Source organism: Anabrus simplex, chromosome X (assembly GCF_040414725.1).
Source record: "Anabrus simplex isolate iqAnaSimp1 chromosome X, ASM4041472v1, whole genome shotgun sequence".
Lineage (NCBI taxonomy): Eukaryota > Metazoa > Arthropoda > Insecta > Orthoptera > Tettigoniidae > Anabrus > Anabrus simplex.
In genome coordinates this window covers 204,614,462-204,758,640 of record NC_090279.1, presented here as the reverse complement: position 1 = coordinate 204,758,640, position 144,179 = coordinate 204,614,462, and the positions used below count along the sequence as shown (strand labels likewise).

General features: G+C 39.2%; 3 protein-coding genes across 3 annotated transcripts; 2 read left to right on the top strand and 1 right to left on the bottom strand.

Moving 5' to 3' along the window:
• The first annotated feature begins 23,202 nt into the window (after positions 1-23,202).
• Positions 23,203-23,784, top strand: LOC136886143 (NADH dehydrogenase [ubiquinone] iron-sulfur protein 4, mitochondrial-like). The gene has a single exon (XM_067158885.2). The coding sequence runs from the start codon at positions 23,203-23,205 to the stop codon at positions 23,782-23,784; it is 582 nt and encodes a 193-aa protein (XP_067014986.2).
• Positions 23,785-36,914: 13,130 nt separating this feature from the next.
• Positions 36,915-37,973, top strand: LOC136885947 (NADH dehydrogenase [ubiquinone] iron-sulfur protein 4, mitochondrial). Its single transcript, XM_067158648.2, has 2 exons — positions 36,915-37,049; positions 37,213-37,973. Exon 2 carries the CDS (start codon positions 37,264-37,266, stop codon positions 37,837-37,839), a length of 576 nt encoding a protein of 191 aa, XP_067014749.1. The 5' UTR covers positions 36,915-37,049; positions 37,213-37,263; the 3' UTR covers positions 37,840-37,973.
• Positions 37,974-63,767: 25,794 nt separating this feature from the next.
• CCT6 (chaperonin containing TCP1 subunit 6) lies at positions 63,768-109,480 on the bottom strand. The gene is made up of 10 exons (XM_067159232.2): positions 109,273-109,480; positions 100,175-100,238; positions 99,960-100,094; positions 97,085-97,258; positions 85,196-85,410; positions 80,228-80,567; positions 72,872-73,019; positions 70,704-70,844; positions 67,516-67,684; positions 63,768-64,200 (listed from the first exon to the last, which is right to left on the bottom strand). Exons 1-10 carry the CDS (start codon positions 109,407-109,409, stop codon positions 64,128-64,130), a joined length of 1,596 nt encoding a protein of 531 aa, XP_067015333.1. The 5' UTR covers positions 109,410-109,480; the 3' UTR covers positions 63,768-64,127.
• Positions 109,481-144,179: the final 34,699 nt, after the last annotated feature.

Below are 144,179 nucleotides of genomic sequence, written 5' to 3'. Positions count from 1 at the left end.
GCAGACATTGAATACAAGAATATGCCTTGCTGACAAGGTAATTTTTTTTGCTAGTTGCTTTACGTCGCACCGATACAGATAGGTCTTACGGCGACGATGGGACAGGAAAGGGCTAGGAGTGGGAAGGACGCGGCCGTGGCCTTAATTAAGGTACAGCCCCAGCATTTGCCTTGTGTGAAAATGGGAAACCACGGAAAACCATTTTCAGGGCTGCCGACAGTGGGGTTCGAACCTACTATCTCCCGAATACTGGATACTGGCCGCATTTAAGCGACTGCAGCTATCGTGCTCGGTAGGTAATTTTTAATCTCGTGTCAGAAACATATACTGTATATATAAGGCACAGTTCAATTAATCTTAGATTATTTATGACCCAAACTTGGCTACTTCTAGTGCATTTACTGTGTAGTAATGAAGGTCTTCTTGAGTACAAGAGGCTGGACACATTTGGCTTTGCAGCAAATGTTGTACAGTCTGGACTTCTCCATATTCACACTGAATATCATTTTCATCAGATATCAGTCTATTCAGGGACGTTCATGTCAGCCATTTCTCGTAATGGCCAAAAGGCAAAGTTTTCGAAATTCTTCTCCACCAGTGGGGAGGATGCGCGTAGCTTTTTCAGTGGTAGGTCTAAGTTCCTTCTGTGTTCTAAGGAAGCTCTTCCTTGATTACGGACAAGGTAAGTAGAGTAAATTATATGTCATTCATGGATCAATGTCTATATACAAGTCTGGACACGTTCTCAGAATTCTTTCGGGCAGTGGCCATTTTGAGACTAAAGCTCTCTACTCTCTGTCGTCTGCGTGTTATCCAATGTAACGAGATTAAAGTTATAATAGCGTATTGTGTCTCTCCAAATTATTGTAAAAGTAAGTCATCTAAAAGGATTAAATTATTTCCCGAAAGAAAAGAATAGGAAGGCAAAATGGATGCAGAATTTTCGACATAATAAGTGGCAGCCAAAGGAATATTCACCGCTGAATGAGAACAGTATAAACTTTGCTAGAGAAAGTGAAGTAATAATCACCAAGTTTATTATATTTGCTTTTGTAAAAAGTATGTCTAGCAAATTAGTTTTACTGACCATATCTTGATTATAATATTTTCCTGAAACTTAATTTTGAGGAATGTCAATTCGAAGTAAAGAGAGCAGATAGAAGGGGGCTGCTGAAATGGAATGAGATCCCAATACTCATCGACATTCCTAATCCCCCGGAATCTTTCTTGTGTGTCATGAAGACCTCGCAGGAAAGAGGGCTGTCTTCAATGCTTGTATAAAAAATTATGTTTGCAAATTTACTGAAATAGCAATAATTTATTGTGATAATTTTCTAAATTCATATAAATCTGTGATATCTCAGATTCTATAACTTTTAGACTCCGGTTTTTTATAATAGTAATGAAAAATGTATTCAATAATTGTTATTATTATTATATAAAATTCATATCACTCTATTATAATATACTCGCGTTCTCATCCCGAGGCAATGCAGCTTTTTTTCAGGCACACGCCCAATAAAGGTGAACTAATAATAATAATAATAATAATAATAATAATAATAATAATAATAATAATAATAATAATAATAATAATAATAATAATAATAATAATAATAATAATAATCGTACGCCTCAGCTAACGTGTGCAGACATTTCAATATGACGCCATCTGGCTGTCTGATCGTCAATTTCGACATTCCGTTTTACTCTAGGCCCACTACATGGCAGACCCAGTAAACCGAAACTCTCTTAGTCGTCTATCTTTTTCTTCTTATGACGCCGTTTCCCTCCGAAGGTTGGCGATCCAATTGATTATGATTACACGCTAAACGGCAGCACGGAATATTTCTATCGACGTATGTCCATAGCACCGCCGCAAGTCTTTCAGCCAAGAAATTCTCCGTCTTCCCACAGATCTTTTGCCATCAATCTTCCCTTGAATGATCAGTCGGAGAAGTTCGTATCGTTCACCTCTCATGATGTGCCCGAGGTAGCTGAGCGATCGCTTCTTGATGGTTATGAGAAGCTCTTTCTTCTTGTTCAAGATGTTGAGAACTTCTTCATTTGTCTTCGGTTCTATCCAAGATAGTCGGAGCATTATTATGTATAAGTACATTTCAAAAGATTCAGTCCGCTTCTCCAATAAAGGGCTAATCGTCCACCCTTCGAAACCATACAGAAGGACAGGAAAGACAAAACAACCTAGCATTCGAACTCTGAGCTGGAGGTTAAGTACTCGGCTGGTGAATAAGGTCCTCGTGGTATTGAACATATTTATTGTTTGTCCAATCCTGGATAAGATTTCACATTTTGAATCACAATGCTGATTCACTAGAGTTCCAAGATATTTGATGGAAGATACTTGTTGGACGATGTTTTTGTTGATGTAAAGGGAGGCCTGGTTTGGTCGTGTGACACCAGAGATCTTTTACATGCCGACATCGTACGACATGGAGTGTCGAATTTACTTTTTTTTTCGCCCTTCAAAAATCCGACTACCTCCACCGGGTTTGAACCCGCTATCTTGGGATCCGAAGGCCTACACTCTACCACTGATCCACAGAGGCAGCTAGAGGTGAGCTGCATGTAGCACTCCAACCATGTACCAGCTTTCCTGCCATTCTTAGATTTCTCGCAGTACTGGGTATCGAACCCGATCCCCGAGTACAGCAGCTGATAACACTAACCAGGCGGTATGCAAAACGGTCTTAATTTTTTTTTGCTAGGGGCTTTACGTCGCACCGACACAGATAGGTCTTATGGCGACGATGGGATAGGAAAGGCCTAGGAGTTGGAAGGAAGCGGCCGTGGGCTTAATTAAGGTACAGCCCCAGTATTTGCCTGGTGTGAAAATGGGAAACCACGGAAAACCATTTTCAGGGCTGTCGATAGTGGGATTCGAACCTACTATCTCCCGGATGCAAGCTCACAGCCGCGCGCCTCTACACGCACGGCCAACTCGCCCGGTTAATTTTTATGAATATTGAATAAAGCAGAATATGGAATTTGAACACAAATATTAAGAAAACAAAATTAATGATATGGATGAAAGTAAATAATTTAAATAAAAACGAAAGAGGCTGCTGGAGGTTATAGATTGCAGAACTAGACGTTGTAGAGTAAATAAAACAGAATATCTAGGAAATATGACATCGAATGAGATGTTGAATGACCAAAGAATACATGCTGAAATGAAAGGGTTGGTCACTTTACACAGCACAGGATGTTTAAAGAGGAAGATCTCTAGTACGGAATACGAGTTGCATAAAACTATTTTAAATGCTCTGGTGGTATCAAGAGCTTTGTATGGGGGGAAATATAGGGCATTGAATTAGAGAGAAAAGAATTAGACGTAATAAGTAATAAAATCTGCAAAATAATTATGAGTCTTCCAGATTGCACAGACAACAGCGGAGTTTGAATATTATGTGAAGATGTAAACATTCAAGCAGATATAGCCAGAAAAGTAAATAAATATATATATGTATATAGTTTAAGATTAAGAGAGGGAGAAAGGAGGAATATACTGAATTTAGCATACTGACAACAGATGAAACACTTAAAGGGTGATTACTGACTAACGAAAGTGGAAAGGATGCTCGACAGAATAGGAATGGGAAGTTACTGAGGTAAAGAGATTCAGAATTAAGATAAGGAATTCATAATGAAAGTGATGATTAGAGTGAAGGGTACTGAGAAACAGACGATTATGGCAGAATGTGGAACTAAAAGACATTGCTGGAATTTTGTAAAAGTATAGAAAATATGGCAATAAGGAGAGAAAGGCTCCTTAACAGGGAAGTAAGAGGCACGGTGTGGTGACTAATATATAAAAATAAGGGACACATGAAAAAATAACGAAAATCATTATTTATTCAGTGGAGAAAAATGTAGGAGGCACAACTATTAAGAGTATGTAGGAAAACTGAAACACTGAGAGTTAATTATTTGGGTCATGAACATACAACAAAAATAGAAAGAGAGAATTCTCTGCAGTTGTTAAACTATTAAATAAAGAGTGGATTACAACGAGAAGAATAGCAATATTTTTTATCTTAAGAAGTATGTGGCAAAAGGAAATAAGAAAGAACAAAACAAGCATTAACAAGAATAATGAAGGATAAGAATAAGAAGGAAAATAACAATGAATACACTAGCGGAAATGGAAAGTGTTACACCATCAAGTACCACTCCGATGTTTATCAAACTTTGCGGAGATGTTCATCACATAACACGTATTGAATGATTAAACTTTCAGCCCATTCGGAACTGTCCATCATCATCGTTAGTATGAGGTATGACACTCACGGGCACGAATACACTCTTTTATGCGGTGTGGCATGGAAACAAACAGCCCCCAAATGACATCTTGAGGGATTTCTTGCCATGCCTGAAACACAGGTGCCACTTCATGAAGATCGCTGGCTGGAAGCTGGTATGACCGTATACGTCTTCCCATCACATCCCAGGCATTCTCGATTGGTGACAAATCAGGGTGCCTGGCAGGTCAGTCAAGGATCCGTATATTCCTCAAGGCGTTTCTGGTGTAATCTGCAGTGTGGACTCTTGCATTATCCTGCAGGAATATGGCGTTTGGTACCCGATTTACGATTCTTGCCACATACTGTCGAGCATGTAGCCCCCCTTAACAAGTATTAAATCCGTCCTGTTGTCACATCTAATTGCTCCCCATATCATAATTCCAGGATTTGGAGGGGTATGTGCCTCAATAATCACTTCTTCCTGTGAATTTTTACCAGGTTGTCTACGGACATGTTCACGTCAATATGACCTCCACAAACAGAAGCTATACGCATCGTTGAACGCCACAGAATGCCATTCGATATCCCAGTTGACTCTGGCTCTCTACCATACAAGTCTCGGTTATCTGTGGTTTAGTGTCAGCTGTAAACAACGCGCGGCAACTCGAGATCTCAACCCAGCTTCCAGAAATCCATTCCCAACTGTTTATTGTGACACTCTGCCTGTAACCTCTGCCCAGATTTCAGCTGTTGTCATCCATATGTTCGTCAGCGTCAGCCGACGAATGCTAAGATCTTCTCGTCGCATAGTCCTTCTGGAAGGGCCCGTGCCTGCTCTTCGTGCCACACTGCTGCCCTTAGTCCACCTCGTCACTACTAGTTCTGCAGTCATTGCACTACAGCCAACTGTCTGCGCAATCTGTCGGTATGATGCTCCCATATCCCTCAGGCTCATGATTCGACCTTTCACAAAGTCCGAAAGATGGCAATAAGCTGCCCGTGCATGTCCTCTAGGCATGCTGTGTTGCTGTATCTACTTGAAAACAGACAGTAACGTTAGAAACACCCAAGAGCCATCAGGTAGACACACTATTCGCCATCTTTAGAAATTGCCTTTTCCTGTACTAACAATTACATCGTATGAAGATGAAATTTTAATCAACATATCTCAAAGGCATGGAAATACTGGGGTATCACTTTGGTGGCATACGGTCAAGGTATTCATAGTGTAACACTTTCCATTTCCGCTAGTGTATAACTACTAGTAGGTTAAATATAACGTTAAATGTAGTAATACATACATTGCTTTATTGCCGTGCCATTCTATTAATCTTCAGTTTAACTATTAAAGTGCAGTTCAATTGAATGGGAACATCCCTTCATTCATTAATTCATTCATGTATTCAGTCATTCAGCCATTCATTCTAAAACTCTCTCGCCAGTTTGTGACTATCCGTGACCGGGTGAGAAGAGTGTTATTGATTCATTCATTCATTCATTCATTCATTAATACACGACCACAATTCAACCATGAAAGCATCCATTTACCAATTCATACAGTCATCCACTCATTTAATTCAGTCATAAGGTATACCGCCAGAAAAAACATGCACCATTCACAAGGGCAAAGTCATTTTAAACACAAGCGATGTGACAGGTAGTTCACCGTTACAAGAGTACCGTATGTGATTACAAATTCAGACCAAATGAAACACACATGTCACAATAAAGGGTGCCCAAACAGTCGCATCAATACACAGTGTACACCCACCCACCCCCCTATGTTGGGAATGCAAGCGTATATTCGCGCATACAAGCGATCATAAAGTTGCCGAATGGAATCCTGCAATAGATTGTCCCAAGCATCTTGCACCTTTTGATGCAATTCGGTAATGTTTCTTGCAGGCTCTGGAGAACGCGTAAGTTCCCCTTGACGCAAGTGTAATAGACTAGCATAACTTTGAAACAATATTCTCTAACCCATGAGTAAATAACGGAAATATCTATTATTATTATTATTATTATTATTATTATTATTATTATTATCGATATTCCCATTATTTACCCATAGCTTAGAAAATTGTTTCCAAGTTATACTAGTCCATTACATTTGCATCAACCTATATGGTAGGTAAGGTAAAGGTTATTCTACCCGAAGGCAGGTCCGAACCTCCGCAGAGGTGTTCCTGAGCCGGAATTGACGTGCGGTAGGGTGGCCAGTTCCTTTCCGCTCCTCCATTCCCTTACCCCCACCAACAGCGCGTGGCAACCCATCCAACTCCTGACCACGCCAAATGTTGCTTAACTTCCGATATCTCACGTGATCCGGTGTTTCAACACGGCTACGGCCGTTGGCTACCTATATGGAATTGTTTAATTTTAACCGTCCACACTTCTTTAATCATTATATTACTTTGTTTATGTTTAGGTACCCTAAATTAGGCCTACTGACTGAAAGAAATATGATGATAAATTTTTCATTTAGTCTGGTCTTAATTCCATTGCAACAGATCACAATATATTAAACCCGAGTTCTTTTAGGCGATAAAATAGATATCACTGTATCACAATTCTCAGGTTATAGGAAAACTATGCATGGTTGTGAAAGTAGTGTGCAAATACGAGATGGAAGATCTCAGTGGAACAAAACAAGAAGAGGTGTCCAACAAGGGAATTATCTTTCCCCATTGTTATTCATTTCACTCATTGGTACTATTACAAAGGAACTCAAAGAACTAGATAAGGAAGATATTAATGCGTTTGTTCTTGTTGATGATGTTGCAATTTGGGAAGGAATTGAGAGAGATGTCCAGAGCAGACAGGATCTTTGGAACATCAAGTTTAAAGAATATAAGTTAACTGTGAGCAACAGCAAAACAGTGGTGATGGAAGTTAGCAAGAAAAATACACCTTGTAACCTCGCCCTCGAGGGATAGAAGATTGAATGTGTGAATACCTTTAAATATCTGGGGAGTACAATATCAAATGAAGGAAGTGTCAAAAGCGAAGTGTTGAACAGGGTGCAAAAAGTATTCAACCCCTTCCATCAAGTATGGAACATAGTATGGGACAAGGGATTTCCTCAGAGGGCTCAACAGACTCTATTTAAGAGTTATCTCCTGCCCATCATGAACTATAGTCTAGAAAGTTCTGTCGTACATAAAAGACAAGTAAGTCAACTAGCAAGCTGTTGAAGTGATGTTCCTTAGATTAGCTGTACAGAAAACAAGGAAAAAAATGAGGAATGATCAGATAAAAAGAGACCCCGAGGTAAACCTGACCATGGAAGAAAGGCTGAGTGTTGCAAGGTTGAAGTGGCTAGGACACGTTAAGCGGATGAAAGTGACTTGAACATGAAGGAAGTATTTTGAAAAGATTGTTCCGGGACGAAGACATATTGGATACCCTAGAAAAACGTGGTTAGATCAGATAAGAGAAAAATTTCGAGAAGAGAAAAGAAACATGGGGCGCCCTAGAGAGAAAAGAAGCACGCCAGGATCGTAATAAACGGAGGCACGTCGTTCTTAAACATCCTACCGGGCTCGCTGAAAGGAATTCATGATGATGAGGAGGAGGAGAAAGAGAAAAACTATTAATTACATGAAATGCGAAGCAAATAAAACTAATTTTAACAGCTTTTGTGTTCTTAAATCCATTTTTAAAATCCAAAACTGGCTTATATGCAACATGAAAATGCTGTAGAGAACGCCCACACTGAATCCCGTCCTCTATCGTCCCTGAAAGTTTGTAACAATCACGAATACACCAAGAGTTTTATGACACTTGTTTCGGTTATTTGGTCATATCTGTGTTCAGTGCTGTTGTGAAGTCAGTGATCATTATCCTGTTATACTCACGAGTCTGGATCTTGACTGGTTTTGTTTACTGTACCGTTTCGACCTGTGAGAATACTGGCAAGAACATCTCGCAAGTTATATTTCATGTTTCCTAAACACAAGGGAATAAAAAGGGAGTCGTAAAAGACGTAACTCAAAGACAACATAAATGTCGATAGTGCTCGCGTATGTTTCCTTCATTTTTTCCTGAGGATTAGGAAGGAGATTTAAAGAATGAAATTTTAGTGTTGCTAATTACTATTGAAAAATAAATTGAAACCGAGTGACATTCCTCCTCAACAGATGCCTAACTAGCATTAAAAACCATGTACATAATAATAATAATAATAATAATAATAATAATAATAATAATAATAATAATAATAATAATAATAATATGAAAATGCTCCAGGTTTTCTAATAACAGTAATTGGTCGAATAAGGAAGGTGAAGAAATTCATATATTTGGGAGAAACAATTCAAGAAAATGGTTTGGAAAAGTCCGATGTAGACGAAAGTATACACAAGATGGAAAGAGCATAAGGTATAAATAGAGTTATGTACAATAAAATGTGTTTATGTAAAAACCTCAAAAATACAACCCTAGAACACAGTAGTCAAACTGGAATGCCTATACGTGACTGAATGTTTAGTACTGAATTAAAAGCTGAAGAATCGGTCCGCAACGACTACAAATGTCTGGAAATCAAGTAATATTGAAATACAGCGGAACATAGAAAACAGAACAGAAACAATGCGGAAGAGGCGATTGAAATTTTTGGACATTTATACAAAATAGATGACAACAGGTTAACCAAACAGATCTTCAAATATCTTCGGAACAAGAAGTCAACATCAACAACCTGCATTCATGAAGTCAAAAAAGATTTGGAAATAAATAATATAAGAGAAGACGCAGCAACTGTTTGAGAAACTTTTAGAAATAAAGTGTTTAAAATGGAAGGATTCCAAGGTCGGGAAGGAAAGAAAACAGACTCAGAATGGTCCTAGGACAGGAAAAGGATACATAGTGAGCAGATGAAGGAGTATTGGAAGAATGAGAAGAAGGAACAACAAAGGATGAAGCACTGAAATTGTCACGTGGTCCCTAGAAGACCCTAACGGAGAAATTATAATAATTTTACCGGGGGTACACCTTCTCCGTCCCATTGAACTGCGCGCCTTGTAGAAGGCCATCTGTGCTATGAATCTTAAACTGTGTACCACAAGATACTTGGACATTTAACCTTTAGATGTCTCAACTATCGGGCTATGTCCCCCTCTGGTGGGGTTACGGGCAATTACCCTTTAAGGGAATTTTTAGTTTTCAATGTTTGTAAACCTTAAGTTTGGTAGATTTTTTTAAATGTTATAGTCGTCAGCACCCCTACGGCTTCCTTCTTGATTAAGTTATTAACCAATTAGGAATTTTGTGTATATTTCTCTAGCCAATTACAATTGGGGATGTGTACAGGCAATCTGCCTAGCTCAAGAGAGTTCTGGAACCTCCCCTCTGAAATACTCTAAATGCTGGTGCTGTAGGGCCGTATTGTCATCTTCATCGCTCCGGTCAAGGATGTGTGCGGCGTATTTAGGAAGCAGGGACAGCCGTCGTCGGAAGGCCCAACTACTCAAGATAATGGCAGACATCCCCCTAACATGTGATTGATCCAGGCAGATAACTTGAGGGAAAGGTTTCAAACGACTTGTATTAATGTAAAATCCAAAAGTCTCCGTTCAAATGTAAATATTTGGCAAGTCTAAAAACTCTGTTTGAATCCCTGTTGGAAAATATGTAATTTAGGGAGTAAAGAATGTTCAACCTCGGTTAAAATTTTCTAAACCCCTAAATTCTTCAAACTTCTCTTGGTACTTAATATTTCGCAACTAGTCATCCCTCTGTATTATAGGCCTAGACTCTGCAACTTCAATCCATAAGCCCTTTTAGGATTTTAAGTGTTTTTCAAAAGGAGTGCAACAATTTGACCTCCTAGCATTTCGTTTATGGCCGATCATCTTCTTTTTATGGGAACTCATTGCCCCGGTTTAAATTGTCATTATTTATAGACGATTGGGTAACAGACCGTCCAGCAGAAATGACAGTAAATACAGTTTTTGAAGTTTATAAGGTGTAATTGTGTTAGAAGCTTGTGCCTCCTCTGAGAGGCTGGACAGTAGTAACTTCTGGAGCGCAGTCTTCTACAGGATGATCACAAAGTCCCATCACCCCTCGTCTATTACACAGATCGTGTTTTCTATGCATTACTCTGATGTTAATGAATTGTTGTTTCTTATTGTTGTAGGTGTTGATATACACTGACTGACAGAGCAAATGCAGCACCAAGAAGGATTGGTCAGAACTTTATGCCAATTGCAGGGTAGACTGACGTCACTGAGGTATGCTCATGATGTGAAATGCGCCGCTGTGCTGCGCACGTAGCGAACGATAAATGGGACACGGCGTTGGCGAATGGCCCACTTCGTACCGTGATTTCTCAGCCGACAGTCATTGTAGAACGTGTTGTCGTGTGCCACAGGACACGTGTATAGCTAAGAATGCCAGGCCGCCGTCAACGGAGGCATTTCCAGCAGACAGACGACTTTACGAGGGGTATGGTGATCGGGCTTAGAAGGGCAGGTTGGTCGCTTCGTCAAATCGCAGCCGATACCCATAGGGATGTGTCCACGGTGCAGCGCCTGTGGCGAAGATGGTTGGCGCAGGGACATGTGGCACGTGCGAGGGGTCCAGGCGCAGCCCGAGTGACGTCAGCACGCGAGGATCGGCGCATCCGCCGCCAAGCGGTGGCAGCCCCGCACGCCACGTCAACCGCCATTCTTCAGCATGTGCAAGACACCCTGGCTGTTCCAATATCGACCAGAACAATTTCCCGTCGATTGGTTGAAGGAGGCCTGCACTCCCGGCGTCCGCTCAGAAGACTACCATTGACTCCACAGCATAGACGTGCACGCCTGGCATGGTGCCGGGCTAGAGCGACTTGGATGAGGGAATGGTGGAACGTCGTGTTCTCCGATGAGTCACGCTTCTGTTCTGTCAGTGATAGTCACCGCAGACGAGTGTGGCGTCGGCGTGGAGAAAGGTCAAATCCGGAAGTAACTGTGGAGCGCCCTACCGCTAGACATCGCGGCATCATGGTTTGGGGCGCTATTGCGTATGATTCCACGTCACCTCTAGTGCGTATTCAAGGCACGTTAAATGCCCACCGCTACGTGCAGCATGTGCTGCGGCCGGTGGCACTCCCGTACCTTCAGGGGCTGCCCAATGCTCTGTTTCAGCAGGATAATGCCCGCCCACACACTGCTCGCATCTCCCAACAGGCTCTACGAGGTGTACAGATGCTTCCGTAGCCAGCGTACTCTCCGGATCTCTCACCAATCGAACACGTGTGGGATCTCATTGGACGCCGTTTGCAAACTCTGCCCCAGCCTCGTACGGACGACCAACTGTGGCAAATGGTTGACAGAGAATGGAGAACCATCCCTCAGGACACCATCCGCACTCTTATTGACTCTGTACCTCGACGTGTTTCTGCGTGCATCGCCGCTCGCGGTGGTCCTACATCCTACTGAGTCGATGCCGTGCGCATTGTGTAACCTGCATATCGGTTTGAAATAAACATCAATTATTCGTCGGTGCCGTCTCTGTTTCTTCCCCAACTTTCATCCCTTTCGAACCACTCCTTCTTGGTGTTGCATTTGCTCTGTCAGTCAGTGTACATCTAAATCATGGCGGATGATTCCACCTAAACTATGGAGGAACGGATCGTAATGAGCACGTGAGCTCACGAACGACCGCATACAGGAAAGTCAGTGAGAGATATTCAGCATAATTTCACGGTAAGGTTTCAGAAACCTTCTCCACCAATGAGGTATTGCCTGATAAATGGATTCGACGTGGTTCTGTCCATTTGCCTGCGCCTTTGAAGTGGCCACCCCGAAGTCCTGATCTCTCATCCTGCAATAATGCATTATGGGGGTTCATTAAACAGGAGGTTGCTGCCACACGTTACGAGACAGATGGCGAAATTACGGATATTGTTCGACGTGCATTTACTACCATCACGCCAGGAATGTTGCGGAGAATTTCACATCGTACATGGAGGAGAATAATACTCTGTAATGAAAACAATGGTGTACACACAGACACCCTGGAATAAATAATAACGAATAGTCACACTACCTCAAAGTTGTACTCTGCCATGATCCCACAACAATAATACACAAACATTCATTACCATGTATGTAATACATAGGGAGTAACGGGACTTTGTGATCACCCTGTAGAATGAAAATGAGTGGAGCAAACCTGCTTTTGTTAAAAGTGTAGGCCTACCTGTTTTGAACTAGACTGCTCAATCCTTGCAAGTTATTGTGTCAATAATATTCTCTATTGTGCCTGAATTCTGGACTCATAGTCCACTGTTATTACCCGAGCTAATTAGCTCATTGTTAACAGTTATGTGTTGCGTATTCAGAGTATCTATCACATTTTAACGTCAAAAAGAGGAAAAAATAACATTTCAAAATTTAGTGCTTTAACATACACTGTGCTAATTTCACTGTCCATCCAATCACCACAGAACATTCTTACACCTCTGTAAACCACGGAGATCCCGTAACAACAACAACAATAATAATAATAATAATAATAATAATAATAATAATAATAATAATAATAATAATAATAATAATAATAATAATAATAATAATAATAAAACGCCTGTGTGGAGTAGTGGTTAGCATCAGATAACTTGTCTTGTTATGCCAGTCGTAGACATATTGTTTTGCCTGCCATTTTAATGGTTTTATGAACATTTAACAAGAAGTGCGTTGTGGTATGCCGCAGTTCGTAGACAGAATTCCTCCATTCTGACGTCTTCATGCTGTCTGTTTGGTAAAAATCTATCCCTGTATTCGCTTTTTTATCCTGAAGTTCTTGATGTAAAGCTTGGTATTGTGTCGCACAAGGCAATGGCATTTTTAATCGCAGTTCTTCTATATAGAACGGTTGTCCTGTAAGCTCATAGGTTGGTCACGAAGGAGCGTTTTTTGCCAGGCAGAGATGCATAGCCTTCACTCTTTCTAGTGTAGCTAGCTTATCCTTTGACAGGTGTTCCCAGATAATGTTTAAGTCATATGTCATGATGGAGTCTGTATATATGTAGACATTTTTTTCCTTTTAACAGCATGTAAGTTGTTAGGAACGCTCTGCTATCTCTTGAATATATCTGGAAAATGAGAAAGTTAGAGGATCAAAGAGTATCTAGCAGGGATTAGAGAAAGTGTATACTCTCTGGCTTGACAGGTGGATGCAATGATATTACTGAAGATGAAAGTCACATATATCAGAATATTAATGAAAATATTAGTCGCTCAGCAACCTGCTAAGTACAGAATATATTGCTGGTTGGGACAAGCCTTCGCCTGCAATAATTGGAGTGATCATTTAATGATTTGATTTTAGGATTACTCGAAATTGGTTGAAGTTATAGAACAATCAATATCTCACGATTCACCGGCAGGTAATTCCGGAGAATATAAAACAGAAATGAACCAAATTGGTCCAGTAGAACGGACGGACGGATTTGCCAAATCCGTTTTATTAAACACTTTTAAAATACAGATCATCGTCACATATCACAATTTTTCCGTCTTCCAAGTTAATGTTTCTTTGGTCCAAAGAGTAAAGAATATAGCGCAACGTCATCTTGCCAAAGATATCTATACACTATACCTTCAGTGTTCTTCTTTGGGAAATCATATTTCATTAATGGTTATACAACTTAAGGTTGATAGAAGAAAACGGTGCAGTTACTTATATACTAGTTAGTCCCATGTTCTGAAACGTTCTTAGCAGATGCAACAATTGCAGGTACGGTACGTGCTGCTTCTCACTTTACCTAAATTCTAAGTTCTAGTTTTAATGAAGGTAGCGAAGACAGAGAAACACCACTCCCTGTTTGTGAGATATTTTGGTTCAGTTCACGAAGAGATGAATGTACATTTTATATTGCCATACGAGTCGCATAAAGTTGATAAATTAAAAAAACGAATTGTCATAGTGTTCAGTAGAACGAGTGGAATAAACATAAACTGTAGCTCTTTCACGCAGTAAGATAGGGCCACCAAGTGCATAACTACAAAACACGTCGAAGCCAGAAGTTAACTTTCATCAATGTTTTCATGGTCAAGTATGGTACCGGTATAACGAAATTCATCAATGAAAAGAAATTGTATAAAGACCCGAGGGCACATGGTTATTTGCAGGATATGACTGCACAGAAAAGATTGAATGAATTAGCTCTTTTGTATACACAAAGAACGTGTGTTCGAAGAAAATATAAGTATCCCTTTAAAAAGGGGACTTTCTATAAACAAATATTTGCCCCAATTTGTCCTCTTGAATTCCAACTTTTTCTTCATATTGTGATATTTCCTTCTTTTAAAGACACCACTCAAAATTATTCTTCTACTAATGTCATTCCACGCCATCTCTCCACTGACACCTCGGAACATACCACATAGTCGAGAAGCTCGTCTCCTTTCTCCCACGTCTTCCCATCCCAAACTTCGCAACATTTTTGAAAGGCTACTCTTTTGTCAGAAGTCACCCAGAACAAATCGAGCTGCTTTTCTTTGGATTTTTTCCAGTTCTTGAATCAAGTAATCCTGGTGAGTGCCCCATACACTGGAACCATACTCTAGATGGTGTCTTACCAGAGACTTCTATGCCCTCTCCTTTACATCCTTACTACAACCCCTAAACACCCTCATAACCATGTACACAGATCTGTTCCCTTTATTTACAATCCCATTTATGTCGTTACCCCGATGAAGAACTTTCCTTATATTAACATCTAGGTGCTTACAATGATAGGGACCGAGCTCGATAGCTGCAGTCGCTTAAGTGCGGCCAGTATCCAGTATTCGGGAGATAGTAGGTTTGAACCCCACTGTCGGCAGTCCTGAAAATGGTCTTCCGTGGTTTCGCATTTTCACACCAGGCAAATGCTGGGGCTGTACCTTAATTAAGGCCACGGCCGCTTCCTTCCCACTCCTAGCCCTTTCCTGTCCCATCGTCGCCGTAAGGCCTATCTGTGTCGGTGCGACGTAAAACAACTAGCAAAAAGCAATGATAGGAGCCTCCGTGGCTCAGACGGCAGCGCGCCGGCCTCTTACCGCTGGGTTCCGTGGTTCTCATCCCGGTCATTCAGTGCGAGATTGTCCGACTCGTTGGCTGAATGGTCAGCGAACTGGCCTTTGGTTCAGAGGGTCCTGGGTTCGATTCCCGGCCGGGTCGGGGATTTTAACCTTCGTTGGTTAATTCCAATGGCTCGGGGGCTGGGTGTTTGTGCTGTCCCACATAACACTATCCTTCACCGCAATAACACGCAGTTGCCTACACATGGCAGACGCCGCCAACCCTCATCGTAGGGTCTGCCTTACAAGGGCTGCACTCGGCTAAAAATAGCCACACGAAATTATTATATTATAGTGCGAGATTTTTGCTGGACAAAGCGGAGGTGGGACAGTTTTTTCTCCGGGTACTCCGGTTTTCACTGTCATCTTTCATTCCAAAAAAACTCTCCAATATCATTTCATCTGTCAGTCATTAATCATTGCTCCATAGGAGTCTGACAGGCTTAGGCAGCCGGCACAATTCCTATCCTCACCGCTAGATGGGGCTTCATTCAGTAGCGGCGACTGGGAATTAAAAGCGCGGGCGCAAAAAAATATACAGACAACAAACAGCACCCGGGTTTGTGTGATATAGCGGTCGAGGGGGGAGGAGTTAACCTTAAAACTGAATAAAAGGCCACAAAATGGTTTTTTATGTTCTCTCATCGAATTCCGACAGAGAGATAAGGATTGATAGTTTACCACCTTAAATGTGGTATTAATAGTTTTTTTTTTGAGACTGATTAAATATTATAGAATAAAACTTTCACCAAAGGAACAATATTAGTCTACTCATTTACGAACATTACCTTGATTATTGATTATACAATTAAAAATCGTTAAGTATTTGATTACACACTACGAAACTAACAGACACTAAAGAAACTTCCAGACGGACGAACGCGCGCGGCAAGGTGGTACCTCAGTGTCTATGACCTGAGGAAACAAGTATAGCCCAGGTACCCTTCCTCATAGCGCAGGCAAGTAGTGATGGGACATTCGATTCATTTTACTGAATCGATTCATTTGATTCCGTTCACGTTACTGAATCGATACAGTGATTCGATTCACGGCTCATTGGTCACCGCTCCTACTGCATCTGTGTAGTATGTGCTGGTAAGACAGCAGCAACAGCATTCAGTGCTCGCAGCTGCCATCTGGTCTTCATACTATGAACTCCTTTCTTAGAAAAAATGCTAGTTACTCTAATACATCGAAGGTTTCCGGCGACGCAGGGTGGGAAAGGTTAGGATTAGGAAGGTAGCAGCCATGGCCTGAATTAAGGTACAGTCCCAGCATTTCCTGGTGTGAAAATGGGGAAACAACGGAAAACCATCTTAACGGCTGCCGACGGTGGGATTCGAACCCACCATCCCCCGAATGCAAGCGCACAGCCACGCGATATTAACCGCACGACAACTCTCTCAGTCATTTTTGAAAATATGTATTTTTCTATCAGCTGAGGATTTTTTTAATCGTCATATTTTGTATAGGCTACCCGAGATGTACAGTAGCCCGCTGGTTTTCTGATTCAACATACTGTTATTGCGTCTGTCCACATATGATTGAAGTCTTGTGCAACGATGTGACACATGAACTGAGAGAATACTGAGCCGTTCTTCCCAATATAAAACAGGTACTTTTGAAAGGTCATGAGCATGACTCTTAGTCATAGGGCAGGCTAGAGTCGAGTTTAATTGTCAAATGTCAACTAAGTTATAATACTAAGATTCATTAAACTAATAAATAGTATAACCTAATAGCCTACCTACTTACTAGCTACTTCAGAATTATGTTGTGACTACCTTTTTAACACTGCAAATAAATCCATCTATTATTTAAAACTCCCTGTAAGAAGAGGACAGTGAATGCAAATGGGTATTATTTTCAAATGAGCTGAGTTCGAGAGTCCATTATAGCATACGATTCTTTCAGTGTAGCATGGCTCACTGTATGTCTTGCTGCAGTGAGCCGATAAGGAGCCGTGCGTATCTTGTGTCTCACTGAGCCGTGCTCGTTCACGATTCTTTCGGTGTGCCATGGCTCACTGTATGTCTCGCCGCAGCGGAAGCTCGGCTCTCCGCGTGTCCAGTGAACCGATAAGGAGCCGTGTGTATCATATGTCTCACTGAGACGCGCTCGTTCACGATTCTTTCGATGTGCCATGATTCACTGTCTCGCTGCAGCGGAAGCTCGGCTCTCCGCGTGTCCAGTGAGCCGATAAGGAGCCGTGTGTACCTTGTGTCTCACTGAGCCGCGCTCGTTCACGATTCTTTCGATGTGCCATGATTCACTGTCTCGCTGCAGTGGAAGCTCGGCTCCCAGTCAACGTCCAGTGAGTGCAAAACTCAGCACTGTCCGCTGGGAGTAAGCTGAATCGTGTGCCGTGAGCTCGCCGTTCCTGTGAATCGATTCACTCGGACACTTCAATGAATCGATACACTGCTTCGAATCATGCATTCAGTAGCCAACACTACAGGCAAGGTCTCCACTATTTGCTGTGGAGCCATATGAATCGATTGCTAGGGGCTTTACGTCGCACCGACACGGATAGGTCTTATGGCGACGATGGGATAGGAAAGGCCTAGGAGTTGGAAAGAAGCGGCCGTGGCCTTAATTAAGGTACAGCCCCAGCATTTGCCTGGTGTGAAAATGGGAAACCACGGAAAACCATTTTCAAGGCTGCCGATAGTGGGATTCGAACCTACTATCTCCCGGATGCAAGCTCACAGCTGCACGCCTCTACGCGCACGGCCAACTCGCCCGGTATATATGAATCGATTAGCCAGGACGAAGGAAATTTTGTGCGTATTTCCGCTAATAATTTTAGTAACGATTAAAGAAGAAGAAAATAATTATCTGATAAGACAACAGGGTTTGTACAAATGGCATTTTTAATAATTATATTTACTAATTTCAGCCGGCTAAAATGTAATTAAATGTTAACATTATCTCCAAAAAATGGGGGGGGGCGACTTGCCCCCCTCCCCAATCGCCGCTACTGTCTCCATTCATTCCATTTCTGAACCGGTAGAATGACTGGAAACAGGCTATGGATTTTCACTTTCATTTTACTTACAACGATCTCCGAAAGGAACTTTCACGCCACCAAAGCAGTAATTAAAACTGAGAGGACTTTTCCTATTTATGTAACTCACAATCTGACTTTTAACCCCGTTCATTATCATACCATTGCCTATTGCCCACCTCATAATATTATCGAGGTCATTTTGCAGTTTCTCTCAATCTTGTAACTTATTTATTACTCTATACAGAATAACATCATCCGCAAAGAAAAACTTATCTCTGATTCCACTTCTGTACTCACATCATTTATGAATATAAGGAAACATAAGTTCCAATAATATTGCCTTGAGAAATTCCCCTCTTAATTATTACAGGGTCAGATAAAGCTTCGCTTACTCTAATTCTCTGAGATCAATTTTATAGAAATACAGTCATCCATTCAGTCACTCTTTTGTCAAGTCCATTTGCACTAATTTTGGCAGTAGTCTCATGATCTACCCTATCAAATGCCTTAGATAGGTCAATCACAATACAATCCACTTGATCTCCTGAATCTAGGATATATGCTATATCTTGCTGGAATCCTACAAGTTGAGCTTCAGTGGAATAACCTTTCCTAAACACTAAATGCCTTCTATCGAACCAATTATTAATTTCACAAACTTGTCTACTATAATCGCTTGTCTAGTATAATAATATTCCCGGCCAGGTCAGGGATTTTCACCTGGATCTGAGGAATGATTCGAGATGCACTCAGCCTACGTGATAACAATTGAGGAGCTATCAGACGGTGAAATGGCAGCCCCCATCTAGAAAGACAAGAAAACACGACACCTCGTAATACTGCATGCCTTCAGGGTGAGCAGCGGTCGCTTGGTACGCCATGGCCCTTCGGAGCTGTTGCGCCATGGACTTCTACATGCCTCATTCGTGCCAAATTGAAGTAAGTTCGTAGTAATTAGTTGTGAGAGAAGACTCCCTTGGTAAATAAGCCTAGCTGGTTTTGTAAATGCAGAACTGATGACAAACAAATCCTAGAACATTTAAATGAGAAGGTTTTAGTGCATCAGAAAGTGAACAAAGCCAGAAAGTCACGCAAACAGTGTGGCAAGCGTAAAGTGCTACGGAAAACAGGCTTCGTTGTGTGATAGTAGACAACAAAATCCAGTCACAAGGAATTTGCACCACCTAGTACTAAAATATCACGTATCATTACCGGTATGTGTAATTTCTCGTGTATTACTTTTCTATACACATCGACTAATATGTAATGTTATACGAAAAGAAAATCCACAGCCTGTTTCCAGGCATTCGACCGGATCAGGAATGGAATGAATGAAGCCCCCATGTAGCGGCGAGGATAGGAATTGTGCCGGCTGCCGAAGCCTGACGCAGTCCTCTAGGGCAATGATTTATGAATGACAGATGAAATGAAATGATATTGGAGAGTGTTGCTGGAATGAAATATGATAGAGAAACCGGAGCATCCGGAGAAAATCCTGTCCCACCTGCGCTTTGTCCAGCACAAATCTCACATGGAGTGACCGAGATTTGAATCATGGAACCCAGCGATGTGAGCCCGGCGCGCTGCCGTCTGAGCCACGGAGGTTCTGTTATTCGAATAGTACAAAATTAATTTTTAAATGTGAGAAAAAATGCTGTTTTCAGATTTCCGCAAATTATTCCTTTAAGTAACTAAAAGGTCCACCTCTGTGGTGTATTGCTTAGTGTTTTAGCTGCCACCTCTGTAGGCCCGGGTTCGATTCCCAGCTCTGCCACGAAATTTGATAACTGGTAGGAAGGCTGGAACGGGGTCCACTCAGCCTCGGGAGGACAACTGAGTAGAGTGACGTTCGTTCGATTAACCGCCCCCTCAGCCATCCTTGGTTTTCCGTGGTTTCCCACTTCTCGTCCAGGCAAATGCCGGGATGGTAGGCGATGGTGATTTTTGTTTACAACGAGGTAACCATCCTCTCTGAATAAATTAGGTGGAAACAATTAAAATAAAACAACATTATTTATTCAAGGAAGACATTCCGAAATGAATTACAAAATAAAACAAACAACTAAGCCGAGAATTTCACGAACGAATAAAAAATGAACCATAAGTTCCCTGAGTAACAGAACACTTGCAATTTACATACCCTTGATTAATCCACTGTCACATGGCTGGCACAAGTAAGTGGAAGCAATGGCAGGACTCAGCCCAAGGGTCCCGTGGTCGCCAACCCACGCTCCCACGTTGAGAGACCCTGGAGTTCCTTTTAGTCTCTCTTACGATAGGCAGGGGATACCGTGGATGTTACACTATCGCCACCAGGGGCGTACACGAACGGAATATTGGGGGATGTGTCCCCCTCCCCGAAATGTTGAAGTTTAGAACTTGTGATTCATTTTGGCAACCATGTAAATGGAGATTTTAGGTAGCTCATGTTTTGTTTTTAATTTGAACTACGTATTTACCAACAATGTGTTGATGTTTCCATTAATAAATATAAAGAATTAAGTTTTTCTTGTAAAACCAATCATCCTGAAACAATGGACTTTATTTCTGCACTTAACATTTTGCGACAGTGATATTGTCCCAGCAATACATCGAGTACTGAAACTCTTTGCTGCCTCACTAATAACCACTGACACTCCAGAATACTCTCTTTCGTCCCTGAAATAAAAAAAGGTTATTTGCAGAATATGACTGCACAGGAAATATTGAATGTGTTAGCTCTTTTGTATACACAAAGAAGAACATGTGATCGTAAAAAATATAATCCATGAGCTGGCCAGAAAAACAGGAGAGGTCTGTTATTGTAGCCTAATCAACATGAATATAAATGTGTCTTAAATGAATTGTGATATTTTAGTGTTTCTAACGTCACTATATAGCCTCCCACCACGAAAATAATTTCTGCGTACGCTTCTGATCGCCCTCCTCCCCCTACAGGAGGAACATGTGTGACTTTAGTGCAATTATTTAACGTAGAGTAGTCATGGGTTAAAATGTCATTATTAATCAGCAGGGCTCGCAAGTTGAAGATCTATAAATTGCCTACAAAAACCTATAAAAAGGTCTAAAAATCAACAAAAAGAATTATAATTTCACTATCGAAAAGGTCTAACAGCTTAAATGTTTTTAACATTTGCAGTCGATGAAATTAAATTATGGTTTCCTTCTGGGAATTTAAGGTGACACTCCGGAGATAAAAAGATATGTTTACTTAATGCATGTATTTTCACGAAACTTTGTGGGAATGTCACCTACATAAAAGTAGAGATATCACGAACATTTATTTCATATACTGTACAATTAATAGTTTTCCCAAAATAAATTTTTTGTTGATATTTTTAATTCATTTCTTCATGAAATTTAATTAACATGATACTGTATAGCCTTTTGGGCTTATGTCTTGTCAAGGAAATAAGGCATGACACGACATAAGCCCAAAAGCCTATACAGTATCATGTCTATAAGTACAGGCCGTGAAAGCATCAATGGCAACTTTAATTAACATATTAATGTAAATTCATAATTAGGTAGATAATACTTCTTTTAAAAGCACTACGTATCGATTTTCTTGTACATAATTTATATAAGGAGATATATCGTTTTTGTAATTTTTGCGTTCTAAAATTTTGGACATAAAAATCCCTACTACTTGAAAAATTCTGCAATCAAAAATTTCACACGCAGGTTTCTTAATATAGCTGTGATACATACACCATACAAATTTTGTTACACTTGGCAGAATATTATGGGAGAAAAATGAAATTAAAATGTAAAATTACAATTGGCAAACAAAGAATTATTACAGTGATAAATTGTTTGAATACAGCGGAATAACTTCGTAACGAGAAAAAATAAACTCAATTCTTTCAATTTCAGCCATTTAAAAAATTCACCAAAATGACCAAAATATCCATTTTTATATCCGGAGAGTCTCCTTACTTTTGATAAATAAACAGAATGCTTTAAAATGTAAAATTCTGGTGGTATGCAACATATAGTGCAAAATTATATGAGTGAAATACTACTTCTTTCAGACATTATATATTTGAAATGAACATAATTTAAAAAGTAATTCCGTGTTTGTTAAAAGTAGAATTTAGAATGATATATTTTTTCCACCTGGAATGAATTCAGCGAACCCGCCATCGACATCCTGGAGAAAGAAATTGAAATTAGTAGAACTGGAATCGTATTTGGCTTAACCACACTAGGGTTATAGAAATTGGCATTCAGAAACCTTAGATCAGTTGGCTTTGCAGTATATCGCAATAGTCCTCTCCACGTTCTAAGGTGTAAAGGATCGTCGGTTTTCAGACAGCACGTTGCGAAACACCGGGAAACTTCTGTCCACATCAACGGATGTTGAGGGTTCTTCCTTGAATCAAGTGAGATCTTCCTCTTAAAAAGCAAGTACATCAAAATTTCCTCCTGTCAATATTTCGCAGATCTTGCACATAATTTGATACCCCTGGTTTTTTCTAGCACTAGTTTATTGTTCATTTAATTCCATTTTCTTCCTTTTCAGACATGGTTCATTTATGTGTCTAGGGAAAAGATGTTTGAAAGGTGACGAATGAACTAATGATGATTTAAATTGAGAATGGACAATAAAAATATAGTGGAAAAAGGGTTAAGTTGCAGAAAAGCCAGTAATACCAAAAAGTGACGAAAAAGGCAAAAAAAAAGGACCAATAAAACCCACCATTTTCTGTTCTACAATGACCCAGGGTGAACATTCATTATTTTGGGCCTCGTCTTCGAACACTCGAGAAGAAAAGTATTTTTCCTCAACTTCCGGGCCATATTAATCACACAATTCCCTTTCTCTGTTTCAGGTTGTGTTTCAGTCTCTTCTCGGCATTACAAGACAAAAATGACATCTCTTATTCTGAGAAGTGGAATGTGTAGCTTAAGACAACCTTTTCTGAAGATGCGATGGGCAAATATATCAACTAGTGCAGCGCGCTACAGTGATGACATAGATGAGGCTTTGGAGATCGTTGAAGCTCCAAGGCTGGACAATAAATATTTTTTGATGAAACGCGAAGAAATCTGCTATCATGAGAGACTGAAAGAGTACATTACTGTTGACCAACCAATGAAGATCGCTCCATTCAATGGTGTTCCAGAGGAACACGTTAAGAGCCGCCTAGTGCGTATTTACATGCCACCGAAGCATGCAATGCAACAAGGAACTAATCACACCCATGTCTGGGAAATGGAGTTTGAAACTAGGGCGCGCTGGGAGAATCCTCTTATGGGCTGGTCATCGTCTGGAGATCCATTGTCCAACATGAAAGTTAAGTTCGACTCTAAAGAAGAAGCTATTGACTTCTGCGAGAAGAATGGTTGGCCATGGTACGTTGCAGAACCGCCAAAGAAGAAACCTAGGAAGCCCAAAAATTACGGAGTAAATTTTGCATTTGGTAAACGGACCAGGGTTTCTACCAAATAAACACGGTATTAAATAATTATATTATTTCAATTTAAAACAATTTGCTTTCATATTTCATACTAAGTTCTTAATAGTTATATAATTTAGCTTAACAATTTTCTAGCACCGGTAATGAATGTTGAGTGATCCCTGAAAAGAAATGTCGAGAAATGTGCTTAATACCTTATTAACAAAATTAATCCACTGACACTTGTTTTTCAATTAAATAAGCAAACGAGAGCGCAATTAAATTTTGATTATGATTGTTGCTGACAACCATGGAATATTTTTTCTAAGTTGTTTTACGTCGCACCGACACAGATACGTCTTATGGCGACGATGGGATGGGAAAGGCCTAGGAATGGGAAGGAAGCGGCCTTGGCCTTAATAAAGGCACAGCCTCAGTATTTGCCTGGTATGAAAGTGGGAAACCACGGAAAACCCTCTTCAGGGCTGCCGACAGTGGGGTTCGAACCCACTATCTCCCGATTACTGGATACTGGCCGCACTTCAGTGACTGCAGCTATCGACCTCGGCGGGAAAGAATCGGCCGTGGCTTTAATCAAGGTACAGCCCCAGCATTCGCCTGGTGTGAAATGGGAAACTACGGAAAAACATCTTCAGGGCTGCCGACAGTGGGGTTCAAACCCACTATCTCCCGAATACTGGATATTGGCTGCACTTAAGCGATTGCAGCTATCGAGCTTGGTAGGGTCAATTTTTAGATTTAATAATAATAATAATAATAATAATAATAATAATAATAATAATAATAATAATGTTATTAGCTTTTGATTAGTTGCCACCCGCGGAGGTCCGGATTCGATTCCCGGCTCTGCCACGAAATTTGAAAAGTGGTACCAAGGCTGGAACCGGGTCCACTCAGCCTCGGGAGGTCAAATGAGTAGAGGTGGGTTTGATTCCCACCTCAGCCATCCTCGAAGTGGTCTTCCGTGGTTTCCCAGTTCTCCTCCAGGCAAATGCAGGGATGCTACCCAACTTAAATCCATGGCCACTTCCTTCCCTCTTCCTTGTTTATCCCTTCCAATCTTCCCATCCCGAACAAGGCCCTTGTTCAGCATAGCAGGTGAGGCCGCCTGGGCGAGGTGCTGGTCCTCCTCCCCAGTTGTATCCCCAACCCAAAGTCGCACGCTTCAGGACACTGCCCTTGAGGTGGGAGAGGTAGGATCCCTCGCTGAGTCCGAGGAAAAATCCAACCCTGGAAACAATAGTACTATGTAACCGAATGAGTTGAACGGGCCATATAGATGTAGCTTGCATTCTGAAGATCGTCGCGACTGGGACAGCGTAGAATGCAGACGTGTCAGAGGCACCGCCGTCTCGATCTTCCCATATTGCCTGCTCTATGCGAGGCCTTTTGTGAATAGGATGCGACAAAAAATTCTCCGTTAGATGGTAGGCATAGGCGCACAAAATTCTTAACGCATTATTATGACGACAGCCTACAAATTACTACGCAGTACAGTCATATGTTCACTGAAGGTCGTAAATTACAGTAATTTTAATCAGTAATGTTAAATATAGGTAATTTTACCTGTATGAAGTCGTAGTTAGCCTCTTCATGTGGGAGTTAAAAGATTTTCCTGCATGAAGGTTAACATTTTTGTGTTCTCGCCAACGCAATATCAGTTAATACAGATCTTACGAGCTTACTTAGGATAATATCAGTAACTGTTTCCTGATCCCCTTTGTCCTCACACTGTAACAGAACACATTCCGAAAGGGAAGAAGTAGCAAGTCCTCGTATTACGCTCGTATATTTGAAGGACTTCCAACAGTAGGGCATAACAGCTTCAACAAACTCCTGCAAATGCTTCATCAGAGCAACAAAACAAAGTTTTGGATATCAAAGTCCTCCTCTATCCTGATACATAATCAGTTCCATTTAGTGGTGTCGAAGCTCTAGGCAGTGAGATGTTGCTGACGCAAATGTCACACTCCATCCTCTTTTCAACAACTAGAACCAAGTACCTTCTGTAATAAGGTGTAAAGTTGTAAAGGCTGAAAATGGAGAGTTATCTGAGAATATCCAATCACTTCCTTTATTAGGACCTTACCTAGATATAGCCGACAACCGCTTTTCTCTTAATTCCCATCTAGACGGTATTTCATGGAGTTGTGTCTCTTCTGGATGCGAATCACCTTACATTGCTAAAAAGAGAAAGATATTCCACCTATTCAATACAATAATATTGTTGCACGAATTAATGTAGCAACATATTTAATATGTTATGGGACCGGTTTCGACATATGTCCATGTCATCATCAGCCGACACAAAAATCGCAAGAAGTCAACACAAAAATTATTTTTTAACCTCAAGATCTACAGCAAGAGTGCCTCTGCATGAACTTCTATTTTTAATTCAAGAAAAGTGTCATAAGTGTTACAATTGTGTTGACTTCTTGCCATTTTTGTGTCGGCCGATGATGACATGGAAACCGGTCCCATAACATATTAAATATGTTGCTACATTAATTCGTGCAACAATATTATTTTATTGAATAGGTAGAATATCTTTCTCTTTTTTACATTGCAATTATTAGTTCAATACGGATCAGTGATGAAGTTTTTAACTTTAAATGCCAATCACCTTGCCTACATTTTCAAAATGGAACTGCAGTTTATTTTTTTCGGGGCGAAAATCTGAAGTTTCAGTTCTACAAAAATATGACTTGCACAAACGGGAGAAAACAAGTACACTTCAAAATATATATAAGCATAACATGATTAATTCATTTCACTGTTCTATACAAAATAAGACTTGTGAACAGGCACGTTTATTCATTGTACGAAATAACTAAAGTTGTCACACTCGTACCTGCACCAATAACACAATGCTACACCCACACTGACGGAGAACATTGTGCGTCTATGGCTGCACTCTTCCGACGACTTGAAGAAATATTGGTATTCGCGCCTTCCTGTGTTAAACTGGTAGCAGGACGAATACAAATGCATATAGTGTGGGAGTCTTTCATTTTCACGCCCTTCGTGGCCCTTGTCTTCCTTTGGCCGATATCTTCATTTTTCGAACTGTCGGACCCCTTCCATTTTTCCCTCTGATTAGTGTTATATAGAGGACGGTTGCCTAGTTGTACTTCCTCTTAAAACAATAATCACCACCACCTGACGACTTCTGCTGGTTGATATGTTCCTACACTACGCGGCGCTGGTGTAGATAGATGGTGATCAGCTGTCTCACGGCCAAGATGGCCGTGGCTGTCTCCGAACATGCGATTCTATTTGAGATCTGATGTGACTTAATTCGGAATTTATCGTTTAAATAAATGATTTAAAACCATTTGTTCATTATTGTGATGTTTCAGAACTGAGCATTCTGTTTACTGACCGATGACTGTGTTTATGTGCGATCTGTGTTTCGTTGAAAGTAATTCGTGAAAAATACGTAGGAAGTATTTTACATTTAGTAATGATTTAATGACATGCTTTCTGAAATTGGTTCGTAAGTATCTTAACGAATATCTCAAACGTGTATGTGTTTATAGAGCTAAGTGATATTTCAGAAATTCACCACGAAATTAAACTCAGTTGCAAGTAATAATTATAACCTTAAAAATACATATTCAACTGTTAGTGTATACGCTACGTAAAGGCCGGTCTCCACTGATTAACATTTAACACCAACATGTTAAATTTAACATGTTACAATTGACATGTATATTGTGATTTTGTCTTCCAATTGACTCTGCATGTTAACTCAGAATGTTGAGGTTAACACTTTTAACATGTTGGCGTGTTTTCCGCTTCAAGTGGAAAACATGTCAAGTCAATTCGTTGTTCGTGAGATGTTGGCACAGCTTCGGCAACTTTCTTGCCGTTTCCATGTCAACAGATAGGCAAACGACGCAAACGACGTGCTTCTCGTGAAGTAGGTAGGATTATAGTTACAAGACACCGCAACACTCATTCTCTTTGTTATAACTTATAAGCTACAAATACAGTACCGGTACCGGTACGCACATGTGTGTCGTTCTCTCTGCACTGTACTAAAATTTATAGTCAGAAATGGAGTGGAGCAAGATTACTTTGGACTTAATTAATGATATAATAGAAAGGCCTTGTTTGTGGGATGTCTCATCAAAGGAATACAGAGATAAAGCGAAGAAAGCCGACAGTTTCCAGGAACTCTAAATTATCTATAATTGTTTCCGCAAGTGCATTGAAAAAACCTAGCGTCCCTCCGCTCCCATTACAGTCGAATATTGCAAAAAAATCAGAAGTCCGGTGCGGGAGCGGACGAAGTTTATACTTCAAAGTGGTTTGCTTTTGAAGCAATGAGCAGGATGAGGGAAAGAAATGTCCCTAATAAAACTGCATTTCTAAGTCATAACAAGAAGCAACAGTGGCAATAACAAAGGGCCAAATCCTCTTCACCTGAGTCCATTGTCCTTATTTGAAAATACTAGACACCACCTAAATGTATTACCACAAATTAATATGATGAACTACTTAGGGCCTATATATAAACAAAGAAAGTCAAGTTTGACATGTTTATTAAGTGTGGACACAATGTTAAATGAAACAGTATTCAACATTTAACATTGAACATGTTCATGGTGTCACCAGTTAACATTTAACATTTTTAACACTTAACATGTTGTTGTTAAATGTTAATCAGTGGAGACCGGCCTTAATATAAACATATTAAAGCTCTGCAGGCACCCACATGATTGTTACGTACGGTATGTCATACACATTTTTTCTTACATAACTACTTAATTCGTATGTTAACATGCTCAGTTTAATTAATCTTACCAGCACTTCACCCCGTCAGTCAGTTGACTGGACACCCTGGAAATTTTCCGAGTACCGGTATGTTTTGCGGTCGTACGAGCTTGCATTTCTTTCTTACGTCTTTTATTCGGAAATAAAATCGGCATCGTATATAATAGAAAATTAATGTTGGTACCGGTACCAAGTCCTGAGCGTGTTCAGTACAACACTCCAGTCCATGAGAAACATTCATTGGAAGTAAACTATCCAGGCAGACTGAAATATTTGTCCCTATAATGCTTCTTGTACACTAAGATTTCTCGTAAAAACTTCCTCTACATGAGAAAAAATAAATAATAATCATTCGATGGGCAAATGGGATAGTTGGATGAGGTACTCTATTCCTGTAGACTTGTTAGGGCTGAAAACGGACTGCCTTTCGCCTCCCCTGTATTATTTTGCAGGGAACCAATGCATGCTGTACAGTCTGTCCCTTTGCTTGCATGTTTAACAATATACCCACAGAAGTGATGAATAACGTTAATTTTTGAACTGGTGAGGGCTATTTTTTCATCTTTCCAACTTGATATTGGTGGCTGATCAAAGGTAAGCTTGCTGTAAATTTTTTCCTGATCTGTACTTATGATTTTGGCATTCCCTTTGACAACAGCTTACCATGGCTCTAATCTGACAGAAAAATGATGTTAAGGGTACTATCACTGAAAGACAGAACTTGACGTGGGATAGCCTTCGACAATTTTGAGAACGGAGTGGGATATTCTGGGGGTGAAAAAATGCCGTTTTTCATTCGAATGTTTATCGTAACCCGGCTTGCAACTCGGGACATAGAATGTTGTAGGCATATTCACATAAGGTAGTAAATTGAAGCATATGCCAAAGTATACGTCCCACTTCTCAAATGGTTAATTTTTTTTACTTTTCAGTTCACGAAAAGTTAACACCAGATATTTTGCACGTTTAAACCTGGAGAACGCATAAAAATACCGAAAATGACCACGAACTGTTTACACACTTCCGCATTAAGCTAACAAAAAACGTACATATTTGGAAATTTTATCGATAGCAGCGCTGCAGGTGGCGGAGAACATGTACACCGAGTCTGTTAACATGTGATTCAGAGGGAGTCGTCGCACTATTAATTTCTATTCTTCCTGCTGGTGGCATAGAGCATGCAGTATAAGAGGATCGAGAAGCCGTGGTCAGAGGAAACGAGGATCGGGTGATTGGAATAACGGCACAGCAGTACAGGATAAGAATAGGATGTTAGGAAGGAGCAAGGTGGTGCTGGAGGAAGTGTGGAGTGGAAGGAGGGAGAGACAAAAGCAACACAAAGAAGCGGCTAGAAATCATATTGCGTGCGGTGGTGATAGCATTCTGTAGATCATAGGTTCGAAACGCATAATCGACAGCCCTGAAGATTGTTTTCTGTAGTTTCCCTATTTTTACAGCAGGCAAATACTAGTGCTGTTATTATGGCTACCGCTCTTCTTCCCCAGTCCTTGCCTTTTCCTATCTCATAATTGCCGAAAACTTATCTGAATTAGCGCGACGATTTAAAAACACACACACACACAGCGTACTTTTTAGTTGGCACTATTATGTATGCTTACTTGGATGTAAATACAAGTGAATCCATCCCGGATGATGTATGTGACAGTTCTTTTACGATCGGAACAAGTAATTATGATATGTATGCAGTCGAAGTGACCTATAATTCCATGGAAAATATCCCGTGTATAATAAGATATATCGGTGGGCAAGAATTGTAGTCAAGTTGACGATTGAGGGACAGTCCCTTTGTCAGTCTCAAGAAACAAGTCTCTTGAAAAGCAAACTCGTATTTTATGTTGTATTTCTCCGTACATTTCAAATGAATTGCTGTGACTTTGCAACACATGACCCACAGACAGGCCGTCGGATTAAACTTTCTTCTCTGAATCGTCTCAACATGATAATACAAATTAGGGTAGGGGGCCAATACCCGGACAGCTCCTATTTTCGGACACTTGTAACGTCTATGTGGTTTACATTTGAAATAAGCGGCAGATGTGTTTTCGAAACGGTTAACTAGATGGCAGCATCCTCTTTGCAGTAGAGTGAAACAGTAGTGAATGGTAGGACTCGCACGGTTCTTGATCCAGACAATATTAAAAGTAACACGGTGGGACGCGCCTCCTCCTTTTCCTTGACTGTATTTTTATTCTGAACTTCCGTTCCACTTATTTATTCACGTATTCATTCTGGTGAAAGAAGAATTCGTAAGCTACGAAAAAATTAAAGATGAGAAACATGAAATTCTACGTGTAAGGCTCATATCTAAAGATAATAGGCAACTTTATGTCTTTAGAGTGTACAGACCGGGAAAGGGTAGTGCTGACACGGATTCAGAATTATTTGATAAGAAAAACAGCTATGTGGGAAACGACATGGAAAGGAATGTGATTGTAGCGGAAGATCTGAATTTACCAAATGTCAATTGGGAGGAAAATGCGAACGACAGAAAGCATGATCAACAAATGGAAAATAAGCTAATATGGGAAGGACAGCTAATTCAGAAAGTGGCGGAACCAACTAGAGGGAAAAATATCTTGGGCATGGTGCTGATAAAACTAGATGAGCTCTATAGAGAAACCAAAGTAATAGATGGTACCAGTGATCACGAAGCAGTTTTTGTCGTAGTTAAAAATAAATGTGATAGAAAGGAAGGTTATAAAAGTAGGACTATTAGGCAGTACCATATGGCTGATAAAGCAGACATGAGGCAGTTTTTAAAAAGTAATTATGATCGGTGGGAAACGGTAAACAAGATTGTAAACAGACTCTGGGATGGGTTAAAGAAATTGTTGAGGAATGTGAAAACAGGTTTGTACCTTTAAAGGTGGCAAGGAATGGTAAAGACCCACCTTATTATAATAGAGAAATAAAGAGACTAAGAAGGAGGTGCAGATTGGAAATAAATAGAGTTGGAAATGGCTGTGGAAGTAAGCAGAAATTGAAGGAACTTACTAGGAAATTGAATCTAGCAAAGAAGGCAGCTAAGGATAATATGATGGCAAGCAATCAAGCATAATTGGCAGTCATACAAATTTTAGTGAAAAATGGAAGGGTATGTATAGGTACTTTAAGGCAGAAACAGGTTCCAAGAAGGACATTCCAGGAATAAAGAATGAACAAGGAGAGTGTGTATGTGAGGATCTTCAAAAGGCAGAAGTATTCAGCCAGCAGTATGTAAAGATTGTTGGTTACAAGGAAAATGTCCAGATAGAGGAGGCACAATGCTAAAGAAATATTAAAATTTACACGTGATAACAATGATATTTACAATAAGAAACAAAAGTTGAAAACTAGAAAAGCGGCTGGAATTGATAAGATTTCTGAGGATATACTAAAGACAATGGGTTGGGATATAGTGTAATATCTGAAGTACTTATTTGATTATTGTTTGGTTGAAGGAGCTATACCAAATGAATGGAGAGTTGCTATAGTAGCCCCTGTGTATAAAGGAAAGTGTGATATTACAGGCCAGTAAGTTTGACATGCGTTGTATGTAAGCTTTGAGAAGGCATGCTTTCTGATTACATTAGACATGTTCGCGAAATTAATAACTGGTTCGATAGAAGGCAATTCGGTTTTAGGAAAGGTTATTCCACTGAAGCTCAACTTGTAGGATTCCAGCAAGATATAGCAAATATTTTGGATTCTGGAGGTCAAATGGACTATATCGCGATTGACCTGTCTAATGCATTTGATAGGGTGGATCATGGGAGACTGCTGGCAGAAATGAGTGAAAGTGGATTAGACAAAAGAGTGACTGAATGGGTTGTTATATTACTAGGAAATAGATCTCAGAAAATTATAGTAGGCGAAGCTTTATCTAACCCTGTAATAATTAAGAGGGGAATTCCTCAAGGCAGTATTATTGGACCTCTACGTTTTCTTATATATATATAAATGATATGAGTAAAGGAGTATAATCAGAGGTAATGCTTTTTGCGGATGATGTTATTCTGTACATCCAACGGCCGTAGCCGTGTTGAAACACCGGATCCCGTGAGATCTCCGAAGTTAAGCAACATTGGGCGTGGTCAGGAGTTGGATGGGTTGCCACGCGCTGTTGGTGGGGATAAGGGAATGGAGGAGCGGAAAGGAACTGGCCACCCTACCGCACGTAAACTCCGGCTCAGGAACACCTCCGCGGAGGTTCGGACCTGCCTTCGGGCAGAATAACCCTTACCTACCTTATTCTGTACAGAGTAATAAATAAGTTACAAGATTGTGAGCAACTGCATAATGACTTCGATAATGTTCTGGGATTGGCAGTAGGCAAGGTATGATTATAAACGGGGTTAAAAGTCAGGTTGTGAGTTTCACAAATAAGAAAAGTCCTCTCAGTTTTAATTACTGCGTTGATGGGGTGAAAGTTCCTTTTTGGGGATGATTTTAAGTATCCGGGTGTTAATATAAGGAAAGATCTTCATAGGGGTAATCACATAAATGGGATTGTAAATAAAGGATACAGATCTCTGCACTTGTTCTGTGTGATTTCCGACAAAAGAGTAGCGTTACAAAAATGTTGCAAAGTTTGGGCTGGGAAGAACTGGGAGAAAGGAGACGAGCTGCTCGACTGAGTGCTTCATTAAGGCATACAGTGTAGAATATTGTGTTTAGTTCGGAACGAGTTCGGAACCGACACCAACAACTGTGAATGCGCAAGCGCGTACTGAGCACCGTTCAGAATCGGTTCGTTATTGCGGCTAGGGAGCCAAGCCCCATCAGAGAGACGACTGAGTTCAAACCACACCACCGGCTGTCCTGAGAATGATTTTAGGTGGTTTCCCATTTTCACATCCAGGCAAATGCTGGAACAGTTCCTATTCGCAGAATTCACCTTCATTTTATCTTCATTACCTCCTCGACTGAGGTGGTGGTAATTATTGTTTTAAGAGGAAGTACCGGTGCTACTAGGCAACCATCCTCTATTAACACTAATCAGAGGGGGAAAAAGAAGATAAGGGCCATGAAAAGCGTGAACAGGAAAAATTCCCTAAGCGCCGCAAATATAATACAGGCGGGGTCGGAAAAGAACAAAAGTTGTCCAAGGGAGGTCAGATAGAAGCCTGGCTTCGAATGAGGGTGGCAGGAAGAAAGGCATCTGGCCATGTAATTTCATCTCACCTCATCCCCGATCCCGTACTAGGAAACGGGAGTTTAGGGGTAGGAATGCAATACTGTACTTTAAACGCTTAAATACCGAATTGACGAATTTTCTGATCAAGAATGCACAATGAAAATCCCCCATCGGCCTTGATTTTTACTGAAAGTTATCGAAAAAGGAATACACTAGAAAAAAAAATACGATCAGTGACTGGTTCAGAACAGAATATAACAAGACATTCTACTTCAAAATAAGTTTACGTTCGAAAGAACTGTACATAATGAGAATAGGTTCTGCTTTAACAGTAGCCATGGCAACTTTATTCAGCTGAATTTTGTGTCGAAACAGTCTGAGCTAATGGACAAAATATACACTTTATAAAAGACTGGAGAACAAACTCGTTTTTTATCATGTAAGGTAGCCATATAACAGAGGGTCACTTCCTCATCTCTACACCTTGGTGTAACATTTATCTGCCTACCGGCTAGCTAGCTTTATTCTTTATTTTACATCAATATTTGTCGTTGTTAAAGTGGAAAACACTTTTAAAGGAGCTTGTTTACTTTATATTCAAAATACATGCAAGGCATTTCACACAGAACTGAATTAAAACAAAATACTTACTTTCAGCAGGTGTTCGCTTCTTTTGAATTTTCCAGCTTGAAAATCTCTCCGTGTTTCCTTTGCCCTGAAGAAGAATCGTTACGTCAAACATGAACTTTTTTCTTTGGTGGTCCAAAAAAGTACTTAACGCCGGATGGATATCTTTTTGTAATCCGATCCTCAACCGAAACGAAACAGAACGGCATAATTATTATTTAACGTACACCTATAACACTGTTCCTGCTTGGTTTCGCGGACAAGGAACGTTATTGCCACTGTATTTGTCTTCGTACACGGATAGAAACACGGTTGAAAATACATTTTTCATTCCTATTATCTCGTGTACCAACTTACTGCAGGATGATACAAACGCGGCTTGGCACTCGCCAGTTTCGCTCATAGCGCCAATTGACGGCTGACTTACTAACCACCACCTATAACGGAGATAAGGACACTCTTTCCTTCTACTCGTTATGATCAATAGTGTATAATAGTCATAAGGATCATAAGTCCTGTAACAATTCCTAAGCCAGAAACAGACCACAGTATTCATTAAAATAAATGCGGTTAACTCCTGGTCATACTGCTACCTTTGAATGTTATAATAAACTAACACAATGTGGCGACCATGCTCAATATTTGTGGTTTAGTCACCGCCGTCTCGATCCTCCTATACTGCCTGCTCTATGCGAGCCTTTTTGCGACTACGCTGCGACAAAATTTCTCCGCTAGACGGCAGACATAGACGCACAATGTTCTAAACTTATTCTAATGACGACAGCCTACAAAACAGTATGCAGTATGGTCATATGTTCACTGAAGCTCGTAAATTACATCAGTAATATTAAATATCGGCAAAATTACCTGTATGAAGTTGCAGTTGGCCTCTTCATGCACAATTTAAATATTTCCCTGGACGAAGGCTTGGAATGGTACCGTACTTTTTGTGTTCTTGCCTACGCAATATAAACAAATAGAGGTCTTACGAACTTGATTAGGATAATATCACTAACAGTTTGCTGATATTATTTGACCTCACAATGTAAAAAAGCACATTCTGAAAGGTTTTCTTTGCTGGTTGTTTTACGTCGCACCGACACAGATAGGTCTTATGGCGGCGATGGGATAGGAAAGGCCTAGGAATGGGAAGGAAGCGGCCTTGTCATAATTAAGGTACAGCCCCAGAATTTGCCTGGTGTGAAAATGGGAAACCACGGAAAACCATCTTCAGGGCTGCCAACAGTGGGATTCGAACCCACTATTTTCCGGACGAAGGCTCACAGCTGCGTGCTCTTAACCGCACGGCCAACTCGCCCGGTATTCTGAAAGGGAAGACGTCGCAAGTTCTCGTATTAAGCTCGAACGTTTGAAGGACGTCGACAATAGGGCACAGCAGCTTCTGCGAACTCCTGCATATGCTTCACCAGAGCAACAAAACAAGGTTTTGAATATCGAACTTCTACTCTGTCCTGATGCATAATCAGTTTCATTTAGCGGTTTCGAAGCTCTAGGCAATGAGATGTTGCTGACACAAATGCACACTCTTCATCAACATGAACCTAGTACCCGCAAATTAGGATTTGATTTCCTGTTTTTAGTTTGATTGGAATATTATCGACTGGATATCTGAGGTTGTCCAAAATGTCTAAACATGAAGACGTTTGCTTTGTGATTGTCCGTCACAATTCTTATCACAAGGAATCCACTATCCTCCACGGCTTGAATCACCTTCTGAAAAAAAAATCTGCAGCCTGTTTCCAGTCATTCGACCGGGTCAGGAATGGAATGAATAAAGCCCCCATCTAGCAGCGAGGATAGGAATTGTGCCGGCTGCCCAAGCCTGTCGCACTCCTCCGGGGTAATGATTAATGAATGACAGATGAAATGATATTCGAGAGTGGTGCTGGAATGAAATATGACAGGGAAAACCTAGGTATCCGGAGAAAAACCTGTCCCGCCTCCGCTTTTTCCAGCACAAATCTCACATGGATTGACCGGGGTTTGAACCACTGAACCCAGCGGTGAAATGCCGGCGCGCTGCCGCCTGAACCGCGGAGGCTCCATCACCTTCTGAAATAAGGTGTAAAGGCACAGATGCGAGAGTAATCTGAGGATAACCAATTACTTCCTTTATTAGGTCCTTGCCTAGATAAAGCCGACAGCCGCTTTTATCTTAATTCCCTTCTAGACGGTATTTCATGGAGTCGTATCTTTTCTGGCTGTGAACCACCTTGCCGAGATTGGCAAAATGCTACACAACAGTTGAATATTTCGGGGAAAGAATCTGAAGTTTCAGTTCTACGAAAAATAGGACTTACACAAACGAAAATAAACGAGTACCAACACCTTACAATCACCTTTGAAATATCTATTAGCATAACATGATTAATTCATTTCACAGTTCTATACAAAATATCTCTTGTACGAACGAAAGTGACCAGACACGTTTACTTATTGTACGAAATAACCCACATTCATGCACCAATAACACAGTGCTACACCCACACTAAAACAGCGAAGATTGTGCGTCTACTGCTGCACTCTTACGGCGACTTGGAGAAATGTCGGTAGTCGCGCCTTCCTGTGTTAAAATAGTGGCATAGAGCAGGCAGTATAAGAGAATCGAGACGGCTGTGGGTTTAGTACTTCTTTGAACCAGCAGGAATCCAATATGGATACTGTATTCGAAGAAAGTTAGGTTGTGTGTAACAGAAGGCTCATAATTTGCAAACAAGACACCAAAGATTTTAGGTATATCTGCTGGAAATTGATTATATAGGTTTTAAAATTTCGTATTAAGCTGTTTGGGTTTTATATGTGAATGTCGAAATGCAATTTTTGTGCAGGCCTATGGAAAATTAATAACTGTTTTATTTGCTTACTCTGTATATTATTGTGTGTTTTCTTATTTCAGCCCGTGCTACAACTACCTATCGCTTAATAGTCAGCGTTGCGGATCAGAGGAATGGCATCGTTGTTAAGAAGTGGAGTTTGTAATTTGAGACCGTCTATTTTAAATGTATGTAGAAGTGGTATATCTACTTGTCCAGTACGCTTCGGAGATAATATTGATGAGGCTTTGAAAATCAAGGAAGCCCCACAAGTAGATAGTAAGTATGCTATAATGAAGCCTGATGAAATCTCCCATCAAAAGTTGCTGCAGGGATATATTACTGTTGATAAGCCGATGGATATTAGCACCATTAGTGGTGTTCCAGAAGAACACATTAAAAATCGTCGAGTAAGGATTTATATGCCACCAAAGAATGCAATGCAGTCGGGAACTAATAACACTCATGCTTGGGAAATGGAGTTTGAAACAAGGGAGCGCTGGGAGAATCCACTCATTGGCTGGACCTCTTCTGGAGATCCTCTGTCTAATATGAAGGTCCAGTTCGTCAGTAAAGAAGATGCCATCGATTTTTGCGAGAAGAATGGCTGGCAGTGGTTTCTCGAGGCACCCAACGAGAAACCAACCCGAGTTAAGTCGTATGGTTTTAACTTCTCATGGAACAAGCGTACTAGAGTTTCAACAAAGTAAACATTAAGATGACCCAAGTAACTATGTAAATATTCAGATTAGTGATATGCTGTTGAGTACTCTATAACAAGTGACATTTGATTTAAAGTGATCATGTTTACTGTCTTTACAAATTAAATGTGTTGAATATTTAACAGGTTCTCTTAATTGGTGTACTGAAATAACTTATGAAGGTGTTAGGATTTGTTCCTAAATGCTGCTAGAAACTGTAATTTGCAGGCTACATGTTTGAATACCTAAGAAAACTTGAGAAAGCTATATTATTATAGAAATGTTATTAAATAGCCAAATTTATGGTAGAACTTGCTCATGTGCACTGCAGGCAAGTTGCTCCATAGCAGCGTGCTGCAGCATGATTGCCTTTTGTTGCTGCCGGCTTGGTTACTTCCTACCAACTGTTGCTCTAATGATCCATCCTGGCACCAGGTTTTGAGCAGGTGTATATTCATTTTTCATCATTTCCTTTTCATGTTTGCAAGTGGTGAAATTCATTTTTCAGGTTCCGTATTGATTCTACAATGATTACAAAAAGAAGAATATAATGTCCACCCTTACAATACAATTAATACGCTCGGCATAAGGGGGTTGGACTTTATTTATATAGCCCATATGTGTATTAAGTGTGTATTAATTTATTATCACTGTTTCCTTTTCATGATCAGCGTGAGTGATTGGTCTTCTTTTACGTATGTGTATTTATCATCATTGTTTTATGATAACACGCTCGACAGAAGGGGTTAGACTTTGTTTAGGTATGTTTAAGTTGCCATAGTTGATAACTATATATATATATATATATATATGCTTCTTCTTAAACATTTTCAAAGAACTTCGAAATTTATTATTTCCCTAAATAATTTATTCCAATCCCTTACTCATCCTATAAATGAATTTTAACCCCAATTTGTCCTCTTGAATCCCAACTTTATCTTCATACTACGATCTTTCCTACTATTAAAAGCTCCACTCAAGCTTTCTTGTCTACTTATGTCATTCCGCGCCACCTCACCACTGACAGCTCAAAATGTACCACATAGTCGAGCATCTCTACTCCTTACTCCCAAGTCTTCCCAGTGCAGGATTTGCAGCATTTTCGCAACACTACTCCTTTGTCAGAAATCACCCAGAACAAACCGTGCTGTTTTCCTTTGAACTTTTTCCAGTTCTGATATCAAGTAGACCTGGCAAGGGTCCTGTACACTAGAGCCATACTATAACTGCGGTCTTACCAGAGACTTATATGCCCTCTCCTTTACATCCATACTCTTCTTCCTTCTCCTAGCACCGAGCTCGATAGCTGCAGTCGCTTAAGTGCGGCTAGTATCCAGTATTCGGGAGATAGTTGGTTCGAACCCCACTGTCGGCAGCCCTGAAGATGATTTTCCATGGTTTCCCATTTTCACAACAGGCAAATGCTGGGGTTGTACCTTAATTAAGGCCACGGCCGCTTCCTTCCCAGTCCTAGCCCTTTCCTGTCCCATCGTCGCCGTAAGACCTATCTGTGTCAGTGCGACGTAAAGCCAATAGCAAAAAATAAAAACCTTTCCGCTGGTGCAGGGTCTGATGTTGTAATCTTGGCTCACCATTTTGCACAGTCTTGGGCATCGTGTGGTTTTAAATCCAGAGTATTCGTATCAGCATTCACTGTGTCATGCCAGCGTTGCTTTGGATGTCCGAGTGGCCGTTGCTCAGTAATTTCAATAACCTTGGCATTGGACACTTTACTCTTCTACAAGTAATATCAGATAAGATTTGTACCATTTACCTTTCACTACGTCATTTATGTAGCAAAATGCATAAGCAAGTTTTACCAAATTTATTGAGCTATTGATGATCATGGATCCTGGAGATCCGGTCTGCCAACCTCACAATCTGCCACTAAGTTACTGAAATTTTGTATTGCTTGGGTCCAGTTGGGCCCCAAGTTGCAGTCCATCTTCCCTCTGCTTTCTAGGTCTACCAAGTGGACAGGTTACTGCAAGTCTCTCTAGTAGGACTGCTTTGGTCCGGACAAGGTTGGACATGTGTCCTGCCCATCGCTGTCTTATAGCTTTCATTCTTTGTACATTGTTGGGTTGATCCATCAGATCAAAATTTCTTGTTTCTTCCAGAGTCTCTTGCCACTCCCATTCTAAACAGGTCCAAAGTTCTTTCTCTTCACGTGAAGGTGAACAGTTCCTTCTTGTTGTAAATGGGTTCTCTACTTCGTATAGTAATACAGGGACTACAATGGGATTGCGTTAGGCGTTTGGTCTTAAACGATACTGTGCATGATACCAAGATCTGCTTCAAGGTATAGTATGTTTTGGACACATTTTTAACCTGTTGACAGATCTGCATTTTCAGAAGGTAGGCCTACGGTATAAATTTAAAATAATATTAATGTTATGCAAACAAACGGCTGGAACTGCCTGAGACAAAATGTTTGCTGTGATTTTTGAACAAATTGTAACACACATACAATGAGTGAGTCAATCGTCAAGATGTTTTCTGAGGAAAAAGACCTTGACGAATATATACCAGTGGTGTGGCAGTGATTGCTTTCAAACTAAAAACAATCACTAAAACGGTGGATTTATCCCTTAAATTGTAAAAGAATTGTGCATAATAACATAGTGTCCTTTTAACATGAATTGTGCCGTTACAAAGAGAAGTTTCTTAATTGCACAAGAATGAGTTCTGCAAGTTTTATTTTGATCGAGAATGAGGTTAGGAAAGTAGATACCATTTTTTGAAAAAGCATCATCCCAAAAGAAACGGTACATAGCTATCTGCTTGTAAGTAGCAAGTAGCATAATTTAGATATATACTGTATTAAAAAAAGAAATATATTTATTTTCCCTGTAATGTACACTTTTATTTTTATGGTTTTACAATTTGCTTTTACATCACACCGGTAGGATAGGTCTTACAGCAACAATGGGATGGGAAAGAAGCGACTGTGGCCTTAATTCTTTAAGCCCCAGCATTTGCCTGGTGTGAAAATGGGGAAACAATGGAAAACCATCTTCAGGTCCACCAACAGTGAGGTTCAAACCCACTATCTTCCAAATGCATACCAAAGTACAACTTGAAAAACCGTTTGAGACCCAGAGAATAAAAAAAGAAGACTGGGATATCAACAAATGGAATACTGAAAAGGAAGATATAGTGTGGTGGACTGATGGCTCAAAGACTGGGGATGGCACAGGAGGAGGGATCAAAGGGGAAAGACCTGAGAGATGAATCCAGATGAGCCTAGGCAAACACACTGTAGTCTTTCAAGCGGAAGTGATAGCTATCACAACATGTCTTGAAGAAAATCTGTAAATGAACTACCGGGCGAGTTGGCCGTGCGCGTAGAGGCGCGCGGCTGTGAGCTTGCATCCGGGAGATAGTAGGTTCGAATCCCACTATCGGCAGCCCTGAAGATGGTTTTCCGTGGTTTCCCATTTTCACACCAGGCAAATGCTGGGGCTGTACCTTAATTAAGGCCACGGCCGCTTCCTTCCAACTCCTAGGCCTTTCCTATCCCATCGTCGCCATAAGACCTATCTGTGTCGGTGCGACGTAAAGCCCCTAGCAAAAAAAAAAAAAAATGTAAATGAACTATAGGAATAAGAACATTTTTACGGACAGCCAAGCGGCCATTAAGGCACTAGAAGCAATCTGGATAATATCCAGAATTATCTGGTATTGCCATTCACTTCTCCTGAAGCTCTCAAAGTATGTCAAGATAATATGGGTTCCAGGGCATGCAGATATAGAAGGAAATGAAAAGGTAGATAAACTGGACAGGAAAAAGGCAGAAACACATTATAGGCCCAGAACCTGTAGGCGGCATTTCCTATGGACAAGCCCGACACTACATAGAAAAATGAGAACAAAAGAAACAATTGGAGAACTGGAAAAATACTCCAGGATGCAGGCTTGCAAAGGAACTGATAAAAGGACCAAACAAGAAGCATGCTAAAGAACTGTTGAAATTCGGCAGAGAAAACATAAGATGGGTAGTAGGACTGTTGACAGGACACTGCCATCTGAAAAAGCACCTACATAGTATTGGAGTAATAAGAGACAACATACTGCATGTAGGAAATGCAATGAAGCAGAGGAATCAGCTGAACACATACATTTTGAATGTGAGGTGCTGGGTAGAATCAGACTCTCCGCTCTAGGACTACCAGGTGAAGAAAGAGAGAAAATCCAAGGGGAGCAGGTATATCTAGGTGGGAATGAAGGAAAAAAAATGGTAGCAAAAGATCTTAAGAGGTTGACGCTAATTAGGAACTAGTAATTTAGAGGACCAATGAAGAAAAGATCTCCTGAATGCAAGCCGACAGCTCCACGACCCAAACCACTCAGCCACTCGCTCGGCGACATGCTAGTTAGTAACATAATTGTGCTTAAGGAAACCCAAACAATTCAACTTTGCTGAAGTCTAGAGTAATTAGGTACAGAGACTATAGTTTTAACACCGGGCGAGTTCGCTGTGCAGTTAGGGGCACACAGCGGTTAGCTTGCATCCGGGAGATAGTGGGTTCGAACCCCACTGTCGGCAGCCCTGAAGATGGTTTTCTGTGGTTTCCCATTTTCACACCAGGCAAATACCGGGGCTGTACCTTAATTAAGGCCGCGGCCGCTTCCTTCCCACTCCCAGCCCTTTCCTATCCCGTCGCCATAAGACCTATCTGTGTCGGTGCGACGTAAAGCAACTAGCAAAAAAAAATTATGGTTTTAACATATAGTTAATTTACCATCATAGTCTAATTACTGCATGTGTTTTTAACACTTTTAGATTTTCAGTCATAATGATACAGAGGATTTTTACTGCGTTTGAGAAGGTAACATTAACACCAATTAGCTCTAATTTGGCGGTATTGCTGCTTTTGAGTTTAGTTATCAGTATAGTTAATTCAAGATGGTTTGGCGTGGTATGGAGGGACTGAGGATGACCGTTTCTTTGGTGGGGGTCATGTTTCCAGAGTATTCGGTGGACCTCTATAGCATGTCTGAGAAGATTAATTTCTTATAGTAGGCCTAATGTTTCCAATTACAGTAGGCCTAATGTTTTCAAAACTCCTCTCAGGTTATTCTTTCTCTGTTAAATTTCCGTTAAAGAACTCCTGCAGGACTAAATTCCGGCACCTCGACGTCTCCGGAAACCGTAAAAAAAGTAGTTAGCGGGACATAAAGCAAATAACATTTATTATTATTATTATTAAAATATGATCATGATATATTGCAAACAAAAAATGTAAACCTAAGTACAGTAATAATCTTACATTACAAATGCAACTCATTTTAACTACAGTAAGTAAATCGATGTAGTCCAACTTACAATCTTAAGAGGAAATATAACCACGTATTCTGTCTACTGTCATTTCTTGATGGTTACAGTACTTTTGCATCCATCTTTTGGCACAGGCCAGAGCAAAGTGTAGCTTCCACTGAAGTCCCAGTCTCATCCATGGCTGTGACAATATGGAAGCTGCTGGGGAATGGGTGGTGCTCATTAATGACATTCAGAGCACAACCAGTATGTCTGAGTGTCATGAAAGGTGTTGCTCATAGGGTTAGTTGTGCTACAATAGCACTGTCTCGCCCAGTGAGGAAAGCAATGTCAAACTACCTCACTCCTCATCTTGCCTAGTACGCCTCATTTTGGTACTGCCATTGGTTTTGTGGTTTCGCTATAACTGTATGGCCTTTGGTGATGCTATTTGAGGATCCAATCAGCCTCTGGGCTGATGACCTGACAGACACTCACAAAATACGTCATTCACTCAGGCGGTTTTATAATTTACGAAATCATTTCAGCAATTAGATCTGAAGTTCTTCAAATTCATAGATTTTCCAATATTCACTGGAATAGAGTTCCAGAATCTGACAACCGACACTTAGAACAACCAGTAGAAAATAGTAGTTTTGTTGTTGCGAATTTCAGTGGTATAGGTCTGGAATATGTATTACAGTCACGAAAGGAGGAAGGTAGTGGGGCTGTGATTCATTCAACATTCTATAAACTAGAGGAGCTGTGTGCAACTTACATAGTTCTGTGAATTTTAACCAGCCTAGTCTTTCAAGATAGGGTGTTAAGTGAGTGGAGTAATTTAGTGAAAATATGAATCTTAAACATGAATTCACTGCTTTTTATAGCATTTCTGTCTGTTCACTAGTCGCATTGATATGTACATCTACACAGTAACTAATTAACAGGTGTATGAGTGTCTTAACCAATGTATTTTTTAAATTTAGTGGGGGATAGAATTATAGTTAATATTTGAGAGGATGAAGAAAAATGAAATGTTGTATGGCTTTTAGTGCCGGGATATCCCAAGAAGGGTTCGGCTCGCCAGGTGCAGGTCTTTCTATTTGACACCCGTAGGTGACCTGCGCGTCGTGATGACGATGAAATGATGATGAAGACAACACATACACCCAGCCCCCGTGCCATTGGAATTAACCAATTAAGGTTAAAATCCCCGACCCGGCCGGGAATCGAACCCGGGACCCTCTGAACCGAAGGCCAGTACGCTGACCGTTCAGCCAACGAGTCGGACAGAGGATGAAGAGAAGTATGTACTCTCCTGCATACCATTGTTATGTGTACGTTCAATTTAGATTTTCAGACATAATGATACAGAGGATTTTTACTGCATTTGAGAAGGTAATATTAACACCACTTAGCTCTAATTTGGGGATATTGCTGCTTTTGAGTTTAGTTATCAGTATAGTTAATTCAAGAATTACCCCACTGTCGGCAACTCTGAAGATGGTTTTGCATGGTTTCCCATTTTTCACACCAGGCAAATGCTGGGGCTGTACCGTAATTAAGGCCATGGCCGCTTCCTTTCCACTCCTAGTCCTTTCCTATACCATTATTGCCATAAGACCTATCTGTGTCGGTGCGACATAAAACAACTTGTAAAAAAATTAAAGGATTATTGCTTGCATTTTATTCGGATTAATAATGAAAAATGTTCACCAGGCACATTGTTGAGATCATTATTAGTGTGCTTTATTGCAAAATGGATTTTTTTTCAACTGGGGAATGATCTAGAAGAGCTAGAAAACATGATCCAAGAATTAAAAACTGCCTCTGCTAAGATTGGTTTGGAAATGAACATTGGTAAAATGAAAATACTAAGCCCAGACAGTCAACCACTTAAAATGGGAAACCAATATATAGAAGCTGTCGATGAGTACATCTATCTTGGACACAAGATAAAACTTGGAAAAGACAACCAACATGCAGAAATTCCTCGAAGAATAGGTATGAGTTGGATAGCATTCTGAAAACTAAGATTCATCCTGACCATTAAGGATGTTCCAATTAACCTGATGACCAACGTTTATAATACATGCGTGCTGCCAGTTACTACTTACAGTCTAGAAACAATGACTGACCAAGGCAAGTGCTCCCAAGCTTCAGCGAATTCACAATTAAGTATTTATTTATTTATTTTCCACCTAGTCGATACAATGATTGCTTAAGGCAATTGAATGGTTAAAAGTGGTACATGTTTCGTATATTATCAACATCTTCAGCCACATAACACTGTTTAGATGAAAAATATGTAAATTGTATCGACTAGGTGGAAAATAAATAAATACTTAATTGTGAATCTATTGAAGTGCAATACGGACCATGAAGCTGATTTTATGTAAAGCTTCAGCGAACACGAGCCATGGAATGACAGATACTAGGGATCAGTCTTAGGGATAAGATCCGTTCAGAGGACATTCGGAGAAGAACGAATGTAACAGATTCTGGAGAGAGTAGCAAGACTAAAATGGCAATGGGTAGGACACAGCTCAACAAGACTACAACAGGTGGACCTAATAGGATTGTTCACTGGAGACCATGGGAACACAAGAGAGGCATTGGAAGACCCCAGAAGAGATGTCTCGATGACATAAAGCTGATGGCTGGAACACGCTGGTTCCAAGTGGCTCAAGACAGAAGATGATGGAAGCATGTGGAAGACGCCTACATCCAGCAGTTGATTGAAACAGGCTAGAAACGAAGGGGGAATTATAGTATTCTTGGAGGTAGTTAGCAAACTGATAATGTTTGCAAAATTAAAGTCGTTTTAGATGTCTTTTAAATATAAACTAAAAAGAATTGGGGCTAGGACACAGTGGTTGCCAAATCATGCTCCAAAGTTAAGAGCCCTTGATGCCCCTTTAAATGGTCTGGAAATATGAGAGCTCTCTCTGGGAGTACTTATGATGCAGTAAATCAGAAATAAATTTGTGTTGCTATTGCTAGCCTGGTCCAGCATTTGCTGTGTATGAGGAACTACTTGATGGTGTGGTCGAGGATAGAGTTGTGTGTGGTGTACGAGTTGTAGGGATTGTTTCAGACAGCACAAACAACCAGTCCCTGACCCAAAGTTAAGTAAAGGGAGTTAATTATTTAAGATTAAAATCCCTGTTCCAGCCAGGAATCAAACTTGGAGCCCTCTGAACCGAAGGCTAGTTCGCTGACCAATCAATACTCGCTCCCTTACTACGCAAACTTCACCACATACACGTGCACGTAGAATGACTGTCCTTTGTTTACTTCTCGCGGAGGATGTAGTCGGGCAGTCCACAAGGCTGCCAACCGTCTTACTTAGGAACTAACAGGTAATGGTGGAAAGGTGAATGATAACTTTTTCCTTGCCGTGCAGACAGATGCGGCAGCCAAAGATAAAACCTCTCAAAGGGAGTCTGGCCGCAAAGGGGGCACTGTTCTCATGGCAGAGATTGGTTTAAGGTGATAGCAATGCATTCTATATGGGTTAGTAGTGGAATTTATTTGTGCTTTTATTCTGCCAGGGTTGGCAAAGGAATCCAATTATCATTGATGTGAATGATGACACATCTCATTTTACATTGGCCAATAGAAATGCAAGTAGCTACTTCAGCGATGGAAAATGGCGTTTACTGCACTTCATTAGGTTGTAAATGTACTTCCGGGGGTGGAATGGTGGGTTCCTGGACAGCGCAACAAGCACATATCTCCTCTGATAGGAATTTGAAGTAAGATTTCTTTAATTTCTACTTCCTTATAATGTTAAAGTTTTCCCGCTGACCATTCAGCTAAGGTGTCGGACAAACAAATGATGATGATAATCTACTTTAACCACTCTGATAAAATGATCAAGTCAGGTATATATACCAAAAGTTGTATAAATTGTAGATTGTTCTTTTCTCCATACTTCCTCTAATGAATCAATTATTAATAGAATATTGCACAATATGCATACATAAAAAGGTTAGGAATGCAGTTCAACCAAAGATAATGTTCTTTTGGTGCATATTTCCAATTAATAGCATTCACACTCCTTCCCATACAGCTCAATTTATGTGAATCAATTATGCGCACAAATTATGCAAAGGTTAGTCGTTTAACTATGGTTTTGTGCAGTAGTCTATGATTGATTCCAAACGCTTTTCACTTCACTACATGATACCGGCCACAGTATTTATCACATAAATCACATACACAATCTTGTCTTGGGTCGTGAAAGAATTTCGATTTGCATAGTTTATGGTGGTAGCCATGTATCGCCATAGAGTTCACGAAGTGGCTGAGTTCTTGATTTGTACCTCTCCAAGATTTGTTCAGCATTGCCTCAGTTGTATAGAATTCATCCCAGATTTTTTTTCTTTCTTTTACTCTCCCTGTCTTCCATCAACTTCCTCCATCCATGTGTAGAGGACAGGTCGAATTTCATTTGCAGGTCTTCCATTAAAACATTTCTCCCATGAGCTTGTAAACTAGTCTCGGCTTTGTATATTTAGATACCCCGAGGGCAGTCATAAACATACTTTTTTGGTAAGCTTCATCCAGCAACTAATAATAAATTAATTTTTTAGTAAAGGTTTTCCATAGCATTTAAGATTAATGTACATGGGCTTGAAGTTGATAATAGTAGAATTTTTAAAAGTTTATTTCCATAAAGTTGCACTTGCAAAGGATTTCCAAGAGTAGGATACTTATGTTTCTGAAATAACTAGGAGCATTTTCAAATAATATATTAGGCCTACCTGCATATGATGATCAGGAACAAGTTTGGATTACACATTATAAAGGGTGTTAGAAATGTCTGGTAACTAATTACCTCAAATTAGAGTAAGATATTAGCTTTTGTTAAGCCAACTATTTTAACATATGTATGAAAAGAACTTACTCTTCTTTTAAATCCTGACACTGGAGAGAAATGCACAACGACATTAAAGATATAGACTGCTAATCTGATGGCCATCTTTGAATCTACTTGAACCACTGGCAGCCATGACACTTGTAGGCAAAACATATGCTTATTTCCTCTGAATCTGCCATAGAAAGGCTCTGCAGAAGTTGTTGTGTGATGGAGTACGGTCTTTGAGAAGGTGTGCAAGGTTAAAATAAATAAATAAATAAATAAATAAATGTAGGCTATGAATTCAGTCGAATGAAGTCAGGCGAGGTTTGACCAAGAGAGGTCCGGTAGAAATATTAAAGTGGTAAAGCTGGTAGGATACCGCATGTGGAAGGAATGCTACACTCAACCAGGGGTCCGGTGGTCTCAACTTTAGAATCTTTGGTTACCCCATTTAGTGGCCCCTTACGACAGGCAAAGGATGCCGTAGAGATATTGTAACCGGGCGAGTTGGCCGTGCGCGTAGAGGCGCGCGGCTGTGAGCTTGCATCCGGGAGATAGTAGGTTCGAATCCCACTATCGGCAGCCCTGAAAATGGTTTTCCGTGGTTTCCCATTTTCGCACCAGGCAAATGCTGGGGCTGTACCTTAATTAAGGCCACGGCCGCTTCCTTCCAACTCCTAGGCCTTTCCTATCCCATCGTCGCCATAAGACCTATCTGTGTCGGTGCGACGTAAAGCCCCTAGCAAAAAAAAAAAAGAGATATTGTACACCGCAACCAACGAACGTCTGTGCTACATGTCGCACAGCAGTTCTTAGAAAGTAGCCATAAGTAGCAAAAAGCATAAAACGTAACAAACCAGAAAAAGATGCACAATTCAAAAATGATAGCAGAATGACACTGAAGGTATGTCATGAAAAGGCAGGGTACCTTTCTCTATGCGTGTGAATTCCTCAATGAACTGCTGTACGTATAACATGTCTTTCTGTAGTGAATTACTTTATTGTTAGTGCATGACGCCGAATTATCCATTCTTCTACATACGTACTTCTCGTTTTAACCAAGCAAATGCTCACCATATTCACTGCGCTTATTTCATTATAACGTCAATGCAACATTAAGCATGTTTGAAAATGTCGTGTTTATTCTTAAATATATTTTTAATTTGCAATAACGTATAATCTCATCAATTCATTGAACTGATAAGGGCTAACTGTCAAGACCAAGAAGTGGCAGCCGCCATGACAGTTGTAGGCAAAAGTTAGTTCGCTGTGCTTCAACCAGGGGCGCTGTAACGAGTATGCTTAGCAGTCTATATATCTTTAATGTCGTTGGAAATGCAGCACCACTCCTTTAGAGTTTATACTGCATGTATATGAGAACACTAAGAGCAATAATTAACCAAGACAAAGAATTTCATAATCTTAATCTGGAAGTAAATATAAAAAATATACTAAACAAATAAAACCAGGAGGCCATGATTTTAAAATAACAGCACTTAGGCTAATATGTCTAATGCCCTCTCTGGGTGTTTTAATATTCTATGATTTCAATCCACCAACGATTAAGTAGGAAGACATTAGAGAAAATAACAGGTTGATAAAGGACAGCCTTAGCCATCTTACAATACAGGGACTGTTTGTTTAACAAGTGTATCCCTTAAATATTCATGTCAAAATAATGCATTTTACTGGAAATACTGCTTTCAGGAAAAAAGGAAATGCTCAACATTCCTGTTGAATGCTAATCAAGATTTAAAAAGGCAAAAGTTATTTTTGAGGGTTATCTACTTTTAGACAGGTGTTGGAACAGCTGTTATACCCTAAATATAGTTACCTTAAATGGAGATGGTACATTGTCCTTTTTATTTTTGAAGACTGTTCTTGAAATAGAGTAAACTCAAAAAATTCAGAGGAGAGTTTAGACCTGTCAAAGAATGAGAATACAGTGATAAGCTCTCTGACTTCGACACTAGCGGTTCAATAAAAATGTGTCCAACTTTGAGAGGTGCCCGAGATAAGGGTACTATTACTATAATAATTGTAGGCTCAAATAGATCATACGATTCAATTGACCACAACACCCTGTCTAATGTACTACAGGAATATGGTTATAGTCAATAAAACAACTGCATTAACCCAACAGACTCTGACGGACACAACACCTAAAGCGAAATTGATGGGAGAAAGAGAAGGTATTTGTTGGTAAAGCGAAATTGATGGGAGAAAGAGAAGGTATTTGTTATCTTGTCTCCCCTCCTGTTCAAGTTGGTAATAGATAAGATCCTTAAAACGTGGGAGAAAGAAATACCAGGTCAATCTAAAATGACTTATTTAGCAATAATTACCCAGATACTACATCGAAAAGCTTCAGGAGATCGCCATACTCCAGATTTCTTATGAGATAAAACAGTGTATGGATTCCAAGAACCCAAATCTGGATCATTTGCAACGAAACACAGCAACATCATACCAGTTAATCACTTCAAGTGCTTGGGCAAAATTCTTGGGACCGAGCAAGTGGCCATGTTGCTTGGGTCATGTAGCTATCAGCTTGCCTGGGAAATAGTGGGTTTGAACCCCACTGTCGGCAGCCCTGAAGATGGTTTTCCGTGGTTTCCCACTTTCACACCAGGTAAATGTTAGGGCTGTACTGTACCTTAATTAAGGCCACGGCTGCTTCCTTCCCACTCCTAGGCCTTTCCTATCCTATCGTCGCCGTAAGATCTATCTGTGTCAGTGCGACGTTAGCAAATTGTATAAAATATGTACAGTCAAACCTGCCCTAATGGATACCTTTATTTAGCTGACTCCTCTCTATACGGACATTTTTTCACGGAACAGATTTTATTTTACATAAGACATGCTAAATAAGCCTCATTTAAGTGGACACCTCGAATTTTGTATAGCAGACATTGCTATTAGTCTCGTCTCGTCAACTTGTCTTGAACTTCTTTTTTTACACAGGTTTATGTTATTCTTTCTCTAAAAATCCTTGTGCAAACATACAGGGATTCCTTTTGAATGTTCGTACTATTTTGTATCCAAGGAAAACAGAAAGAAACGTACATAGCAATGTTGAATTAGCCGTGAAGTTAATTCTTCTGTATAGGGCTCTCTTCATCTTGTATTCTAATTAATGTACTTTCTGAGAATTCTGGTTGCCCAGGAATGCTGCCAGTGACTGTTTACTCACAAGTTACCAAAGGATTTTTGTGCACATCTTGCATCATTCTATTATAACTCAGATTATCACTGGCAAGGTCCAGGTCAGGTAGTTCAGTTAAACTTGACAAGGAAGAGACTTCCATGTGCTGATTGTTGAGGCAGAAATACCGTAGCATTTCAGTGACCCAGTAAACATGAGTAAAAGGGACGAGCATTTAGATCTTGGGACAAGAAAAAATGTAGTGTGTAAGGACTTTCAGTGAGAAAACCTCCCTAAAAATTTAACTGAGGGAAAACAAGATTGTGAAGAATAAACAATATATTTTAAGTGAGTGGGAGGAAAATAGGAATCGAGGAATGAAAAGAAAGTGCGAGTCAGTTTTTGCAGAAGTAAACATTGTGATATGAATGGTTCAAATGTGTTTGAGCAAAGGAACTGTAAGTAGGCCAATATTACTAGAAAAAGCGTAATTACTCGGCTCGCTGTCGCTTTGAGATACAATATTGCGTGGTGCAGAAGCACGGCACGGTGCAGTTTGAATGAAGGTGAGGTAATTACGTTTGAATATATAAGATGATAAACACAGCACTACACCAGACTGAAGTGAGAGTGGACACACAACACAAGGAATGAGAGCACGCACTAAGTAATGGACGACAAAACACACCAAAGTACACGGCCTCTCTCTCATGAAATAATCATTCCATTAACCTGGGATTCGTGCTAAATGAATCTTTGAACTACCGTTTCTAGTTCTTCCACTCAAAATTTCCGAGGCAACGATTACCCTAGTTTTCATTGCAATTTGAAACCACCCATGGAAATACAAGAATGTCACTTTAATTTCGTATAAAATATGGAGGGTCTCTTCTCCATTAGTACACTATAAGGTATAAAAATAAATACATATTAAGTCAATGAATGTAAAATACATTCTTTCATGTCTCTACTGATAACACTTTAAAATAATCTGAGCTAAACTGTTGTGAGAGCAAATTTTTAACAAGATCACTGCATTTTCTTAGTGCTCACATGAATCCCCTTCATCTGCCGAGAACTGTGTACCAATACCTGCTCAACAAATGACAAATTTCAAGCAGAATTAAAAGCTTTGAAAGCAAGCTTTAAACAAAATGTCATGAGCAAAGAAAACTACAGATTACAGATAAAATTGATCTACGAGTACTTACTACAGAAATCCAGGATTACAAGCCAAGAGCTATATTCCATTTTATATAAGGGAAAAAGAAGCAAGGGAACAAAGTAAAACGTTAGCTGAAATGGAAGTAATTTGCTTGGACTATCAAAAAAATCCCTTCCCTAACATAAGCACTAAGGATGTCTTCTACAATTTCAACAATCAATTGTCCGTGTACAGTGTTTTATACTTATAAGATACTGAAGATGTATGGAATAAAGTTATTAATATTTGTGCAATTATGGGAGTGAGGTCCCTGATCCAAATATTTACTCTGCCACCTGGGCAACTGCCCTAAATGCAGATCAGTATTGATTTTAAAAAATGCTCGGGACGGAGTAAGAACTATACACCTTTACTATGTTGTTTAAAATATTAAGAGATGAAATGAAATGGCGTATGGCTTTTAGTGCCGGAAGTGTCCGAGGACATGTTCGGCTCGCCAGGTGCAGGTCTTTTGATTTGACTCCTGTAGGCGACCTGCGTGTCGTGAAGAGGATGAAATGATGATGAAGACGACACATACAACCAGTCCCCGTGCCGGCGAAATTAACCAACGATGGTTAAAATTCCCGACCCAGGCGGTAATCGAACCCGGGATCCATGTGACCAACGGCCAACACGTTAACGATTTATCCATGGAGCGGGACATTAAGAGATTACATCGTGTCTAAATAGTATTTCCAATTAGAGGACACACTTACATAGAATTAAAAAAAAAATCATTGGCTTGATAAAAACAAAAGTTGTTGTAGAGTTAACTTGGTTAATGCTTTCAAAACTGGAAGAGTCAATCCAGGGACTTAAACTTTCTGAAAGGCCATTACAAACCAAAGTGCCCTTTCACTGAAGATGGTTCAAACGAGCCGAAACATGTCTGAACTTGTTTACTCCGTCTAATGACGGAATATATGATGTATTGAATAGGAGGATACTTTCATTTTTCGCCATTGTAAATTTGAAGACCTCGCAGAAAAAATAGGCCAAGTCACATTTTGTACATTTTCAGGAAATAAAATTTAACCTTTCAGTGTTAAAATACCTAAAACACTCCAATCAAGTGTAAGCAATATCATTATGGTGCTAAATTTCTTATAAAGGAAATACATTTAAAAAAATAACCGAAGTTAAATTATGAAATGAAAAAAAAAAAAAAGGCAAATTCAAAGATGCAAGAAATTTCTATTCAATTTGACCTCGTACAGAACCAAAAACCATGCAAAGAACTGTATGAGTCCATCGTGTCAGATGTTTTGTTTTTTGACACAATAGGCCTTGAGGGAGAAGTACAGTACTAAAAAGAATAAGGTATCATGAAAAATCTTTATTACAAATCCTAATAATGTACTAAGATAACCTTGGAACCTAAATTTAATATTTTAACATTTTTTTGTTCATGGTTTTTCACTGGCTCAAACGAGCCGAAACATGTCTGAACTTGTTTACTCCGTCTAATGACGGAATATATGATGTATTGAATAGGAGGATACTTTCATTTTTCGCCATTGTAAAGTGAAAACCGTCAATACGGAATGATTCTAATATCTTGTAAAGGTCTTCAAATATCATCAATACGAATGCCAGGAGTGGTGGGGATGGTAGAACACACCCACATTTTCCCCTGCTTATTGCAACAGGCACCAAAAGACCATGGACTCTCAACCTGGACAGAGATGCCAACTTCCAAGAAAGGCAATTCGTAATACGGCCATTAGGGCACGGGGAGGAAGGAAATGCGTGGCAGACGTCGATTTTTTTTCCGAGATCTTACTAGTTTACATATCATTGAAAAGTCAATGAACAACATACATTCCAACCAGACATAACATATTCAAAGCCTGGCATATAAAGAGTGTATGACTCTTACCTGAGAAAGTGACAGGTGATATGCAGTACATATCTGAGTGGAGGTTGAAGGATCATTTCTTTTGTTCAGTATTTTAGTTGCTCCCTTAGCAGCTTGTACTTCCTGTTTGCTAAACGTATATTGGTGACATGCTTTTTCTTTCGATATGTGCATCCTTTGCACTAACAGAGCACTTAACAGTTCGGTATTCATATTAGTACGGAATTTAGTCTTGTTCTTCCTCATGCACATCTGAAATATCGTGGCTACACACACTACAAAACATGTGTGAATGAGATTTTGAGAACGCAGCAAAAAGGGCCATTCTTTCGAGTATTCCTCCCTAAATTTTTGAACTATTTTTGGTTCATTACTTGCATCACTAGTCACGGTAACGTAATCATACGTTATTTTCCTGCACAAGAAATTGCTTCATTATTTCCACCTTTCACATTTCGTAACACACGAATAGTATATATCCTAGAAGAGCAATATATGTAAATTTGGCAACCAAAATCGCAATAAATACTTCAACAGTCACGCATGCAATATCCACAATCAGAGTTTGTCACCACTTTGCCGCCAAAACAAAGACAAAAGAACTTGGATACTTGCATGGAAGTCTGATCATGTGACGAACAAAGACAACAACCCCGCAAGATATACCACTTCACAGGTGCCTATTTTTTCAGTACTGGAAGCGTACATTGCGTTCGGCGCGTGAAAATTCGAAATATTATTAAACAAGGGACAGGAAAAGGGTATAAATGATTACTGAGAAATCCAAAAATAATATTCTGAGAATTCAAGCTGTAATGGCATTCCTTGTGTAACCTTTTAAACACTTCATACACTTAGGTTTAAAAATATTTAAAAAAATCGTTATTTGTGGTGTGTTATTCGTAAAGGCGTAATTATGATGGGTAATTCGTAATCATTACGATTGAATCGTATTAGTTGGCATCTCTGCCTGGAGTGTGCATTGGTGACCATGGTTCCCCTAGCTGAGTCTGGAACTGCTTCCACTTACTTGAGCCAGTCTCCTTGCCTTCATCTTTCCTGTCTGACCTCACTCGGTCAACTCATATTCTTTTCTGACCACAGCAGTATTAGGTTTGCGAGGCCTGGGGAGTCTTTCATTTTCATGCCCTGTGGTCCTTGTTTTTCTTTCCTCAGCACCTTCATTTTTCAAAGTGTTGGACCTCTTCATTTTCCCTTCTGATTACTTGTAATAGAGGATGGTTACCAGGTTGTACTTCCTCTTAGAGCGCACACTTACTGGACAAGGGACACAACAAAACGGACATGTTCCAAGTGGATGCAGCACGTGCAATCAAGAGGAATCTCGCACACTTATCGGTCAAGGGCATGGACTGTCCCATGTATCAGCAGGCACGTCCCGTCGAGGTATCGCCTGTTGCATTTCGTAGGACGTGTCCCATCACTTTGCGCGTAAGTTTGGTGTAAAGATTTAAATATGTGCAGCTCAACAGAGGCAACTACTATAAATTTTATAGTCGAAGTAGAGAAGCATGAAGTCCTGTATAATTACAGATTATTCAAATAAGTCGATTATTCAAGTAAGTCCATATGTGAAAATATCTGGCAAGAAAAAGAGAAGCATTCAGCATGAGGGTTATCAATAATCTTTCAGTTGGTAGAATAGGTTTCCTGAATTTGGTATATTTTTTCTTAATGAGGGGTTTGACCATATGCAGTAACTCTTGAAATGTCTCCCAGTTCATTCTATAAAACGTATGAAATTGTAAAGGATCTTCATTACGTTCAAGTTTCTTAGCCAACACGAAAGCACCATTCTCTTGGCAGTCCACATATGAATTGACCCAAAATCTTCTTTTTATTCTAGTCACCCATTTTCTTCGTAATTCCCGAACTAACAACCAGTCTTCCAAATCAATGAAGACCCCCAGATATGCTTGTACGTGGCCCATTGGACACGGGATAGGACAAGTTACTTCAGTCCTGTCTCCTGTCCAAGAAGTGTGCACTCTGACTTAAAAGAATACCGTATTTCACAGCATAATCGTCGCCACCGCGTAATCGTCGCATCCTTTATTTTCAATACAGAAATCGGACTTTAAAACTTTAATTACATAATCGTCGCACGTCCAAATTTTGTTCACTAATCTGGTTAAAAGGTAAATGGAACTGCAACGTAAGTTGCACATGAATGCGCAATTTAAATACGTGTATGGTTTATGGGCAATTTGGCAACACAGTCACGTTTGCGACATGTTGCACAACGTATAAATAAATAATACCGGTATATGTACGACGCATGGTTTACCGGTAGACTATCGGCAGTTTGACAACGTGGTCGCGAGACAGTGTACTATTTATTTACCACCTACATATTATGCTTACCGGTAGGCTATCGGCAGTTTGACAACGTGGTCGCGAGACAGTGTACTATTTATTCACCACCTACATATTATGAGTTCCCATTTGAAATACGTAAGGCTGTAAGTTATCGCTTATCGGCAACGTCGCCAGGAAATACCGGCTAGGTAGGTCGAATGGACCTCGAACCAGCCCTCAGATACAGGTAAAATTCCCTGACCCGGCCGTGAATTGAACCCGAGACCTCCGTGTAAGAGGCAAGCACGCTACCCCTACACCATGGGGCCGGCTCCTGTGTTATTGGGCACGAAGTGAAATCCAAGACGATAACGTAGATTTCCACGGAATTATTCAGCCGAATTATTTACGATGTCTCAGTTGTCATCGCTAGACTCTTATCTTACTACTACGTCATAAGTGTCCGGGCATGGGATGAAAACTTTTATCCAAGCAGTCAAGATAATTATTATCCAATGCTATTAAAGTTTTATTTTATAAACTCGTCAGTAATGTAATGTAAAATCATCAATAACTGGGAAGAAATATTAACCTAATTACCGTATGTTTAAAAGAAATTGAAAAAAATGAATGTTTGTTACTGACATCTCGGAATACAGTCAACTATACAGTAGATCTACACCGCGCTAGCTAGAGCTCCGGTTTGCGAGCTTTGCGCATGCGCAGTAGTGTGTCGCAACCAACGAGCTAAACTGATAAATTGTTGCATGCTTCCTTGCTGCCTAACAGTATTGGCCATTGGCTGCTCTGGAATGGACAGATCACAGATGCATTTATTTGTTTCAGATTTACGTGATTACTGTAGACATGTGTGCGTGAGAATTTAAGTTTTTAATTTGTGTTTTGGGTTTTGCAGAAATAATTTCTTTTAAAAGTGAACAATTACGGAAAGTCATTTATATCACAAAACATTAACGTGTGAAGCATTTATAAGCGATTATGGGTAAATATAGAAACTATTCTGCGGGCTTCAAGCTAAGCGTAATTGCCTTCGCTGAACAGCACGGGAACAGAGCTGCAGAAAGAAAATTTTCTGTGAGTGAAAAGTTGGTGCGTGACTGGCGGAAAGTAAAAAAACAAGCTAAAAAGCACAAACCCTTCTAGACGCGCGTTTAGAGGTCCTAAAACAGGAAAGTTTCCTATAATTGACGAAGAAGTGTTTAGGTACGTCAGTGAAATACGTAACAGTGGCTGCAGTGTATCATATGAAATGTTACAAATTAAGGGACAGGAGGTAGCGCGCAAACACAACATACCGGTAACTCAGTTTAAGGCGACTCGTGGGTGGATTAAGGGGTTCATGCGACGACACAATCTGTCAGTGCGAAGGAGAACAACACTAAGCCAAAAGTTGCCTGCTGATTACACGGACAAGATTTTAAATTTTCACCGATTTGTCATACGTTTATGCAGGGAAACTTCGTACTTGCTTTCTCAAATCGGTAATGCCGATCAGACTCCAATCTTTTTTGATATGCCTCGCAACAGCACTATTCCGCTAAAAGGATCACGGAGTGTATTAATGAAAACTAGCGGTAGTGAGAAGATGCGATGCACGGCAATGCTAGCCATTACAGCTGACGGGAGAAAGTTGCCGCCTTACATCATTTTCAAGGGGAAAACGATGCCTAAGAATATGCACTAGACGGTTCCGAAGATGACGCAGTGTGGCAGGGAGACGAAGAATCTGATACTGGTATTAACAGAGGTGAGGACGGCGCATCAGATAGCGAAATCTGCGATAGCGACACTGAAGATTTGGAATAAATTGCGTACCGGTAAGTCCGCATTTCACAACAAAGCGATAATTTTTTTGCAAGTGTAATATTTTAACTTTAATACTCAAATTTTGGCGTAGGGATGTGGCGACCCCATCGCCCAGTGGGAAACCACTGCAATCAGCTACCCGAGTATTGGCGGGAAAACCATAACATATGCGGAGTATGGAGGAAATGCCTACTCCCAGTCCTGAACAACTAGGATGAACTTGTAGCACTTCATTCATCACCAATTCATACTTCATTAATCACCTTTCCAGATCACATCTGGAATTGTAAAGCCTGACCTTGGTCAGAAATGTTTCGATCGAAAGATCAGACAATCAATGATGATGGGTCTTCTAATGAATAAATCCACCGGTGTGGACAAACAACAACAAGGATCTGCACAAAGACACCACTCGGAATCGGTGGGGTGTCAAGTAGAAGACCTAGGCGAATCGGAGCGCCTGGAAGCCCAACAGACAATCGACAGACAGCTGACAGACAGTGGACTAACCCAACAATGTAAGAAGAGACTTAAGTTCAACAAATCAGGAAAATTTTCATACTTTGCAACATTAAACATTAATTCACTAAGTAAGGTGGGCAAGTTGAAACATTTAACTGATGTGATGGACCAACATAGGATTTTAATAATGGCTTTACAAGAACTTAGGAACACAGACCAGGACCCAATTGAATCAGGAGGTTATCGTCTCTACAAAGGACCTCCAGGAGAAAGAGTAATGAAGAATGTCCCTCAATTTGGTGTAGGTTTTCTTGTTCATAGTAGCATAATAGACTCAATTGAAGAATTTTCTTCAAAATCTTCGAGGATGGCACTTCTAACAATTAAAGTAGGGAATAAAACTTATACTTTAATAAATGTCCATGCACCAACAAATGACAAAAACAATAAAGATAGAGAAGGAGTTGAAAACTTTTGGGAGGAACTTGATTACATATTAGCGAAGATCCCTGATGAGCATATAAAAATCTTACTTGGAGATTTCAATGCTAAAATAGGCAGAGAAAAGAAGTATCGCACAGTTGTAGGAAAATGGCCAGCTCATAAATTAACGAACAAAAATGGCCAAAGATTAATTGAACTTTGTGCAGATCATAGACTCGTTTTGGAAACCACCAGATTCATGAGGCGACCACATAAACTTATGACATGGAAATGCCCTAACGTAAAATTGGGAGAGTTTCAGATTGATCATGTTGCCATGGATAAAGATTATCATAAAGAAATTTACAATGTCAGAGTCCTCCGTGGGGTAGACATTGACTCGGATCATTATATCTCAAAAATAAAAATCAAGTTAACACCAAAAAGGAAACACAAACATAATCATCTCAAAGCAAGGAGAAATTATGATCCCAGTTACTTAATAAATAATAAAATATATTTAGAGAGATCCAAAACACCTTTAAATGACAAATTAGAGACAATGATCAACAAACTTAAAACCATAGCTGAAGAAATTGCCCCAATCAAAAGGAGAAAGAAACATGCGTGGTGGAACGAGGAATGTGACAAAGCAATTCAAGCAAGACACAAGGCATGGATAAATGATCAACAGAGGAAAACGGAAAAATCTCGAGAAGAACTAATTAATGCCAGAAGACAAACAGCTAAAGAAATTAGGACAATTAAAAGGAATTATCAAAAGGAAATGCTTAGCACTATAGAAGAAACATTCAATCAGCATAAAACAAGAGACTATTACAAAACATTCAAGCAATATCAATCTAAATTTACCCCTCCCACACTTATGTTAAGAAATAAAAATGGTAAAATGGCACACAATAATCAGGATAATGCTAACATTCTTGCAGAATACTTTAAAGAGTTACTTAATTGTGAGGATCCTGTGGAACATTTAGAATTTGATCCTAACCCAAAAAATAAAACTCCATTACGAAAGATTATACCACCAGTTTACAATGAAGTGAAAACGGCAATTAATGCACTTAAAAACTACAAAGCAGCAGGAGAGAATCAAATAGTAGCAGAAATATGGAAGAATGCTAATGATCAGACTATTCAAAACCTACATAAATACATCATTGATATTTGGAACACGGAGAAGCTTCCTGAGGAATGGAATACAGCGATAATCCACCCGCTGCACAAGAAAGGTGATCGCTCCGATCCAAATAATTATCGGGGGATATCCTTACTTGATATTACATACAAGATTTTATCCAAGATTATATACACAAGAATCCAAGAACAACTCGACCAAGAACTTGGAGAATATCAGGGAGGATTTCGACCAGGTAGAAGCTGTCCAGATCAAATCATTAGTTTAAAATGGATAATGAAGCACCAAAGAGTTCGAAGTAAGGGTCTGGTCATCACGTTTGTAGATTTTAAAAAAGCATACGACAGTATTCATCGTGACTCATTATTAAAAAGCCTTAAAGAATTTGGCTTACATCAAAAACTTGTTAATCTCATTAATATGACTTTTAAAAATACGAAGGCAAAAGTTAAATTTAGAGGTGAATTATCAGAATCATTCACTATAAGAACTGGACTTCGACAAGGAGACGGACTTTCACCATTGTTATTTAATTGTGCATTGGAGAAGGTTATGCGTGAATGGAACAAGAAATGCCAACCAACTATCAAGATCGGTAGAAATATTAAACTCAACTGCCTTGCTTTTGCGGACGATTTAGCATTACTTGCAAATACAATAGAAGAGGCTAAATTTCAAATTGAACAACTAGAAATTATAGCTAAAAAAATGGGATTACAAATTTCATTTGAAAAAACAGAAATGATGCCAACTTTTAAAGTTGATTTACCAGTTATTCAGCTGAACAGTAATAAAGAGATTAAAATTGTTCAGAAATTCAAATATCTTGGGGAAATAATAACATGGAACACAAATGAAAAAGAAGCAATAGAACACAGAACAACTAAATTTAAACAAGCACAAAGACTTACCTGGCCAACCTATTAAAAAAAATCTCTTTCGATAAACGCTAAGCTGAAACACTATAATTCCATAGTTAAACCAGAGGCAACCTATGCTAGTGAAACTTTATTCAAATTAAATGTAAAATCTACAACAGACAAATTACAGAAAACTGAGAGAAGAATTCTTAGAACAATTATTAATAAAAAACACCAAGTTGATGGACAGTGGAGATTGTTGCCTAACAACATTGTCTATCGTGAATGTGAATCAATAATATCTACAATGCGTAAAAGAAGAATTTCCTTTTTCTGTCACATATCAAGATTAGCAGACACCAGGATATTGAAACAACTATTCGATTACTTTTTGAAGAATAAAATCAATAATAATTGGTTCAAAGAAGTTCAGGACGATTTGGAAGAATTGGGTATAACTCGGCAACAAATCAAAGACAGAAAAGAGAAGAGGATTTTGAAGAACAAAAGCATAAGTCTCAAACTAAAAGCAGTTGAACGGAAACAATATACTATATCGGACACACAAAGGGCTTCCAGGTCGGAGAGGATGAAAAAGTTCTGGGAGAAGAAGAAGAAGAAATTATCTCAAATGTATTGATTTCAGTGCTCCAATGTGGGTGTAAAATATGTAAATAATAAATAAATAAAAAACTCAAATTAATGACAAATTAACTTAATACGTTCATTTTTATTTTCAGGTTGGAAAAACGTTCGCCGAATTGTTGCGAAAAATTATGAATTTTGTTTTAGACTATTTTAATTATTTTGATGTATAAACGCGAGTATTACGTGCATCTTAAATTTGTATCAAATACAATTTAGTTATAAATACATTTTTTGAGTAATACAAATACTGGTATTAAATATTCATCGTATAATGGTCGCACCCTACAATTTTTTTTCGAAAATTTTGGTATAAAAAGTGCGACGATTATGCCGTGAAATACGGTAATCACCATCACCACCACTAAACACCATGTTGTTGCAGACATGGTGATTGTTTTAAGAGGAAGTACAAGTAGTCAACCATTCTCTATGTAATAATCAGAGAGGAAACAACTGAAGGGATCCGACACTTCAAAAATGAAGTTATCGGCCAAAGATAGGCGTGAAAATGGAAGACTCCCTAGCCCTTGAATGCTCTAAAAGCGTTGGGGTTGAAAAAGATCAAGAGTTGACCAAGCGAGTTTAGTTGGGATAGATCAAAGTGAGGAGCCTGGCACAAGTGGAAGCAACGCCAGGACTCGGCTAAGGGCCCTGTGGTCGCCAACCCACGCTCACAAGTTGAGAGCCCCTTTTAGTCGCCTCTTACAACAGGGGATAAACATGGGTGTTATTCTACCGCCCCCACCCACTGTTGCTGTAAAATGAAAATGTTACTTCACAGTTCATTTATTTCCAGAGGTGACATTTCTAAAATTAAATGAGTCATACATGTCAACACTGTACAAATGAATAGTTATGCTAGTGTGGCTTGTTACTGGGATCCTTAGAACTAAAATTACCACAGAGAGATAGAGAGAGAGAGGGCGTGCGTTTCACTATCCACTAAATGTATTGAACTATTATTTATAGTTAATAGCAAGTTCACTCACGTTCAAGTTTTCCACTTGACGCAGTTTTTGCTCACAATCATAACGCAAACTGACACGCTCATTCGGGCGATCACACTGCACACCAAAATCTTGGCTCCGTACACAGCTTCTCAAAGTGCAGTATTACTCCAGAATAGCTCACAATAGCAAGCCTCAAACTCCATGTAGCCACCTGATGGACTCGCTCCTGATGAATGACTCATCAGTGGACCGCTTATTTTCCCTCGTGATTGATGCACTCGTGACCGACCCCAGACTGACTGGTGTGCACTAGTAGAACTCTTTATAAAAAGGCCCATGAAAGAATCTTGTAGTTTCCACTTCGAGATCATTCTGGGCACCTGATCCCTTGCTAAACAGTTTCCAGCTTCTCCTAGGAGCTCAACAATTCGCTGACACTATTGTTTTGTTCGCTGCTGGCCCTGTCAACATTGACACTGGTCCGCTGGTATTATAGTCTCCTGTTGGATAATAAAGTTATTATTTTTACGTGCCACTAACTACATTTTTTGGTTTTTGGAGATGCCAAGATGCTGCAATTTAGTCCTGCTGGAGTTTTATGTGCCAGTAAAGTACCGTTACAAGGCTGACGTATCTGAACACCTTCAAATACCATCGGACTGAGCCAGGATTGAACCTGCCATGTTGGGGTCAAAAGGCCAGCGAACTGCCCGAGCCACTCAGCCCGACAATCTCTCGGCATTACTGCCTGCCACCCTGTTATACACAAACTGCACATTTTCCTGCATATTTATGAAAAATCTAACAAAGTTAGGCCAGGCCCCAACATAGACCTGAATTGCATATAAGCAATGGTGGACTGAATGGGGATTGCAAAGGGTTAACAAGTTCTTTTCTTGAGAACTTGACAACTAGGCTGCAAAAATCAGGGTCTTAAAATTCAAACTATTCATAATTATGAAAGGAAATTTTATTAATGGTTTCTCTTTACAGAGTTTACAATTTTAAGTGCAGATTTTTCTCTCCTATTCAAGAGAAAAATACAATTTTTACATCATTATGAGGTATACCAAACTGTGCTAGATTTTAAACTTAAAACAGAGTGACAAATGCAACATGGCAGAAGAGGTACGCTATATTAGTAATGAGTAATAAGCTATTTTTCTCTTACAAAAATTATTTAAAGAAATAGCTTATAAAGGCAGCATCGACTTTTCATTGATGTGGTATCGTTCAAGTTATATGCCTAGTTCGTTAGAAATAAGCAATCGTTAAGTCTTATTGAGGAGATCATATAAATTCTTCAGAGGTTTCATCCTTTGAGCGAGGACATTCCAGCACGCATTATTTCGTCCACCAGAAGGAGGTTACTTGCAATCACGGAACTGCAACAAGAAAAAGGTTTTTGTCAGCATATGACTTATGCTATAACATTACAACACAAGTGGATATGAGACTCCAAATGTATCTTACCCACCATACAAAATACAGTGGATTATTATTATAAGCATATAACAGTTTTGTAAACTGACACTACAGGTAACATCACTGACGGAATCACTGTAGTCTCCGGCATTACCAACAAATACAAGAACCTACACTAAATATACAAACTATCCCGATATCTAGATTGTTTAATCTACTATGCGAGCTGTCGCTGTCGCAAAGTCACTAAAGCCTCCAGGGTATACTCCACTTTTGCCTCAGTCATTTTATGTTCAGCTATTTGCTTCTCAGCAGCTCTGTTACATTTTTATGAGGGTATTTCCCCCACTTATGCAGGGCATCTGCACACCTTCCATGGCTACTCCAGATTCAGTTGAGTGTCTCTTCCATATCGCTCAGAGCTGATCAAAACCAGGTGGTTTCTGCAGGACAAGCTTTGGCTTTGTGAAAGATAATTTTGCTGCCAGTTTTCATTCCATGAGCTAAGGATGTTGAATTTGTCTTCTAGGAAAGCAGTGGAAATGGCTGCACGTCTATATCTGAGTCTGCTTTGCTCCACAAGCGGTATGTCGATTTGCAGTTTTTAAAAATTCCTTCCAGTTATTTCTGGGGTTGCTGGAGCAATCCAGACTGTTTGGTTTTGGCTAGGGTTTATGAGGCCAGATGCCCTTCCTGTTTGTCCCTAAGCTGATGATTTTGCTTGATCTCTTCCTATATCATCAGAGAAGAGAACTCTTCCATCTTGGATCAGGGAGGGGTATAGGGCTCAGAATAGGAACAGTAGAATATGGTTAACCAGAACGAAAAAACTTCCTGAAAAAAATATGTTAAAAACAAAAATTGAAAGCAATGTAGTGACTCTGAGATTAGAGTTAAATGAAAAAATAATTATGGTCAATAATTTCTTCTTTGTTAGTGTTTTAATACCACATTAACTAAAGCAGTTTGTTGCCAAGACTGAAGGAAGCAGCTGTGGCCTTACGGTACAGCCATGTGTGAACTGAAATCCATGCTAAACCATCTTCAGGACTCCCAACAGTGGGGTCTGAAACCACTATCTCTCGAATGCAAGCTTACAACAATAAATACAGCCAAAAATGGTTAGGACGTTTTTGTGGGGACCGAAAAAAAAAGGTCATAAAGAGGGAAAGTGCTAAAAAATTTAAAACAATTACACTATTAAATTTAAGGTTAGGTTTGAACATTCGCGTTGTTTACAATTACGTTTAAAGTTGTCATAGGAACGTCAAACATCTAGTCATGTGTGGATTACCATATGCTTTCTCAATAAACTTCAATTTTTCATCATTTGTAAACTGTCTAGCTTTTTTCTTCTCCATAACTGAAAGTCCTTCAAACCACTATGCGAAAGTACAGTAGGCCTAATTTATGTACATCGTTACACAATTCGCTTAAGAACATAAAATTAAGCACCAACACGTGAGCTGTATACGTAAGTACAGTAGGCCTAATTTACATACATTGTTACACAATTCACTTACGAACGTAAAACATGAGCACCAACACATCTCACAAACTACTGTTGCATGATCCAAACAAATATATGCCCACACCAAAGACTGGCTTGAGACTGACGCGCCCTGCAACTGTAGGCCGACACGCTAATTTTGCTGCTGAAATTAAGTTCTCTACCAAATCCTTACCCAGGCCAGTCATTGCTATTGCATCGTGCATGCAATGTGGCCAGGAACACTATTTTTTTATGGTAGGAGTTACAAACGTACTAAAGAGTGACGTACGTGTGCTATCCAGGTTTCTTTAGTATGTATTTAACTCTCTCCGTTCACGTGTTGACAATAATACCAGTATAAATGGTCTGTTATTGGACATTATAAATTTTCCAGCTAACTCATTCTTTCGCCCCTGTGTGCCAAGTTGGGCTCATCAGCCGGCACACAGCACACCCACCAAGAGGCATGGCTAGTGCATACCGTGGAGGCCACTGTAGGCTACTTGCAGCCACCGGCACTGCCAATGCACTACGAGAGATTGTGTTTCATTACCAAAAAATTGATGCCTGCTTGGCCATCAGATGGGAACCTGAAATATTTGTCCTGAATGAGTACATTTATAATACCAATATACAATGGTCCGTTATTGGACATTATAAATTCTCCAGCTAACTCATTCCTGGTTGCCAGTTGGGCTCATCAGCTGGCATACTGCACAATTTTATTCACCCTGGATGAAATTGTAGTTTAGGGGACGGTGCCTAAAATTTAAGTTTTAAATACCTATGTTATTGGTCCTATCGAAAAGTACTACATAACAAAAGTTATAGAGAATACAATTTCCGATCATTTAAGTTTCATTCAGTTTTACCGTACCGACTATGATAAGAGTGGTATTTCAGAGTCTGAAGAAAACTAAATGTGAAGGCCTACAATTAAATTGAAATAAGGTATATAGTGGTTCAACCTTTTTAATACATGTAGAATAAGAAATGTAATGTTACATTCCTAGTTGATTACAAGCGGTACCGGTTTCGACCACTGTTCCGGGTCATCAGCCGATCACTTAAAATATTAAAAACAATGCAAATCTTTCACCAGTTGCAGTTCTGGAACACTTTACGAATTAGCACCGCATGTTGAAAGTTCCCAAAAACCTGAAGAAGTCTAGGATCAATCACATAAATGAAGCCAGAAGCAAGTTCTTGACATATGAGCTGACCGGCACTGTGCTTCCAAATGTTTATGAAACTCGATGAAAAATTAAATAGTTCAAGTATCAAGCCTGCAAATGCTGCTAGGTCGAAATCGTACAATAGAGTTTCATATACTTGATAGAAATATATTAAATGTTTATAGAATATCTCATATCAGATTCTTGAAGTTTGAACTTCAAGAATCAACTTCTACTAGGAATGTAACATTAATGTGTTCACTTTCACATGAAAATTCCAACCCAGGTTTGACTGAGAAGGGAACATCAGCCCTCCGGTAGGATAGCCAGCAGCTAAGCCACTACACTAATCGTATCCTCAAAAGATAAATATAAATATATAGAAATTTTGAAAATTGTTTCATGTGATTTCAACAGAATGTTCTGTTATAGAGATGAGATTCGAACCTTTATCCCAAATACGAACTTACAGCTGTATGTCTCTTATTATTAAGATTCAGTCTGAGGATCAGTGGTAAAGTGTTCATATCCCTATTTCAAAGGGTTAAAAAAAATGGAGAGGAAAAATGTAAGGCCTATAAAGGAGTAAGATAACATCTGATGCTTACCAAGAATTGATGATCTGTTTTTTGACAATATAATTGTCATATATGCCAGTATCTGAAGGTTTAAGAGCTTCGCCTGAATTGATGTCTAGACCTATGGGTTCACCTGCAGTCCGCAACTCCTCTTGCAGCTTCACAATCGTGTCCTGGACATCAAAGCCGCTGTTGATAGCTGGAAAAAATAAGCGACAGAGAAAACTGATCATCAAGGGTAAACTTAGTCACAGTACAAGTCCATTATTCAAGAATTCATAATGACAAAGAGCTTACTCTATATAGCACATTGTAGTTATATCCGATTTTTCATAAAAGTTGGGAGTTTGCTTAAAACTTATGGTTTTATGGATGATTTCCATGCTCTGACATTGCTAGGAATCCGCCATCTTTTTAGTATGCAACCTGGGTGATGCAAGCTTTCTGTTAAAACAGTATGGTGGGTGATAGACTGCGTGTAATATCACGGGACCTGTTTTATATTATTGAGAAATTCCACACTATTGCTCACAACACAAAAAAACAGAAGAATACATGAATATACCACACACCAAATCCCTTTGAAATCTTAAATTTTTCATTAACTTATCTAACCTCGGAAGTTTTTTAGTGTGTGTTATGGCCTTAATTATATGACACAAGCCTAACATTTGCCTAATTTTGAAATAAGGAAATAACAGAAAACCAATATGACATGAGCCTAACATTTGCCTGATTTGGAAATAAGGAACTAATGGGAAAGAAATCTAGAGTAAACGAATGATGAGATTCGAACCTTTATCCCAAATACGAACTTACAGCCGTGTGTGTCTTATTATTAAGATTCAGTCTGAGGATCAGTGGTAAAGTGTTCATATCCAGGTACCAAGATCGTAGGTTCAAATCCGGCAGTCGCAATCGGATCATGAGGGGCGGGAGAAAATTCATTCGGCATTCCATGTCGTGCGATATTACTACGAGAAAGATCTCTGGTGATACATTTCGTGTTCATTCATGCACAAGATCACTAATAACTTCTTCCTCACTAACACTGCTGAAATCAGAGCCTAAAACATCAAATATGCTTCGAATTTTGCTATTACTGAGCATTTTGCGCGAGCAAGCAACTTCCTTCTCAGCCATCTTGTCAACAACAGAATACAGATTTCTCGATCAATATTTTAATCAATTCTCTTTGCCAAAGAAGCATACTGGAGGACTCTGGTGACATTTTGAGACACCAAGAACAGATTTCAATTAGAAATGTTTCTGGTAAAAGCCAACAGATGTCAGAAATGTCTCCAATATGCGACCTTGCATTCCGGTGTACCAGTCCGTTTGTGCAGTCCTGGCCCAGCCGCTCGAGCGCATACCAGTCCGCTTACGGGTGCATAGGGGTTAATAGAGATGGCTAGTGCGTGTATGCTCTGAAACACTGAGCCAGCACAATCAAGCTGTCTGGATGCCTTGACACGGCAACGCTTCACTGTTTCGAAGCAGTGTCGCGTGAACAGAAACTCCAGTTGTTCCGCCCACGTCACCTACATCAATGCTTTGCAACAGTGACAGTGCTTTATCTTCTCACCTCAGCAGACATTGCCCTAAAAATGAGCCGACACTCCTTAATACTCTCTTCATATTCTGAGCCGCAATTCAGGTTAGTGATGATGATTGTTGTTTTAAGGGGCCTAACATCGAAGGTCATCGGCCCCAGCAATTCAGGTTAGTAAAAGAACAATATACTCCGCAATGTAAGTCTTAGTTTTACACAGAAAAAGGACATTACTTTCAAAGCAGGGTCATACTATAACAGAAAGACCTTCCCGTTTGTCAAGTGCAACACTTTCAACAATTATGTTTTTAAACTTCAATTTGAAGTAGATTTTTAAACTGGATTACGTCAAGCTGATACTTATAATACCAACCTTGGACTCCTCTTAGACTTAATTTCCTCATTTTATAATCGTTCAAATTAGTTCATGTAGTTTATTAACTATCTTACTATGCTTCCATAACTAGTTTAGGTTGTTTGTTAATGCACATAAAATTCCGATTTTGGAATCTTCTTAGATTTCATTACTCATTTTATAATTATTCAAGTTAGTTCATATACTTAAGACTGCTATTTTACTATGCTTTTGTAACTGGATTAGGTTAAGTTTTATATTTTACATAGAATACCTATTTTGAACTCTTCTTAAATTCCATTAATCATTTTATAATTATTAAAATTAGTTCCTACTTTTGAAGTGTAAAACTGATCCCTTTTGGTGTCATTCTAAGCGCTTAGTGAAGAAGCAAACGTGTAATATTACTATATACTAGTACTATTATACTTTACACCATCTATTTATCATACTGTATTTTGTACATTTGCTCATAAAATATTTCATGAACCTCATATTTTATCGTTACCAGAATGTCGAACAATTTATTCGGTGAACTGAACTTAGCCATGAAGCATGGTTCATGTTTCACCATGCCATCGCGGAACACTGCTTCTCTTGTAGTCCGAAACAGAAGTGCGCGATGTGTCGACACATCGCTTCATTGTGTCATCGCGAGACACTGCTCGTCTTGCAGTCCGAGACGGAAGTGTGTCGTACCGTATCGAACGTTTCGAAACAGTTGGCAGTCACTTCGGCCATCTCTATTTATTAATGAGAGAAATCTTTTCATCAGTGCACATTTAGATTTCTGAATTAGGAAGAAATTTGCAATGCTGATGTATGGATATGAATCAAAGATTAGGATTGGAAACAACTGGAAGCGTCTGACATGTGGGGTCTAGAGACTAATGCTACGGATGAAATGGATTGAAAAGACAACAAACAATGGTATTCTGAAAGAAATTCAAGGGAAGAGAGAACTAATGCTAACGATACACAGAAGAAGAGCTAAATTCCCTGGCCACTTCTTGCAACATAATACCCTTGTAACCAACCTGCTGGAAGGTGAAAATCACAGGTAAGAAAGGCAGATTACGACACGAGGAAAAGTTTCTTCAAGATTTAGCGTAGAATTTTCATTACGGTTCCTACTATGAAATAAAACAAGGAGCTGAGGACAGAGAACAATGGTTGCAGGGACAAAGCATTGTCTTTGGACATTGTTGATGATTCGTAACCTACTGTAAACCGGAAGTAACCAATGAACTCATTCGCTCAAAATATCGCTATTTTGTAATTTTCAAAACAAAATTCCTTATGAACACTTACCTAGAGTTTTTGGTATGATGAGGAGAGCTTCGGCGTAAGCTTGCACCCCTAGACGAGTCTTCCCTTTCACTTCATCCTTAAATCGTTGTAACTCCCCATAAGCTGCCAGTTCAAATGCTCCAGCACCAGGAATGAGACAACCTGAAATCATTGCATGTTATTATCTAACTTGTCTAATATCACAGTTTTCTATATAACATACTACAATAAGGAAGGGTTGTACAAATTGTTACCATGGCTATAGAAAGGATGTTCATGTCTAAAATCCAGATTTGACAAACATCTATTTAAAATTTAACCATGCTAATGGTGCAGTTAACAATAAAGTTGTCAAAAGACCATCCTTCAGTAAAGAGAAGAGGATCCTTATGCCATTTCATAGTTTTAATTTCGAGCAGAAGGACAAAGAGCTAAATATAAACTATTTAGAACGGGACGGAGTTTTCATGATGTTCTACAGTGAAGGGCAGCAAAAGCTTGAAAGAACCAATCTTGCAAGTTTGTATGATGAATGACTGAAGCATGTTTTCGAACAGATCAGTCCACCTCGTATAGACATATCTCATCATCATCATCATCATCATCATCAATGTCCCACTTCAGTCGCCCGGGTGTGGTTAACAAGCCTCATCCACTCCTTTCTGTCCTTCCGCTTTTCCTGCTCCATTACTTCCACCACATCCAATCCAGCTTCTCTAATGTCCTTCCAAATCTGATCCATCCACCTTCTTCTATTCTTCTATTTCATCAATTTTGTGCATACCGTATCTTTTTTGAAGTCATTAAAATTCAACCAAGGGAAGAGAAGAAGAATAAATTTTGTCTCAAAGAATCTGGCGTGTGCCCGATGGTGTTTGTATGGGCTAATCTCGGGGACCACAGAATGAATTCTGATGCAGTTATCATGGTATAGAAGATTTACCAAGGAAGGTTAGGTGTATGATACATCGATGACAAAATAGAGTCCAACTTCACTGGATGGTATAACTCTTTGGAAATACATTCTCCGTCAGATTCAATCGAATGAATGGATTGAATAAACATTCAAATGTATAACTTAATCCTTTACCATCTACACACTTCATTTTTTTACCAGTTGCTTTACTATGCACCAACACAGATATGTCTTATGGCAGCGATGGGACAAGAAAGGGCTAGGAGTAGGAAGAAAGCAACCTTTATTAAGGTACAGCCGCAATATTTGCCTCGTGTGAAAACAGGAAACCATGGAAAACCATATTCAAGGCTGCTGACAGTGCGGTTCAAACCCACTATCTCCCAAATGCAAGCTCACAGCTGCGCAACCCTAACTACATGGCCAACTCGCTCGGTGGTGGTATACAATTTTTAATCATTCGATTGCATGCCAACAGCCAGGATTCAATTCCAAACCTCTCCAGAGTCTTCATATGGAGTGAGGGCATGACGATACTGATGGCGATTTGTCCGTCGGATGGAGACTTGAGACTGCGTTTTACCATCTTACTACCTCATTATCATAATCCCCATATCCAGACATGCAGGGTGCTCATGGGCTTCAAACGGAGAGAACTGCACCAGGCAAGCTGAACAAGTCTTCAGACACTACCAGTACTAAAAGCCACACGATAAATAAATACATATATAAATAAATGAGCTTATTATTTTTACATATGTTAAGTGAATAGTCGTTAGCAATGGGTAAGAAAAATGGGAGTTGCAACACCGTTTAAATTAAGTGATCATATTCAGAGAAAATTTTTATTTTGCTAGTGGCTTTACGTCGCACCGACACAGACAGGTTTTATGGCGACGATGGGATAGGAAAGGCCTAGGAGTTGGAAGGAAGTGGCCACGGCCTTAATCAAGGTACAGCCCCAGCATTTGCCTGGTGTGAACAATGCTAAAAGAGTCTGAAAATTATGTAAGTAAATGTGACATTGCTACTAGCATGTTTCCTTCAGCTGTTTTCGACAACAGCCTGGTAGAAAGAGGATAAGGAAGACCCGGGTTTAAAACAGGGCAAGGCTATGGGAATTCAACGAAGGATAAGGAATGTGGATAGGAAATAAATATGGTCTGATCCTGAGTGAATCTGAGTGGTCGAAGTGGTGATTATTTACCAAAAGGTGGTAACTCCCCTTCCTCTGAAGCCTATACATTATCCATTCAACAGTTCTCCAACTCACCATCATCGATGGCATTCTTGATTGCACGCAGACCATCACGAATGGCATCCTTGATCTGCTCTAGTGTGAACTTGTTAGGTCCCTTGATGAGTATCGTCACACTCTGGGGATACTTGCACTCCTCCACAAACGTGTACTTGTTCTCACCCTGCACAAAAGTAATACATTTTAAAAAATAATACAATTACTGCTGGAAATCAAAATTAATGAGAAAATATGGGACTGAAGTAAGAAAATGCACAGGGAAAAAAAAAAAAAAAAAGCACTGTAGCCCATAAAAAGAGAGACTACTGTAACATACAGTATTAACTCGCTTTTGCGTTTTCCCATCATGTACATTTTTTGTTGGTCTCCTCAAATTCCCTATGCTCGCAATGTATTCAATTCTGATGAATATTGAATTTTCACAACCGCATTGTAATCGAAACAGACTTGCAACGTATTAGGTCGTGTTACGTACATGTAGTACGTGTGGAAGAGATGTTAGGTACAGAACAAAAATGGCCAGCCGGACACCAGTGGGATCCGAACCCACCATAGCTCAATTGGTAGAGCAACCGACGCGAAATCTGGAGGTTGTGGGTTCGGATCCCACTGGTGTCCGGCTGGCCATTTTTGTTCTGTACCTAACATCTCTTCCACACGTACTACATGTACGTAACACGACCTAATACGTTGAAAGTCTGTTTCGATATTCAATTCTGAAATTTACACCTGTGACTTTTTTGGCCGGTTTCTGGAATGAGAGTTATCTGTAGATCATTAGGTTACGAATTTCATTATGGTCCATATTGACAATGAATCACTATCAAAGGGTAAAGAAGGGTCCACCTATTCAATACCATTAACTTGTATAGTGCATAATTGGGACTAGTTTCGACCCCACATCTTCAGCCACGATCCAAACGGAAAAATATATGCTCACATACAACACAATAAATTAAACAATCTGGTATTTCACAGTTTATTATACTATACAAGTTAATGAGATTGAATAGGTGGACCCTTCTCTAACCTTTGATAGTTATCTGCAGATGTGTAGTTATCAGTGACTTAACATTGTGATATGTTTAAAATGAGTTTCCAAAACAGTTATTGGCTTCTTAACAGTTACTCACAGTATGTTATCTGCGCGACTGGTTTCCGAAACAACAGTTATCGGCTTCTTCAGTTATCTGCGCAACGACTGGTAACTGCAGGTAGGGCTGTAGTTACCTCTATGTTAGAACAGATTACAACAAATACCGATATGAGGTGCCACTCCATATTGTTTCGTACAAGGTCTTATATTAGCTTCGTAAACATTAGTAAGTGATAATGAACTGGTTATAATATATTTACAGTCATTAACAGTCGTTTACAGTTTTAACGTGCTTGGGTATGCTGGAGTCGACAATATTTCGGTCAGTACTTTAACTTCCACGTTATCACTAGCTTTAGTCACTGATTCCACTTGTATGGTGTCATCTGTCAAAGCTGTTTCGGCTACAATCTCCTCGGAGCCTGACGCCTATACTGTAGATCATATTTTCCAATACGGGAAATGAATCCTCAGGCGTGTTTAGAAGAGCTAATAAATGAAGTGTAAGGACAGATAATGAACAGAGGTAGGAGAAGGGGAGGGATTAAGGGTTGTGGGGGTAGGGAAGTTGTCTAAGGTGGATCATGGGGGCATTGAAGTAGAGGCAAGTAGCGTGAGGTGTTGTGTATGACGTGAAAGATCGACCACCTACTTGTCAACTTGAAGCTTTTAAAAACCAAGATAAGGAAGTCAAAAAGGATGTTCGGTTTCTCAGGTAAGTCATTAAGGTTTAGGTTAAGGTCTAGCCACCACGGCAAGCTGAACAAGGTGAGCCTCATAATATTACTTGTTTTTTAACTTACCAATTTTCTCCCCATTTTTATTTCTAACTCATTTTCCTTTTTTCTATAGACTTCACATATCTACATCAAACTGAGGAACTTAGGTCCTACAATATATCTTAGGAGCTCACACATGTTGCTCTCCACCTTTGGACGTGCCGATAAAACAAAAGCATGTTATTCCTTGCCTAGCAACAACTGTACATAGCTGCATCCTTCAAGATCCTTTTTATCACAATATAACAAGGCAACCCTCAAGATTTAATGTGTTTAATCAAATCCCTTAACTCGTTCTTATCCATTAATTCAACATCATTATATGTGATTTCAACACTCACAGTAGGAGTGTACAAGACTGTCACGTTGCTTATGAACTTCAATTGAATATTTCATCTTGATGAAAGTGTTACATTTTTACATATAACCTTTAGAGTGTGAACATTGTCATATATTTTGTGTTGTGTGTGTTGATAATTGTATACCGTTTGCCCTGCTCTTTTAATCGACAGATGATGGCACCAAATATGTGTCTAAGCCGGTCCCGAATTAAACATGTTGTAACATAAGTTTGTGTAACTGTATATCAGTGTATTGAATAGGTGGAACCTCTTAACTCCCTTTTTAACATTGTGATTCTCAGTTCAATACAGAACAATTATGAAGTTTCTAACTTTAAACACAGCATGCTCTCGCAGCAAGCTAGTGTAACTTACTTTTTTTTTTTGGCCCTCGTATTTTATGTCTCAACTGTACTGATGATGGTTCAAAAGAGCTGAAACATGTACACGCTATTATGTAATGTTTATTAATTCCAATACCTCTAACATACCACTGGGACCCCACTCCTCCGTAGTGTAATGGTTAGTGTTATTAGCTGCCGTCCTCGGGGGCCCAGGTTTGATTCCTGGTACTGCCAGGAATTTAAGAATGGCAGGAGGGCTGGTATGTGGATGAAATGGCATATGCAGCTCACCTCCATTGGGGGTGTTCCTGAAAAGAGCTGCACCACTCAAGATGACGACATGAGTTTACCACTGGGATCCTTTTCTCCTTTTATACTTATCCTGTGCTCCTAATCTGTTACCATTTGCTTACCCCTTTTTTTATGTTTCTTCCCTTTTACTGTCATTATCTGGCTTTCTTCTCATCCTAAACGTCCTGCTTCAAGACTTAAAAAAATCTGTCAAGATTTCATGCCTGCCCGCCTGATGAAGCCGAGGAAGAGAAACGAGCTTGTCGGGGACCGAGAAGAGACGTATGTAAAAGAACTGGGGTTGTGAGGAGAGATCCTCTCTAATTTAAGACTGCAGTGTATGAAGTCGTGTTTCCATATTTGTCCTTGCCTCCTCTTTCTATACCACATAAGCTCCATCCTGTGTTAAACAAGAGTTCACCAGAGATGAAAGGAGGAGTTCTCATAATTAACTCAAACAGCTGTCCATTTCACCAACAGAACAAGAACAATTCCTTTTAATATGACAAGAATGTAATAAGATGACAAACTTTTGATTTTCACAACACACCATCTCTTATGTAACATATGTTTCTAGTAATATTTTATAATGTCTCTTAAAGTTATTTATTAGGAAGCTGATGATAGTCCAACGGGCATCGAAACGTTCTGGTGTTATAAAAAAATGTCTTCACTATTTTTTAATACTGTAAAGTCTTTCTCAGTGTATTGAAAGGCAGAAAAATATCATTTTCTCTTATGAGTCAATTTTTTTTTTGCTAGGGGCTTTACGTCGCACCGACACAGATAGGTCTTATGGCGACGATGGGATAGGAAAGGCCTAGGAGTTGGAAGGAAGCGGCCGTGGCCTTAATTAAGGTACAGCCCCAGCATTTGACTGGTGTGAAAATGGGAAACCACGGAAAACCATTTCCAGGGCTGCCGATACTGGGATTCGAACCTACTATCTCCCGGATGCAAGCTCACAGCCGCACGCCTCTACGCGCACAGCCAACTCGCCCGGTGAGTCAATTTTTAATGACCTGTAAGTCAATATGGAATCATCATGAGGTTTACTGTGTGTTCAGCTCAAATGAGGAGACATTCACGTGCCACACCAAGTCTAGTCATATGTACAAGCTTATATTCCAATCACTCGTATAAGGCTCTCCCTATGGAAATTCTAAGTTCCCAAGGAGGGAATTAGATATTTTTCCACCCTTTCGCAAACTTCTATGAATAGAACAGGAATGTGGCATGTTTGCAGCTCTCCTGCTAAGAACTTGAACCCTTATTTATTACCCAATTGTAGCCTCTGAACCTTTTGGAGTGGCAACACCATCATAACAATAGCCTAAAAATGAGTAATGGCATACCATCAACACCCCGACCTGGCAAGAGCTGGACAAGGGGAAATGATGACGTGTCTGAAAGCACAAACATTGCTTATCAGGCGTCATTCGGTCTCTTAGCCATGGCTCCAGGTGTAGTAAAGGCCAGTGACAGCAATGCTATTGCTGAGTTAATTTAAAGCGTATTAGACAGTGATGGTGAAGAAGAAATTTTAAGTGAAAGTGACAGATCATCCGATACAAGTGACTGTGAAAAAGTACCTAAAGCCCCATGTGCAAAAGCAAAACATAATGCCCGGGTGTGGGTTAGTAATAGTGACAACCAACCAATTGTTTATCACTTTACAGGTTCTCCAGCGGTGTCAAAAAACAGACAAATGTCCTGTATCAGAGTTGCCTGAGTTCTCGAAGTTTATGGACCCGTTGTTTTCCCACACTGCGCGAGATACAAATATTTATACTATGGAACAATGTATTCGTAAACCACGGTCATAGATTACGCTGATAAAGAGGTTGCCAATCAGCTTTACATAATGAAACCGAGGAAAGCCCATAATATATTTTTTAAATTTTTTATTTGATTTACTTTAGCAATTTTAAAATTAATTTATACTCCGCACTGCTTTACTTCTAACTCGACGTTTTGCGATTTTGACCCTGTCTGGTGGTTTTGCGCTGAAACAGACATCCAACCAATCCCAAGCTGTCATTAATATCGACATATCGCCACAGTGCGATCTAAATTTTACAATATTTAAAATTCTTCCACCGTTTTGATACTTTTTTTGCCTTTTGTCAAAATGTTTTTTTATTTGTCAACAGTACATGTTTCGTTCCTTATTTAGGAACATCCTCAGCTGTTATTGTACCTTAGGTGAATTGCTAAGATTTAAAATACATTAATTTGCAGGTACGGTACATTGATTCATTTAAAAACTACTGAAAATACCAATTAAATTAAATGATATTAAAAACAATGTAGGGGTTAGTGTGTTAATAATGTGAGAGCGGATGATTAAGCTGACCAACTATGTAATCATCCGCTCTCACATTATTAACACACTAACCCCTACATTATTTTTAATATCATTTAATTTAATTGGTATTTTCAGTAGTTTTTAAATGAATCAATGTACCGTACCTGCAAATTAATGTATTTTAAATCTTAGCAATTCACCTAAGGTACAATAACAGCTGAGGATGTTCCTAAATAAGGACCGAAACGTGTACTGTTGACAAATAAAAAAATTTGCCAAAAGGCAAAAAAAGTATCAAAACTGTGGAAGAATTTTAAATATTGTAAAATTTAGTGATTAAATTTTGATACAGAAAATGAAGTTGATTACTTGCAACAGTGCGATCTTGAAACCTAGTTGCCAACTCTAATATTTACATTCGCCACGTGGTTAATTTATCTCTCTCAACGTGTGTGATATTTGGTACGGTTCGTGATCTTTCGCATTTTTCTTCAGTAATTAGTGTTTTTCATATTAGTCTATCTCTCTATTATAGTATAGCATAGTTCACAGTTTAGCTTATCTTGAGTTAGTACGATACAGGTTTAATACTTCAGTGTATAAAAATATAGCTGTAGTTTTATTTACGTCCGTGTATTGGTTGCGTATTTAGCATGTCCCAGTGTAATTCAGAAAAGACAAGTGGCAAGAAAGTGACTGAGGTCAGTGGAGTTTTCCCTTTGTAGGACATAATGTCCTTCCGGTGCCAGCCAGTAGCGGTGAGTGATGTGTTATTTCCTCAATCTCTTTTATTCTTAATAATGTATTCTCTTTTTAGTGTCGGATGTTGTTGGTAAGTGTAGTTTTTCTGAATTTGTTCTTAATCCTGATTCATTCGCTTTTCTGAGAACGGCCTTTCATTAGCTGTTTACTGCGGACGTATTACATCAGCTGTTCTCGCAACGGTAGCACGCTGGCAACAGGGGTAAGGCGACACTCATTTGTTTCGTGAAACGTCAATTTAGAAGTAAAACCGTGCAGAGTATGGTTATAGAAGAAACTGAACAACATTTAATTACTATCTATAATCACAAAGAATGGGTACTGTCCACCTAATCAATACTTTATTATATCTTGTTACTAAGCAGTACCGGTTTCGACCTTCACAGAGGTCATCTTCAGCTGGTCATACGATCTAAAGTTAACTTACAGTACACGACGTGCTCCCTAACAGTACACATTCGACCAGTCAACAGGATTATATTACTGAATGTCCAACAACAAAACTACAAAGAGGGAGCATCTGCACCTACTCAATATCTTTTAACGAGATTAGTACCAAGAAAACTAATGATACACCATAATATTTTCATGTTCATTATTTAACATTCTTAATCATATGAACTTAAAAAAAAAAAAACATACATAGTTGAATATTCTAGAATGCTTGGTACAAACATATCTGTGAATGTACAAAATTAATATAATTCCAAAACGTACCACAAGAATCATGTGAACATTTTTTCGTATTTTAATGTATTATTTGATAAATTTTATTACATCCATATCATAGAATGTTCCAGAATGTTTAGTATAAACATACCAATGAATGTATAGAACGATTCACCAATATGGACTGAACTTCAAAGTGTACTTCAAGAACGCCATAAACATTTTACTTGTTGAAATTGTATTTCACCAAATTATCTACTACTCACAAACAGTACCGGTACACTAGAAATTTATGTAACACTTACATGTCATAGAATTTTGACGCTTGTTTTTAAACCAGAAGATACATCATATCATTGTATATTTTAATCTTATCACTCACATCATGTGACATTCTTCATTAGATTTAGTAATGTTTTTAAAATTATTTTAAGTTAACTTTAGATCTTATGATCAGCTGAAGATGACCTCTGTGAAGGTCGAAACCGGTACTGCTTAGTAACAAGATATAATAAAGTATTGATTAGGTGGACAGTACCCATTCTTTGTGATTATAGATACTAAGTATCAATACGGACATGAAACTGATAGATTACAACATTTAATTACATTCATTATATCATTTTTCTTATAAATACCTCCAAAAAATTTTGCTGTCTTATATGCAAGGTCAATATGGTCAATATTCAGGCCAATATGGTCATTTTAAAAATATTTTCCCACACACTTATGCAAGGGAACAACTGGAGAAAGACATAAGAACGTATCACTAACCACTTACCAAGACATGTTCATAGACTAGACCAGCATATCCCAGGTTTTCCTCAGTTAAGTCATCAACACTATTCATGGCCATCCCACCGCAGGCCAACGCCAACCGCTCCATGTTACGGCGCTTGGCCCGCCTGAGTGCAATGATGTTCTCTTTCGCAAACATATCCAGAGACATTGGGTCAATGCCCTTCTGGTTGATAACAACAAAGCTCTTATTAGTTCCGTCACAAAGCTTCTTCTTCAGATCTATCACCTTCTGTACTCTTTTCTCAATGAACTCCCTCTCTGCCGATACAAGCTTCTCGCGCTCCTCTGCAGACTTGTAGAAGAAACCAGAATTGACCTCACTGAAAAGGAGCAACAGGGAATCACATAAACTAAGGCTCAAGTTATTGCATTAGAGTTCAACACTATTTCCTTTCTTAAGACAAGAAAACAATATTTTAATAATGGACATATCCTTAAATCCAGGTTAATGATGGAAAAAATTAGTAGATTAAGAAAGTGAAAATAATAAACTTCAAGAAAGCACTTGATCTGACAGATACATTCCTCAGTGTTCTATACGTAGAAGAATTTGGTACAGATAAAAGGATTTTAGCAATAATTAATCAGACATTAATATTATGAGCCCGGAAGAGTCAAGATAGTGTCCCTACCCTGTACTGGTGTGATTTAAACTGTCAGAAAAAAATCAGTTTTGTCAGTTTTTGCAGAATAAATAAACAAATTTATAAACATATTCTAGAAAAAGTGGACTATCACATGAAATCAATTCAAAATGCTTACCTCCAGCACCGGAAATAAAATCAGGCTACAATATTGGTACATTTTGTTATCCTTGTTCACACACTTGAATTTCTAATTCACTCAGAAAAGTTTGATGGTTTTCAGCCACTGAACTACAGAATTACACATTATTATTCCCAATACCTAATTCTGTTATGGTAACACTCGAAACATTCTCCTATGCAAAAACCCACATCATATTTATGTCAATATACGGTCGTCATTTTCTTCACAGCACGTTCGGTGTTGTGTTTGGACTTGTCATAGCAAACCTTGCACGTACGCTGCAAGAGTCCTTCCCTCTTCACGTTTACTACAGTTATTCTATGTGGAAAATAATCTCTACCTACTAGTTTTCCTGTAGATGATGCTCGTGATTCTTCAGTAATTTCAGCAGCAACACTACTCACAAAATCATCTGCCAAACGTTCACAAAATTTCAATAGGGGAAGAAAAAACGGGCCTGTTCACAGGAGGAATATCTTGCTCCCACTGTGTCCCCGTGCTTCTCATCCCCCTTCGTCTTTTTGCGATTGGTTCTTGATTCATCATCCTAAGGAGCTTGTAGATTTTCACCTCCTTCACAATCACTTTCATACAGAAAGTTTACAAGTTCCGTAATAATCTGTTCACTTACCCGTGGGCTGTATCCATGCGTACGATTTCCTTTACTTGTACTAGGTCCAGGATTCATATCTCAATATACAGTATAAATCGACTACCTGACAGATGATTGCAGACTGCTGACTCACTAGATTTTCATTCTAAATGTGTGAAGTCATATAACCCATCATTAGAACACGTGCACATAAATCTGAGCTTATCGAACCAGAGCGTGCGAGAAGTACGTATGTCAGCAATTAGATAAGATCTAGCTGAGTGCACATGGCTACAAAACTTTGTCCCAAGTTGCACCACCAATCACTACCGACTGATAACACCACCTATCAATAGTTAAGAAAATCGACAACACGTTACAACAAAAACTAATTCGATAACATGAATAGCTTTCAAGTGATAATTTCAAATGTCGTGGTAGTAATATTACTACCGCTGGGCGCATAGTGTTAACACAAAATCCAAAATAAAGTTTCCTGGGAAAATCTCAAAATCAAAACAAAGGTGATAATCTTTCTCCAATACTTTTTAAATGTGTTTCAGAGAAAGTGAATAAAGAATGGAAAAATCAAACTCCAGAGAAAAGCTATTCAGGAAATCAGAAATGGATACAAAAACTCGGATATTAAGATGAACTGTTTAGACTTTGTAGACGATTCACCCATTCTATCAGACAATACAGATACTGCAACAGAACAAAGAAGCAACAGAAAAAGCACGGCTACAAATTTCTTTTGACAAGGCAGAATTTATGACAAACATTAAAAATGCTCCAAACTATCTTAACAAGAAAAATGGAAAAATTAAGAAAGTAAGTAAATTAAGTACCTGAGAGAAATAATTCTGCCTCATGGTCTTGATAAAGAAGCCAAGTATACAAGATCACAAATTTACAACAAAAAATCAATGTAAATAAAAGTGAAACCTCATCAATACAACACTGTCATACTGTAAAACTGGAGTGCCTCTATGTCTGGTCTTCAGCAAAAAAAGAGGAAACTGATGAATTAGAAAATAAGGAGAGGAAAGTTCTAAGAAAAATGTTTGGTCCAAGGAAAAAAAGAAAATTGATGAAAAGGAACAATAAATAACTATTTGAAAAATCAATTACAGTATCAGAAAAAAAGAGGATTACCTCTTGCGGCCATTTTGTCCGGGTGAATCCAGAGAGGCTAACAAAGATAATATTTGATCATTTTGATAAAAATCCCAAAAACACACATCGGACGGTTCATTGAAACTGAACAGGATATGGATGGGCTGGGTATCACAAGAAACGAGATATTAGATAGGGTCATTTTCAGAGAGAGGATTGAAGAGTTTGGGTGGTTCCAAGAGAAAGAAAAGCAGAAGAAAAATGTCCAGATGGAGAAAAGGAACATTTGAAAGAATGAAGTAATACTGGGAAGATAGCAGAGGAAGAAAATCATGAAGTTACTTCACATGATCCACAGCTGGCCAAGATCAAGAAAGAAGAATAGCAAGAAAGAAGGTGTGGGTCTTGGGGTTGGACAAGGTATGGTATATTAAATAACAGGCTGGACATGGTACAGTATATTAAACTAGCAGTTACCCGCAGCTTCGCTCGCGTGGATTTTGTAATTTGATAAAAGTAATCGTTCCTCCGTACTGTACTAAGACATCATCTGAAAATCCCTAAGTTATATAAACTCACCGAAAAATTGAGTTTCATTTACCCCAGAAACTCTTTGTAAACCACATTTGCGGCAAGCCTCCTCTTAAGTAAAAATAATAATTTAAAAAACCTTTATTTTTAAAGGAGATTCCCAATACCTATTTGCACGTCTGGAACACCTTCAGGTTTTGAGAAATAAGTATGCCCATAAAAAGAATTCAACACCTTTAACAGACCTTCCCCCACCCTACTTAGGTGGATTTCCCATAAATATGTTGCTGCATCTAAAAATATTTTAAGACCCGTTACTGCATACAATTAACCTTGATTCACAGTTTCAACTTTTCAAATGCCATGGAAAAAAGCTATTTCCATAATGTATCCAACAAGGTGTATTTACATTATTCAAATAATGCACTTAGATAACTCGCTGACAAACATAACCTCACACAACGAAAGAAAAAGAAAGCATGATTCCAAGATGAGGAGAAATCTATACTGGCTCCCCTGTGTAAGTGCTTTATTCATTGGATTAATGTACTGTACGCATTTTAGATGCCCTCTACTTGCATGGAAAGTACCAATGCCCTTAAAACATAATGGTTTATCAAACTTTCCTATGGAAAATTCTAAGTTCCCATGGAGGGAATTAGATATTTTTCACCAATAGAGCTTGTCAAAAACAGATCAGATGTAAGGCTTTTCAGGCGTTTGCTCTATTAACCAGCGTTTCGTCTTAGGTCTGACACTAGACTCATCAGAGTGGGATGTGTCAGACCCTACCCAGTGACGCTGGTATGCAGGTGAACTTTTAATGGGCTTCTGATAAGTTCACCTGCATACACTTTCTCAATAAACTTTATTTTTCATCATTTGTAAACTGTCTAGCTATTTTCTTCTCCATAACTGAATGTCCTGCAAACCACTATGTGAAAGTAGAGTAGGCCTAATTTACATACATTGCTACACAATGCCCTTACAAACATAAAATTAAGCACCAAAATGTCACACAAGCTACAGTTGCAGGATCCAAACAAACACGCCCACATCAAAGACTGGCTTGAGACTGACGCTCCTTGCAGCTGTGTAGGCCGAAACGCTAGGGCCGTGAAATTAAGTTCCCTAACAAATCCTCACCCAGGCCAGTCGCCACTGGCGCATCGTGCACACAACATGGCCGGGAACGCTAATTTAAATTTCTTATGGTGGGAATTACGAATGTACTAAAGAGTGATGTAAATATGCTATTCAGGTTTCTTTAACATGTATTTAGTAGTACATGAACTGGGACTTTGGAATAAATGACGTAATAACCAGCAAAAAGCGCTAGAGAGGGGCGTCTTAACCGGTTTCAACTGTACTTTCTTCCCACAGTGAGATTACAAAATTGCTCTCCCTTTTCAATAAAGTGGAACTTAACGTGAACGACTTATGGAAACTCACAGCAGACATGATATTACTTAAAACTCATGGCATGCAAATAACACGATTTGTACGCAGAATGCTTCTAGCTTTTGGCAGGAAGAGATTGGCCAGAAAAATGCCATCTTCCAGTATCTTTCAATATAACAGGAGCACTGTTCCATCTTTTGCCATCTTCCAGTATCTTTCAATATAACAGGAGCACTGTTCCATCTTTGATACAAATAATACCTGTACACCAAATTTTGAAAATAGAAATACAACTAAGGCCAGAAAAGGGATGCTGAATAGGAAATCGGATGAAGGTGACTGGCATAAATTAAGTTGAAGTAATGCTGGCAAGAGCTAAAAGAAGCGCACCTGCCACACATCTCAAAAGATGTGAGGGCCAAGGAACAGTACTCTGCAGGAAAACAATCACTGAAAGCCACAACACAATTTACCTTAACACAACTTTTCCTAAGGAACCAAATCAAGTATACAACATGGCAGGATTTTAGATAGTCTCACCTCTTCTCATATTCCATGCTAACGTTGCAGGTAAGTATGTAGGCATTCTCCGCCTTCTTAGGCATGTCTGGGTGTCTAGAACCATGATCCAACACGAGACCTCTCACCAACTTGGTCTCTGTAGCAGTCTTGTGCTGCATCTCCATGAGCTCCACCATGTGGAGGTCAATTTCCTTGCCAGGCTGTCTAATGGCCAGCAATGCATCCACACACACCTAAAAATAACAAATGAGATCTTAGCAACAAAAAACCGTACAAAATAGCGCACCTGTATTAACAACATTACCTTTAACCTTGTAATGTCTGGACTACAAGTTGTTTTAGACATAAATATTTTTGACGATGATGACAGCCCCTAATGATACAAGGTGAACGAAACGAAAATTAAAACTTCCAAATGTATCCACTGACTTGAATCTAAAATGAAAAATATGAAAAAAATGATTGTGAAACAAAACAATCAGTGGATCCAATTCACAATGCCATCATTACTGGGATGATATCATCTAAAGGGGTCCAAAATCCTTCCCGTGGTGTTCTTCATTTAGTGGAACTAAATGGCTTGAGACTGACGCTCCTTGCAGCAGTGTAGGCCGACACGCTCGGGCCATGAAATTAAGTTCCCTAACAAATCCTCACCCAGGCCAGTCGTCGCTGGCGCATCGTGCACACAACGTGGCCAGGAACGCTAATTTAAATTTCTTATGGTGGGAATTACGAATGTACTACAAGCTACGTATACTCATGGTGCCGCTCACATAGTGGTAGTAATCATAGGCAATGTAGACCCACGGTGTATCACACATTATGGCAATGCCCACAGGCAACACAAACCCATGGTGTTCCTCACATTAAAAACAAAAAAAGTTATTTATTCGGGGCGTCACCTAGAGAGATCATTTGCCCCTACTTGCACCATGTGATATGAACCTGTGTGTAATTGGAATGGAGGAAGTGTAGTGTGTTGAATGTGAGGAAAGGAACGTTAAGGATACAAACACCCAGTCCCCAGGCCAGGGATATTAATCATTTACAACTGAAAACCCCTTACCCAGCCAGGAATCGAACCCAGGGCTGGAATGTTCCTCACATAACGGTACTCTTACTCTTTGGCAACACAGACCCAGGGTTTTACTAGCATAGTGGTACTACCGTAATTACGGGCGCCAGCCAAACCCATGGTATTTCTCACTTAGTGGCACTAATCACAGGCAACATAGACCATACGTAACGCAGACCCATTCTGAACACAGTGGAGCCGACTGGTGGAGTACACACAATGGATGACCACTATAACAAACAATTCCCAGACCCGTAATATTTCTTGCATAATGGTACTGCTCCTATGTAATGTAGACCCATAGTTTTCCTCCCAAAGTGGTACTAGTCTCAAGTAACGTCGACCCGTGACATTCCGCACGTCCTCATCACAAGTATTCTTATGGTTCTAATTTAATCATCCCTTGGTCGACCCTTACGACAGGCAGGGGATACCGTGGGTGTATTATTCTCTCTTCTGGTGTAGGCTAGGATAAACTTGTTACTTTCACTGCCCTGTCTCATTTGGCTTTGAGAACATGAAAGTGACTGAGGTATGAGTGATGCTAGTAATTCCATCCCTTATGCAGCTAGTCCCTATTATGAAAGGTGTGAAAATGTTCATAAGGTCAGTTGATGCAGGCATTTCAGTGAGCTTGGCAGACTGATATGTAATCACAACTTCTAGCTCAGTGAGGAAAGCAACAGGAAACTAGCTCGCTACTCATTTCCCTAGAACGCCTCTTCAGTGATGCCTCAGCTGAGCTGTCGAGGACCAAACCAGCCTTCGGGCTGAGCACTTCACACACAATACTTTTAAATAGCAGCTTCTGTCGTAAGAAGTGAAGTAAGTCACACGTCATTCAGGAGAGGGCGGAACCCAATCACGCATGCTTCCTTTACTCTCTCCCTCCCGCTCTCTCCTTTTTTCACACTGATTATGCATTGTATCAGCCTGCAGAGAAAGCTTGTTTTCTCACTGTCACTTCATAGATTCTATGAATGAACTTGCTTATGCATGGCCACTGCTCTTAGGCCCAGTTTCATCAATGTGGGTTAAATATACTCTAAACCTGGGTTTGTTAGCTTAAGGTTAATATTTTAACTCATTCTTACGAGTCACGCGTCTCACGAAGCTATTTCAGCACAGGGTTAACTAAAACCGTATTAACCCTCTCCGGAAACAGCTGTTGTGATATAGATGTTGATTCCCATACGGAATCTGAAATTTTTGTTCCGAATGAGTAAATTTATAATACCAATATAAATGGTCCGTTATCGGACATTATAAATTTTCCAGCTAACTCATTCTTGTTGCCAGCGTTTCGCCCCCATGTGCTAGGCTGGGCTCATCAGTTGGTACCTAGCACATCTACCAAGACGCTGGATAGTGCATACCGTGGAGGACACTACGTAGGCTAATTGTAGCTACCAGCAGTGCCAATGCACTATGAGAGACTTTGTCTCATTATCAAAAATTGATGCCTGCTTGGCCATCCTACGCAGTGGCCTCCACGGTATGCACTATCCAGCATCTTGGTAGATGTGCTAGGTACCAACTGATGAGCCCAGCCTAGCACATGGGGGCGAAACGCTGGCAACAAGAATGAGTTAGCTGGAAAATTTATAATGTCCAATAACAGACCATTTATACTGGTATTAACAGCTTTTGTATCGATCAAGAGGTAGTGACTAAAAATTGAAGATTATGATGATGATTCTTCTTGTTTTTTTTTTTTTTTGCTAGGGGCTTTACGTCGTACCGACACAGATAGGTCTTATGGCGACGATGGGATAGGAAAGGCCTAGGAGTTGGAAAGAAGCGGCCGTGGCCTTAATTAAGGTACAGCCCCAGCATTTGCCTGGTGTGAAAATGGGAAACCACGGAAAACCATCTTCAGGGCTGCCGATAGTGGGATTCGAACCTACTATCTCCCGGATGCAAGCTCACAGCCGCGCGCCTCTACACGCACGGCCAACTCGCCCGGTATTCTTCTTGTTTAAAGGGGCTTAAGGTCTAGGTCATTGGCCCCTAATGTTATGAAATGAGATGAAATGCAATGACAATGTAAAAGTCCAAAATTCATCCAATGACTAGAATTTAAAATGTGATGATGAATGAAAGGATAAATATGAATTAAAAATAATCAGCAGAACCAACCCACAATACTGAAAGTTAACAATAATTCCAAAATCGATCCACTGGTTAGAATTCAAAAAGATGGCGATCAATGAATATGTGAATGACTTATAATGTAACATTGCATTAATAAGTTTTCTTGTATTGAATAGGTGGAACCACAATATATTACTAACTAGCTGATGTACCCGTGCTTCACCACGGAATTCTACATTGTATACAGAATTCTAGGTTATGTAGTGTACATGTTGTGAGCAGAATTGTATTAAATTGCATAGTTATTAACGTTACGCTAGAAATGCGATGGGGTAGTCACCAAACGTCTTTTCTCATGTGTAGACTGGGTTAGGAAATTTTCATTGTAATGGTAGGACCGCTTGCCTACAATCAGTCACAATGAGATTGGGGAGTTTTCTTTAAATGGCAGACACCTAACTTTTTACATCCTCAGGAAGACTGTCTTAGTGGTTTTCCCAACTGAAATGAACACAGGTAATTACAATAACATCAGTAGGAATGACACGATTAAAAGTAATGCTTTCATATGAAATACTCGATCAAATGGAAAACTACACATTTTCTTACTTTTAAAGAACAGAACTACGCTGCCAATCTAACAGTCCAAAGTTCCAGAGCTGAATGACCAAGCTTCAGACAGCCGTGATGCGTGAATACTGTTTGTCTTTATTTTGGCGCGGTGGGTCGAATAGCGGAGAGTCCCAGGGCAAAAACTATGCCCTTTACTACTCTGTTTCCTAGAAGTACCGATGAGTCAGAAAATCTCAATTCACTATAATGGCGGCAGAAAAATCTATCTGACTTTGAGGCAAATTTTTCCTCCAAGCCAAAGGAGAAACCTCCTTTCACTGCTAATTTGGAATAAAATGAATATACAATATTTTTCTTTTTGCTATTTTGATTTACGTTGCACCGACACACATAGGTCTTATGGTGACGAGACATGAAAGGCCTAGGAATGGGAAGTAAGCAGCCGTGGCCAATTAAGGTGCAGCCCCAGCATTTTCCTGGTGTGAAAATGGGAAACTAAGGAAAACCATATTCAGGATTGCCGACAGTGGAGTTCGAACCCACTATCTCCCGGATGAGAGCTCAAAGATGTGCACTCCTAACCACACGGCGAACTCGCCCGGTAACGTACAATTTAATAAATGTGAAGAGGAAGAAGCTTTTCTTAAGAAACGGCTCTTTTCAGGGTTGAATTTTGAGTTATTTAGTGAACTGTAGTCTTATAAAATGGAATAGGCCTAAATAGTAATTCTAGACCAATACTACTAAGCGAGCCTCTGCCTTAGGCCTAAATGTGCACACTGCTCATTCAAAACAGCGCGTCAGAGTAGGGATCGAATAACTGGAATACCATGATGAACCAGTATGTTACGTACCAGCAGTATCAGAAAATGTATGAACCAGAGGAATGGCATGCTAATGAAGAAAGTATTCTAACTCCCCTGCTATTTCCCGCCAGTATTCAGTCAGGCTGTTATACTCAGTATGCAGCAGTAATCCCATCTATCGGAGTTGAGTGGCAGAATAAGAGACAAAGAACATCACAACAAACAATGGTCAATATAATATTATTGATCAATGTTATGCGCTTTCGATATTGTAGGACTTCACATTTACTTTTCTTCTGACTCTGAAATACCACTCTTATCACAGTCGCTACGGTAAAGCCGAATAAAATATGAATGATTGGAAATTGTATTCTCTATAACTTTAGTTATGTAGTATTTGTCGATAGGACCACTAATAAGATAAATATTTGAGAATTAAATTTTAGGCCTTCCCCTCAACTACCATTTCACTCAGCGTGAATTAAATTATTTATAGCCTAGATTGTAGTGGCTCCTCCCCCGACTTTACATACCGATTTTCATTGAAATTTCTTCAGCCGTTTTCTCATGATGCGTGTACATACAGACAGACAAATTACGGAAAAGTAAAAAGTGCATTTCCTTGTTACTTTGGACATGACCGATACAGAAATACAATTCTTTTCAAATTCTGAGCAATGTACAGACAAAACTCTTATTTTATATATATAGATTTAATTGTAATCTCAATTCAATACGGACCCAATGAAATTCTTATCATTCAATGATTACAAACTTAAAACAATCAGCGGATCCGACCCGCAATGCCTCACCTTCCCAGAAACTGTATCGAAAAAGTAGTATTACTGACCAAGGGACTGCTTACAAAGTACAATTCTGAATCGATGATTCTTGTCCAAAATCCAGGTCAATGGTCCCTCATAATGGTACTTATCGCTAGTAAAGTAGAACCATGGTATTTCTCAAGTTACGGTACTAAGCAAGAGTAGCGTAGACTCACGGTGTTCCAAACGTTATGGTACTACTCACAAGTACTGTACGTCGCACAGGTAACGCAGACCTATGGTGTTTCTCACATAATGGCACCACTCGTAGGCAACACGAACCCATGGTGTTCCTCAGATAGGTGTACTAATCACAGGAACTCGTACTATCCCGTGGTGTTCCTCACATAGTGGGTACTAATCACAGGAAACGCAGACCCACAGTCTCTCATATAGCGGTACTAATCACAGGCAACTTAAGCCCGTGGTGTTCCGCATATAGTGGTACTAATCATGGGTAATGTAAACCCATAGTGACCCAACCACTACTGCTACCAATCACAAACCTATTGTGTACCTAACATAGCGGTACTCCTCGCAAGTAAATGCGACCCATGGTTTTCCCCCACGTGATGGTACTAACAAGTAGTTTCATGGTTCTAATTCAATCATCCCTTGGTCGCCCCTTTTAGTGCCTCTTACGACAGGCAGGGGATGCCATGGGTGTATTCTTCACTAGGTCCTCCACCCACAGGGGGTCTAGGATAATTAACACACTCGAGCAGTTATTTTGTTTATTTCTTGTGCAGTATTTTGTTTTCTTCCTCAGTATGGTAGATATTCTTTCGTGATTGTGATAGAACTGATTGCAGTGATCGAAAAATGGAAGTTCAGAACAGAAATAGGGGCACGAATTTTTCTGTTTTAGAAAAAACATGACCTTACTGAATTAGCCACCAAGAGCCAAAGCAATATAGAATGCAAGAAGACTGATGGTGTAAAATTAAAAGAAAAGGAGGACACATGGGAAAAAAATAACAGGGGAATTTAATAGTGTCGCCCCCACGTTACAGGCCATCTTGTAACTATGTAACGAATTTTGAAGTTAGGATCACTGATTACTTGACAACTGACAGAATAATAACACTTGTCGTCTCCGACCATTATATGAAATAACCCTGTGGTAGAAAACCTTAATGCAATCAATACCTCCTTTAGCATAGGAGAGAGAGGCCTGTTTCAGTCAGTTGTGTATTTTTTTTTTTTTTGCTAGTTGCTTTACGTCGCCCCGACACAGATAGGTCTTTTGGCGACGATGGGACAGGAAAGGGCCAGGAGTAGGAAGGAAGCAGCCGTGGCCTTAATTGAGGTACAGCCCCAGCATTTGCCTGGTGTGAAAATGGGAAACCACGGAAAACCATCTTCAGGACTGCCGACAGTGGGGTTCGAACCTACTATCTCCCGAATATTGGATACTGGCCGCACTTAAGTCACTACAGCTATCGAGCTCGGTAGATGTGTATTCTAACCTCTCGCGAATTTCATTGACGATTTTACAGGCGATGGTTTTTGATAGTCTATGCATCTTTAGAAATTGTTCCTCAGATTTTGAAATTCGTTCCATCTTATTATAGGCTATTTCCGTTAGGAACACCATTTAACAAATCTAAATAAAGTAACTCTGCAACAAACACATGGTTTATGGTGGCCATTTTGCTTTTAACCTTGAGTTAACAGTTTATCCCAGGTGAAAGGAGGGGTTAACAATAAATCCAGCATTAACCTAGAGTTAAAATTAACCCTCCTTGATGAAACAGAATGAATAGTCAAATTCAGAGTTAGTTAAAACTGTACAACTCGGGGTTAAGGTTTAACCCACGTTGATTAAACCGGCCCTTAGCGTCTTGGTATAGTTCCATTTATCACCTTACTAGCTATCATGCCTGTCCATGGCAGGTCAACCATGTTGGTGGCTTAGTAAATAGAGGAAAGTAATCTGATTCATGGCTGTAAACTCCCCATTTTTATCAGCATCTTCAAAGAACAGATCAAATAGCTGGAATACTATGATGGACCAGTCTGCCAAGTACCAGTAGTTATCAGAACACCTAAGTATGATTCAGAGGAATGGCAAGATAAAGAAAACAGTATTCTAACTCCCCAGTTCCTCACCACCAATATTCAGACTAGAACCTGTTCCACTCGGCAAGATAACTTCCCCGACAACCTGCTCTGGAACATTATCGAGACTGGTAACCTATTTACTATTTGTCGTAGGATTAATCTGTACTGTGCATAAAATCGGTACTTTCATTTTTTTACAATTTTTAATGTAGCATTTATCGATAGAACAGTATTAACAGAAATATTTAAAAATTCATTCTGACTATTACTATTTAACCCAGCATGAATATCTATAGGCCAGACTAGTGCCTTCTCCTGCAATCTATTCAGCCATTTTCTGGTGACATGCAAAAATACATGAACAATATTGAAAAACCCCACTTCCTTCTTACTCTGGTCAACTGATACATAAATTTTTAAAAATTCTTATTGAAATACTGACAAAACTCTTGTTTTATTTATGAGGATGTTTCTATTAAAATTCTGGTCAGTGTTTCAGTTTTGATGTTACTTTTAATAATGAATTAAAAAATGGCCAAATCTATTCATATAACATTAATTTAGGACTTCCATATCATAAAGGTGTTGATTCACCATTAATGAAAAATTAACTTGAAGCTAATTATTGCTTGTTTACAACTGAATTTTTAAAAAGATATACAGTATAACCCCGATTTTGCGTGACCTCATTTTAACATAAACCCGCATTTAACGGGAGAAATTTCCACTTCTGAAAATGATTCCATACAAGCTATTTCATATTCGATTTAACGTCATTCACAATAGGGCAAAACCCGCATTTAGCATTAAAGAAATGTTAAAATTCTCAAATATTTATTTCTATTAATTTTGGTTATGGGACATTAAGAAGTGTTTTATGCTTCCTAAGGATGATTCAAGGCAGAAGAGGAAATTGTGCTCCATAATAATCCATAATAATCAGAGCCACTTCCATATTGGTATAGCATATGTCAGAAAACAGTAAAAATGAAAGAAAATCCTTAGCAGTTAGCTTCTCTGTAACAAGTGATGATCCTATCTTTCTAAACACAACTCAAAGTAAAAATTTTTTAGGTACTGAATAAAAAAAATACCATCATACAGTTCAATCTCATGTATTAAACCTTCTCCATTATCAATATATGCCTAGGCCTACAGGTGAAACGTCCTACAAAGAAAAATAATTATGGTAAATAGCAAAGAAACAGAAATGCTGGCAAAAATTCACTGAATCTCTGCAAGAAGATACAACCAGAAGCAAAAAGATCTTATTTCAGTGAGTAAAAAAGAAGAAAACCCCAGGTGAAGGTGCTAACTTCCTTAAAAATGAACAGGAGGAAGTGATGACACAGAAGCAGGATATATTGCAGAGGTGGGGAAAATACTTTGAACAGTTTTACAACATGCAAAATACCCCAGTACAAGGAGAAATCTAAGAACCATATTTAGTGCAGATGGAAGATAAGGAAAATGAGGTGTCCATGGCAGAGATTGAGTGGGCCGCTAAAAGAATGAAACGAGGCAAGGCAGCTGGAACTGACGAGGACACCATAGAAATTATAATAGCAGCAGGAGCAGTTGGTCTACAGTGGTTGTATAGATTCTTCAGTGATATGAAGAGAAAAGAATGTTCCAAAAGAGTGGACGAAAGGGGGTCATTATACCAATTTTCAAGAAAGGAGACAGGAAGCAGTGTACACATTTCAGAGGAGTGACACTGATACCTCATACAGCTAAGATCCTTGAAAGAATCTTGGATAAACGAATAAGAGACAGAGTAGAGGGGAAAAGTGGCAGAATACCAGTATGGATTCAGAAGAGGCAGGTCCATATTTGACCCAATATTTACATTGCGTCAAATGATGGAAAGGTATTGGGAATATGGAAAGGACAAGTTAGTAACGTTTCTAGATATTGAAAAGGCATATGACAGTGTCCCAAGGAATTTGGTATGGAAAAGATTGACAGAGGCACAGATTGGGAATGAAAAAAGCAGTTGGTAATAGCATTGTATCAAAATGGTGAAGGCTGTGTTAGAACCAAAGTGGGTCAAAATGAATGGTTCAGAGTTGAGACAGGCTTAAGATAGGGAAGTGTATTGCCTCCCTTACTCTTCATTATCATCATGAATAGAATTCTACATAATATAAGGAGATGATGATGGGGAGCACGTAAAGTCTCTCGTTCTTTGCTGATGACATTGTAATTTGGGGAGATAATGAAGAGGAAGTACAGACACAAGTTGATTTATGGAATGAGGAGATAAGAAATTTTGGAATGAAGATTAGTAGTATGAAAAGCAAGACTTTGATCACGAGGAGAGGTAACAGAAAATCCAGAGAAGTGATAAAAATAGGAAATGAACCTCTTGAAGTAGTGAAAATTTTTAAATATTTGGGCAGTGTGATGTCACAAGATGGAAATTTGGATGGAGAAATTGATTTAAGAATAGAGCAGTCCACAAGTTTCTACCAGTGTGTGAAAGACATTGTATGGAACAAAGATGTGCCAATGAAGTGCAAGAAGGTTTTATACTCATCCTATTATAAACCTATACTGACCTATGCTTCAGCAGCCTGGACGTTGATTAACCGCAACCAAAATAAGATGCAAGCAGCAGAAATAGATTCTTGAGGAACATACAAGGAAAGACAAGGCGAGATAGAATACAAAATGAGGACATAAGGAGAAATGTGGGAGTGTGTAAACTTCAAGAAGAGATTGATATAGCAAAGCTAAAATGGTTTGGACACATGATGAGAATGTCAGGAGAGAGAATACCAAAGAGAACACACGGAGACTGCAAAGAGACCTAGGGGACAGCCTAGAATGAGATGGAGGAGCTCTGTTGTGGACTGTATTGCAAATAGAGGAGTTGATAGCAAAAAAGTACTAGAAGAGGAATAGTGGAAGGATCGAAATCTGCCCATACAATCTAAGTCTAGTTGCCTCTACTTTTACTATTTCTCTTACCTTCTCATTTCTCATGTTATCCACATTCTTGTCACTCCTATCCTGCTTCTCAGACATTTCATTTCGCTTGCCTGTATCCTAGTCACAGCTCTCTTGCATACGTCAGAATAGGTACATAGTACATCCTGCATATCACTCTTAATTCTGAGGAATATCCTTGCTCCAAACCAGGCTTCTGGCACTTTTCAGAAATGCTCCTGTTTGTCTTCTATGCTCTATTATTTCCTTATTTCTTCCACCTTCCTCTATGATACTTCCCAGGTACCTGAAACTATCTTCCCAAGCTGTTCCCCTGAAAGCATTATCCCTCTCATAGGTCTTTCCTTTCTAGTGGTATAGTAATCATGATCTTAGAAGGGAATGACAAAACATCTAATTAACGGTATACAAATCATCATGGTTGTGAACTGCCTTTTAGTACAAAATTACACATAACAGTAACTAGTAAAGTTAAATAATAAGAGGCACTTGTTTTTGGTGAAAAGTTTTGCCTAATTTCATCATATTTAGAAAATTATTTCGGTATATTTTTGCTATTTGTATTTTATTTTGTCAATTTCACTATTTTATTTTCAAATTTCAGCAATAAATGTTAAACCAAAAGCTAATTGATAGGATATTTGTAGTAAAACATATGCTATTTTTACATATGTACAAGAAACATGAGAGTTAAGCTTCTGCTGAAGAAAACACTGGGCATAGCCTACATACATAATATATATATATATCGGTCTGGAAAAGACACTGATACCATGAGTTCCACATTGCTGGAAGTCAGAGCTGTTCTCTTCTGTGAAAAATATTACAATACATTGAAAATGACCTCTCACTATCAACATTACTGACTGGGATCTATAAAGCTTTCACTGCAGTTTTCACTATTGCCCACATTCTGATTTCGGGGAAAGAAGAATGGCAAATGCACCGATACCAACTTCTCTACATGAACTACCAACTAGATCCCTAAACACTGTGTATGGTTCAAGATATTCTGATGTTGAAAGTTATTGTAGAATGGGAATTGATTTAGATGAGAGATTTCATCATTTTCTAAATCATCTTTCATTACGCTTCTTGGAACACAGAGTGATTCTGGATAATTTTGTCAATTATAGTTTTACATTTTGAGCCAAATTTGTAAAATTTCATAAAAATTTCAAGATTTCACACTATGCAAGAAACAGGTGCCCCTATAAATATTACATTACATGAAAGGAAAGACCAACCATTTAAATCCACCCCACATTAAAAGCTTTCAACTTAATTTTCTAATCCAAAGTTTCCTGCATTACCCGACTTTTGTTTTAGATTTGTTTCCATCGTGTTTTCCTCCGAAACTAAGTCTGTACCATTCAGCAATTTCTCTAGGTTCTCTGAAAAATCAGATAAAATAACTATCGTCCCAAAGCTCAGAGATCACATTTACTCTCCTTGAACAAGTTTTTCTCTCAAACTTCTTTGATTTCTTGTCACATAATCGTGATAAACTACTCACCTCAGTAAGGATGTCTGCCAACTGTTGGTGCACCTTTGTACGCAGAGCAGTGCGGGCCACATTCAGGAGATTCTCCCGGCTTGGCTCAATTGGAACCTTCATTTTCTCAAGTAGTTCCAACGTCTTCACACGAGCCTTATCGAATCCCTCAGCTAAGACACGAGGATGCAGTCCCTGTGATAGATATATTAAATCAAGGTTAAAGAAAAACATAACATTCCACAATTTTAAAAGCAGACTTAATAAGGTGTCAACAAAAGAGCCTGTCCTTAATGCCATGCAACCTGCAACACACTAGAAAGAAATTTATTAGATCTCGCTGTCAATCATATCCTTAACCCACGAGGGGTTGCTTCAAATGAGTTGTGTACTATCTGCGAAACTTTTAGTGACACTTTGTTTTACAGGATGAGGAGTAAGGAGGGAGCTACAACGGTTCCAGTAACACTGCCAACTGAATGAAAATGAAATCTGAATTGAATCTATAGTATGATCGATCGATATGCATTTTCTAAACCGTTGTTTTCGTGTAGGAGTTCTAGGTTGTTCCTGTGATGTACCTTGATTTTTTACTCATGTTCAAGTTTAACCTACATTTTGACCTTGCTGTGTAAATAACACTATTTTAAGTGTTGCCATTAACCGCCAGATGTCTCACAGCGATGCATAATCTATTCATATTTTTTGTGTCAGAGGTTGCCAGTACGAATCTCGAAGATAACCAAGATCTACCGATTCAGCACTAGGGAACCGAAGTATCACTAAAAGTTTCGCGGACAGTAATGGGTCGCCCACGGTCAATTCAACCAGAAAGTATAAAATATCAGTTTTTGCAGCAAAACACATTGTATTAACACATTGACGACCAGCCCCAGAGATCTCCGCAGTACTGCGGCCAGCGATTGTTGACGGTCCCCGGAGATCTCAGTTTTTATGCATGGGCATCGTTTGTAGCTTGCTGTGCTATCTGTTGGCCATATTTTAACTATTTTCAATCATGTCATGGAGTAGAGACATTGTAGATTTTAGTGTCAATGTATTTTTTTATTGCACGATCTTTGTAGCCATGGAAACTTTGTATACACACGGGTGTTCTTACGCGCTGAGAATCATTGCACAAGATGGCACGGCGCACCCATGGCAGCGTACCCTATATGAAGAAAAACCATTTCAACATTTATATGCAGATTCATTATCTGATGTGCCACATGGGTGATGAGCCCTGAGAATTCTTGTACTTTCTCAGCCGACAGTAGATGACGGGTTACGAGAATTCTCACTTATGCACCTTGTATTTTCTTGATTACTGATGAAATTGCGGGCGAGATTTTGAGTCTCAAACGGTATAGTTATGGAATATAAATTATTGCTGCATCTTTCTTTCTTTAAACCTTCATGTACTGAGCTCGATAGCTGCAGTCGCTTACGTGCAGTCAGTATCCAGTATTCGGGAGATAGTGGGTTCGAACCCCATTATCGGCAGCCCTGAAGATGGTTTTCTGTGGTTTCCGATTTTTACACCTTAATTAAGGCCACGGACGCTTCCTTCCCACTCTTAGCTCTTTCCTGCAAATTGCAAAAAAAAAAAAAAAAAAAAAAAAAAAAAAAAAAAAAAAAAAATTAAAAAAAAAATAAAAAAAATAAACCTTCATATATTTAAAAAAAAAATCCTGGATATGTAAAGCTGTTCCATGGAGCACCCGTACAGATGTCAACATGGCACTGCGTATTCAGTTGCCGACGGCTATCGCTAATTATGTACAGACCAGTTATAATAGGTACCGAGTGACAGTGAATTAGATATTCCTAATAATTAACGGCTAACACTAAACGGGGAATAGCAGTAAAGAGAAATCCCTGAATACCTGAAAACAAAGAGAATACGAATGGCAAAAATACGGCATTCATCTACACTGTGCTTAGAAACACTTGAATGGAGCCACAAATGGTATTGCTTTGAAAAGTCTCACAACGTACAGACTACGAAACAACCTAGTGTGTACATGTTCCAAGTTTGAGGCTGATTTCTTGAATAGTTGCAGTAGTTTGAGTGCAGCAGTGTAATTTCTTTCTAGGAGGCTCGAAATATCCGGTCTGCACCGGTCGTCAATGTTTTAAGGAAAGAAAATACCAGTTTTTATAGCAAAACAAATTTTATTATTAATGAAATATATATCCATGAAACAAATTACCAATTGTCTTGCAAAACACTTTGTATTTTTAAGTAAAACTATATCCATGAAACAAAATACAAGTTTTTCAAACAAAACAAATTGTATTATTACAGAAAAACATATCCATTAAACTAAATACCAGTTTTTTAGCAAAAACATTGTATTATTACAGAAAAACATATCCATTAAACTAAATACCACTTTTTTTTTTAGAAAAACATATTGTATTATTCACGAGAAACATACCATGAAACTCACAAAACACTTCTATAGACACAAAAATCTCAGACAACGAACGTCATGATGCAATGCCAGTAGTTGTGTGGTGGAAATGACCAGGTTTACAAAGCTTTCCACTAAATCACTGATGATGGAAGGGGGTGCAGTGAATGTAAACATGTGCAGTGGACAAGTCCATTGAAATGTACAGGAAGGGAAGAAGCTTTATACTGTGAAATTATTTTGAAACAGAATGTAGCCTAGTTTGGTCACAACTTCTGAAATGACAAGCAAAGCCTGATACACAACCGATCACAGAAGGCAAGATAAACAAAGGAACAGAGACGTTGGCAGAGAAGATTATCTCAGCCATAGAACCTGCATCAGTACTATGACATTCAAAATACAAGTTGAAAGGCTTTAATGAGGGTCTACAAGTAAACTATCATATCCACTCTCTAGGTAAAAGTTCACGTACTCACCTCAGCAATGTACAGGTCAGCTTGCTTAAGCAGCTCACCAATGACCAGTACAGTCGAGGTCGTGCCATCTCCTGTCATGTCGTCCTGAGCAGTAGAGGCTCGAGCGATGAGCGAGGCTGTAGGATGTTGGATTTGCTGAAATTTAAATGACCAGTAAGGATTTTGCTAGTAACAAAATATTCACAAGGCTCTCTTTCCCTCTCAAAGGCACTCACCATCTCGTGAAGCAGGACGTTGCCATCTTTGGTTATTTTAATGTCACCAGCACCAGAGACCAACCTGAAATCAATAATGACTATCACTGTACTAGAAGGTAGCCTATTATTTTTGAGAACTTGAATTTGGCCTAGTTATAATCAATTACATCAGACGTAACAGAAATTAAAATGTAAATACAACGTTTAGTGAATTTTTGTGTGCGCTTTCTTCAGCCTAATTTTGTCTCAATAATTGGACTGAACAACAGAATCAGGAGACAATTATTTTCCTCTGTATCAAGATTTGTACAGAACTAAACATTAAAGACAGTCTGCATCTAATTTTCAACATGGATAAATCGGAACTACCCCTTAACAAAGCTCCAACAAAAATTGTTATAACAAAAGACACTAGAGAGTTCATTACAGTAACTGGTGTAGAGAGGTGTAAAATGCGATGATTGCTTGCTGCAATCCGAGTAGTGTCTTCATTCCACCATTTGTTATTTTCAAGGTTGTAATAATAATGGTGTGACTCCAGAGAGGTCTGCTACAGGTAGAGTTGATGCCGTGTAGACTACCTGCACGTATGTAAGGATGGGGCACTACCTAAAATGAAGCCTAATGCTGAAGGCGCACAAACACCCAGCCCCAGAGCCATACGAATAAACTAAAGGAAGTTTAAAATCCCAGACCCAAGCAGGAATCAAACCCGGGACCCCCTTGACCAAAGACTAGTACGCTAACCATTTAGCCATGGAGCCAGACTTCAAGGGTGTAAGATTCAGGGATATGTATAAAGAACTTCTCCGCTATTCACAAGTTGCCATGATCGAGTCTGGGTACATCAATGAAGATGGACTTCTTGAGTGGTTCCACCACTTTCAGAAACATCGACCACCAAGTTAGATGCCCGCTTGTTCTGGATGGTTATGCTTCCCATTCATCTCTGAAGTGTCTAGATTACTGCTGGGACAATGAAATTGAGTTGCTATGCCCACCACCATGCACAGCACACACTCTACAGCCTCTCGACAGAACAGTTTTTAAGGCCATAAAATCATTCTACTGCTAAGAGACAACATACTACATGCACTCAAATTCAGGCAGTGCTATAAAAAAATTAAATTCTGGGAAACTCTTGGCAGGAAGAAAAGGGCAACAGTCAGACAAGCTATCAAAGGTTTCCAATGCACAGGCATGTTTCTGTTCAATCCTTTGACCATTCCTGAACACACATTTTCACATTCAGAGAACTTTCAACCAGACATTTCTGAGATTACTACCGGTACTAGTTCAACAAGTGATATTCCACAACCTCCAAAATCACCTAAGTTACAATCAGTAGGAGAAAAAAGGTCTCCTTTCTGCTCAGTAAAAAGCTAAAAATTAAAAAAGGGAGTAAAAGCTCAAGAAAACATGCACCTGATATCAGATGCAAACTTCAAAGAGGCAAGGGCAAAACAAAATTTAAAATATAATAAGGGAAGTGAAGGAAAAGTTGTTTTAAAAAAACTTTCCAAGATACGAGTAAGACAAATCATGGGGACCTACAGCCTGTCCGACAGATGAGGAAGAAACACCGTGTGGATTTTGTGGCATAACTTTCTATTCTGCTCAGTCATCAGAAGGAAAAACTTCATTTGTGGCACATGCCTTTGGGAAAGAGACATTAAACACAGTGAGCAGAATAGCCCCAAGCTTGGGCATAACAGCCCTACCAAAATTCCGAGCCCTTGGGGCCCCTTTTAGTCGCCTCTTATGACAGGCAGGGGGTACCATGGGTGTTATACTACTGCCCCCACCCACAGGGTGTCCTTGCCTACGATTGTGTACATTCACCATGTGTTTAAGATAAATCACTCGGCGTGTATTATATTTGGTATGGTTCGTGATCTTTTGAATCTTGTTCAAAAATTTGTGTTTTTCATATTGTCGTATCTAGTCTTTATCTCTCTTGTACAGCAGAGTATAGCATAGTTTACAGTTTAGCAACGCTATGCTATGGTAAACTACGGAACCTGCAGTTCAAATATTTTCATCTAGATTTTATTATTTATATAATCTCTACCCTCCGACAAGGCTCACATCTGCAGCTGGTTCTGTATGGCTAACACATAAAAGTAATCATTAAATATAAAATTTGATCTGAGATGAGTAATCATAACTTCTTTTATTTTTTTCTTTTGTTAGTGGCTTTACGTCGCACCGACACAGATAGGTCTTATGGCGACGACATAACTTCTTCCTCAGCTCTCATAAATTTTTTGACAATTTGCACATTTGTTAGTTGGCCACAGGGGGAGGATGTCATAAAAATTAGCATTTTTTTTCTTATAGGTTTAATAGTTCATTGTAGATGTGGTTTTATTTACATCCGTGTGCATCCGTTACTGTTCATCTCACATGTGGCACTTTTTTCATTTCGTGACGTGCAAGATTTTATGTACTGTTTAATTATGGATACCTTGCTTAATCATTCACTTGGGTAAGGGTAATGATTATGATGCTTGTTGTTTAAAGAGGGCTAACATACAGGTCATCGGCCCCTAAAGGTACGAAATGAGATGAGATGCAATAACAATTCAAAAGTACAAAATTCATCCACTGAGCAGAATTCAAAACGTGATGAAGAATGAATCTATGAATATGTATTTAACAGAATCAATGGATCCGAACCGCAATGCCTCACCTTCTCAGAAACTATTGTATTACTGACCAAGGGACTGCTTCCAAAGCACAATCCTGAATCAGTGATGCGTGTTATCTAAAGGGGTTCAAAATCCAGGTCAACGACCCCTCATAATGGTACTTATCGCTAGTAAAGTAGAACCATGGCATTTCTCAAGTTGCGGGGTAGTGCCCTACCCTAGGCACTCCAGTATAGCCTATAACACCCAACTTCGCGAAGAAAATATGACTTGTACCTTAAAATCCTTTTAGAAGAGAGATGTGTTCATTACCACTGCCAGGGACCCACCAACCCTCCTAAAAATGTATGTTTACTTTTATAACAGAACAGAAGTTTTCACGCGCCATGCACCACTAGCCGGCCAGCTACGAGCACGGCCATTGGCCGATATGACGTCATTCCCATAATTCGTAACTGGCTGGTTCCGTTACCAACCCGTGCAGAATAAAAACGCAGCAAGAAACACACCAAGAAAAATATGTAATTTAGTAGTTGTAACCTATCTTTCCAAATCCAGGCCAAGCTCTGTCATGAGAACAGTGGCCCCCTTAAGGGGCCACACTCCCTTCAAGGGGCTCTTAACTATCGCCGCGGCGCATAATGCCCGCTCGGCAGGAAAAAATGTAATTTAGTAGTTGTGACCTATCACTGCCAATCCAGGCCAAGTTCTGCCATGAGAACAGTGGCCCCCTTCGGGGCCACACTCCCTTCGAGAGGCTCTTAACTATCGCCACGGCGCATACAGCCCGCACGGCAAGAAAAAATGTAATTTAGTGGTTGTAGCCTAAACCAAATTTTAGTAATTTAGTAGCTGTAACCTATCATTGCAAATCCAGGCCAAGCTCTGTCATGAGAACAGTGGCCCCCTTCGGGGGCCACACTCCCTTCGAAAGGCTCTTAACTATCGCAGCGGCGCATACTGCCCACACGGCAAGAAAAAAAATAATTAGTGGTTGTAACCTAAAACGAATTTTGCAACAGTCCGCTGGACATTTCCTTAACAGTTGGCAACAATTCAGAGATCGCTGACAGATCGTACAGGACGCTTCTATCGGCAATCCTGGGAACTAAAAATAAAAGAGCATCACCGGCCACGGAGCTTCCGTGTACAGCAAGCGGAGTGAGTGGAGTGCCTACACTAGGGCTATGCCGTAACGCAGACCTGCAGTGCATCTCACATAATGGTATAAATCATAGGCAACATTAGCCAGTGATTTTCCACATATAGTGGTACTAATCACAGGTACTGGAAATCCAGAGTGAACCACTCTCTGCTGCTACTAATCACAAACCTATTGTGTACCTAACATAGTGGTACTACTCGCAAGAAAAGGTGCCCCAAGGTGTTCCCCATGTGATGCTACTAATAACAAGTAGTTTCATGGTTCTAATTCAATCATCCATTGTTTGCCCCTTTTAGTTGCCTCTTACAACAGGCAGGGGATAGCGTGAGTGTATTGCCCCTTTTAGTTGCCTCTTACAACAGGCAGGGGATAGCGTGAGTGTATTGCCCCTTTTAGTTGCCTCTTACAACAGGCAGGGGATAGCGTGAGTACAGTGGTCTGCCAAATTATTATACTCAGATTGAAAATACATGGATTTGCCAACATTTTGGCAAAATAAATATATTTCTGGTAATATTTCATGCATTTTCTTTATTTAATTTGTATTTCACATATTCTGTTTACCATTTTCCACAGAAAAAACAGTTTCTTAACTACAATTGTCTTTGTAATGATGAAACGTTTAGTATTTTGTGAAGCCATCCTTAGCTGCAATCAGTGCAGAGACCCTCCTTGGCTACTTGTAATGCATTTTCTTGCCTGTTCCTCCATATTTTTGCTGATCCAAACATCATTAAGTCTTTCTAGGAGCATGTTCTTGCTTGTAATGACACCTTGTTTAGTAATTCCTTTTTTCAGTGCCTTCCAAATATTTTCTATTGGATTCATGTCAGGCGAGTTGATTGGCCAGTCCAATACATTAATTTTTTTATTCTGTAGGAATGCTGTCACCGATTTAGCCTTGTGGCATGGTGCTAAATCATGCATGGAGGTAACATCATTTTTCAGGAATCATTCTGAGACTTGAGGCAAAAGTTTGTTCCTTAGCACCAGCTCGTACTGATCCTTCCGCATTGTGCCTTGAACAATATACGGAGGGCCATTACCTTTGCTGTTAATCAAGAACCCTATCATTATGGAGAGAGAATGTTTCACCAGTTCTACAACACAGTCTTCATTGAACTTTTCGTTGGTGCAGCGTCGAACAAACTGTTTTATCATCAAGGACCTGTATCGAAGATTCATCTGTGAAGCAAACCTAAAAAATACAATGCCATTGTAATAGAGTATTAATCAATATTATCTTATATCATGAGTACATTGCATGTACAATTTTACAAACCTCATTCCAATCTTCCTCTGACCAATTTCTGTGATCGTTAGCCCACTGAAGCCTGTTTTGTTTCATAGCAGTTGTCAACTTTGGTTTCTTTAAAGGGCGGCGGCACTTCAGATCCATCTCTTTGAAATGCCGCTCTAAAGTTCTTTGTGATAAAGCAATCCCAGCATCCCAAAGTTCATTGGTTAACACTTTAGCAGATGTCGGACAAATTTTTGTTGCATAATTGTGAATTATTCTGCCTATTCTAGGCGAAGTTATCCTTTTTCTTCCACACCAACCTCTGCGGCATGAGTCAAGAGGTGTGCTTGTTTTCATTATTTTTTTGGCGATATCTCTCACCGATGACTGTGAAACCCCCACGATTGATCCAATCTGCCATTGGTTGTACTGACAGTAGGGCTATAATGTAGAAATTGTGGCTTTCTTACGAAGGCTTAAGTCACAACTCTTCCCCATCCCAATTTGTAGGTGAGAATCCCCAAACGGAGAATAACAACGGATTTAATGCATTGTTCCACACGGCTTCTTATTACTAAGTACTCTGCATTCCTTACTGTAAAAGTAACTTGTAATTACAAACATTAAAAGAGAACAGATAGACCACAATAACCATAGGACCTCAACGAACAATTGTAATACACAACTTGCGCGCCAATAGTGCTGAAGTTCCAGGCTGACCAACAATGACACGACACTATTTCAGGACTTGCCAACTTCTTGATATATGTAGCAGTCTCCAAAGAATAAATAACTCATGAAAAGACAAGCTGTAGAACTAACAATGCAAAATATAACAGCTTTGCTCTTCAAAAAGGCAAATACTTGTTCTGAGTATAATAATTTGGCAGACCACTGTATATTCTTCACCTGCGTCTTCCACCCACAGGGGGTCTTGGGTACGAGAACCTCCATTATTGATGCTTACACAGAGGTTATAGTTAACGTCTGGTGTTTTTAGAATATTTTTTACGTCGCACCGACACAGGGGTGGGTTTTATGGCGACGATGGGATAGGAAACGCCTAGGAGTAGGTAGGAAGCAGCTGTGGCCTTAATTTAAGTCAGCCCCAGAATTTGCCTGGTATGAAAATGGAAAACCATCTTTAGGGCTGCTGACAGTGGGGTTCGAACCCACTATCTCCTACATCCAAGCTCACAGCTGCGCACCCCTAACCGCACAGGCAACTCGCTCACCCTGGCGATTTTAATATGCAACTACTCAAGTTAGCAGCAGTGATGAACCATTACAAAAAAAAAAAAGAGAATAGAGCAGCAATATTTGCTTTTTAGTACACAGCCTTACGTGTCGATTGTATGTTGTTGGGTATTCAGCCCGAAGGCTGGTTTGAGCCTCTACAGCTCCACCAACAGCTGTCATAGATAGCCTAGATGTCACTGAAGAGGCATACTAGGGAAAAATGAGGAGTGAGGTAGTTTCCCGTTGCTTTCCTCACATGCCGATTAGTATAGTTCAGGAAAGACGAGAGGCAAGAATGTCACTGAGGCCAGTGAAGTGTTCCCTTAGCAGGCCATAATCTCCTTTATGTGACAGCCATTAGCTGCGAGTAATTTATTTTTTATTCTTAATGTATTCTTGTTTTAGTATCGGATGCTGTTAGTAAGTGCATACAACATCTATGAAGTTTTTATGAATTTGTTTTCACTTGTGATTCATCAGCTTTTCTGAGTACGGTGTTACATTTTACGAGGTTGTGTGCCACAGTCATATTGCATCAGCTGTTCTCATAACAGTAGTGTGTGAGCAACAGAGGTAAGGCGATGCTCACGTTTTGATAACTATCAATTTCGGAGTAAAGCCGTGCCGAGCATAGTACTGTCGTGGTTGGAACAGAACGAGGGTGGACCGAGGAAAAGCAATGTCAGACTCGGGTAGGGGCCGCATGATCAATAACCCATGCTCTCCAGTTGATGCCCGAGGATCCCGTTTCAGTCGCGTCGAACAGCAAGAAGCAGGGGATACCGTGGATGCATTCTACTGACCACAGGGAAAGACTGCTACAATGTTCGTGGCGATTACTGTTTTAAGTGCTTCAGGGCTCTCCGTGCCCAACATCTTGCACAGAGGCTGATGTCCTAAAAGCCACTTTGAGTGCACAGGACAAAGCAAAACACTGGGCATATGTAATATGAAGATTACACAGGTTATATTTTTGTTTACTTCAAACTGCCTTGTACATAAATTTGTAAGTTTTTGACTGTAAAATAATTTAAAAAAACATTTTAAGAGTAATTTCAACTTGGTACCATCCTCTGACAAACCGCACATAATTGAATCCACACACCAATACGTGCACGAAGCAAGAGGAAACAGAATCAAAAGTGGTATGCTAAGCGGATCAGCTTTAGTTTTAACATATCTCTTATTCAACATGAGAATTATTACTCCAAGAGCAGCAGGAAAGCGATTACTTGACGGTGGGAGTTTGAATTAATTTCAATAGTGTATCATTATACACAGCTAATGGGTAAAAATAACAAATCAGGGGCTTTTAAAAGAATCTTATTGAATTGGCCAGAAAAATTTTTCACTTCTTGAATCTGGGACATATTGTAGACCTAACCTTACTCAAGCACCTCACTTTCCTATCCAACCGCCCTTGGTCAATTCTTGTTCTCCTCTGACCCCAATGGTATTAGACTTCCGAGACCTAGGATGCCTCACATTCCTTTGCTACGGACTTAGTTAGTTCGAGGCTTACCAAAATATTTGTCAAGTTATCACAAAACCTGTCTACCTGTAAGAGTGATCATTTTACTCAATCCTGTCAATTGCTCTTTCCACTACATTTAACTTCTGGAATGAAATACATCGAACAGCTTAATATTGTGTAACCAAGTGAAATGAAATTGCGGTTTTTTTTTTTTTTTTTTGTGCCGGGAGTGTCCGAAGACACGTTCGGCTCGCCAGATGCAGGTCTTATGATTTGACTCCCGTAGGCGACCTACGCGTTGTGATGATGAAATGATGAAGACTAACACATACACCCAGCCCCTGTGCCAGCGCAATTAACCAATGGTGACTAAAATTCCCGGCCCTGAGAGAAATCGAACCTGGGACCCCTGTGACCAAAGGCCAGCAAGCTAACCATTTAGCCATGGAGCCGGATTTTAACCAAGTAAGTTATAGTGTTTGCCTTTTTCAATTTCCCAGTACATACATAGTTTCGACTCCACTTAACAAAAATAAAAATGGACAGAGAGAAAGATATTACGTCCTTTAAAATATATATCAACCCATTGCGGCCGAGCGAGTTGGTTGTGTGGATTGGATCGTGTAGCTGTGAGCTTGTAATCTGAAAATAGTGGGTTCAAAACCCACCCTCAGCAACCCTTAGGATTTTCTTTCCCGTTGTTTTCCAAATTTCACGCTAGCCAAATGCTGGGGTTATACTTTAATTATGAAGGCCACGTCCGCTACTATCCCAATTTTAGCCCATACCCATCCTTCCGTCACCGAAAACATTCCATGTGTTAGTGTGACGTTAAAATATTAGATAAAAAAGAACCATTTCGACAGATTAAGCATTTCACTTATATGACTTTGTAGTTTTAAGTGACTGCAGATATCGCGATCATAGCCAAGGAACCTCCTCAAAATCCAATCCTAACCACAAACTCGCGATTCTCATTTCACAAATTCCACATCTATTGAACTGAACTCTAATTTCCACTGCTTGGTGAAAAGCTGATGAAAAAGTCTCACAGCTATCAAGTTACAAAAATGAATTTGAAATTTACTTGAACCGCAAGGTTCTTCACCCGGTAAGAGCATGACCATATAAGGGAGATAGCAACTCCCACACATAATAGACTACGAAGATTTACACCACGATCGTTTGTGCACGAAACCATAAATATTGTAAATACACGAAACTGCCTAAAAAGAAGTAAGGATGTTTTAACTGTAAAGGTAAAACATGCCATTTTATTCACTGTCATTGAAGCACATGGCACCGACTTCTGGGAGGTACTAATAAGAGACTTTCATGTTTACTTACATTTTCATTGTCCCTTTCGGACCTAAATTAGTTCTCATAACATCCTGGATTCCTTTTGCTGCTGATATATTAACAGCCAAAGCCTGTGCCGCTCTGGCAAATTCAGCTTTAGGATTTAATAAACTTATCGCAGCCATTTCAGCACCCAACAAAACAATTATTCGAAACTACTAGACCAAAGAGAATGAGTACCACACCAAACTAGACAGATGGAGCCAGGTGTGGTCAGATGACTTCGGCAAAGAGGATAAAAGTGAAACCTGGTACCAACATTTCCAAACTCATGTAAAATTTCTCGTAATAGGGATGTACTGAAACACTACCGCTAGATGTCTCACGTGTAGTACCCGGTATGCGCTTGTCGATCGTCATTTGTTTGTATGTGTTTTTAATGGAAGTTACCTAGTTAAATGCTGAAGTTAAAGATTTAATATATCGTTACGACAACAAAGACAACAATAAAATTGTGATGCCTGACTATTGCTGTGTCCCAATACCCCAAAATCAAGGTCGACCGAATTCATACCATCAATTTCCTAAGCAAGATGCTTTCCGTAAAAAGTGGTTGCATGCGATTCGTAGGCAGGACCTACGTAATAAAAATATGACTCCTAATATCAAAGTCTGCTGAAACATTTTACAGTTGAAGATTATGTCATTACTGAAACTGGTAAGTAAACCAATTAGTACTAATTAAGAAATAACTTTATAATAAGGTAGTACATTCTCAAAAGTTAATATGACCTATTTCAATAATTTTAGGCGAAAGACGAAGACTTAAAGAGAACGCTGTACCTTCGATATTTGCATGGTGTGGCACAGGTACCTTGGAAATAACTCAGAGAGCAACAAGATATAGAAGTGGGAAAACAGCCATAACACCGTGTGCGGTACGGTACCCTGAATCACACAGTGACCTATAATTGGATGCCGTTATGCATCACTAGACCGAGCGCCAAAAGTTGGTTGCGAGATAATCGCGTTTAAATTTGGTTCTCTGTAAATTCGAGCGAACAAAATTTTGCTAAATATGGTATTACTGGTGTTGTAGGATAATAGATTGTACCTTCCCACCAAATTTCAACATTTTTATACTCGCACTACATAGGTTTCCTTGAAGAAATGGCGCTTAGTCTACTGATGCAATTTAAGGTTTTTCTCAAGTGCGAATAATGTATCACATTGCTACACCAATAACCCCTAACTGTTGAGTATCTAGTGAGTAAAACTTCAAAAAATATAACGTGGCGGCAACCATGATTAAAAACTGAATCTCCTCCTGTCTGAAAAGGCCCGCTAAGTGCTTGATCCACCACGAGCCGCGTCACAACTCCGGTATATTATTCAAGTTTTAGATGGAGAAATTCTAGAAGGGAAGCTATTCTCTAAAGTCGTTGCTATAACGACTTATTGATTTGAGGAATTTCAACTTATCTGGGTCAAATACAAATGGTAAGACACGAGCCATTGTAGTCTATACAATTTTTGAAAGGATTTTCCTTCACGATAGGCCTATTATATTCTGAGAGTACAGTATTGACGTGATATTTTTAAGCCTATAGGTAAGTTTTGTTCTGCTTGAGACAGAAAATGTGATTATAGATATATTCTCCCATAAATACACACAAATCACTGGACAGGTAATAAGATTGTTGCTCTCAGTTCATTCAATCTCGATATAAGGATCTCCATTAAATCCATCCACGACATCCACATTGTCAGAATCTGCTTGAAGATTCTAGTAAAATTGTTTAGCATCTGCAGGTATTAGGTGCATCAGCGAACCAAAGTATCTTCGTTTGGCTTCAGAGATAGGTTTTCCTTTTCGCCACAGAGGTATTAATGCCTGGTGAAAGGGAACTCTACTTTCCCGTGGTCGTCCCTGTCTTGACTTATTTAGAGTTACTTCCTGAGATTCACCATCGAATTCTAGAGAATGATTCTCAGATGCACCTGTTGTGTGAGATCAGTTAGTGTAACCTCTTTGATTCATGTTACTCCTGAGATTTGTTTACGAGAGCTTTGAAATAAGCAAAGAAACACACTTCAAGTTTTAGTTTGGTATCATTTTTGTTGTTCGCAAGATGGCTTCCATGTATATATGTGTATTAAAATAAATGTGTTCGATTATTGTGGAATTGTACCCTTGTTTTATCGTTTTCGAAGTGCATTCCCAACATTTGGCGACCGTGACAGGATATTAGACAGTTATATAATCATATAAACAGTTTCATACGTAGTATTTCAAGCATGGGAGTGAATATAGCTGTGACAAAGAAATCAAGAGCGGTATTACGGCGATCAATAACCAAGATCTACAATGAGCTCGACGCGTTACTACAGATGCCGGAGAAAGATACGGAAAGTATTAGTGCACATATGGATCTATTAGAAACAAAATTTCATGAATTAACAGGTATGGATACTCTTATCTTCACTAATATGATTGAGAACGTGGAGGTTAGGGATGACGAGTTAGACAAAGAAATCAGTATGGCTGACGAGTATAAGTTCAAATTTTATAAGGTTAAGACTGTTGTTACGAAATTATTAAATGAAGACCGGAACTCAGAAGCTACTGCAGTATCAGTTAATTCTAACTCGTCACTCCAAGTTAAGCGTTCATACAAACTGCCTTTGTTGGAATTGAAAAAGTTCGGAGGTGAACTAAAAGATTGGCTTCCTTTCTGGTCACAATTTAAGAAAATTGATGAGGACCCTCTTTTAGACCCTAGTGATAAATTCCAATACCTCATACAGGCCACCACTTCTGGATCCAGAGCAAGAGATTTAGTTGAGAGCTTTCCTGCTACCGGAGAAAATTACTCTAAAGCAATATCAAGTCTCAAAGCACGCTATGGGAAGAATGATTTGCTGGTAGAAGTGTACATTAGGGAGTTGTTAAGTTTAATCTTACAGAATGCTATGAGCCCTAATAAGGTGTGTTTATCATCCCTCTATGATAAGCTTCAGAGCCATATAGGAGCCCTAGGAACCTTAGGTGTCACAACGGACAAATGTAATTCCATGCTTTTACCACTAGTAGAGTCATGTTTGCCTGAGGACATTCTAAGAACTTGGGAGAGAACTTCTTCAATCGCGCTCATTGGCCAGTCTTCTTCAAATTCAGCTGTTGAACCAGGGGGGGGGGGCAAGTATCGGTGACCAGAGTGTGAATTCCAAGAATCGTTTAGACAGTTTGATGCAATTTCTTAGATGTGAAGTAGAACAGGAACAGAAGATTACTTTGGCTATGTCAGGGTTTGGTGTTTTGTCTTCGGTACCTGTCAAGGGAGGTCCAAAGAAGAAGGAAAAGAACTTGAATTACACCACTAATCCGAATGAGAACATTCCCACAGCAGCAGGTCTCCTTACTGCATCTGGTAGAGAAACAGCAGGGTGTGTCTTTTGTTCGTCTAATCACAAGTCTCAAGACTGTATTAAGGCCCAGAAGATGACTTTGCAAGAACGTCGTCTTGCACTTGAGACTAAGAGATGCTGTTTTTCTTGTCTCAAGGTCGGACATCCAGCGAAGAAATGTAGAAATAGGCCTAGGTGCATCATTTGTAGTCGAGGACACTTTGTGGTTATGTGTGATAAGTTGCCACAAACCCAGGTAGACTCAGCCGTAGAGAGGCCGAACTCAACAGGAGACAAGATGGCTTCTAGAGCGCAAGTCCAGAAAGATGAAGCTTTAGCTAGTTTGTCGAACCATTGTGGGGTGCTGATGCAAACACTAGTTGTCAAGGTTCGGGGTCAAGGAGTTGAGCGGACTGTAAGAGCATTAATTGATTCAGCATCACAACGTTCCTACATTTTGAAGAGTACAGCCACGGAAATGGGATATCAAACTGGCAGACAGGAAAATATCCAACACTCGCTATTTGGAGGCACAACCACGGGAGTATACCATCATTGTGTGTACACTATTTATCTCTCTAGTCTGGATGGTAGCTACAACTGTCACTTTGAAGCATTAGACTAAACAAGAATTTGTGGTGCCATACCTTCAGTACAGCAAGGTCCTTGGATTGAAGAACTAAGTAGTCAGAACATTGTTTTGAGTGACATCGAATCTTATGGACCAATAGAAATATTAATTGGAGCTGATGTTGCAGGCAAATTGTTTACAGGAGGCCACAAGGTACTAAGTACTGGACTAGTGGCCATGGAAACTCGTTTGGGATGGATTTTAATGGGCAAAGTACCTTCAGAACATAGGTATGAGGAAAGTATGGCTATGGTGGTGACTGCTATGCTAACAAGAGAAGCCACCATCACAGATTTGTGGACTCTAGATACTTTAGGGATTAGCTATCCATCTGAGAAACGCAGCAGATCTGAGATTGAGTCTACTACACAGCAACATTTCCTTGATACAGTATCAGTCAATGAAGAAGAGCGGTTTGAAGTTCACCTCCCATGGGTTGAGAACCATCCTCCACTGCCTGATAATTACCAATTATCACTGAAGAGACTGATGTCTACTGTTAAGAGATTGAAGACCGAAGGTTACTATGATGCTTATCAGGAAGTACTAGATGATTTGCTGAGGGAAGGGGTGATAGAAGAAGTGCCTCCTCAGGAAATGGATGTTCATTGCCACTATTTGCCTCATCGTCACGTTGTGAAACCTGGATCAACAACACCAGTGCGCCCCGTGTTCGATGCCTCGTCTAAAGAAGATAAACAGCCCAGCCTCAATCAATGTCTTGAGAAAGGCCCTAATTTAATTGAGAAAATACCTTCCGTGTTGGCTCGTTTCCGACTGAAGAAGGTGGGAGTTGTTGGAGACATAAGAAGAGCTTTTCTCCAGATCAGCATTCGTGAGAGAGACAGAATTTTTTTGAGATTCTTGTGGTTAGACAGAAATGGAAGTCTCAAGACATACAGACATTGTCGTGTTGTATTTGGAGTCTCTCCAAGTCCTTTTCTATTAGAATCATGCATCAAACTTCACCTTGAAAATACATTAGTACTGTGTGAGAAAGGGAAGTCACCATGGCCCAAGTCATTTGTGGAACTTCTTACCCATAGCTTCTATGTTGATAATTGCCTTGCCAGTTTGGACGATGAAGAACAAGCTAAACAGTTTATTGATGTAGCTTCAGGTGTCATGAGGGAACGGCAATTTTGTCTTCGAGGGTGAGAGTTGACCGGAAGTAATGATGTTTCCGGACCTACCAATGTGTTAGGAGTCCTATGGAACAAGTCTGACGATTCCCTAGCAATCAACATAGATAACCTTCTTTCGATTAGCTTCGAGAAAATAACAAAGAAAGTTATTTTGAGTGCTGCACATAGAATTTTTGATCCGGTGGGTGTCACTTGTAGTGTAGCATTAATACCAAAATTGTTGCTTCAACAGACTTGGAGAGAAGGTTTGACATGGGATGAAGAAGTCAATGAAGAGATCAAAATGAAATTCTTGAGTTGGCTTGAAGAAGTTCCTCTTTTAGTTCAAGTCAAGATTCCTCGTTGGTTGTCTAACTGCAACAGCCCAGACGACTCCTGGACACTTCACATTTTTTCAGATGCCTGTCAGACATCATATGCAGCAGCTGTATTCCTGCGTGTTGAGCAAGGGGGTGAAGTGAGTGTTCACTTGGTGGCTGCCAAGTCAAGAGTTGCACCAACTGGAAAATCAGGCAAGGGATTGACCATTCCCAGGTTAGAACTTTTAGCAGCTTCAATGGCAACGAGATTATATGCATCGATTGTAAATGATTATTGTATTCCCGATATTAAGGCAATTTTTTGGACAGATGCTTCAACTGTTCTCGCTTGGATTCAGCGAAGTGAAGCATGGGATGCTTTTGTCATGAACCGGATTAAAGAGATACGAGAACTGTCAGTTGGTTGCGAATGGCGACATGTTCCTGGAAAAGAAAACCCATCAGATCTTCCGTCACGCGGATGTTCTGTGAAGAAGTTGATACAATGCCGTTGGTGGGAAGGCACTGGTTGGTTGAGAGAAAATCCAGACTGCTGGCCACAAACTGACTTTTCTTATAATGAGGAAGAGATAAATTCGGAGAGAAGGAAGAATGTCGTTTCATTGATATCAAGTAATTCAGAAGACATCGGTAAAGATTGGTATTACCAACACTTTTCTCAGTACAAGAAAATTGTAAGGATGGTAGGCTGGATGTTCCGCTTACTGACCAACTGTCACATCAGCAAAGCTCAACGCATACATTGTGACCTGACAAGTGAGGAATTTGTCACGGCAGAAAGGAAGATTTTACGGTGGGTGCAGGAGGAAGTGTTCATAGATGTTTTCAATTCCAAACTAAAGAGCTTACTTCCGTTTGTTGACGAACAGGGATTGATTCGTTTGATGACCAAGCTATCAAACCGGGATGATGTCAGGGACTTTTGTCATCCCATTGTGCTCCCAAAGGCTGATCACCCAGTCGTTCAGCGACTGATTATGGATGCCCATCTTAGCAACTGTCATACTGGTACGCAGATGCTTTTGTCAATTCTGAGGCAACAGTATTGGATTCTAGGAGGTAGACAAACAATTAGAGCTGTTATTAAATCCTGCATGATTTGTAAACGTCATAGTTCAAAGAAGTTGGCAGCTCATCCTTCACCTTTACCTGAGAGTAAAGTGCGTGACGCAAGAATTTTTGAAGTTACTGGAGTTGATTTTGCTGGTCCTCTTTACATCAAAGCTGATGATGGAACCTCGAAGAAGGCATGGGTTTTCTTATTCACTTGTGGAGTTTACCGCGCAGTTCGATTGGAACTGGTATCTTCGTTATCAAAAGATAGCTTTCTATAAGCTTTCAGACGTTTCTGCAGCAAACAAGGAAGACCTGTCATTGTCTACAGTGACCAGGGAACAAATTTTGTTGGGTTTAAGAACTCCTGTCACAAACTGGACTGGAATGCAATCTCACAATACAGTTCAGCGCGGAAGATAGATTGGCGTTTTAATCCTCCAGCTTCGCCATGGTGGGGAGGTTGGTGGGAACGACTAGTAGGAATGCTCAAAACTCTTCTCCGTCGAGTGCTTGGTCGATCATCTGTCAACTATGAAGAGATGCAGACAATCCTCTGTGACTGCGAAACCGTCATAAATTCTCGGCCATTAACCTATTTGTCTGACAACCCATCAGATCTGGCTGCTCTAACTCCAAACATATTTCTACACGACATAGAAGAAGTAGGAGTACCTGAGTATGACCTGTTCGAAGCAACTGATCTTCGGAAAAGGCTGCAGTATCGCCTTAAGTTGAAAAAGAATCTTAGAGAAAGATTTCGTACTAAGTATTTAGGTCAGTTGAAGTTATTCGCCAGCAAGGATAAGCCACATGATCTCAAACTGGGAGAAATTGTTTTGGTTGGCAATGATGACACTAGAAGAATGGATTGGCCATTGGGACGAGTTGTCGAGCTTGTTAAGGGAAAGGATGGCAATGTTAGAGTAGTTCGTGTCGTGACTGCTTCAGGCGAGCTTATAAGGCCAGTTCAAAGAATATACCCACTAGAACTCCAGTTTCAACCACCTGAGGATACCCAGGAAATCCGAAACTACCTAAGGAAAGACTTTGTTCCAAGTGAGGAAAATATAAAGGATAATCACGAGGCCGGAGCATGTGACTCTTCTACTCCTCCTGAAGATGGTCCTCAAGTTTCAAAGCAGACAGTGAAAATAACTCGTCCAGGACGATTAATTCACAAGCCAGAAAAGTTAAATTTGTGATACGTGTCAATTAACATATTTATTTGTGTTTATATTATTGAATTTTATCATTTGTAATTGTTTCAGAACTATTTTATGAAAGTGGCAATTTGTGCATAAAGAGTGTAAGTCAATTCATGTTAACATTCATTTGACTTAGGTGGGAGGATGTTGTGTGAGATCAGTTAGTGTAACCTCTTTGATTCTTGTTACTCCTGATATTTGTTTACGAGAGCTTTGAAATAAGCAAAGAAACACACTTCAAGTTTTAGTTTGGTATCATTTTTGTTGTTCGCAAATGGCTTCCATGTATATGTGTGTATTAAAATAAATGTGTTCGATTATTGTGGAATTGTACCCTTGTTTTATCGTTTTCGAAGTGCATTCCCAACAGCACCTTTCTTAGCAAGCTGCGTCAGTAGCATTGCCCTTCTCCTTACTTTTGGAAGTACTTGATACATCGCTGAACTTCGTTACTTGATAAACCACTCAATGTATCACCGCGTCAAAATGTCAGCACTATCGAAAACGCGGGCTTCCTCGCTGTCATCCGCGCGCAATGTGAGGAATGTGGCGCTTGGTGTAACGATGCTAACTGGAAAGTCGCTTAGTCTACTGATGCAATTTACATTTTTACTGATTTCCGCTTTGTCGCTTAGGTTTTCTCTTTACTAACAACTAACGGCCTCTTGTAATGCAATGGGGATTTTTTATAAATAGTTCAAGCCTTCCTCTAAAAGATGGCGCTAAAATCTCAATTTTCTTCAAATGGCGCTTAGTCTACTGATGCATAAAGGCATCCAATTTTACACTGGAGCACCATCAATTTCAGACTTCCTGAACAGGAAATAACTCATTACTTCCAAACTTGTAATTTTTATACCAGTATTTGTCTTATGGTCCAAAACAAGATCCTGAAACTCGTGCGCTACACGGAAATGAAGTTCAGTTGTACTGGAGGTAGCCCCAGGCACTGCTGTCATACCAATGTCGTGCCTTATGTACGCCTATAACCGGCAAAGAAAAGAAAAATACCGTATTAGGAATGTTTCCAACATGCTATTTGTACTTTAAGAATTAACAAAAACGCTAAAAGAAGGAGTTGCTGCATTTATTCCTTACTGGTACCTTTCAATCAACTCTTGCATTTTTTCCGGATATTTTTCGCCCCTTTTCTTCAATTCTGCTTCCAAATCCGCAATCGTCATTGCTCCTATACCATTTCCCGTCTTGTTGAAAACATTAGCAGAATATGGTAACTCCATTTTAATGCATTTAAAGCAAAAGTTTCATTTCTATCATCGCACATGTAGGAATACTCTATATAAGTCTCATGTAAAACAATCGAGCAGCGGAAAGCGCATGCCGGGTATTACCACTACGCTGCCTAGCGGACAAGTTTTGCGTGATACATCCCTATTTCCTGAGATCTACAGAATTTTCCTAAAAATGTATTTACAGTAAACCCCGCTGTGTTGCTAGAATATGCTTATCGTTTTAACAAAAGTCTCAAAGATAGAGAGTAAGAAACACAAAAGATGCAAACTTACTACATTCCATTGTAAAGCTCATGAATAGTAGCCAAATTAGCGTTGAAGATGAACTTCATACTTCAAACCTACAGAACGAAGAATTATTTTCTCGTGTTTGCTTTTGTTCTTCTCTTAATAATACCTCGCTTATAACAGAAAATCCCTCTGCACACAGCACCACTACCAGTTTTAAATCAATCACAACTGATCAACACTTGAGGCAGTAGCCTAGGTGGAAGATAACCTATTTGTTGTTTTCTAGTCTCTATTCAATAATTGCAAAGAATTAGGAAATTTATTGAACATATCCCTCGGTAAATTATTCCAGTCCCTAACATACCTTCTTATAAATGAATATTTTCTCAAATTTGTCCACTTAAATTACAAATTTATTTTCATGCTGCGAACTCTCCTACTTTTAAAAACACCACTCAAACGTTTCAAGTCATTCCACACCATCTCTCCATTGACAGCTCGGAACAGCCAATTATCTGTTATATCTCTTCAACGAATGACGCTTGAAATGTAAAACTACACACAATATTCTAGAACAGTTCGTGGTCAGATCTCAATCGGTACCTATACAAGCAGATTCGCAACATCACCGAGGATAGGAGAAATCCATACTGGTAACCATCCAAGTTGAAAGAGCCAAGCAAGCCTGCTCCTCCTGTATAACATTCGACATGCTGAGTATTTTTAAGAAAAGAAAAAGAAGAAACCGAACAAGGATCTGGAACAGGAGATATTAAAGGAAGTGTCGTGCTTGTCCCCATACTAATAATGCAACCAGACAATTATGACAGTAACGTATGTGGTACTGGAAGTTGGTTATAAGGGCCAGGAGAAAACACTAGAGCAGAAACAGAAATATATTGAACTTCAAGCGATGATCATCAATACTTTTCAATGATATCACAAGAGGTTCTTTGTCCTCATCGAAAATTGCAATGTTATCACAGTACGGAAGAGTTTCAATTTCTACACCGTGAACTTTTACCGCGAACAAAATTTATTCCTTTGTAAATTCAGTATACCTTCATTTTAAGCGTTAAACGCGACTGACTAGGCCATATTTAACATTTTTGCCACCTCGGTCAATTACCGTAAAAGTAATAGGATTAAATGTTTATGTAACCATACTTGTCTCAGACCGGATGCCCTATCTGAGTTAATGAGACGAAATGAATGATGATATAATTGATAGTAGGAAGGGAGAGGGTGAAATCCAGTGCTGGCACATAGCCAACTCCTGTCAAATAGCACCAACGGAGTCTGATCAAGGCTTAGCGACGAAAACCGACGGACGAATCATAATCAACAGCGTCAAAGAGCCTTCTTCCATGTGAACACTCAATAACACTCCTGAGAGCCATGGCACACAATGAAGTGATTGGAAATTGTATATTACCAACTCTCTTACCCTGCCAACGAACGTTAGATGGTGATAATTTGTTTTTGGACCAACTGGCTTTGAACTGGCTAATCATGCTGTATGATCATTGAGACTTGAGTCTTAACTATCATAGACACCAGGCGGTCGTAAATACAAATAATGCAAATATTATTGACAATATCCATGTTGCAAAGTTGCACAGTATGGTGGTAATGCTGATGTTCGTGCAAGTATTCGATCAGAGAACAAATCCCGATTTGGAACAATAAATATTTTAACAATGAATGGAAAGGAAAATGAAATGATTGACCTAATGGAGAGACGAAAACTCGACATCCTGGGATTAAATGAAAAAATGGAAAGGGAAAGGAATGAAGAAACTAAGAAAGAAGTACACCTTGTACGGGATGGGTAACAGTAAACAGAAAAGAAATGGAGTGGAATTTATAGTGAAACAGAATGTTGAACCAATAGCTGAAGTTGAGTATGTAAATGAAAGAATTATAATAATGCACATACATGTAAACAAGGAACTACTGAAGATAGTAGGTGTATGCTCCACAGACAGGATGTAGCGTGGAAGAAAAAGAAGATTTCCTCAATGAACTGGAAACACATATTGTTGGAGATGGGATCGTGATAATGGCACTTATGAATGCCTATGTGCGAATTGATAGAATGGGATGTGAGAATGTTCTGGGCCCACATGCGTATGGCGATAGAAATGAAGGTGGAAATAAACTGTTGGACTTGTGTATAAGAATAACCTGATAATAAAGAACACATGGTATATGAAGAGGAATAGCCATAAGATCAGCCGATATTGCTGGGATGGACAGTATGGAACATTCAATGATTTTATAATAACGTACAGAAATTGGGGAAGATACGTCATGAATACGAAGACAGTCCCCAGAGAAAGTATGGAAGGCGATCATAGAATAATTTTGGAATTAAAACAAGTAAAAATCCCTAAAATTGTACTGAAAAAGAAGGATTTTCGAATTATAGGAGGAGGATTAATGAATGGCATTCCAAGATTGTATAAAAAAGAAGTTGTCTAACACAGAAAACAAAGGCTAAGGGAAAGGAGACACGTTAGTGGACAGACAAAACAAAAAAGAAAAGAAAAGAAAGGAATAAGGTGAAGAAAGAAATGGATAAGGAAAAGAAAATACCTATCCGAGAAATGACGATAAAATAGAAAGGTTACATGTGGAATACAAAAGATTGAAACTACAAGTAAAGAAGAGTATCAAGAAAGATAAGGAGAAATGTTGGGGAAAGTTTACCAACAAAATTGAGCAAGATAGCCGGGGAAATCAGAAACTATTACGCAAAGTAATCGAAAAGAATAAATCAAGAAAAATCAAGGCATTAGAGAGAGAAGTTGAATCATAGTACATGACGAAAAGAGGCTTCAGAAGGTGATAGCAGGCTATTTAGAAAAACTTTATAATGAGGATGACTGCTCGGAGGAAGACGGAGATAATAGCATGGAAATAATAGACGGAGAAAATAAGAAAACCAGATAAAGTGATTGGAAATTGAAAGGGCAGTGAAAGCAATGAGCAAAGGTAAAGCTAATGGAAAAGACGAATTAAATGTTGACACGATTAAGGCAACAGTGGCTATGCAGAGCTCTAAATGCCATATGGAAGGATGAAAGGATACCTGAAGATTGGCAACAAGGAAGCATTGTACCATTGTTCAAATAAGGAAATAGGAAAAAATGTGAAAATTAGAGAGGTAGAATCCTATTATCACATGGCTTAAAAATAATGGAGAAAGTCAAGGATAATAGGCTGAGGGATATAATAGAAACGCAGTTAAAGGAAGAACATTATGGCTTTGATCGAATAGATCGACAAGACTTGATATTTACAGTGCGAACGATCATGGAAAAACACCTGGAAAGGAACAAGGAAATCATCTCCGTATTCTTGTATCTGGAAAAAGCTTATAGTACAGTTAAGAGAAAACATATGTGGGAATACCTACGGAAAAGGAATGTACAAAAATCGTTAAGTAACAAGATAAAAATGTATCATGAGAGTAAAAGCAGTGTACAAGTGGGGAGTGGTGACTCTGAAACTTTTTATACCAAAAAGGTCTCAAGCAAGGAAGTGCACTGTCGCCATTACTGTTTATTATATTGATGGATGAATCGTAAAACAGAGTATCAGTAGTAATGAATTGATGAAGTGAATGCTTTGGTATTTGCAGATGATGTGGTGATTTGTGAGAAGGAAGAAAAGGAAGTACAAAGGAGACTGGACTTTTGGAATGAAAATCTGAAGGAGTTTGGAATAGTAATTAGTAAAAAGAAAAAATGTAGCCCTGCACTGTGGAAAAGAGAAAAAGAGAAGCCAAGTGAACATAGACGGAGAACGATTAAAGGATGTGGAACAGTTTACATATCTGGGTAGCATTATTACTGGAAGTAATGAAATCATCCCTGAAATTAATAACAAACTAAGTAAAGGTACAACATTTTATCATCAAGTCAGAGAGCTTATATGAGATGACAAAGTATCCAAGAGAAAAAAATTAACATAACCAATTCTAACATTCGGTCTAGAAACGCTGGTAACTAATAAGGGACAAGATAGTAAGGTCCAAGCAGTAGACGTGAAATTTCTAAGAACATCGGTTAAAAGGACAAGAAGATATAGAATTCAAAATAGGAATTAAAATCAGAAAGGAGCTCTATATAGAACTGTTAGTACAGAAGATACAGAAAGCAAGACTGAGATTGTTCGGACATGTAAACAGAATGGGAAAGGAACGGGTAGCAAGAAGGGAATTAAAAAGGGAATTTAAGGAAATGAGAGCAGATGGAAGACCGAGAAGAAGGTGGATGGATCAGGTTTGAAAGGAAATTGTAGAAGCTGGATTGGATATGGCGGAAGTAATGGAGCAGGAAAAATGGAACGACAGAGAGGAGTGGAGGAGGCTTGTTAAACACACCCGGGTGACTGGAGAGGGACATTGATGATGATCTAAGTTCATCAAACTTCTACATTCTTCTTACGCGTATAATATTTTTCGTTGTGCATCAGTAGCCCTCTCTCATGGCGTTGAATGCCACGAAGTTGTAACTTACCGTCGTGTCACAAGTAAATCGCATACTGATTGATCGGATATATATATATATATATTCGTATAGAAATACGCACGATTTTTAATGCAGGTGCCACTGTCAAATACATGTTATCTTTCGCGCGCCACACATTCATTATCTTAAACTTAGACGACTCAATGTTTTTGCATGTAAGAAACAGGAACCGGTTTCACATTTTCATATGATTGCATCTGATACAGTTTCTTGATAAAATCAACATTTATATCCCGGGAACCATCAAACATATTTTTTAAGTAAAGAATTTCTTACTTTTCAGAATGTGCCATTGTCGAAAGCAAGAAGAGGCATTTCACTATCAACAGGACGACAGATCTTCGGTTTAATGTGTTTTGAAGAAGACATTTCTTTTATCCTGCTAACATTAACCTTATGATTGTCACTCACAATGCGCAACACGAAAAAAACGCAAGCTTCGAATTCCTTTATTGTTTTCAGTGTTAAAGTGTGTAGTTCTGTACCTAAAAACCTCTTAAAGAAAAACATTCTGCTGTAACCTTTATTTTGTAGTCACAGCAGAAATTATAAAACAGAAAAGGTTATTGACTAGGGTAATTCGATTTCTACTTTCGCTTGCATGACAGTCATCTTGAGTAGTTTTTATTCGCTCAACATGGAATGAAGCGTCTCTCTGTTGAAAGAAGGTATCGAGTTTCTTGTCATATAACATCTGCTGTTCGATGGACTACCAACAATCACAATCTCTCTGCTTCATTTAGGCACTGACTTTCTGCTAAAAGGCGCTCCTTTACTAAGAGTGTTATTCCAGTCTCGCAGTTCCTAAGTAACGTGAAAGTGTGGATTTATTCGTGTGGCAAACATATCTTTTCGGTGATCTTGAATTGAAATTCGGCGAGAATTCCTTTCTTGAAATAACGTTTAGCCATTTATGAATTGTTGCTCGTTGAGAGGAAATTAACAAAACGAAATCCCACTTGCCGATCTTCTTTTCATCTTACATTAAGGCACACATCAATAAACAATATTATGTACATACACATTAAGACGGTTCACGACCAATGAAACAATCCAAATAAGGTAAACATAGGCTCAAATTACACCAGCACTCTTAGCAATGATCACCGATCGTGTCTTGTCAAGCAGGCTAATGCCAGCTTCTCAGCGCTCCAAGCGTCTGAACTGGTAACTACGCCGTGTTCGCTCGTTTACATGTGTGACTGGGCGAATCAGGAGGCGTATTAGCGCAGTCAGGGTAGAGGGCGATGGTATCCTTTACTGAATGCTAATGTGAGAGCAATCAGGATAAGCGTGCTACACCCCACCTCTACGAGTGGGGGTGAACTCTATTGTCTGTAAATAAGTGGTCAATCCTTACAATTCTTATTTACATCATTTTTCTACCTACTTACCTAATATTATTTATCAGCGTTTATTTTATCTTGATTAGCTCTCAAATTGTTCATGTTGGTGTCAGTAAGGGCATCCAGCCGTAAATCTTCATGTTGGATAAATGCATTATTAACGGATTTATTCAATTTGTTTTGTACCTCGCACCGACAGATGGCGACGATAGACTAGGAAAGTGTAGGAGTGGGAAGGAAGCGACCGTGGTCTAAAGCAAGGTACAGTCAAAATATTTACCTCGTGATAAATGGAAACAACAAGAAAACACCCCCATATTCAGGGCTGGCGAGGATAGGGGTCGAACCTCACTATCTCCCGGATGCAAATTCAAAGCTGCGCGATCCTAATCGCACAGCTAACTCGCCCGGTCGTCAACGGGAAAAAGACAGTAAAAAGTGAGAGGACGTGAATGCATGTAAGGTAGGAAAGATCATTTTTCAACCTAGTCTAATAATGTAGAACATCACATTGTTTTTTTACCGGAAGGTAGACCCCGTTCATTTAAATGAAGCACCTTGGAGAATGCCATCTACAAACTAAAACGCGCAACAACTAATACAAGAAGTTCTGACTTTTCTCTACAGATGTCTCTACTAAAATCTTGTTATGCCCTCTCGTGTGAAGAGGAGCTATTGAATTCGTAAAGTATATTTTATTTGAAGATTTGCTGCACTGAATTGATTATTCTTTTTGGTGTGTTAAAGTCAATTACACATTTGTCTCTTCCCGCCAACTTTAGATGTTGGCCAATAGAAAATTGAGTATATTTATTTTTCCTCCAATTAAACGCTTCTGGTATTTATTTAACTAACCAATTAGAATTGGGGGTGGGTCTGGCCTTAACACAGAGTTTTCTGAAACCTTCCTCTTAGGTATAAAAGCTGGCACATTTTTGGACCAGGCTGGCTTATTTAATCGCTCCAGTGTAGTGTGTGTGTGTTTATAAAGGAGGCGGGTTGCCTCGTCCATCATCGAGTAGTCCACCAACTCAAGGTAATGGCAGCCCTGATTTAACTAATTGATAGTTTTTTGACAGCTAGCACGAGGGGAGGTTTTCCAATCTGTAATAATGTAATTTCAATTTTCTAAAATGTAAATTTCAAACTTCTAATGTAAATCTCAAACAAACCAAAGGAACTTAAACGTTATCTGGGAATATCGTGTTCCCTATCAACTTCATTTTGAAGTGACTATGACTTGGTAACCGTTTTCTATTTGTAACCTTTGTAACTTAAATATTTTCTCCCTCTAGTCACCCCCAGTACCATAGGATTCGCCTTTGTAAATTCGGGCCATAAGCCCAAATAGCGTTTTAAGCTTTTCATTGCAAATTTCATGGAGCGCAAATGTCCGCCTCCACACCATTTTGAATTTTGGCCAGTTACTTTAATCTATTGCTTTTCACAAAGGCCCGGAAGAATGGTATTCAATATCCCTGTGAAATTCGATTCCATTCCTTTTATGTTAAGACGTTAGCCAGTTGAGCATACTAGACAGTGAATACTGCTCGAATTTGTAAAATGTAGGTTGCACTTTTGAAAGGCCTGGAAGTTAAAGGTAAATTTTATAGAGCTTGGATGCACTTTCTGCTAATGTAGAGATATACATGTAAATGTTGATTGGTGTCTTTAGAAGGCTGGTAAGGTGTAATGTTTGGAGAGTAGTCTCCTAGATAAATTGGTGGAGCAAAGGTGCTCTGTTAAGAGTGTACATTTGAATACTATGTTCCTACTACTGGTGTAAAGGAAATTGGGAGATCCGTCACTTTGACTGTTTGTTGAAAGAAGCCGCAGCGCTCGTGGAGAGTGTATAATTAGGGAGCTTCAAGCTCAAAGTTGTTAATGAACTTTCGAAATTGTTATCCCATCTTACGCTATTTTGTACCTGAATTGTGAAAATTCAATGTACTAAAGAAACCAAGAATAGCAGAGGAAGAAAATATAGCTATAAATTTAAAGTTTTAAAATTAATCTGATTGTCTTGTATCGGTCCATTCATGCCCTCACCTTCTGTCACCTCAGTAATCCACAAAAACACGTTAACATCCCTGTGGAGATAAAAACAGCATCAACTTTGGCAAAATTCAAACAAAGAGTCAAGCATTATTTTTGGGAAAGGTACAGTGCTGTTTAAATCAAAATATCAGATGTCATTTAAGGCATTCTCCCAAACAATCTTGCAAACTGTCCGCAACTATTCTTGTACATCTACAACTTTTATGTTAGGTAAATGTAAATACTCTGTAATCTGTTCTTGTACCTCTGCAACTCTGTGTTATGTATATATACTGTAAATACTCTGTAATCAATTCCTGTACGTCTGCAACTTTTGTGTTACGGTATGTAATTGTAAATAATCTGAAATCTATTCTTGTACTTCAGCAACTCTTATGTAAATGAAAATACTCCATAATCCATTCTTGTACCTTTGCAACTTTCATCTTACGTAAATGTAAATACAGTCAGAAATAATTCTCTGTAATCCTCATATTGATGATGTACATATTTTATATATTGTATGTGTTTATATGTTCAACCATTTACTAATTATCTTATATACACAAACTATATTTTGATGTGTAAGTGCCCGCCAGTATGTAATGTCCTGTACAATTCCTATGTATGAGCCTGCAGGCTCGTTGGAATTAATTGAAATAAATGAATGAATGAATGAATGAATGAACAGTTTTATTCATTCTTTATTTTATTTTATTTTATTTTATTTTATTTTATTTTATTTTATTTTATTTTATTTTATTGGTTCCAAATACATTTCTAAATTCCTTCTAACAGGGTTCACATTCTATAATCATTGCATTCGGACCGTCAAAATTATATCCACTATCTCCACGGTGATTGTAGTGGCGTGTACAACGTCGTCATGCGGTAACCTCGAGTAAAGCCTTTGTATAGAAAGGCAGCTTTTCCCAAGCAAAATCTACGTCGTGAGCAGCATACGTTGACAGAAAACCTGATAGTAAATAGTTAATTAAATGTTGCGGCATTCGAAGTAAGCTACCATGTTTGTAACCGCCTGAAATAGCATCACTTACTAGTGAGAAATGGATAGTGCGTAGCGCATCAGGCTTAACGTTCGGCGAACAGACTTCGGATTTACAGCTGTGTTTGGTGTTATTCTCTAAGTTTTTCTCTCCCAGTTCACTCCTCATTTCTTGTCGATCCATATTACTTCTAAACACACATTGATGGCAACGGTGTCGGTACTTTCCTATTAATTTACACAGACACACACACACACCATTTTTTCAATGGTAGACTACATTTGGCTTTACGTCACACGGACATAGACAGGTCTTATAGTGAGATGGGAGTGGAAAAGTTTAGGCAGTTGGAAGAATGCGCCGTAGCGTTAATTAAGATACACCCGCAGCATTTGCCTGGTGTGAAAATGGGAAGCCACGGAGAACTATCTTCAGGGCTGGCGATAGTGTGGTTCGAACTCACTATCACCCGGATGCACAATGCTAAGTAACTGAACTGAACGTGTCAGCGAATTCGTTTGTTATATATTTTTTCTTTTCATGCTTGGTGTGAGATTTTATTATATGATATTAGCAGACGCGAGATAGTTGTGTGTAAAAGAAATCACCACTATACATGTGTGCGATCGCCAGACACACAGCTCGGTACGTCGTGAAGGTGTCCTAGTCAGGAAGCCGCAGACGAAGTTTTTACCAAGCCCGTAGAGGTCAACGTGTCGCGGGAAATTTGGGTTAACACGCTTAGAGGAAGGTTGAGCAGTATATATCCTTGCGGGCCGGCAAAATATGAACACATTGCCGAAATGTTAGCAGGATGTGAACTCGAATGTTGAGATGGTATGCCCACTAGGTTTTAGAAAGTAGTTTTGAAAATACGTGTCCCCATTATACGTGTATATAAAGTGGTTGTTTGCTTGTTGAAATTACACGACTGTGTGTTTTTGAAGTGAGTTCACCATGATCGTACACAGAACTCTGCTTGAAAAACTCCCCGCCTTACGAGAGTTTTCGGGCATAAAAGAAGAGTGCGACAACACAATTTTAGTTAAGTGGAGGGTCCGTTCGAACGGGCGGTACTAAATTGTATAAGAGAATTAACTTACGAAGAGTTTCAGCTCTTCGTTAGTTTGTATTCTTACATTATTTCCGATCTGGATAACCCCCACTTCACTCTCTTCTTTCTCCAAAATGTAATTACTTCACTTGTAGTTTAATTTTAATCAAACTGGGCGAGATTATACCATTTTTGGAAGAGATGTCCGAAGAAGTGCATGGGGAGTTTTAATTTTTATTTTAAGAAAATATCTATTGTGCGATAGGGAAAGACGAGCTTATTTAATCCTTTCTTTCTTTCTCCTTTCTTCCCTTCTTTTTCTTCTTCCTTATTTAATACTACATTAATTTTCCTTTCCACATAGGGGAAGAAAAAGTAAGAGTATTAAAATTATTCCCACCCTTATAGATGGGTGTAAATGAGTTTTGTTTACTTTTATTTTGAAAGAAAGAGTATTTCTTTCTTTCTTTCTTTCTTTCTTTCTTTCTTTCTTTCTTTCTTTCTTTCTTCTTCTTTGGAAGGAAAGAAGGAAAGCAATCTAATCTTAGAAAAGAAAATATAAGGTTATTTCTTTATTTTAGTCATCTTCAGTTCTTTTACGTCCCGCCAACACAGGTAGGTGTAGGAGTAGGATGGAAGTGAGCGTGGTTATAATTAATGTACAGCATACGCTATTTGTCTGGCGTGTAAATAGTAAATGATGGAAACATTTCTTTAAATCAGCTGACAGCCGAGGTTTCGAATCTACTATCTACTATCTCCTGGGTGCAAGCTTATAGCTGTGCGCCGCGTAACTGCATGGCCAACTCGTGCGGTAGTGATTGTTTATCGGGAAACAAATAAAAAAGTAGACTTAAAACGTTATCTAATTTATTAATATATATGTTACATAAATGATTTGAATTAGTTATGTATAGCTGAAACGTAAACATTTTCCTGATCGAGGTAAAGCGCTACGTCGACACCAACAAAACAAACACCACTGTTTCGTCAGAGAGAGAATTCTGCAACAATAGGGAAATATATTACTATAAGTAAGTACATCTAAATGTAGTAGTAGACAATAGAGTAGAAGTGTACAAAACAAAAACCGCTGTTTCTTGAGAGACCTTAACACACAGTGCTATGTTCTATTCAAGGCAGCTCTCAAATTTTAATTTGTATGTTAATATTGGCGATACTGGTGATAGCTGCATGTGCTTGTGGCACGAGGGTATAGCAGGTCGCGGATGCAACGGAATTGCTTCATGTCTCTTCCGTGTTCTCACATCCCATAACACTACTAAGATGAGATTGACACTGTGGTGTGATAACTCCGCCGGACAAAACAAAAATAGAATGATTTTAATAGTACTAGTGTACCTAGCAAAACAAAAGCAGTTTGAATACGTAGATATGAAATTTCTTGTCATCTGTCAAAGCTACATGCCATGTGACCGGGATTTCGGTGTGATCGAGAAACGTAAGAATGTGTGTAAAGTTATGGTGCCAGAAGATCTCCATAACATTGTTAGGTCGGCCAGGATTACGAAATCGTTCAAGGTAATAGCTATGCAAAACAGCGAATTCCTCGATTTTACTTCTAAGACCGGTGAGTTGCTGAATACGACGAAGGTAGAAATAAGTAAGGTTTCATGGATTCGGGTTTCCTCCATTACTCCCACGACTATCAAAACTAGGCACACATTCAATGCTATGGAAGAGTGGACAACACACCAAGTTCTAAAACAAGGGAAGAAAGTGCAAGACATTTTGAATTTGAAGTTCACTCCCTCCAATTCTGGCAGCAAAATTACAGCAGAGAAAGAAAAAGTCCTCTGGTAATGCTGGAATATATGGATCCAAAGTATCATGACTTTTATAAAAAACTTTGTAAGTGAGAAATGCTGGGAACCTGTGTAACGAAATGTTATGAATGTACGATATTAGACCTTCTTTGCTGTTTCATATTTTTGTCATCAGTTGCATAGTATAGTGTGTTCTTCTTTAATAAATGCCGTTCAAACGTACTATTGTTATTGTCGATATCATGCTCCCCGCTCCTCACACTTTTATCACTTTCTAAAGACATTTCGCATGACACTTATATCTTTGCCGAAAACTGTACATTTGTTGTACTCCTGTGTCTCACTGAGCAGGACTGTACTACACTCTATGTCATTGAAAGCCAATGAGAAAAAACGCCGCACGTATTTCTGATAACAAGGCTTCGGAGACTGACATTGCAGCCCGGACACTTATCCTTTCCCTCGATTCACGGCACGCGGCTTGCTACTGTATGCCTAATATTCGCGGGGACCGGGGAGGATAGGTGTGCTAGGCTTCGATCCGTCAGATCGCCACTGCTAACTACCAACCATGCGGTACTCATCGTATATATTCCTCACCTCATCCTTCTAACTAAATTATACAGGTAACATAGTGCTGGTATTTCACTCCCTTTTACTTCTACATACTTGTAGGATATAAGAGTAATATAGTCTTATTTTTATAGGTAGATCTGGTAAAATGAAATGCAATATTTTAGGTTTAGTGTTCTCTTTTGTTGGTTGGAATTGAATGAACCCATGATCATGGGTCGGACACCACCACTGATCTCCTGAGGAAGCCAATTAACCAGTGAACGATGGGTACGACCGCTGTAAAATTATTTTTTTATAATAATAATAATAATAATAATAATAATAATAGTAATAATAATAATAATAATAATAATAATAATAATAATAATAATAATAATAATGGTGCATGGCATCTTTATAGGCTTGGTGGTGACCTAATGAGGATGAAATGAATGGCGAAGATGCCATAAGCACCCAGTCCCCAAGTCAGGAGAATTAACAGTATGAGGGGTATGATTCTGAAAATTGGACCGGGGCCATCGGACCAAAGGGAAGCATTCTATCCATTTGGTCACAAAGCCGGACTTCAATTTGCTAAACCTTGGGCTACTATCTCCGCTGATCAGGTGTTGAGTAAAGCAGTAGCAGAGGCCAGGGCAGTAGCTTGTGAAGCTGCCTTGATAACACAGCAGGGTTCTCCGTTGGCTATTGGCTGCAGCTCAAAACGCTTAAGGCTTGACGTTCTCTCAATCAACTATCGAAACGGGGTAACCTAAGTCTAGTGGTAGCCCAAGTCTTGATCCCAGCATACGCCGCTGATGCAGACGACATTGCACTGGGAGCTCAAAGCAGAAATTTTGAGGATGGAGAAGGCATTCTTTCAGCAGACTTGGTCAAAATGGCAACATTCTTCAAGTCTTGGCGTTTGATCCCAAGTGCTTCTAAGACCAAGGCTTCATGTTTTCATCTCAGCAACCGACTCGCAAAATACGAGCCATCTGTTTTATTCCTTATTGAAAAACTAAAGTACAACACGTTCCCGTAATATCTAGGAGTCACACTGGACAGAACTCTGAACTATAAAGAACAACTCACAAAGCTCTCTCTCAAAATCGCTACAAGGAATATCATCCTGCACAACCTTTGTGGCAGTTCCTGGGGAGCCTCGGCTGACTGCTTACGTTTAACGGGTATCAGTCTTGTCTACACTACAGCGGAATACTGCCCCCAGGTATTGCTGGAAGGTGCACATGTGCATAAAGTTGATACTAAGCTGAATGATACCATGCGCTGCATAACTGCTACTGTAAAGTCAACTCCTCGCCACTGGTTACCAGTACTTAGTCATATCCCACCACCCAACCTGCGGAGAAAGGAAGCTCTGCAAAGAAGATCTGGTCATCTCCCTCATTACAAGTCCACCAGGAATTTTGTTACCCATCGCCACGACGACTTCGATCTAGGAGACAAGCAAGTATACTCGCCGGCCGACTCTTGAGGGATAATTTTAATCTAAACGACAGCTGACGGGATGAGTGGTCAATTTCAACATCTGGAACAAATGTTCATGACCTAAATCGAACCCAGAAAATGAAGGGATTCAACCTCTCAAGAAAACTATGGTGTCGCCTCAACAGACTGAGAACTGGGCATGGACGCTGCAATTTCTTACGTCATAAGTGGGTTTGGATGGATTCCCCAATGTGTGAATGCAGTGAAGAGGAGCAGACCATGGACCACGTCATCGTGCGCTGCCCTCTTCATGCCTACTCCGGAAGCCCCAGCGACCTGTTTCATCTTTCAGAAAGTGCTGTAGAGTGGCTGAAACACTTGGACCTGGAATTATAAATTTGTAGTTACGATTAAATAAATAAATAAATAAATAAATAAATAAATAAATAAATAAATAAATAAATAAATAAATAAATAAATAAATAAATAAATAAATAATCTTTTAAACTTAAATGATACCTGGAAATTGTCAAAATGTAGTAAAACATATTAGTTTCAACGTAATATAGTTTTCTTTAATTTCCCACGATTTTTGATTTTGGCACGCATATGGTTTCCTAGCTCCACATCACAACTAAGGTTCGAAATTCGCAAGACTACTACTCAAAATAATAGAATAGAATTTCTATTAAGCTACTATAATACACTACAATAATTTTTAAACTACGTTCAGACGTATCCTAATCACAACAGGTTATTACTAAGCACAAATATAAATGAAAATTGCAGATCGGCCTAAAGTTAGAATTTCGCAATAACTACCGATACTCAAGGATTACCAACAAAGTTAAACATATAGGCAGATTAATATTAGTACTACTTTACCCTACTATGCTGTAACAGAAATGAAACCTGCCATTTGCACAAAAATACACACGAATATAACGGGCAAGATACTATCTAATATGCTTACTCTACACTACACTAATTTTTGAGGTAGAATTTTTTTTGCTAGTTGCTTTACGTCGCACCGACACAGATAGGTCTTATGGCGACGATGGGATAGGAAAGGCCAAGGAGTGGGAAGGAATTGGCCGTGGCCTTAAATAAGTTACAGCCCCAGCATTTGCCTGGTGTGAAAATGGGAAACCACGGAAAACCATTTTCAGGGCTCCCGATAGTGGGTGATTTAGAAATGCATATTCCTCTATGGAAAGTATATTGACTTCGATTGCCAATTTATTGTAATTTAGAGGTATGGAGAATGTTACATTAGGTTAATACTGTTCAAATGATTAATCCTATAGGCTACCTTCGTTGATATTTGTCGAAATAACGTCGTGAAATGAAACTGCAGAGAGATGGAGCAGTGCAACTGACGTTCCTTAACCGTGAGGAATAAGAGAAATTACTTTTATTATCCATAGCATTAGAAACATAGCAGAACTTACCACATTACTTTTGTCTTCTCATGTTAATCTTGAGATTAAAAGTCATCGTTCAGTAAAAATTTACAAATCCTTTAAGTTCTGATGCCAGGAAAGGGGCATGTTCAAAACATAAAAGTCTTATTTTTCTACTTAAATATTCGGTGTATGGATAATATAAATATTTTGACTTAAATATGTTTAAAGTTTAATATCAATATACATAGTTTCAGATTGTAGCCTCCGTGGCTCAAGCGGCAGCGTGCCGGCCTCTCACCGCTGGGTTTCTCAAGCGATTGTCAAGCACAGACATATAGATCTAGACTGGTAATGAGCGGCACAATTCTGAAGCCGAAAGCGTGCGGCCGCTGCCATTTTACGTCACTACAATATCCCAACGCATTCATGTAAAACAGTGCCCAAAACGGGAATTCTGGACAGGAGATAATGAAAATAATTAAAAGCACATAGAAATAAGAACAATACTACTGATTAATTATACCTATTATGTCCTTTATTTTACTGTTAAAAAAGAAACACTGGTATATCAATTTACAAAAAATGCTTTAAAATAGCCAGCCTCGTATAGACCGATCAATGGTCAAATCTGTTTCCATTAGCTCTCTTACAGCATGATTCACACATATCTTGAAGTACAGTGATGCAATTACACTAATAAGACGTGCCGGGCTGAGTGGTTCAGACGGTTGTTCTTCTGATTTCAGCTTGGCAGGTTCGATCCTAGTTCAGTCCGGTGGTATTTGAAGGTGCTCACATACGTCAGCCTCGTGTTGGTAGATTTGCGGGCAAGTAAAAGATCTCCTGCAGGACGGTAAAAGTAGTTAGTGGGACTTAACGCCAATATCATCATCATCATTATTATAATTATTATAATATTATCAATAATTTATTATTATTATTATTATTATTATTATTATTATTATTATTATTATTATTATTATTATTATTGTTGTTGTTGTTGTTGTCTTACTCATTCGGTTCAGAGAGTCCCGGGTTCGATTCCCGGCCGGGTCAGGGATTTTAATCGTATCTAATTAATTATTCTGGCTCGGGGAATTGGTGTTTGTGTTTGTCCCAACACTTTCCTCTTCATATTAACACACTACCAACCACCACAGAAACACACAATAGCGATTACATCCCTCCATATAGGGTTGGCGTCAGGAAGGGCATCCGGCTGCAAAACAGGGCCAAATCCACATGTGCGACACAGTTCGCACACACGACCCCACAGGTGAGGGAAAAGTGGTAGAATAAGAAGAAAAGTGTTGTTATTATTATTAGGTACTAATAAGGCGACAAACATACGTGTCCACTGGGTTTAGATCTAAAGCATGTGAGCTTAGCCTTCAAAACAAATTTGTTTCATATAACTGAGCTGTGACTTCATTAAGTATGTTCCGTTTCAAGACTGAGCTTAAACCATTACTTGTATTCGGTCTGAAATACGTCTCAGGAAGTTTGCACACGTGAACATCTTTCGTAAGAACATAGACCTACAGATTACCCCTACTATTAAAAGAAATGAATGGATAACAATGTTCTTTCTGTACAACTACTTCCTTACAAGTATCACATTGTAGACAGTTGAAAAAACATCTCTACCACAAATTCTGAGATATACGGTATTCAAATAATATTCTGTTATAAGAAACCTAACACCTATTTCGATTTATGCAAGATTACTAATCCTTCCACTCTAATTGTAACAGTTGTGATAGTACATATATCACACCCCTGAATTATATGTAGAAGTTAGAGATATTATTGTCAGTATTCGATTTATTATTATTATTATTATTAGTATTTCATTTGTATATTTTGACATTTATATTGGTAAGCTGGAAGATATCCACATATGTAGGTATGAGTAATTTGTTTTGCACGAGTGGGAAAACCTTGCTTTAATAACTCTGGTAATTTGAATGAGTCATCTGGCTACCCCAGTGTCTGTTGTGATGTACTTGTGTCAGGAAATTCCATTTACTCATGTATATATCCCAGCCTGATGAGATGAGCTTGTTGTTGTACCAGGGAAAGTTTGGTGATTCATGAAAACTCCCCAGAGTTTGTTATTGTCTTGGGAGGAAGAAGTAGTTCAGGGCTTGGGCTTGAGAAGAGGACCACCCATGATTGGTGGGCAAGCACCAATCCAGACGTCTCATCTGAGAGGAGGGGGATGTTTATGTCTATAAAGGTTGGTCATACGGCGGCAACCAGATGATTGTATAGGAGATTGTAAGAAACATTGTAAGGGTGATTGTAGAGGTGATTGTAAAGGAACGAGAAGGAAGATAACTACAACTACAACTACAACTGACGCACTGTACGGGAAGGAAGTGGTGCTGAGACACGATACTGGATTGACATGGCTGCAATGGACTGGACTTCAAACGTTCGTGGAGCGTAGTCGTGTTATGTTTGTGGAGAGTGCTTGCGCATTAAGTATTGTAGCACTTGTGGCGGCCTAGCATTATATGTTGGTGAAAGCTATCTCAGACTTTCCATAAATTTATATGTTGAGGATCGACAGACGTGTGTATATATCTTTACAAGTGTTAAAATATGTGAACACAGTAGTACAAGGTACAGTATCTGTGTGAAGTGATTACTGCCGATTATGAGAATCGGTAAGTCGAATTGATATAGAGACAGTGAAGGGTATTTATCTTCATACATGTACATTGTTAATCGGACTATCTGCAAATGGTAGCTTAGTTCTCGCTTTCGTTTTCCCACGGTTTTCATTATTGTTGTTGTTGTAAATATGGAGCCTTCCAGCAATATTTTATGTGTGTATTATATGTCTAATGTTGTATGTTGATGAGGTGCTCATGCACGGAATTTGTTCAGAATATAGTTAGCTATTTTAGAATCAGTGTTATTGATAAACCTAGGTGCAGTTCCTACCTAATTAGTCGTTTTCAGGAGGTTAGGTAAGGCCTGCAGCAGATGTACCAGTACGCAGCATTATGTACACGCCCTGGGATATAAAGTTTACCATGCTCTTATCTAAATTCGAGGGATCCATTCTGGTGAACTCTGGCGCCCATACTACGGACATTTCGGTTAATTATGCTTATTAATTTTATTAAGTTTTTGAGTAATTTTATTTATATATTTTTATTCACGATTTGATTTATTTATCAATAGTCATCAACTTATTACAATTGGCTTCCCAACGTGTGGCTGAATGATTGGTACATCTGTTAGGCTTATAAGCGTAGGTGCACTTGTCAGGTGTGGTTGGAATTCTGCAAACTATGTCAGTGAAGTGTTTTATATGTTTCATATGTATATTGGAGTATGAAGAAATGTTGTAGCGAGTCCAGTATTATAAAATTGAGAAGTAGAGAGGTTGTTAAAGTTGTGGATACTATGAATCAGAATAAGAGAAATCAAAAGAATTCCACCACATCGAGTTTATCTAATTTAAGTGAGAATAGCGAAATGGCTGATAGTAGGAAAGATCAATCGGTAACGATAGGTGAGGAACCGAGTAACCCGTCTCAAACTCAGAATGTAGGGGATCAAGGGGAGGCTTCAATGCTCAGTATGCTTAAATCGCTACTTGATAGTCAGAGTAAAGAGTTGAAGAGTGAACTGAATTCCTTAAGTAATGAAATATGCAGTATTAACAGTAAAATCGATAATAATAATGTTGAATTGTCCAGTAAACTCGATAATAATAGTATTGAATTGTCCAGTAAGATTGATAGTCAGAGTAAAGAACTGAAGAGTGAATTGAGTTTTTTAAGTAATGAAATATACAGTATTAATAGTGAATTAAATTCAGTTAGTACGGAATTGTCCAGTAAGATTGAGAATCAAAGTAAGGAGTTAAATTTAGTGAGTGTTGAATTGTCTAGTAAAATTGATAGTTTAAGTAGTGCTGTGAATGGTAGAATAGATGAACTGAACCAGAAGTTTGACCATCAAAGCAGGGAAATTCAGGAAGTCAATAATAAGGTAGAAGCTCAATGCTTGGAATTGACTGAGAAAATTGAATGCCGATTTAATGTAGTTAGGAAAGAATTTGTTGAAAACAGCAAGGAATGTGATAAAAGAATAAAAATAGTGGAAGATAAAGTCGAAGAAATAGACAGAATGAAAACCAGTCAGAATGTTTTAGTGAAGCGAATAGATGAGAAGAATGAGAAATTGGAGAAAGACCTTAAGTCGGTAAAAGATGACCTCAAGTCAGTAGAAGGAAATGCCAGAATGGTAGTGGAAGAAGGAATTAAATCATGTCATGTGAAATTAAGGCAGGAGATCAGTCAAATCCAATTAGGTAGCAGCATATGTAATAGGTACGTATCTTGTACGAAGGACTCTGAATTACCCAAGTTTAATGGTCGGCAGTTTAATCCGATGGAATTCTTGAAAACAGTGGAGAAACGGTTTTCCAAGAATCTTGACGATGGTTTGATTGATTGGAGTATGGTTGATGAGCTGTTGGATGTTGCATTTGTTGGAGAAGCGAGATCTTGGTTTCAAGTTTATAGACAGGGTATTTCGAGTTTGGAGGAATTTAGGGAGAAATTTAGTTCTAAATTTTGGAGTGAAGCTATTCAGGGAAGGGAAAGAGATCGCGTGCTATTTGGCAAGTATAAACCTCAGGAAGGTGTATCTATGACGGAGTATTTCTTGGCGCATGTTCTGATCAGCCAGAATATTGAAGGTCTAGCATCGGAAAGAGATACAGTCCGCCAGATGTTGAGGCATTTTCCTGAGAAGGTCGGATTAGCTGCATGTATGCAGAATATTGTTACGATCAAGGAATTAGAGCAGCTGTTAGAGAGGTTTGATGCTTTGGAAGGGCAGGGGAGGACTAGGCAAAGTGAAGGTAGAAATTACGGGGATAATGGGAGACAAGGTAATCAGCTAGGGGGAGATAGGAATTATCAGAATTTCAGTCATTCTAGGCAAGGGAATCAGGGTGGTAATTCCGGAAGGGGAAACAGACAGTCTAATCAGGGAGTTAATCACCAGGAATATTATGGCAGAAGACCTAATCAAGGGGAATCAGAAAGTAGGGGGCGTACGGATCAAAGACCTCCAGATCAAGTGCAGAGACATGATAATAGTGAACAGTCCACGTCAAGTAATTTAAACCGGAGTCGGACTTCTTAGTTGGGTCAGATAGGCAGTCCGATACCGAAATTCCTATTCACGCGATGAAACAGGTAAGTTACGAGGTAGACGTGAAAGAGGAATTATTGTATGACCATGTGTTTTGTGTTCAGGGAGATTTTGAGAATAGGGAACGTGATGAAAGTAAGAATGATGTGTCGGATGACTTACTTTGTACTAGTGGTGATGGTAATAGCGGTGTTGCGATCGATAATCTTGTGGAAGTTTCTGAAATTGAAAGTGAAGTTTTTTGTGAAGTTGATGAAGGTTGTTTTGTGAGTGAAGAGTGTTCACGGAGTATACATCATGAGGATGTTTTTGTTGATTTAAGTGTACGTGAGGAGAGTAAAGTTAGGTCCATTGTGTGTGAAAATGGTGACTTTGAGATTAATGAAACTTCTGATAAGAGAGTCGAAAGTAGCAGTGTTGTTGGCATGAAAGTGGTGCGAGTAGTAGCTGATATGGAAGGTGGTGAAGAAGACTTGATTGTTGGGTCATTAAGTAGTAATGACAGCAATTTCGATGTGTATTATGGTAAGAATTTTAGTAATAGAGTGAACGTGAGTGAGAATGGAAGTGTGCGTGAGATGAAAGAAAGTCTATCCAAGCGAGTGTGTAATGTTTTATTTAATTCTGAGAGTTGTGTGAACGATTTGAATGATGTGCTGAGTGATAGCGATGTGGAATGTATGAAAAAGTATGTGATTTGTTTGCATGCATTAATTATGAGTTTGTGGAAGAGTAAACGTTGTGAGATTCCCGCATATTTCAGAAAGAGGGATTTCCTTTTTATGAATGTTCCGAATGAAAGTTTGTATGATTCTTGTGTGACTGGATGGTACGAATCTTTGTGTGTGAGATAGAGTGTATTCTAGGAGTAGTTAGATTTTATTGCGGTACGCATTCCTCGCTTATCGATGCCAATGTTAAGTTTATGTATAGTTTTTGCATTTCATTTATATCAGGGTCCGTATGCTGTGGACAGTAGTATAGGCAAGTGTGCTTAGCAGTTTCTAACCTCTGACAACAAGGTCTTTGTAGATATAGAGATAGGATCTGTACCTTGGATGTATATATTATCATTTATGAGTTATGTGTACAGTAGTAAGAAGGGATTATGTTCAATGGTATGTGAAACAATCAGAGTTGTGTGTATATAGCCATATTATTATTATTATTGTTTGGACAAATTGTATTTCGTGTGTGCGAATACAATGCAGTAGACGCAATGTATATATCATTATTACAGTAAATTATGTGTTCAGTTATGTCTTTATAAGGTTATGTATGAAGTTCTGTTTTATGGTGAATCATAATATATGATATCATCGATTCACCAAGGGGGCGTTATGTGATAGTACATATATCACACCCCTGAATTATATGTAGAAGTTAGAGATATTATTGTCAGTATTCGATTTATTATTATTATTATTATTAGTATTTCATTTGTATATTTTGACATTTATATTGGTAAGCTGGAAGATATCCACATATGTAGGTATGAGTAATTTGTTTTGCACGAGTGGGAAAACCTTGCTTTAATAACTCTGGTAATTTGAATGAGTCATCTGGCTACCCCAGTGTCTGTTGTGATGTACTTGTGTCAGGAAATTCCATTTACTCATGTATATATCCCAGCCTGATGAGATGAGCTTGTTGTTGTACCAGGGAAAGTTTGGTGATTCATGAAAACTCCCCAGAGTTTGTTATTGTCTTGGGAGGAAGAAGTAGTTCAGGGCTTGGGCTTGAGAAGAGGACCACCCATGATTGGTGGGCAAGCACCAATCCAGACGTCTCATCTGAGAGGAGGGGGATGTTTATGTCTATAAAGGTTGGTCATACGGCGGCAACCAGATGATTGTATAGGAGATTGTAAGAAACATTGTAAGGGTGATTGTAGAGGTGATTGTAAAGGAACGAGAAGGAAGATAACTACAACTACAACTACAACTGACGCACTGTACGGGAAGGAAGTGGTGCTGAGACACGATACTGGATTGACATGGCTGCAATGGACTGGACTTCAAACGTTCGTGGAGCGTAGTCGTGTTATGTTTGTGGAGAGTGCTTGCGCATTAAGTATTGTAGCACTTGTGGCGGCCTAGCATTATATGTTGGTGAAAGCTATCTCAGACTTTCCATAAATTTATATGTTGAGGATCGACAGACGTGTGTATATATCTTTACAAGTGTTAAAATATGTGAACACAGTAGTACAAGGTACAGTATCTGTGTGAAGTGATTACTGCCGATTATGAGAATCGGTAAGTCGAATTGATATAGAGACAGTGAAGGGTATTTATCTTCATACATGTACATTGTTAATCGGACTATCTGCAAATGGTAGCTTAGTTCTCGCTTTCGTTTTCCCACGGTTTTCATTATTGTTGTTGTTGTAAATATGGAGTCTTCCAGCAATATTTTATGTGTGTATTATATGTCTAATGTTGTATGTTGATGAGGTGCTCATGCACGGAATTTGTTCAGAATATAGTTAGCTATTTTAGAATCAGTGTTATTGATAAACCTAGGTGCAGTTCCTACCTAATTAGTCGTTTTCAGGAGGTTAGGTAAGGCCTGCAGCAGATGTACCAGTACGCAGCATTATGTACACGCCCTGGGATATAAAGTTTACCATGCTCTTATCTAAATTCGAGGGATCCATTCTGGTGAACTCTGGCGCCCATACTACGGACATTTCGGTTAATTATGCTTATTAATTTTATTAAGTTTTTGAGTAATTTTATTTATATATTTTTATTCAGGATTTGATTTATTTATCAATAGTCATCAACTTATTACACAGTATTTTCGACATCTTTACGACATATCTTTAAAGATGTGTGTTAGTGATGTATTTAGTTTTAGTAACTAGAGGCTATTAGTGCCATATATTATTTGCTAGTGCTTCCTTGAGTTTGGTATTTTGGGGTTGTAGTAAGTATGTAAATTAGAGGGCATATAAATCTCTGGCAAGACCCCAACTAGAGTACGGTTCCAGCGTATGGAACCCTCACCAGGATTACTTGAATCAAGAACTGGAAAAAATCCAAAGAAAAACAGCTCGATTTGTTCTGGGTGATTTTCAACAAAAGAGTAGTGTTACAAAAATGTTGCAAAGTTTGGGCTGGGGAGAACTGGGAAATGGGAGACGAGCTGTTCGACTAAGTGGTATGTTCTGAGCAGTCAGTGGAGAGATGGCGTGGCATGACATTAGTAGACGAATAATTTTGATTGGTGTCTTCAAAAGTAGGAAAGATCACAATATGAAGGAAAGTTGGAATTCTAGAGGATAAATTAGGGCAAATATTTGTTTATAAGAAGAATAACTTATCAAGGGAGGTGTTCAATAAATTTCCAATTTCTTCGCAATCATTTAAGAAGAGGGTAGGAAAACAACAGATAAGGATTCTGCCACCTGGGTAAAATAAGGGTGTATTCTGCCCGATGCAGGTCCGATTCTCCGCAGAGTTGTGTCTGAGCCGGAGTTTACGAACGGAAAGGTGGCCAGTTCCTTTCCACTCCTCCACTCCCTTACACCCCACCGACAACGAGTGGCCGCCCATCCAAATCTTGACCACGCCCAATGTTGCTTAACTTCGGAGATGTCACGGGTTCCGGTGTTTCAACACGTCTACGGCCGTTGGCTGCCAATTGGGCGACTGCCCTAAATGCAGATCAGTAGTGACTGATTGACCGAGACTACTATTATTCAACTACTAACATAACCAAAACAAAATCTTAACCTATAACCAGTGTTGTATCAACATTTATATTATTATTATTATTATTATTATTATTATTATTATTATTATTATTATTATTATTATTATTATTATTATTATTATTATTATTATTATTATTATTATTATTACTATTATTATTACTACGCCACGCTCCATCACAAGGGGGCTAACGCCAACAAATATACGTCGGAAGGAAGTGGTCTCTGTGTCTCCTACATAATTAGACATTTTAATATTTGATTTAATTGCATTCATAACTAGATAACAAGTGTACATGAGAATATGTAAGCCACTTACCAGTGTATTGAAATTCCAATTTCTTCCTTCTTCTTACTTCGTGAATATGAAAAACCACACCAAAACACTACGCAGGTATTCACCATTCTGCGACACAACAGTTTGCCGAATAATTAATGAAAAATATACATAAAAAGAGCATAAACCAAAACTTCACACGGTAACACACATGTTTACAGTAGGCGTGTAGTGACGTAACGGACGGACGTTGTAAACATTACAATTGCATTTGTTTCCTTGTAAGCTTGCTCCTGCTTTCACTTGTATTTTGTTTACATATATATCTTGGATGGTATAACAGTATACGGTCATCTGACTCAGTGATGTGGATAAGTTACTCCCCTCGAGAAGTCTGTGTATGAATACCGGTTCTTCAGTGTTTTAGACCAAGTAAGCCGTGTTATAATGTGTCTATTGTTTTAAAATTATGTTTTTGTGACCGGGCGACACGTCAAGAGACCATGAATTTCCATAAGAAGAAGAAGAAAAGAAGAAGAACTGAAATACACACACACACACAGAGAGAGAGAGAGAGAGAGAGAGAGAGAGAGATTACCGCTGACAGTGTTTCATTTTATGAAATGGTTGTCCTATGGACTTTTTAATAGAATCTGTGAAAGGTTGTAGACAAAAGTCTAACGTCTTAACTTTAAAAAACTAGCAAAGTGAATAGGAATCTGGAAATGTTTGGAGAAATGTGATGAAGAAAAAAGAACGGATATTTTGAACAAAGAACATATGGTATATCGTTAGGGCGAGTTGTGGACCATTGTCTTAACTGATTCATGAAGTGATTTAGTGGTCCAGGGATCATGCTATTTTCCTTCAAACAAAAAAGATATTTATTGGTCCAGGAATCATGCTATTTTTCTTTCAACAAAGACCATTTTTGTGCCACGTTAAAGAACGCAATAACATCTTGAATGCTATTGACCTCCATTTTGCTGTTTGAACTGCCCGCGCTAGCGTCCAAGACTGTAATACTTTCCATCCATGTGACACGAATGCCAAAAGGTCCACATTTCAAATGCTTCTAACCGTTTGCTGAGTTTGAAGGGAGTATCCATTCATCCATCCTGAGTCCAATGCTGAGGTGTTTATTGGTCAATAACTTCAATTTGTAGAGGGTGTCAGAGTTTATTCAATTCTAGCATGGACTTCTTGTGAGAATGCCACTGAGAATTTAGAAGACATCCAAGGTATTTGTAGGTTTGAACACATTTGATGCTTTCATCAGCCTTTTCTAGTTGTGCATCAGTATATTGGTCTTAGTTTATTTTTAGACGACATCCAGTACAATCCA

Coding starts and splice junctions, on each gene's coding strand:
- CCT6 (XM_067159232.2), bottom strand. CDS start 109,409: ATGGCTGCGATAAGTTTATTAAATCCTAAAGCTGAATTTGCCAGAGCG. Junction 97,259..99,959: donor CTGACCTGTACATTGCTGAG/GTGAGTACGTGA, acceptor TATCTATCACAG/GGACTGCATCCTCGTGTCTT. Junction 67,685..70,703: donor CATCATACCAAAAACTCTAG/GTAAGTGTTCAT, acceptor TATTTTTTCCAG/CTATCAACAGCGGCTTTGAT.
- LOC136886143 (XM_067158885.2), top strand. CDS start 23,203: ATGACATCTCTTATTCTGAGAAGTGGAATGTGTAGCTTAAGACAACCT.
- LOC136885947 (XM_067158648.2), top strand. CDS start 37,264: ATGGCATCGTTGTTAAGAAGTGGAGTTTGTAATTTGAGACCGTCTATT.